The 109,722-nt window shown below is 40.2% G+C and overlaps 7 protein-coding genes and 1 long non-coding RNA gene across 12 annotated transcripts; 5 read left to right on the plus strand and 3 right to left on the minus strand.

Annotated features, from left to right (window-relative positions):
* Positions 1-15,708: 15,708 nt before the first annotated feature.
* dnd1 (DND microRNA-mediated repression inhibitor 1) lies at positions 15,709-20,403 on the plus strand. Of its 2 annotated transcripts, none has more exons than XM_047585641.1 (5): positions 15,709-15,828; positions 17,104-17,209; positions 18,318-18,643; positions 19,179-19,311; positions 19,603-20,403. In XM_047585641.1, the coding sequence occupies exons 1-5, from the start codon at positions 15,799-15,801 to the stop codon at positions 20,166-20,168; spliced, it is 1,161 nt and encodes a 386-aa protein (XP_047441597.1). In that variant the 5' UTR covers positions 15,709-15,798; the 3' UTR covers positions 20,169-20,403. The 2 variants fall into 2 exon arrangements, with proteins under 2 accessions (XP_047441597.1, XP_047441598.1); XM_047585642.1 differs by having other exon boundaries at positions 19,624-20,403.
* Positions 20,404-20,746: 343 nt separating this feature from the next.
* Positions 20,747-32,355, minus strand: hars (histidyl-tRNA synthetase). 2 transcript variants are annotated; one of them, XM_047585631.1, is made up of 14 exons: positions 32,159-32,307; positions 29,208-29,610; positions 28,982-29,068; positions 28,282-28,401; positions 28,108-28,203; positions 27,351-27,476; positions 27,127-27,234; positions 26,947-27,045; positions 26,349-26,442; positions 25,131-25,258; positions 24,693-24,965; positions 24,459-24,575; positions 23,561-23,707; positions 20,747-21,369 (listed from the first exon to the last, which is right to left on the minus strand). In XM_047585631.1, exons 2-14 carry the CDS (start codon positions 29,310-29,312, stop codon positions 21,310-21,312), a joined length of 1,560 nt encoding a protein of 519 aa, XP_047441587.1. In that variant the 5' UTR covers positions 29,313-29,610; positions 32,159-32,307; the 3' UTR covers positions 20,747-21,309. The 2 variants fall into 2 exon arrangements, with proteins under 2 accessions (XP_047441587.1, XP_047441588.1); XM_047585632.1 differs by lacking the exon at positions 29,208-29,610 and having other exon boundaries at positions 32,159-32,355.
* Positions 32,356-32,467: 112 nt separating this feature from the next.
* On the plus strand, positions 32,468-49,965 carry mlsl (malate synthase-like). The gene is made up of 16 exons (XM_047585630.1): positions 32,468-32,537; positions 32,647-32,715; positions 33,329-33,457; positions 34,165-34,383; positions 36,634-36,724; positions 36,871-36,947; positions 38,631-38,741; positions 39,867-39,926; positions 40,252-40,408; positions 40,502-40,700; positions 42,252-42,330; positions 42,403-42,495; positions 42,902-42,974; positions 43,062-43,129; positions 43,565-43,689; positions 48,671-49,965. Exons 3-16 carry the CDS (start codon positions 33,341-33,343, stop codon positions 48,840-48,842), a joined length of 1,641 nt encoding a protein of 546 aa, XP_047441586.1. The 5' UTR covers positions 32,468-32,537; positions 32,647-32,715; positions 33,329-33,340; the 3' UTR covers positions 48,843-49,965.
* Positions 43,725-48,448, plus strand: LOC125008414 (zinc-binding protein A33-like). The gene is made up of 2 exons (XM_047585636.1): positions 43,725-45,526; positions 45,649-48,448. Exon 2 carries the CDS (start codon positions 45,655-45,657, stop codon positions 47,050-47,052), a length of 1,398 nt encoding a protein of 465 aa, XP_047441592.1. The 5' UTR covers positions 43,725-45,526; positions 45,649-45,654; the 3' UTR covers positions 47,053-48,448.
* A 2,037-nt stretch (positions 49,966-52,002) lies between the features above and the next one.
* LOC125008407 (N-alpha-acetyltransferase 15, NatA auxiliary subunit-like) lies at positions 52,003-69,131 on the minus strand. Its single transcript, XM_047585625.1, has 20 exons — positions 68,910-69,131; positions 67,917-68,001; positions 66,420-66,524; positions 66,085-66,242; positions 65,768-65,902; positions 64,852-65,005; positions 64,490-64,609; positions 62,629-62,724; positions 61,962-62,068; positions 61,786-61,858; positions 61,415-61,584; positions 61,165-61,317; positions 58,721-58,849; positions 57,709-57,922; positions 57,212-57,405; positions 57,002-57,110; positions 55,463-55,561; positions 55,176-55,319; positions 52,821-52,918; positions 52,003-52,709 (listed from the first exon to the last, which is right to left on the minus strand). The coding sequence occupies exons 1-20, from the start codon at positions 68,961-68,963 to the stop codon at positions 52,500-52,502; spliced, it is 2,607 nt and encodes an 868-aa protein (XP_047441581.1). The 5' UTR covers positions 68,964-69,131; the 3' UTR covers positions 52,003-52,499.
* Positions 69,132-72,132: 3,001 nt separating this feature from the next.
* Positions 72,133-78,893, minus strand: LOC125008419. The gene is made up of 3 exons (XR_007112890.1): positions 78,732-78,893; positions 77,233-77,294; positions 72,133-76,389 (listed from the first exon to the last, which is right to left on the minus strand). It is a non-coding gene; the product is annotated as an uncharacterized LOC125008419 (long non-coding RNA).
* Positions 78,894-79,710: 817 nt separating this feature from the next.
* On the plus strand, positions 79,711-93,414 carry mgarpa (mitochondria localized glutamic acid rich protein a). Of its 2 annotated transcripts, XM_047585626.1 has the most exons (8): positions 79,711-79,939; positions 82,688-82,788; positions 82,993-83,098; positions 84,726-84,737; positions 88,053-88,343; positions 90,112-91,466; positions 91,626-91,672; positions 91,840-93,414. In XM_047585626.1, exons 1-7 carry the CDS (start codon positions 79,864-79,866, stop codon positions 91,659-91,661), a joined length of 1,977 nt encoding a protein of 658 aa, XP_047441582.1. In that variant the 5' UTR covers positions 79,711-79,863; the 3' UTR covers positions 91,662-91,672; positions 91,840-93,414. The 2 variants fall into 2 exon arrangements, with proteins under 2 accessions (XP_047441582.1, XP_047441583.1); XM_047585627.1 differs by lacking the exon at positions 91,626-91,672.
* A 4,291-nt stretch (positions 93,415-97,705) lies between these two features.
* Positions 97,706-108,086, plus strand: LOC125008409 (ETS-related transcription factor Elf-2-like). Of its 2 annotated transcripts, none has more exons than XM_047585628.1 (9): positions 97,706-98,002; positions 99,277-99,360; positions 100,375-100,624; positions 101,087-101,194; positions 104,317-104,433; positions 105,647-105,730; positions 105,915-106,107; positions 106,341-106,595; positions 106,785-108,086. In XM_047585628.1, exons 2-9 carry the CDS (start codon positions 99,286-99,288, stop codon positions 107,353-107,355), a joined length of 1,653 nt encoding a protein of 550 aa, XP_047441584.1. In that variant the 5' UTR covers positions 97,706-98,002; positions 99,277-99,285; the 3' UTR covers positions 107,356-108,086. The 2 variants fall into 2 exon arrangements, with proteins under 2 accessions (XP_047441584.1, XP_047441585.1); XM_047585629.1 differs by having other exon boundaries at positions 100,378-100,624.
* Positions 108,087-109,722: the final 1,636 nt, after the last annotated feature.

Raw genomic sequence — 109,722 nt, forward strand, 5'->3', positions numbered from 1 at the left:
AAACGACCTAGACAATGTGAATGAGCAATCTGTATAATTATGCAAGGTATTTTGGTTGCAGTGATAACACATATGCATGTGGGATACATTCTGATAGAGGAGAAAGTGAGAAGTGCTTCTTGTATTTTTAGCCGTTTCTCGTTATAAGTCAGTGAACTGTAACAAAGTAACTTCCTGCACAAACAACAGTAATATTCTCTCTCTCTCTCTCTTTTTTATTTTGTTTTACTTTGTTTTGCAATCTTTTATTCCAGCTGTTTGTGACATCAAAAGATAAAATATACACAAGTTTGAAGAAATTTGATATTCTTCTGTCTGGCATAGATAATGCTCAGTGACTTTTATCACGTGTGTTACCTGTGCAGACATATGATTTACTGTTTTCTCCTTTGGTTTATTCATTCTACACATTTGATCAAAACTTGGCTAAATGCCAGAACTTGTTTTCATATCTTTTAACTTAGACATGGGATTTTTTAAGAAAACAAAGAAGCAAACTGGTATGCAACTAAATGCAGGGACTCCACTTCAGCTAGCAACTAACTGAAAGCTAAGCTAAGCTAGTTATTGACCCTTTTCAGACACATCACAATTATCACATGACAAAGGTGACGGCGCCATGATGGATGGCAGAAAGAGAAAGATAGACCAGGAAATTCTAAAGCCAACAACAAAAACAAATATAATAATGCTGTGAAGTGAGTTACCTTGTAGGATGGCACGAAGAGTGAGATTTGGAGAAGATAGCGATAACAGGATTAGCTACTGAACCTTACCTTCTTCCAACGGACCTGACTAACTGTCCAGTCTGCCCGATTTCTGGGGACAGTTGCCGTTTTGGATGACCTGTCCCCCAGCTGAAGCTGTCCCCAAAAAAGTTTCCAATATTAGCGTTTTATGAATGAGAAAACAAAATATTTTATGCAGACTACAACTATTATGGTAGCCAGTTGCACTGCTATTGACATTACAGACATAGCAGTTTAATGTTTAAATATGTCAGAATAAATGAAACCATAATTGTCCCTGTTTCTTCATTTAATCTTGATAACCGAGCTGTAAATGTCTGCAGATTTAATTTCAGAAATCTAGTCATCTTATCATGATGGCAAATGTAAGACATACCTATAATGTTAGCATTATAGTTGTTCATTAGCTAGCCGCTGCTGCCATAACATAATGGATGCATCAAACTCAAATCGATTACACAGTCTTGTCATCTAGCTGGCATTTGGAAACCATGGGAAACCAACTGAAACCATAGGTGTCTTTGAAGAAGGATGGAATGTTTGCTCTAACACGAAATTTCCTGATCTATAATGTGCCTGCATGTTTTAAATTTGTCGTCCACTGTTCTTCTGCAGCCCATCATGGCATTCATATATCACTTGACGTCATGTGAAAAGGGTCAATACTGTAGAGTGAAAGCAACAAAACCAGTACTTCTGAAACCTAAAGTCAATTAGAAGTAACTAGCACAGACTCTTATGTAGTTTTATGTGTTGGCCTATTTAAAACCGCAAAATTTAGTTATTTTAATTCAGCATCACAAATGTTGTTTTAAATTTTTTGTTGAGTTTGTGATATTGTTAATAATGACATGCAACCTCACTGTGCCTATTGTCAATACTCAATGTGTTAGCAAATAACTGCTTACTTACACACCCAGAGAAACAACAAGATTCATTTAAAATATTGCTCCTGACACAAGAAACAAACACGGACAGACAGTAGAGAGCTAAGTATAAACAATTTTAAGGGCAGTAATGTTTTATCATCATTATTATTATTATAATTATATTGTATTTTAAGAATCACAATAATAGTCCACAAGACACACTACCAACATTTTTCAAAGAAGTCTTTTTAAATGTCATTTTTCTTTACTTTCAACAGCATGAATCAAATTTTATTAAAGCCCTTTGCAGTGAGGTTGAGGCAGAAAAAGATATCACAGAGTCTGAATTAATACAATCAACTCAGTGTGTGTGTGTGTGTGTGTGTGTGTGTGTGTGTGTGTGTGTGTGTGTGTGTGTGTGTGTGTGTGTGTGTGTGTGTGTGTGTAATTAGGGTGAGTCAGGCCTTTCAAAGATCCGCAACACTAAGAATAACCTCTGTGTGTATGAGTTCGATAGAGCCGTGGAGTTGATACATTATACTAAGATTGCTGAGCACCGTGCTACAAAGAGCACAGAGTTTCACATTAAAGATGGAGACTAATATCACAAACTAAAGAGCAAGCTCTGGATGAAGGTTCACCTCTTTAAGTAAATGGTCAAACCCATTTCTATCACTCAGTCCGCACAGCGTTTTTAAGCCTCAAGGCCAGAAAAATTCAAAAGGCCAGACATACGTTCTCAAGGATGCCACATCCACTCATCAGCTAACAAACACTCACCCACCTCTAGTGGGAAATTACAAGGCCAACATACAATGGTCTTGTGTGCTTGTCAGTGTGTGAGTGTGTGTGTGCTCGCTCATGGCAATAAAAAAGTGTTGATGCGAACCTAGAGTAACTTAGCAACGATCTGAAAAGAGCAGGAAATAAATACCACACACAGCCACGCAGATTCAACCCCTGTATTAACTCCATGGGGACCCTCAGATGGTCAATAAAAGTGCCCTGAAACCTTGATGTAGATCTGATAGTCCTGAAAGCAGCCCAGGCTGCTTATCTACTGCGTGGAGATAGGCTACAGTAATTCACTTATCTAGATACTTCAGATAAACTCCTCTGCTGGGAACACAACAACAACAAGACAGACATGACAGGAGAAAACACCGTATTCCTCAACTCAATACCCCCCTCCCTTCCGTTCCTTCTTGTTGCCCCTCCCTTGTCTTCATCTTCTCGTTTATCTTTCTATCTAAGTTCCTCTCTGTCAACTTTCTAAAATACCGTCCCCCATCTCATAGATTAACTCTCTCACTCTCTCCATTCCCCTCCCTCCTCTTCCCTCTCATCTGCAACTCTCCCTCTTTTTTGGTACAATGAGCCAAGCAGACCACATCCTGCAGTGAAGGCATTATCCTAAAAAAAATCCATAAAAGACATCAGTGTTTTTGTTTATTTTTCATTTCTGAACGCGCAACTTCAGCGAGCTGTACCTAACCACACACCCCAGCCTTACACCCCAAACCACCGCCCAACCCCTTCCAAATGAGACAGCAAAGGGGAGCGAGTTGATCCGTAAACCTTCAGAGCAATGCCAGTGCTACATCCCCACACACACACAATAATGACTGGCAGCCAGCTCCTGGGCTTGAGTACAGCTCACTGCACTTTGTCTGGGTTTCAGTTGTGGAAGAAATATTAGTCAAAGTGCCACTACAAAAACTTCTGTATATTACAGCAGCGCTTAGATCAATCGATTATATAATTTAGTGTTTAGTATCATCAGCAAAGTGTACCTAAAGATTTAAAGTAAAAGCACTCAGAAATGAATGGTGTTTCATACAGGCATTTGAGTATTTCACTAGAAGAATATAGGGCCTAAAAAATATAGTCATTAAGCATTTCTTAATGATGTTTAATACCTATGAGTAAATGTTTTAGGGTACCACTTTTCCAGTATTAATTTGCAATTGATCATCATTTGAGTGAAAAAACAAATGTTACTTGAAAATCTGTTTTCATTGAAAGGATATATAATTCTAATACCACAAGAATACTGTTTTGTTGAAGTTGTGAAAATAATAAACAAATTACTTAGATATATTCAGACTTTATTTATCTCATGCCAGCTCCCAATAAGAAGCTACCTTTTCACTTTTGTTAAATAATTAAGATATTTTTCATTAAAAATAAATAATTTATTTTAAATGTAACCCAGCTTTCTTTCACTTCGACCTACCGGGATTTGTTCCAGCTTTATGCATATCCCCAGTAAGCTGACACTACCTGGAACGCTGCTAGCGCCAGATGTTTGTCCAACAGCTGACTGAATTAGGTGATCAACTTTTCCACTCCAGGGCAGAGTGATGCAGGTGCTACTGTAAAGGTATGGTTTGGAAGCACGTGGGAGTGAAAAGCCTCCTGTGAAGTTGCTATTTACTAACTATTACTATTTACTAACTTTACTACTCACATTTTTTGCTTAGGCTTTTTGAGTAGTGATTTGAAATAATCTCATTGAGCAAATGAGAATCTTCCCCATTAGTATAGTAGTAAACAAAGCTTAGTAAAGAATGAAAAATTGCTGATTTTAGTTGCTAGTAGGCTATAATTTTTGTTCCTTGAAATTAAAGATTAAAATGATGCATGAGTCAGACTGGTTTCAGAGGGATATGAAATTTACCAAGTGACTCCTGTAAACGTCTTATACAGGATGTATGTCTCCAAGGAAAGATGAGAGTGACTTCTCTCTCCCAAGAGACCCATAGGTCATAAAACCAAGTTGAAAGGTCATCTTGGCAGATCCTGGGACTCTCTCATTCCTAGGATTTTCTCCAGAGATAAATTCCAAAACAAACAAACAAAATACTTAATCAAATTAGGCAAAAAGGAAGTCCCTGAGTAGTGTACAGTTCAGTCAGATTTCTGCTGCATCAGATAACCATTATTTTAAATGTCAGATAGATGCTGTAATAGCACACATGTTGCATTTTTTTTCTTTTTGTTATCAGACACAAAGAACATGAGTGTTGTTTTGATTGTCGTTGATTTTCATTCAGTAATGGTGGGTATTGATGATTGATTGTTTATTTTAAGAGAAATCTTATTTTAATGCCTGTTTAAGTTATAATTAATTTCAATTCAATTCAACTTTATTCATATTGCTCCAATAACAATACAAATTGAGACACTTTACAAAAAATATTCTTAAACCTCCAGAGCAAGCCTGAGGGCGACGGTGGCAAGGAAAAACTCCCTTTAACAGGAAGAAACCCAGCTCATATGGAGGGACCCATCTGCTGAGAAGATAGACAGAAAAGAAGAGCAGGAGAAACAAGATGAAATTCTGTCATAGATACATATATCGAGCCGATTACAAACACCCAGTGGCATTTTCTCCCAGAGGCCAAGGGAAGCTATGCTTCCTCTCTTTTTTATCTGACTTATTTCCGTTAAATTCAATTTTATTTATATAGCGCCAATAACAATACAAATTGTCTCAAGACGCTTTACAAAAACCAGCCTGCAACCTCCAGAGCAAGCCTGAGGGCGACGGTGGCAAGGAAAACTCCCTTTTAATAGGAAGATTTCTCTTTCTATTCACTGCTCACCTGTGATTCTCCAAGACTGTGCCAAGGGAAGTCATCCACCCTTTTGCTTCTCTTGGCCTTCTCTTGGCCTCCAACATAGTACAGTCATCATCAAGCCATTGAATGAACTAATGCGGGATTAGCAAGTTTGTGTTGACATTTCGTTAGCAGAATTAGCAAGCGCAGTGATGAAGTAAAAAACTGTTTTACATGAAGGAAACTGGGCGCTCTAATAGCTCATTCCATTAAATGAAATGGTACCTTACTGCAACATAGGCTTTTATGTCCCCCACCCCCTAAAAACCTATAGGTATAGGTTTTTATCTCACTTGGCTTCCTCAAAAAAAGTCCTGTAACACAACACAGAGTCATGTCTTGTAGAAATTCTCAGATTACACTGCAACTGTGGACAATTGCGAACAACTTTGTCTCATGGTGGAAGTTGAACCATCTTCTCATCAATATAGCTAAAACCAAGGACATGGCAGTGGATTTCCGCAGGTCCAGGCCCCACTTGTAGCCTGTAACCATTGGAGAGGAGGTGGTTCAGGCCTCCACAGTTAGGTCCGCATATATTCAGACACTGACACAAGTTTTGTTATATTAGCTGTTTATCAAAATATGTTAAAGATACAGTTATATAATCAATATGGGTTTCAGAGTGCAGACTCTCAAATATCATTTGTGGGTATTTACTTTCAAATTGGAGGAAGGGTTTAGGAATTAAGGCTCTTTAATATGTAGCTGCCTCTTTTTCAAGGAACCAAACACTCTCTAGGAAGTTGGTCTATCAGTATCTAAGCTGACAATAAACCGAAGACTTTGTAAGAGAAAATACAGAGGGTTCACCACAAGGCCTCAGAAAGGCCAGATTAACATTGTCAAAAAGCGTCAAAAGTCATCAGCCCAATTCTGGAAAAGCATTCTTTGGTCAGATGAAACTAAGATAAATCTGTACGATGGGATACTGAATATGATACTGAATGATGGGAAGAAGAAAGTATGCAGAAGGCTTGGAACAGCTCATGACCCAACAAACGACACCTTGGTCAGGCAGAGAAGCTCATTCAGGTTGCCACAACAGGCTGCTGTCTTTGTCATGCTCCACAAACAGGTTGAGAAGGTTGTTTGTCCCACAGTCCATAAAGCTCTACAACGCCTGCCTGCGAGGAAACAACTGGACTGTATATGGAAATGGTGATTACTAGCATCAAATGGATAGGGATTATGAATAAAATGTATGATGGATATTAAAATCATCCCAGACTGTGTTATCTAAACTGAGCGTTTGGAGGAGAAGAGCCCTAGTCAGGGAAGTCACCAAGAATCCGATGGTCCCACTCTCGGAACTCCAGCATTCCTCTGTGGAGAGAGGAGAACCTTCCAGAAGGACAACCATCTCTGCAGCAATCCACCAATCAGGCTTGTAGTGTAGAGTGGCCAGACGGAAGCCATTCCTTAGTAAAAGGTTCATGATACACCGTCTAGAGTTTGCCAAAAGTCACCTGAAGGTCTCTCAGACCATGGCAAACATAATTCTCTGGTCTGACGTGACAAAGACTTAATTCTTTGGTGTGAAAACTGCCATGCTTGGAGAAGACCAGGCATTGCTCCAGGGACATCACTAGGCTTTAAGGACGGGGGGAGTGCCTGGTTTTCTGGTGTGATTTTCGCTCACCACACAATTGTTTGCTTTCAAATATTTTGAAGTTGCACAGATTACACACGCGACTGAAGCAGCTGCAGTTTCAAGCCCTGAAAATTATTATTTAATTACTTGAATTACATTATGAGTCGATTGGATAAGGACGCACTAAAGGGGCTTGCTCTACTGTACACTACGAAGTGAAGGGAAACTGACAGATTTATGATCACATTTAAGTCCTTGATGAAAGGTTATATGCCGCTTTATATTGAATTTGAAATAAAAAAGTTTTAAACAACATCAAACTATTTAGGGGGGCTTAAGAATATTTTCTAATGACGCCACTGCACTGCTCATCACCAGGCCAATACCACCTCAACAATGAAGCATGGTGGTCTCAGCATCATGCTTTGCGGATGTTTTTCAGTGTCATGAACTGGGAGACTAGTCATGATAGAAGGAAAGATGAATGCAGCAATGTACAGAGACAAAAACCTGCTACAGAGTGCTCTTGATCTAAGCACACAGTCAAGGCTTCAGGACAACTCTGTGGATGTCCCTAAGTGGCCCAGCCAGAGCCAAGACTTGAATCCGATTGATCATCACTGGAGAGATCTAAAAAATGGCTGTGCATTGATGCTTCCCATCCAACCTGAAGGAGCTTGAGAAGGTGGTGCAAAGAGGAATAGGCAAAACTTCCTAAAGATAGGTGTACCAAGCTTGTGCATCATGTTCAAAAAGACTGTGAAAGCGAATGAATAATGAATTAAGTTGTAAGCGCTTTGAGCATCTAATGGAAAATTACTTCGAAATGAAAATCAACGCATTATTATTATTATTATTATTATTATTGTTATTATTATTATTACTTATGTATATGTAAATCTTTTTCATTTTGACATTGTACAACTACAAAATGTGGAAAAAGTGAAGCGATGTATTTCTGCATGTAGACTTACCGTTAACTGCTTCACGCACCAACACTTAATTTACCAACATAAAATAAAACACAGGAAAAACTAAGGCCCACACAATTGTCATGGCGGGATGATTGACTGTATGACTCGGATCAGTCGGGATCTGCTCAAGACCCCTGTTTCGGTCCTCTTGGTGCTTTCCATTTGAACTCAGAAGGAATATCTGAGTTTCGAGTCAGAATTTTCAGTTTTTCGTACCCCAATCATCTGTTGAGACTGATACAGTGTTGAGACTGATACATGATGCTATGATTGATTCAATTTCTTATCTGGTTTGGCTTTTGCCAGAAGATGTCACATACATGAGCATAGCCTACTTTAGAAGACTGTTGTGGTTTGATCAGTTGTTTAGGATGTTGATTTTTCGAATGAACTCTTATTTATATATATATAAAATCATCTTATATATATATTGAATTATTATTTATTTAATGTACGGTAAAAGTGCTGCATGGTTATGAGGAGTGAGCTCCTGATCTCTCTCAACTTTGAGTAGTCCTGTTCAGAGTTTTACCACTGCACATGGAAAGATAGAGAGTTACTCAGGGCTGCAAGGAGTAACAAAGAGTACACTTGGAAAAATAAGTAACTCAGTGACTTAGATGAATCCAAGACTATTGGGGGAAGGAATAATGTTGTGCACATTTTTCTTATTTGATTAATTAACAATTTAAAAAAAGTTAGTTTGCAAATGTTTTTATTTCTTCTTTAATATGTTCTCAGTGTGCCCACTACAAGAATAGTTACACATTTTTAATTTTACATTAAGTTCTTTATTTATTAAGTTTGTATTTTAAATGTTTATCTGTTGCACAAAAATATGTTCATTGGTAATAATGCATTTCAAGCTTTAAGTATGACTAATTACTTTCTTGATCACCCCTTTACAAAAACCCCGGGTCCTCGGCCTGTGGTGGTCATGGCCCCCGAGGAGCTGTGGTGGTGATCCCTTATCTTCATTTCTCATGGTCTTCATGTGTAAAGATAAAAAATATCTGCTTGTTTGGTTTCAGTGATAGTAGGGTAGGGATTGTTGTACATGTTCTAACAGACTTTCAGGAGGTGTTTCACTCGATCTTAGTGACCAATTACATCTCCCCTCAACCTGTTGTCGTGGCTTTGTAGGATTCATGTTGTACCTTGATAAGTTGTATTTGTAATAGCAGTGATTGTTTGCAGCTGTTAGAACTCTGATTTACTACTGATCAGTGACGTACAGTATATCGTTAGGCTAATAGTATAATTGCCTAAGTCCAACTAGTAAGTAACCAACCAGTCCAGAAAATCTACCAAAGTAGTGTAGTAAGTGTAGAAGAAGATAAACGTGGCACAGGTGCCTCAAAACTGTACTTAAGTCCAGTCCAGTCACAGTGCAAATGTAATCACTTTTCACCACTGAAGGACTCTCCCCTGTAAACAGTAATTAATTCTCCCATTACTATACCTAATAAATATTTTTGAATAGCTGTTGAAACACACTGCAGATTCATTACACACAGAGAAACAGAATCTACAGTATGTAAACACTCCTATCCACAGTCATCTAAGCTGTGCACAAGTGGTCCCATGGGAGTGTTAAGTCACAGTATTTCCTATCCCTGCTGGCTCTTCAAGGCCACGTAATGTGTCCATGTTTTTTTTTTTTAATCAGAATACACTTACCTACTTCTCTGTGGCAAATAATATCTGTTGTGACTGCTAATGAAATGAAAAAAAATGTTTCAGTGTGGAAACTGTCAAACAGCTAAAGGAGGCTAATATTGGCAAGTAAAAGCAAATTATGCATTCGTCTAGTACAAGATGTCTGTGAAGCATTACGCAGTTGAAATTTAAAAAAATATTATGTAGCCATTTATGACATAACGTAAATCCCCACCCAAATAAACCCCTCCTACCATCACGGAAAAGTGGTTTCCTATAAGCCTCATTATCAGCCTCTTCTATCTACCAATGGGTACAAAATCTGCCGGTAAAATAAAGGTTCAAGTAAGTTCCCTGAACAAAAAGAGGGCAGTGCTTTTTGTTGTATCCAGTAACTGTTTAGCTTTTCCCAAGTGATGAAATAGTGAATGGTGGAACAACAACTGTGCACCTCCATCAAAGAGAAAGCTCAGTTGTCAGAAAAGACAAAGATAAAGAGATAGAGTGATAGGATCTAAGGAAAAACAAGGATGAAAAGCGCACTTAGAAGATTTTAAATGTTTATACGAAAATCTTATGACAGGCTGGGGACATGGATTTTCAATGGATATTTTGGGACAATAAGGGAGAATCTAACCAAAGGTGCAGTGGCATTATATTAATGGAAGTTCCCTTTATTGGCGGTGGGGCTTTCAAACATAACAGGGTGATTTTTGCTGATTAGCTTGGTGAAAATCGCATGCTTATCAACTTCACTTGAGAGGTATTTTCGCTATTTGTGATGCATACAGAAGCTACCATCATGGTAACTTGTCTGATTAAGGCTTAATGGACCAACGAACCAATGAATAATACCAGAAACAGAAACAGTAAATGTCAGGTCATATGTCCATGAGCTGAATCTTAAGAGAAACTGGGCTGTGAAGCAAGACAACAACCTCAGGAACATAAAGTGGTTCTACAAAAGAATGGTTAAAGAAGAACAAAATGAATGCTTTGGAATGACCAAGTCAAAGTCCTGACCTCAATCCAATAGACATGTTGTGGAAGGGCTTTAAGCAAACTGTTTATGTGAGGAAACCCACCAACATCTCACAGCTGAAATGGTTCAGGACTGAGAAGTGGCCTAAAATTACGACTGATCAGCAGATAAAATGTTTAGTTACTGTTTTTGCTGTATGGGAGGTGAACCCTGCTCATGTAGTCTGGATAAAGCTACACTATTTCAATAACTTTGTGCTTATTTTAAGAATTTTTGTGGAGCAAAAAAAAAGCTTAACCTATTCGCAGATTTATTTTTTTTCTTAATACAAGATCATTTGATTGAATATAAGAATATTTTGCTCAGATCACTTTAACAGGCCTTATGTGGTTATGGACAGAAAAGAACAGCAACATAGTTATACACGTCATCTGAGCACCGTGATGTTCAGTGAGGATCATTGTGGGTTGTGGAGCCTCTACTAAATACCAAAATAAAATCATTATATTTGATTGTTCGGAAAATTCTACTTGTATTTAAGAATCTGTTGTAGACCCTTGTCCCCTTGTATCTTGTACACACACATAGCCACATGCACTAACTGTCAGGCACAGACGGTTCTTACTGAATAAAACATTTGAGACATGGGTAAACTGATTTTTTTTTTTTTTTTTTTTTTTTTTTACCAGCCGAAGCCCGGCTACAGGAGCAGTGTGGAGCCTTGATGTGCAGATGTGACGGGGAGTTGACTGAACAGCATGAGATCTTCCTCTCTCAGTGCAGACACTCTGATAGCACTCACTCTCACCACACGTGGACACCGAAAGACAGCACTGACTGACACATGGCTGAAATGCCGTTAAGTCCGACATTTGATGTTAAGTTTTCTCCTAATCTTATACAAACAGGTATATGATAGTCTAAAATAAATAGACAGATGGCAATTACACTTGATCACTTGCCCTGCGGCACCTAGGCCCACTCACAACTATTGACTGGTTTTTCTGTATTACCTGAGTTAGAATAGCACCATACATTTTATTAACAATAATCAAATTTTCCACTAGGGACAATGATGGATGTGAGCAAATAGGTCAAAGTACAAGGCACTGTTTTGCCAACATAGATTACAGTATATATAGTATGATTCTTATGCGAGCTGTATGTTTTGTGTCAAACTTACATATACAGGATTTGATGTAAACTATGACAGTGAAACATCAGAGTCTTGGAATTGACTTAGAAACAGCTCTTTAGCAGCTTTGCCTACAAAATTGGGCTAAACAAGAAAAAATATAGCTCTGATACTGTATATGTAAACATATATATGATATAAAACTATGCCAGCTACATACTGTTATAAGTACTGTTGTCCTTTTTGTTTATAGAAAACAATAAAAATTATGCTTTTAAATCTACCAATTCCTGTTTGTGATGTACTATGGATGTACAGACACCTATCACTGGATTACATTTATAATAATAACAGGTATTATTGTGAAATTAATTCTGCGATGTCTTCTTCCTTAATTCCCTTAACAAATTCAAGGATATTTATTTGTATTTCGGTCAATTGCCCACATATAATCTCATCACCTCCCACTGTAATCGGATAGGTGTAAATACATGTTAAAACATGATTATCTCTGACTACGAAGCAAGAAAAGTGTCTCAGCCTGTCCTGGATCAAAGCTGAACCCATCCATGTTCTACAGTGATGAAGCTTAGTTCAGCTTCTCATCTGACTGTACTCAGTCCAACAAAACTGGAGATTTCCCCCTGTGTCTCCCTCTTCCGTCAAGCATCTTCGTCATAAACATGTTATGATCTAATTATGGGCACACACACACACACACACAGACACATACACAAACCTAAGTCTTAACATGTTTTAACCTTCATTAAGTTTTCAAGTCCCGCAAGGAAGCATGGCCCCACAACACTGTGGCCCACACAACTAGTTTCTCAGAGCTATTGATATTGTTCTGACAAAAGTAGGACTTATCTGTAAATATGTTAACTTGGGCTAGGGAAGACTGGTATTGCCATTTTCACTCCCACTTCAGCCATTTCTGACAAAATTATGAATAACTTAATAAATAACACAACAACAAATGATCAGACTCTTGTGATGCTCTCAACATAGATATGATACTTTTTGCACCAACCAAATGCAGAATACAATGACACAATGAACAAAGCCTACAATTAATCAAACTGACAAAACTGGCAAAACCTAAAACACGTTTTAGGTTTCCTTGGGGTGACTCTTCCAAGTAGGCCTTCTTGTGCATCAGTGCTGTAGTGGAACGGTGCTTCACTGCTCCTGAGTCAGAACTCTGCAGTTAGATGGGGGTTTCTACACACTGCAATTTCAGACTTTGGACATCGCACACTGGACTCGTTTAGATCTTTGTGTAGCCTTTCAAGCATGTTTATATTTCATTTCACACCTTCAGAAGCAAGTGATGTTTGAGTGTTATCACAAGTTGTTGAATGTATCACATTTTACCACAACAGTAATAATAATAATAATAATAATAATAATAATAATAATAATAATAATAATAATAATAAAAACGGAAGAAACTGAACACTTACATAAATATTCTTAGGTTCGTTTTATTCAGCCCATGCAGCTGGAGATAGTTAATGGCTAGAGAGCTCATTTATCTTTAACCTTTATTCTGTGTCAATTGCGCTTCAGTCTGTAGTACCTTGGGTCTCCCTAAAGTGAAAACAGACACAATGCAACACTGACATCTTGTGGAATTCTTCATATATTACAACTTGTCCTCACTAGGGTCGTGGGGGTTGCTGGAGCCTATCCCAGCTATCATCGGGTGAGAGGCGGGGTACACCCTGGACAGTCTATAACAGGGCTAACACAGAGACAACGATTCACACTCACACTGACAGCAATTGACATACGAGCATGTCTTTGGAGGTTACCCGCAGAAAACCCATAGTGAGACACAGGGACGTCACTAGGCTTTAAGGACAGGGGAGGCTTAGGCTTAGGCTTCTTCCTAACAATGTCAATGTGGGAGGTCCACTTCAGGTCCGATGAGATTGTGGACCCTAGGAACCTGAATGAGTCCACGGTGGGGACAATCCTGTTTAGGATGGTAAGGGGAGAGGTGGATGGGGGTTTCTTCCTAAAGTACACAGTCATCTCTACAGTCAGTGCATTTACATGCAGAGCCTAATCGAGCTATGCTCAAAATTCGACTTTCTGACTACAGTCCCTGTCCCAGTTTATATGCAGCACAAGAAGAGTAAAAGGAATACAGTTATTCGATTGAATAACTGTTCACATCTTTCACACTAGGTGGCGACACGTGTTTTTTCAGCGGGATAATACCATCTTAATACGGCCCGATTTCCGGTTGACCTATACGCCATATGGCAAACAAGAGTCGTTCATGCGGCAGACCGGCATTTCAAACAACAACCAGACGGATAATAGCACATTTTTTAATCTCGTACATAATGTTCGCACTACTTCTGGTGATTCTAGACGGTTCTTCTAGCGGGCTCAGTTTCTCTTTTTCTTCTTCTGCGATCAGCTTTCTTGGGCGTTTTTGTTCCAGGGTCACACCCAAGCGCAGTGGTTGTTGGGGTGTATGCGCACACGCATTATCCAATGAAAACTCAAATTCCAATTGCATTATGGCGGCTATGGCTCAATTGGTAGAGTGGGTTGTCCATGAACCGAAGTTAGCGGTTCGATCCCCTGAGTGTGCCATATGCCGAAGTGTCTTGAGCAAGACACAGTTGCTGGGAGCAACTGAACCCCCAGTTGGTGTGTAAATGTGTGTGTGCTTGTGTGAGCGAGTGGGTGGATGTGTCTCTGACTGTAAAAGCGCTTTGAGTACCTTTGAGTAGGTAGAAAAGTGCTATATAAGAGCAAGACCATTTACCATTATCTGGGTGTCTCAATTGGATAATGAGAACTCCTGTTATAGCCCGATTAAGGCAATAATTTGTTTTTTTCTGAGTCTTGAGCGGGTTTAGCTCCAGGTGGTTCTGACTGCACCAGAGAACCAGCTGATCCACTTCCTCTCTGTATGCAGACTCGTCCCCGTCCTGGATGAGTCCAGTGACGATGGTGTCATATGCAAACTTGAGGAGTTTCACAGAGGGGTTCCCAGAGATGCAGTCATTAGTGTAGAGGGAGAAGAGCAGTGGGGAGAGAACACTCCCCTGGGGGGCCCCAGTGCTGAGAGTCCAGGTGCTAGATGTGAAACTTCCCAGTCTCACCTGCTGCCTCCTGTCAGTCAGGGATCTAGTGATCCACTTACAGGTGGAGGGGGGCACAGTGAGCTGGGACAGCTTGTGGTGGAGAAGCTCAGGGACGATGGTGTTGAACGCTGGGCTGAAGTCCACAAACAGAACCCGTGCATAGTAGTGCAGAGTCATGCTGACTGCATCATCCACGATCTGTTTGCCCTATAGGCAAACTGCAGGGTGTCTAGCAGGGGTCGGTTATGTCCTTCAGGTGGGCCAACATCAGTTGTTCAAAGGATTTCATGACCACAGACGTCAGGGCAACTGGTCTGTAGTCATTTAATCCTGTGATAGGAGACTTCTTGGGGACCGGGATGATGGTGGAGCGTTTGAGGCCGGAAGGAACCTCACACAACTCCAGGGAGCTGTTGAAGATCTGGGTGAAGACAGGAGCCAATTGGTCAGCGCAGACTTTCAGAGACAGACCATTGGGTCCTAGAGCCTTCCTGATCCTCTGTCTTTGAAAGAGCTGACGCACGTCTTGTTCGTAGATCCTCAGTGCAGGCAGGGGGTCAGATTTATATTGAATTTGTCGGCATTATTTTATAAAAAATAAAACAACACCAAACTATTTAGGGGGGCTTAACAATATTTTAGGGGGGCTCCAGCCCCCCTAAAACAGACCTAACGACGCCACTAGTGCTTGTTTTGTGGTGCACTTTACATTAACTAACATTAACGTCAAATCGATATTATTATCAGACAAACCATTGTTTGTTTTTATTTTAACCCATGTTGACTTCAAAAAAAGGTCATCTAAAAACAAAGAAATATGATTAAATTAAAAACAAATAAGTAATAAAAAACAACCTCACAAATCATATCATTTTATTTTATTTTATAAAACCCATGCACATGACATGAATGATAAATTAAAGACAAAGTAATATAATTTAATTTCAATACATAATTAAGTAAAAGTAAAATTAGAAAAATAGAAAACGTTGAAAAAGAAATGCCCGAAACGCCTCAGCGTTGCCAGGTAGCTGATTGGTGCCCCGGCTCCAGGTGCGACCACTATCGGTATCGCTGCCTATGCGAGCACAACAGCAACCTCGATGGAGATGATAGACATCAAGCAACTCCAGGTAACCTTTTGCTACCGTAAACTCTTGGCGAGTTGATATGTAAGCGTACAGGTTGAAAAGTCGACGGGAGTGGGCCCTCTGAAGGAAAATTAAAAAGCGGTCCAATTTAGGCAGCAGCAGTAATGGCGTCCGTCACAACAAGTTAATTAGTTGTTACAAACGCGCGCATGGCTGGCTACATTGTAGGCCAGGAAGTGTCTTCGTGATGGCCTTGCCTTTCGCGCTAATGCTCGCCTTTGTTCAACTTTGTTTGGGAGTTTTCTTGTTTTTTTATTTGCACGACGCTTGATTGGTCCCCACTTGTAGCTGATTAGAAAATAAATAAATAAAGCCTCAGACACTGTTGAACTGTTTTCTTCCGTGTACCAGAAATTAAACACACAACATAGCATTTGTCCTGTTTTCAAATATATGGTTACTTTGATAATTGCCTTACCCTCCTGTCCAGTCAGTGTAGTTAGTCTTCTCTGATTAGCAGCCTTTCCTTCCAGTAAGTGTTGTACGCAGAGCAGCTACATTGCTACTTAAAAGATAATCGACCTGTGCATGAGTAAAAATTTGGTAGTGTAGCTGTCCTTTGCTGCATTGGCACTGAAGTAAATACTGATGGTATCATATGTTTAAATTGAATTACAGCATTATCAGAAAAGACGGGTATGTATAATATGCTATTAAATGATTAGTGTGCAAAATAGCACCTGTTGAAGTTAGGCCTCAGAGCAGAGAGGTCAGAGGTTCGGTCTGCTGGAAGGCACTTTATTTGAACCGTCCACTTGTGGTCGGTTTGCACTTTGAATGATCATTGAAGAAAGTCACAAAGGCCAACAGCGAAGGAACTTGTAGATAGCAGACACTTGTACTTAAAGGATCTGCATGGAATCAAGAGAAGATCCCAGGTATATTAATCATAAAAGTCAATGCACGTAAGTGTTCAGTCTATAACTATAAGTATATGTGTATAGTGCCAAAATTGTCCAGGGGTTCTGAAGTAGCTGAATGGTGTTTGGTCCAACAAGTCAGACACTTATGTTCCGATGAATATTGTTGTTGATTATTGTTGGCACACTGCAGTCAACAACTGGACTGATTTGTAACAGTAGACTGAGGACTTTTGGGATAAACTTAGCCCTGAAACCTACTTTTAAGTGGAATTAGTTTCCCCTCCAGTGATTCACTGTCTGTGATCCATTTTTCCTGAAAATGTAGCACTTTTATGTGTTTTGTTTGTTGCAAAAATGCTGTCACAGAGATGTTCCAACTTTGTTTCCATTACAGATGCTGAACCTTGAGCGGGTGGTGGCCCTAGAAACCTGGCTGACAACCACCAACACTAAGCTAATTCAAGTCAATGGTCAGAGGAAGTATGGAGGACCACCTGAGGGTGAGAAAGACTTTGCAGATTGTGCTCTACAATTGTACTAAGACATGAAAATATTAATTAACATTTTTAGGACAGGGAATGGTTGCCATTCTTCCATTAAACATTGGGGATCCTACAACTCTTAACCTCTTAACACAATGAGGCCAATGGTTAAATTCTTCTCAGTGTTGTGGTCAGTCAGGAAAATGAAGCTACTATTATCATTCTGAATGCACTGTGAAAGGCTGTGATTACAATGCTTATTCAATGTTACTCACTTAAACAGGTATGTTCTTGAGGTCTACCAAAGAAATTAAGTGGGTTTCTGTTATGGTTATGAAAACTAAAGAAATATTTCAGATTTAACATCAGCCCCAAAACTCTAACTGCACTCCATCAGAACACTCTGACCTTTATAGTCTCAAGAGTCAACAACAGTATAAAACTTAAAACACCTGTTTCTTTAGTTGGCTGCAGATGTTGGAAAACACATCTGTTAAAAGTCATCAGTAAATGTCTAAAGATTAAAAAACAATGCCAGTTGAGTGTCTCAGTATGATGGACTCGCTGATAACTTCATATTATATTTTTCTGTCCTACCATTCAAAGTGCAAACAATTAAAAGGTATAGCATTAGAACCAGTACAATGTCCCTGCCTACAGATATTTGAGGCTGAAAAGTTGGTCTGAAGTCTCTCCATTTGGACCTGATTATGCTTCGGTAAAGATCTGCTAGGCCAGTTAAATCATTTAGGTGGGCCTCATGTGCTGATGGTCATACACATCATCTGAGTGTTCAGCTTGTTAGAAACAGGTGGTTGTAGGACTTGTCCAGTTGTGTGCAACTGTATTTTTGTCTTTGTATCAGCTGAAACACAACCCCATAAGAAATATGAATGGCATGTTACAAACTGCAAATTCTGCTCATGTGGTGGCAAATGGCATGCTCTATCCTAAGAAAACATCCTCCATGGTTGTGACTATATGCAGATTACCTCTGGAATGTTGGTGAGCAGCCAATTGGCAGTAATGCAGCACATTGGAGTCATTTTCTTTGCTTTTACTATCATTATATTTCACTCGAGCAAATAATCATCCAACCTCTTCTCTTCTCCATTCACATGGTCAGTGTGGGATGGCCCCATCCCAGGAGCTCGCTGTGAAGTCTTCATCAGCCACATCCCAAGGGATACGTATGAGGACCAACTCATCCCTCTGTTCAGCTCTGTGGGGCCGCTCTGGGAGTTTCGACTTATGATGAACTTCAGCGGCCAAAACCGTGGCTTTGCCTACGCCAAATATGGCTCCTCTGCTATAGCTACCCAGGCTATCCACCTACTGCACGGCTACATGATAGAGCCTGGCGCCTGCCTCAGTGTCAACCGCAGCGTGGAGAAGAGACACCTCTCTCTCGGAGCTCTACCAACTACCACCAAGCAAGAGGACCTGCTAAAGGTATTTATTATTTAGCTGACGGGGAAACAAAACATTCCTTCATTCTCAAAAGAGCAAAAACATAACAAGACCATCTGCTCTCTGTATATCTGTAGAACAGGTTGCATGTTGTAGATTAAAGTGACTCCATTAGGCGATATGTGTGAAAACTAATAAAGACAGACAGTATACAAAAAAAATCCCAACTCAAGCCCCCAATATTGCTTTGACTGAACGTCTCCCAGATTGTTTGACTGGCAGTTTGAGATCCACAATGTCTGAGTAATCACCTAAATGATCAAAGATGTAGATCAGATAGATCTTTGATCAGCAGGTGTCCCACTGTCCCATTTCTAATGTGACCGATGGATCTACTTACTTGTGGAGGCAACTTTTGTTGGAGTAAAGTTTAAATTAAACAGAAGTTAAATCTCTGGGCAGATGACATAAGATTCTCATTTCTGTGACCTTGAATGGTGAAAATGACCTCATACAATGAGAACCGCTCTGTTACTGCTCAAAGTACAAAAACATTGTTTGTAACTTATTCTCCAAGGTGCTGCGTTTGCTGGCAGAGGGGGTGGAGAGAGTGGCCCTGAAGACTGGGCCAGGCATAGAGGGGACAACTGCTATAGTGGGCTTCTCATCCCACTATTTTGCTTCTATAGCCAAGAAGATGCTGGTGGAAGGTAAGAGAGCTTCTCTTGAGGGACAGTGTTACACTTTATGGTGTAGCAGCTTGGTCTGCTTTATGTGTCAGTCTAGCCTGGACATATTGACGCTGTGTTTCAGTTCATCTTCATTCAAAGTCTAAGCCAAACCAAAGTCCTGTCTTATATTATCAGAATCACAATCAGCTTTATTGGCCAAGTATGTGTTTACATACATGAAATATGGTAAGCAGTTCATAGAACTCACCTCTTGGAGATATTTTGTTGTTGTTTAGTGGTTAATGAGAAAATAATTTTAACATGTTGCAGAAACTTCTAATCTTTCTCCAGCATTTAGGAAGCAATATGGGTTAACCATTTCTGTCAAGTGGCATTCATCAGAGCTGGTGATCCCTGATAAGCCATGGCCTACTCGGACATTCCCAATGGGCCTACCATCGCCCCCAAAGCCCCCACGCCATGCCTTGAAGCTCCTGCCCTCAGTCCTGCCTCCACACCTAGCTGTCGCTCCCTCCAACTCCCCAGGTTTCTGCAGAGCTGTAGGAGGACCCATTGCCACCAAATCCCATCCTCCTAGTTCCTCCTCCCACCGGGCCCCTCCAGGGATTGAAGTGTCCCCTTTGACGCTCCTCCGTAGGGCATGTGAGGTGACTGGGGTCGGTCAGCCGTCCTTTGAGCTGCACTACAGCCACATTGGGCCAGATGGATTCCTCTACTATACCTATAAGGTGAACATCCCTGGGATCACATCACCCTTCACTGGACAGGTCATGATCTTGCCGGGACCCAGCCTCGACACCATAGTAGAGGAGGCTGAGAAGGCTACAGCCCAGGAGGTCCTGCAGAAGGTGTTCAACAGCCAGTTTGCGCTGTGAACCGTGAACACTCCAGCAACTCTTGAGTTTGTTTGTGTTTATATATTATATAAAAAAAAACATTGTTGTTTGCCCTAATATGTAGTTTGAAATGTTCTATGTTTGTGTTGGAGAAGTAGGTTTGTGTTGTTTGGACCTGTGTGGTTTGTTTTATGCATGCTTTTTATTGAATGTTGCAGTATTCTGCCTTACTGTTGTGGTTCCTCATTTTAAGTAAATGAGATTTCAATGGAAACATGATGGCGTTGTTACTTCATTCAAGAACTTATTCAGTTATGATGCTAAAATCATTCACTAACCTGCAAATTGCTCTCATGTTATTGCGTGAGTGTGACACTAACATCTGTTAATGTCACACAGTGACAGAGCTGGCTGCAGTACACTGACATGTTAATCCATCTTTATTTGTAAGGTTTTGTTACTTACCTCTGAACTGAAAACCACACAGCATCTCCATGGCAAGTAAAAGAATAATAGCAAGAGGTGTATAACTTTGCTGTGCTAGCTGGTAACAGTCTTTTTCACTCTAGCTACTGTCTTGACACAACTAAGTACAGCTCTATATCACAGAACAGCAGTTAAGCAGAGCAAAATGAAAGTTTATTTCAGACACTGGGAAGTTCAGCATGGTTGATACAGGTAAAGATGAGACACTTTCTGTTAAGCGATGAAGTTAGAAGTATAAGTGCAAGAAATCATTTGATGGTTCATGTGCTGAAAGTGAATGTCTAACAGTTTCTCAACTCTGGTCGTTTACATATGTGTTCACTGACATGTTGGACTTGGCAGGTTTGATGTGATTTGTTCACCAGAGAACACAACTGAACAAAGTGGATACTGAAAGCAAGTCTTTCAGACATTTCCCAAAGCACATTACATGTAAGCTAAGTCATCTTAAACACACTCCAAGTTAGTTTCACATTTGGCTTCCTGCTCTGTTGCAGCATGTAAGAGTACAACATTAGCAGCACACGCTCCTGTTAAAACCAGTCTGTGGCTCCTTTGGAAATAAGATTGGTGTGTTTTCAGGACTGCCCTTGTGTCCTACAAGCTCTTTAAACACTGGAAGGGGGATTCTTTACAAGTTTCTGTAGAGCCAATGAATCAATCAGGTGTGGTTGGAGTGGACAGAAGAGAATGGCTACGCCTTAGAAGTCCTCTTCATTATTTCCTGGATGAGATCAGCTCTGGAAATGTCAACCTTTGGAAAGACAGCACAGACAAAAGTTTATTTAACAAGAAATATTTGTTTGCAGTGTTTCACATGTATATACCTTACTGGTCTCAGTATATAACCATTTGCCAGTTCATTAGGTACTCTAATAATGTTTGGGACCAGGTCAAGGTTGTCTCCGGACTGAGGCACCAAGATTGTGATTCTAGGCGAAGTGGCTCTCCAGGCCTACACATACACACATATATGGACAGATATGCAATCACACCCCCTACCCCCATCCAACGTCTTCGCCGCTTTTTACCGCCAGTGAAGAGCGGTGCCGGGATGTGCCGTAGTTGGCTGTAGAACGAATGGCCGTTTCTTTGCACTGGTTAGGACTTTTTGTCGTGTCTATACCATGCTACTAGAACACTAAATAACTAAGGAATTTCAACAAACAACATTATGTAGCAGAAAACACACTGATCAAAATTAGAGAACACTTTCAGATACCTCCCAGTTATTGGTGTTAATCTGGCACCTGGTGCTAATTTCCTTGATTATCTGTCAACTCCTATTTAACTGTCAGCCTAACTTCTTGTTTCAGTGACTATGCAAGACGGTGGGACGTTCTAAAGTGACTGAAAGCCTCTGGCAGCGGGTTGTCCTCATGAAGGCCAAAGGCATGACCCTATCAGCCATAGCAAGACAAGTTGGTTCTTCCAAATCTGTGATTCCAAGAATATTGAATCTTTACAACATCACAAACTCATTCAAGTCCCCCAAGAAGGCTGGTCGTCCACGGAAGACAAATGCAATTGAGGACAGGATACTGTGGAGGATCTCAATAGGCAATCGTTTCCTCACTGCAGCTGGAATTGCTCGCCAGTTCAGTGCTGAACAGGGTAGGGATCTGATTAAGAGCATTTTGACTTAAAGCCCACTCTGCAGTGACCAAACCTCTCATTAGCAGAAAGGATCAAAAGGCTAGACTAAGCTATGCTGAGGAGCGTGTTGTGTGGACAGAGGAGAACTGGTCCAAGGTTCACTTCAGTGATGAAAGCAAGTTTAATTTATTTGGGTCCGATGGGAAACATTATGTTTGACGAAAAAACTGGAGAAAGACTGAACCCAAAGTGTGTAAAGAAGTCAGTGAAATTTGGAGGAGGAAGTGTCATGTTTGGGGCATGTTTTCTGCAGCAGGAGTTGGGCCTCTTATACAGCTACATGGCAGAGTGAATGCAAATGTTTATCAGACCCTTCTTCAACAACATATGGTTCCCTCCCTGCGTTCATCACTCCATCAGCCCGCAGTATTCATGCAGGACAACTGCTCCATGTCACACAGCAAAACGGGTAAAGCAGTTCCTTGAAACTGAAAACATTGAAATAATGACATGGCCTGCCCAGAGTCCTGATCTCAAACCAATAGAGAACCTCTGGAAAATCCTTGGCGACAAAGTTATGGCCAAGAAACCCACTACAGTCACTGAACTGTGGGGGAGACTGGAAGGGACAGACAGACAGACAGACGAAAGGACGCAGTAGAAACTGAGCTTTCAAGCTAATTGTTGTCAGTTTGTGTAGACAGTGATGCTGACCCTCTGAAATGGTGGAGGAATCATGAAGTTAACTCTATAGCATCGAGCATCCCTAAAACCTGTCAGTGTTGACAGGTTAGTTTTCCTGACACAAAATCTGTAAATTGTACAGAAGCTGGTTTGTTATTTTTTGTTTTCATTTGTTTTGCCCTTCTGTTATTTGAGATGTGCACAGAGATACCCTGTCTATTTAAGTGTTTGAAATGTGCACAAAGAGATGCACGTAAGGTTCTGTTACATATTTTATTTGAAATGTACACATAGAAGGAATGCCCTGTTTACACGTTTGTTGAAATGTGCACAAAGAGATGCACTTAAGGTTCTGTTTACTTTAATAAAGGTGCCCGTGTGACAGTTGGCAAGTGGCTTAAACTTATAACTGACTGTTAGTTTGTTTTTTTAAAGGGAAAAAAAAAAAAAAGAATCTAATATGTTATAATTTTTGGGGGAAACCCCAATTATGTCACCGAAAAAATACTGATATATATCAGTATCGCCATTCAGCTAAAAAATATCGAGATATGACTTTTAGTCCACATCGCCCAGCCCTAATCAAACTTTCACTGAAACTGGCCTCTACATATGTCTCACGATGGTCTAAGTACAGCTGTGTGTGTATTCAGTATCAGTCTTACCTCCTCTCTGGTAGCCACCACACGGAGTTTGACCACTTCATCTTTTAGCTCCTGTTCTCCCAGTATGGCCACCAAGGGGATCCCTGATTCCTCACAGTGTTGCAGCTGACTCAGCAGTTTGGGGTTCTTCTTGTACATCACCTCTGCCTGGATGCACATACTACATCAGCTACATGTACTTTATGCTGTTCAGTTTTTCAAAGCATAGTAATAAGATGCTGGGTATTAAACACTACTTATCTGATGTTTTACTACAGCAGCCTAACAAATAAGCAACATAACTAAAAGTGCTAGTGCGTAGCACTAAGCTCAGTATACTATGTAGCATACACACAGTCTTAAGTGTTCTTGAGTGAGACACTGAAGCCCCAGGTGGATGTATCATAGTGGCAGTACTGATAGATAGAAAAGCTCTATATAAATATAAGAACATTTACCATTAGAAGATCATAAACTGTAGATACCGATGTGATGAAAGCTCAGGAGATTAGCAGTTTCAGAAATACTTAAACCAAACTGAACCACCAGTTGCTCCCAGTGCAACTGGCACTGGTGTGTGAATGTGTGTGTGCTTGTGTGAGCAAATGGGTGGATGTGTCTCTGACTGTAAAAGCGCTTTGAGTACCTTTGATTAGGTAGAAAAGCGCTATATAAGAGCAAGACCATTTACCATTTAAGTTAAATGTTAATTAGTAATTACAGGTTCAGCATCAGAGCTCTTGATTATTTTCCCCATATAATGTACTGCTGCAACAGTAGGTTGGTGGGACAGTTGTAAGCTAGTTAATACCACAGCTAACTTTGAACAAATGTTTATCAAATCACTCCTTTAAAACGCAAGGGTGATGTAACTTAGATGGCTTGCTATAGCAATTGTAAGTTAAAAGACATCACACACCTTAATGCCAGCATTCCAGAGCTCAGTGACGAGTCTGAGTCTCTCTTCCAGAAGGTTCTTCTGAGCAGACGCCACCATGACCTGTACCTCTGTCGTACGAATCTTCTCAGCTGAGGCCTGAACACAGCCAGTCAGTACAATATGGGACACAGTTCAATTGGGGCATGTTTAAAAACAACAAATAATGAAGTGACTAGGTTTCCCTTTTCTCAAATCATTAAGCTGATTCATTACCTCAGCCTTCTGCTCCATGATGGAAAAAATCCTCTCAATGCCAATGCTGACACCCACACATGGGACTTTCCTACCCTTTGGGTCAAACATGCCCACCAGGCCGTCGTATCGTCCCCCTCCAGCGACGCTGCCTACACTAACACTCTCTTCTGCGTTTGCGCCATTTTGGGCTTCATTAGAGACGGCGGCCACGCCTGCCTGAGTCAGCACTGCCTCATAGATGATTCCTGTGTAGTAGTCCAGACCCCGGGCCAGACTGAGGTCAAACACCACCTGGAGAGGACGAAAGGTGAATTTAAAAGAAAAGAACTGCCAGAGTGGGAGAGACCACAGACACATAAAAACATGTAAAGGGGACGTATGATCAAAGCAAAGAAAGTGCTTGCAAGACTCATTCATGTAGGATTATTATGAACAATGAATGAGAGCATGTTTCACCTTGTCTGTGACCTGGAAGATCTGCAGGTAACTGAAGAGCATCTTGATGTCTGTCAGGCCGGCACAGGCTTGCTTACTCTGAGACATCTTGTGGTCTTGAAGGAGGCGTTCAGCTAGGTCCATTCCACCTGCAACATAAACCGTCTCATATTGATGCAGCAGAGTGTACTGGTGTACTTAAGCAATATTACCTGACAGGGTGTAATTAAACGTCATGTGAGCATGCTTGCGGAGCGAGGCGCTTGCACATCACCGAAATGCTCATATTACATTTAAGCATACCCTCGAGGGTAATGTTGCGATTATACAACAATTACCAACAAAATAAAGTGTATAATTAAATATATATTCATGTTGGACATTTTTCTCTCAAAATTTAAAGTTTTTTGCGAGTGTGCTTCCCGTTTCTATGGAAATAAACGGGGTTTGACTACCTTAGTAACGACCTAGCAACAGAAATGATTTTCCAGTCCCAGATGAGTGAACTCTGAGCTGAAGTTCATGTTTTAACGCGGTCTCTGACTTTACTGAACTAAATCAATAACAGTCGTTTCCTGCTCCAGGTCTGACAGTTACAGTGTTGCCATGGAGATGAAACATCAATGTTGCCACAGACTTGGCGGAGCAATATTTTTAGTAATGAGTCAGCCGTGCTGTAATGCTGATTTGTGCACGCTCTAAATGTCTTATTGACCAATCAGATTGCTTGGTAGGAACTACTTGTTGTATAAACCTGATTAATACTCATGCTCAATCACGGTCTATTCTCAATTATTCCAAAGAGAATCTTCAGCTCCCCAGCTGATAAATGTCCCACCAGTTAGTCTGTGTTTGTCTTCTTTGTGTTCAGCAGGTAGTGGAGAGTAGTGGAGAGTAGTGGCAGTTTTTCTGCCTTCAGCATGTTAGAATTGTATTTACTCTCTTCACTCAGTTATATATATTGTGTTTACCCTCAATTCTTGGAATATTTTTAGGGATAAATGTAAATATCAAATAAACTACTTGTGCTACATAAATGAAAATTGAACCAGTTCCTCACTGAACAGCAGACAGTTTTTATTTCCTGTTGTCTCCTAACAAGACAGCCGCACTGACAATGTTAAGGACCAACAATTGTGTTAATTAATTGTGTAATTGTGTAATTAATTGTGGCTTAGATAGTGAGATGTTTTACCAGCACCACTGGTGCCTCACGTCACATGAATGAATGTCTCTCACCCTGCATGCTGACGTACTCCCCAATTTGGTCGGCAGCCTCCTCTGACAGACCCTTCTCATTCACCATCTCCTTTTTCACCTCTTCCCAGGGCATCTGGAGGAGAAGTGTCATAATTAGCTTTCATTTTCATTTATTTGTATCAGTGTGGACTTATTTCTAGTATTTTAATATCACTAATAAGTAAAGTCAGAAGTTGAAATGTAAAACACTACCTAAGCAGGTTAGCATGAATTCTAAAAAGCACATTCAGCTATAAACTTTACAAGCTCTGTGTTATCGAGGGAGAAAGATGAGCCTAATGTTGATCGTTAATATCTTTGATTCTTTCCAAATGTAAACACTGAAATATGTTTGCTACACTGCCGTGACGACACAGATTGGACTGGAACTGGACAACCACGTCAGAAATCAGCATTTGTGGTGGTTTAAGCTGACTGTGATGAAGGGGCAGAGTGCATATAAAGGGGTAATGGTGTATATTGTCCGTCAGTCTTCTCAAGAAGACATGAACTGTCACACGTCAAGAATTGTTGAGTGACAAATGAGGAAAAGGAGTCAGGAACTCATATCTTTGTCATGTGTACATAGCCTCCCTACCTTGTCCAGTTTATCTACTGTTGAGCAGATGGTGCGGAACTTGTCATCTGGAACACCACACACGGCAAACATCCCATCCAGGATCCGTCTGTCGTTGACCTGGATGTGGAGAATGAGTTTAGGAAGTGAGATCTACCGTTGACTGTCCTTCTGAGTATTCAGCTGTACTGACCGACAAACCTTAATACGGAAGTCTCCAAGGCCCAACTCACTGAGGATTTCGTGTACAATCTTCAGACACTCAGCATCTGGGATCATGGCATCATACTGCCCTGCTATGTCAAAATCCTGAAACACATGAAAATGAATCAAACAAGGCTAGAATTCGGAACAGGACATGCGTTAATAACTCTGTAGCTCCTGGTAGGAGTGGAAAATATGTTTAGTATGTGTGGATGACTTACACATTGGTAAAATTCTCTGTATCTTCCACGGGTCATTGCTGGGTTGTCACGGCGATAGACCTTAGCAATGTGGTAGCGCTTAATGTTGGTTATCTTGTTCATAGCCAGGTAGCGGGCAAAAGGCACCTAAAACAAGGCAAGTCAAGGCAAACACACCACTTTTTCCTTTTGATGCAGCGGAGTATGTAGTTTTGCTGAAGTAATTACAGTTTCCAGTACATTGAATACTGAACCACATGCATTCCTGCACAATCACACTCTGTAGCTTATGATTAGTAATGTTTGCCCCAGTTGCAAGTTAAACTTTGATTTAGCATTGATATTCTATCCATGTCATAATGTTATTTGATGCAACTGGCTCTCAGAAAGAAACTGATTTAGGAAATGGACACCATTTTTATATAGGAGTACAACATACTATACCTCAACAATAAAATGTATGTCATGATCAGTTAAAACAGTGAGCTTGAAGTGGACAATCAGAGAAACCTGTTCTGGCTGTCCTCCAAGCAGAAGAAGTAGAACTTCTCTATAGTATAAAACATTTGTGTAACAGTGTATGAATGTGTGATTATTAAATTCACACTAACCCCGGTACAGTGAGAACCCAGCTGAAGATAGTCATCACCATGGCATCACAACATAACAACTTTTTCGCAAACCAAGAAATAACATAAAAAAATGATAAAATAATATAAAGGAATCTACATCACTGACTTCAGAAGAGAACAGGTGGTGGTGTACTTTTAAAGGATACAGTGAGGTCATATCTGAGGGACAGCAGCTCTCCACCCTGGTCTTTCAGGTCATAGATGAGCTTGGAATCCTCTCCGTATTTTCCTGTTAATGTTTCCTAAATCAACAAAGTGATCATTTGCATCCATGTTTTGCACTTATACACCAAAATATGTAAAACGGTGTGAAAATCTACCTTCAGTTCAAAAACGGGTGTGTCAATGGTCTCTGCTCCATGGCGTTTAAAGCAGCTGATGATGGTGTTGAAGACTTTCTCCCTGATGGCCATCTGCTTAGGGTTGTAGTCTCTTGTTCCCTGACAAAGAAAGACATTTTCTCTGTTTCTACTTGTCCGTTGACTCAATTTTGTTTTGTTTTTAATATGCACATTAGCTGTGCAGTCAAAGGTAGGTTTTGAAATGAATGTTATTCCTAATAACATTAATATCAGTTACTGTTGATGTACCAAGTTGCAATCAAATATTAAGTGGGATTCACAAAAATCCAACAAAAAAACAGCACACTTGGTATTAACCTTCAGTCATAACCTGATATCAAATTAAAATCCACTGATTAAATTATAATCCTTTTATCTGTTGCTGTCTGTTTGGTAATACTCTATATCTTTAACACGATAATATGTTATGAATCACAGTCTTGAAATGGTTTTCAGAACTTAAGCTAATTAATGTACTCAAACTGCAAATATATCCTACTGTGTAATAACAATGTTGAGCCGAAATGTAACCTGTATTGAGGTTTAGGATATTCTGATACAGATAATATCTTGTGAGCACAAAATTTTCACTTTCACTTCACCAAAGTCAGCAGCACATTGTATATACAACAAAAATTGAGGTTGTGTTTCTTTGAATACAGCAACCTTGAAGTCTTACCTTTGCTGTTTTGAGGACAAATTGCTGTTTGCCATCATCTCCTAACTGAGCCTTCAACTCCAGCAGTTTGGCTACCTCTTCATCAATCTGCAATACACACATTTACCATTAAGATTTAAAAAGATTTAGTTTGCATTACAGTTGCCAAACTGTGTTTGTAGACAAAGTTGAATTCTACAATCAAGTCACTCATCAACACTTGTCAAACATGGACACAGTGGCCTACCTGAGTCACAGTGATCCCAGGGAAAGCGTGCAAGGATCGGACACATGATCGAAAGCCCACAAGACCAGGCCAGGAACGAACACAAAACATGCCCAGTATGTTCATTCCCCAGCACAGGGTATGGAAAAAATAAGGGTAAAAAAATAAGTCCAGAAACCGCAAGAGCAAAAGTTCAGGAGTTCATTACAGGTGCACCATCATCCAGAAGTGTTGTCAAGGCCCGGTCACACCAGTCAATCACAATGGTCATCAGCCAAGGTAGTGAGTTGTGCAGCGCAGATCAAATGGGTTGGATTTCCCCAGGTGGTGAGGTAGATGATGGTGATGATGAAGGGTGAGGCAGGCAGAGGTCATCCAGGATCGGGCAGGAAGAATAGGAGAAAAGTGGTAAGCAACCCTAGCACTAGGGGAGGACGGGGCATGACGCAGCATCATCATCATCATCAGCACCACAGCGTGGAGGATAGAACATGAGATGTACCAAGTCAATCAAAGCAGCCAGCCCAATACAGCCCCCACCACACACACAAATCCAAAGAATCCCTGTCACTGCCATCATGAGGATCCTTCCTATGCATCAGGGGAAACTGTAATTTACTAAGGGACTGTTTTCAACTTCATCTTGAAGAGTTAATTATGGTGTATGAGTCAAGCAAGGCAGTGTATCCTACATGTTGAGTTCCGTCTTGGTCTGTCAACATATTTTTAAAAACTCGATTCTGCATTGTAGCAAAATAAATACCATATTGCTTCCTAACTTTCTGTTTGATTTCTGGCAATATGTTATGACCTAGAAAGTGGTTAGTGTGTGTTGAACCTACAGACCTAGCACAGATCATGGCATAGATAGTCATAGATAAAAGAAACTGTTGCACCTATTCCATAGAAAAAGAAAGAAATTACATCTGAATTGAATTCAGCTGCTTGATTTCAGGGCCCTTGTCATAGTGGCAGACTGCCATGGCTTTCTGGGATGTCTAAATTAAAACAGAGCCAACACCAGGCCTTTGTCTCCAACTCTCACTTTCAGTAGTGCTGCTTTTCAGCTTTGTCATATCCTCAGATGACACATTTAACATGCACTCACTGGTGGTTTCATGATAATAAAAGTTCAGACCCCAAAATAAAAGCAGTAAATCAATTAACACAGAAGACTGGTAAACAGATTAGGTGAGGAAAGATGCAAATTCATGGAGTTTTAATGCAATGCTGTTACATTTCAGAACCACTGATCAAAAATTGGGACAAAGAATAGGTTTTTCTTCTAGGTTCAACTCCTGCTGGCTGGAACTTTTCCTTTATTGCCCCCTGTGGACAAATAAAGCTTTCTGAACCTGAATCTATAAACACTGGCTTGTTTGTCTGTAATATACCTCTTTTATATTTTTATACACTTGTATTTTAACAATGTTAACAATGAGGGTTTCCCCATTGCGGGATGAATAAAGGCATATCTTGTCTTATCTTATCTTATAAACCCGTCGGGATGAACAGAGAAAATTATTGCATCAGATGCCCGTATACGTCTTCAATAGGCACATACAACGTAATGTGATATTACAATGTGCCGTAAATGTCTAAGAAGATCCAATTGTGGATAAAATTCAGCATATGTGACATATGAGTGGGTTAGCTAATTACACATGCTGGCATATGAATAGCACTCCGTTAGCTTTAGCTGGATAACCCCAGTGAAGGCAAGAGGCCAGTTAGCATGTACGGTTCGTTAGCCTCTCCATTGCAGATTAAAACCAGCAGCTAAAACAAAAACACAGTTCTAGCTGTTATATCTACTCTGGGAAAACTGTTTGACAGTCAGGCCCAAGAATATAATGTTTACCCCCTTTCACACAGAAGACTGGTAAACAGATTAGGTGAGGAAAGATGCAAATTAATGGAGTTTTAATGCAATGCTGTCATTATATTTCAGAACCACTGCTCAAAAACTGGGACAAAGAATATAAAGTCTTATTCTTGCTGACAAATAAGACTCAATATAAAGTAGTGTCAGATATATTCAGTATTTATGTGTAGCAGTCGATTAACTAATTCTGTAACTGTCACAGCACCTAACAAATTTCCCATGAACCACAATGGATAACGCCTCTCACTAAGCATCATTAGATTCTAGGTTCGACTCCTGCTGGCTGGAACTTTTCCTTAATTGCCCCCTGTGGACAAATAAAGCTTTCTGAACCTGAATCTATAAACACTGGCTTGTTTGTCTGTAATATACCTCTTTTATATTTTTATACGCTTCTATTTTAACAATGTTAACAATGAGAATTTCCCCATTGCGGGATGAATAAAGGCATATCTTATCTTATCTTATAAACCCGTCGGGATGAACAGAGAAAATTATTGCATCAGATGCCCGTATACGTCTTCAATAGGCACATACAACGTAATGTGATATTACAATGTGCCGTAAATGTCTAAGAAGATCCAATTGTGAATAAAATTCAGCATATGTGACATATGAGTGGGTTAGCTAATTACACATGCTAGCATATGAATAGCACTCCGTTAGCTTTAGCTGGGTAACCCCAGTGAAGGCAAGAGGCCGGTTAGCATGTACGGTTCGTTAGCCTCTCCATTTCAGATTAAAACCAGCAGCTAAAACAAAAACACAGTTCTAGCTGTTATATCTACTCTGGGAAAACTGTTTGACAGTCAGGCCCAAGAATATAATGTTAACCCCCTTTTCACGTTTTGCTAAACCAGTGGTTTTCCCGGCTAATGTCGTGCATCAGTTATATGTAAGTTAACTAGCTGTTACACCAAGCTGTGGTAAATGAATAGAAAATGAAACTGCCTCTGAGAAATCTGCATTCATAAGAACTGCATTCATGCGGTATGAGTCTGGGATCCAGCCCCTAAAAAAAGTCGATATGTTGCTAACCGCATGTAGCAAATTTGCATTATGGTCATAATACATTTTAAGTACTGACCTGCTCTTTGCTCGCCTTCTCTGACTTTAACTTCCGAACGACTTCACCTTGGCATTTAATTGCTTCTTGTATCTGCGCTTTGTCTTCCATTTTCAATAAGTGTGTTGTGATCCCTCAGCATGCATGTGTTAGATGTCAGTAGCTGTCAGGATCACTGACTGTACATAGCTTGGCCGGGATCAGGAGCCGGAAAATGGTAGCGTGAAGGAAACGGAAATTACTAAAACTTCCGTTCTGCATTTTCGAAATAAAAGGCTCGCATATTCATGTTTTCAAAGTCGCCGTGTATAAGCACAAGAAGTATAAGATTGGACAACGCGAATATAGTCAAAGCATCGATATTAAGACTTGTCCAGGCAGAATCAAATACAGATAAATCGTGAGATAACGCTGCAACGCTGATACGATAAATTGCCTCAAATGTCAATGTACAGAATCTACAGGACTTTAAACTGTGCCTACAAACAAATCCCTTCTTATTTAAACAGTGGCAAAGTGAGTACATAATCGAAGTCCACTTCCTTGGGATTGAACACTGACCTGGTATCCGTACGACCGTGAGTAGTCATGTGCTTTCTTTCGCAGCTAAAAAGATATAAAATCGTCACTAATACACCATTATGGATTGACTGATTGATTACGATGCGAGGAGTCAGTGTGCCAAGTGATGGACTTTTAACGTTTTTGTTTGTTTGTTTGTTTGATTTTTCTAGCTGTTAAGTAGTTGAGGTGCTGCCTTTGGCTGCCTTATCTTTGACAAGCATTGAAATGTATAAACGCTGTCAAAATAAAAAGAACTTTTATACTGACAGTAGGGCAGTCAGGAATATGTTTCTTGGACGGATCGGTCTGTAGTCTCTGCAGTCATGTCGTTTTAACAGTTGAATAATTGGTTAAGTCATAGTGAAGAGGTCTTTCTTTATATCTGTTTGTATCTGTTAAAGTGTATGCATATGTGTATGTATCTGTTTAGTTCAAAATGTAGGCCCTACCCCATTTTTTATTTTTTATTTTTTATTTTTTATTTTTTTGGAACTGCCGTTGGCCCTCTACATCTAGGTGGCCCATGCAATCAGCAGCCTTCTCTCAACATGGATATCAATATTGACAAAGAAACCTCACGCAGACTTCTGAATGTAAAACAAATGAATGCAAACCTATTGCCCACAGGATTGGGTCAACATGGAGCTGGCTCCCCCTCCCCCGGGTCTTGAAGCAGAGTATGCAATGCTCTTCACTACTGACTCCCTTGTCTTCTTGCATGAACTGATCTCCACATTTGATGAGGAGGTGGATCAGGTAGGACGGCTTAAAAAAGGTCCTGCACTGATAAGGAGAACCTCTCCAATTCTGTTATAAACTGTTTAACAACAATAAAGGACATTCGGTTCTATTCTGCATGAATGAATTCAAGATGTTTATTGTCATCTGCACCGTTACAGCTGCAATTTAGACAGTACAGTGACATTATTATTTTGCAAGTCTCTCTTGCAAACAACAGCAAATAAAATAAATATAAAGTTTCAAGAGTTCTCTGTGCCTTGTGCTAAATACAGTCAGAAGGAGTGATGGGGAAGAGAGGTAGTGTATAACCTGTTTAGTAGTTTTTAGGAGGCTTGTTGGGAGTCTTGTTGTCCTTGATTTCATGCCCCTATAGCGTCTCCCAGACATCATGAGTGTAAAGAGGTTATGTTGTAGGTTAGTATTGTCCTTGTCCACATAATGTACTGAAACCCTGGTCCTGTAAATATCTTTTAGCGATTGGAGGGCTCAAAAGAGCTGTGCACTTCATATCACATGTTGAAGAGCCTTCCCAGTCTGTGCAGTGCAGTTCCCAACCCACATATGAGTGATGTGGTGATGGTATTCTCAACTGTACATCTGTTAAAATCGCAGAGGATTTTGGTTGACATACCATATTTTCTCAGCCTTCTCAAGTAGTACCATCTTTGTGCAAGACTTTTTTTGCTTAACATGAGGCATTTGCCCCACAATTTTCTTTGAAGATCCTGCAGCTGAGAGTATCCAGAAAGGCCCAGTTGGATCTTTCAGGTGACCTCCCAACCTTCCTGGAAAGCACTACACACATTAGGAGAGAACCAGCCTGGAGAGTGCTCCCTGTCCCACCAAGACTCCAAAAGAGACATGTCGATATTGGAGATATGGCCCCATGTGATACTCAGCGCTTCATTAAGGCTCTTCAGTCACCAGCACAAGGCATACAGGTACCTCACATTTGCCTTTTTTTTAAATTTCTTTTCAAACAGGATATGGTGCCTTTTTAAATGTTTATTGTTTATCTAGCCATACAAAAAGAGAGAATTTGACACTGATGAAAGGAACTGCCTTTGTCTTTTATCAATATCACCATTTCAGTCTCAGTCAAACTGGAAAATAATTCCACTGTTGTTTTTTGTATTGTTTTGTGTAATATATATATTCAACTATAAAGTTGAATTTGCTGAAATAAATAAATTAAATGAAGTTCAAACCGAGCATCAGAATGGGGAAGAAAGGGGGTTTAACCCTTATGCCCTCCTCTGGCTTTTTTGCGCATTTTTTCAACTTTTTGTTTTCATTTGGTGATTATTTTGGCTGTGTTACAGTTTGTGGCTTGAATTTCTGCAGGAACTCTTCTTTTTAGCCAATTTGTTGAAATCCAGTGTCTTTTACTCATTATCATATAAACTCATTATCATATAAACTCTCGTGATACATTTTGCCCCCTCTGGCCACCTTTGCGGCAAAAATGTACACATGCAAACAACTGCCATAAAATCCTCATACTTCAATATTTGTATTTCTTTTCTTTTTTCATAAATCACTTAAACAACTTCGGACTGGCCCAAAACTATCAAAATTTTTAACCCTTTAGATGCCAGTCTAAAAATAAAAAGTTTTAAATGTTTACAAAAAAACCCCCAAAAACCCACAAAAATATTTGACATTTTTACTGTATTTGATAAGATTCAATCATTTTCTCATTTTAGGTCAATGCATGAAATTCTTGTATATTTCCCATTTATTATAATGGAGCCACGTGACAGGAATCCCAAGTGTGTGTGTGTGTGTGTGTGTGTGTGTGTGTGTGTGTGTGTGTGTGTGTGTGTGTGTGTGTGTGTGTGTGTATGGTGAAGTAACATTTAAATCAACATCTGATTCATTATTGTGCACACTGCAACAACACTGAAAACAACAACAAAAGAGAACACAACAGAGCATATGACCTTGAAACAAAAGCTATATGTGATGTACATGTGTGTATTTTAGAGAAACTAAACTCAATTTGTAGGGACCTCTGAAGGTACCAGCTCTCTCTCTCATCCACAGGGATGTTGTCCTCTGGGTTGAACAGGAGGGGGACAGTGAGTAGACAGAAAAGAATGGACAAATCTTGTCCATCCATCTCATGCAGAGACGTTGTGCAACAGTCAGACAGATATTGTGGTCCATGGCATCAAGTTGGTGGTACCTGAAAGTAGAGCTAGGTGTCTGTAGCTAACACCTTCAGAGGCCACTCCAATTTCAAAGGGTACATCGCCAACAAACTAGCAAAGTACGGGATAAAAATCAGTAGTAAATTTGAGGAGGGCATAAGGGTTAAGCGATTTTGAATGTGGTATGGTTGTTGGTGCCAGACGGGCTGGTCTGAGTATTTCAGAAACTGCTGATCTACTGGGATTTACACACACAACCATCTCTAGGGTTTACAGAGAATGGTCCGAAAAAGAGAAAATATCCAGTGAGCGGCAGTTGTGTGGATGAAAATATTGTTGATATGAGAAGTCAGAGGAGAATGGGCAGACTGGTTGGAGATGATAGAAAGGCAACAGTAACTCAAATAACCAGTCGTTACACCCAAGGAATGCAGAATACCATCTCTGAATGCACAACACGTCCAACCTTGAAGAAGATAGGCTACAGCAGCAGAAGACCACACTGGGGGCCATTCCTGTCAGCTAACAACAGGAAACTAAGACTACAGTTGGCAAAGGCTCACCAAAATTGGACAAGGAAGATTGGAAAAACGTTGCCTGGTCTGATGAGTCTCGATTTCAGCTGCAACATTCGGATGGCAGGGTCAGAATTTGGTGTAAACAACATGGATCTATCCATGAGTGTTGTTGCTGACCATGTCCATCCCTTTATAACCACAGTGTACCATCTTCTGACTGCTACTTCCAGCAGGATAATGCACCATGTCACAAAGCTCATATCATCTCAAACTGGTTTCTTGAACAAGACGATGTTCACTGTACTCCAATGGCCTCCACAGTCACCAGATCTCAATCCAATAGAGCTGAGGAATGTTTCCAACTCCTTGTTGAAAGTATACCATGAAGAATTAAAGCAGCTCTGAAGGCAAAAGGGGTCCAACCTTTTACTAGCAAGGTGTACCTAATAAAGTGGCCAGTAAGTGTAATTTCTGTATTCCATTGTAGACCTTAGTGTAATGCATCAAATTGTTTTCTCAGGTTGACTTTGACGATGGGAACTGCCCAACATATTACAACCAGATCAAAGGCATTCACAATGTTGTTAAGGCAGTATGCAACCTGTTCCCCAGTAAGTGTTCTTACTCATATTGTATAATTATGTTTTGCATGTTTGAATACACCTATTAGTGTAGCATGGGAATTAGAGGAATGAACAGAGCACATATATTTTTGGCTAACTTTATTTGGTAACTGCCTCCCTTCATGTGTTAACAGACGTTCCACACATATCTCAGGCTCCAGTTCTGATGCTGCGTCCCCGGGCCTGGAACATGGTGGAGCACAACGTGATGGTAGTCATTTTCTCGACCTTTACTTTGTTCCTGTTTGTAAGTTTGGTTATATAATGTACCGGGTATCTGTTTTTTCAAAAGTGGCTCACTGGCAATTGTTATATACTGCTAAATATATTGTCTTTTAAATACAGTTACTGTGTTTCCTGCATATATGATATACTGTAGTCTAGAAAGACATGCATCTGTGTACACAATTCACTCTACAGGTCAAGATAAAAATTAAGAATCTGAATGTAGGGTACAGCATGACTTTTAAAGCTTTGAGTTTTATCCAGAAGCAATAAAAATTAAAGTCTGTCTTAGTCTAGGTCTAAACCAGTAGGACCCTTCTTAAAGTTGTCTGGCTTGCCCAAAAACTGACAGAGCAGAACGTTGTTCTGCTCTGTCGAGAACCCAGCGGTGTTTCTAAGAGAGCTACTGTGGCTCATCGCAGAGATAGGCCGCCTGCTGAAAGCACAACCATCTCAGCACCATTTTATCACCCTGAGGACGATTCTGAACCATGCTGAATAAAGGGTACATGATTGTCCCGGAATATGTTCAAACAAAGATTCACTTGATTGAAATTTGATCAAACAAAAAAGAAACTTTTCGGGTAGAACTGCAAGTACCATGTTTGGCACTGCTCATCACCTTCTAATACTTTCCCTACAGCGAAGCATGGTGGTGGCAGCATCATCCCTATTGTGAAATGCAGTGGCAGAGTGAGCTTGTCAGCACTTTCAAACATCAAGTCCACAAAATCATCAAGACAAGATCTATATCATGTAGTGCAGGTGTCCTCAACGTTTTTCAGACGAAGGACCCCCAAACTGACGACAGATTAAGTAGGGACCCCCTACCAGCTTTATGTGTTCTGTATCATAGCTCTGTAACAGCGGTACTGCAGGGGAGTCGCAAAATGCTATATATTTTAGTAAAGTATATAATATAGGCGTCTGACTTAATCACGTTTTTCAGGCCAAGGACCTACCTACTATATGTGTTCTAATGTATTAAACTTATTTATTAATACTTTTATTTCATATATTAAAATTATGAATAAATATTATTATCATCATTTTGCATTCAGTATTAAGGTATTCAAATAATACACAGGCTCAAATATTAATTTCCTTTATTTCAAACGTACAACAGTAGGGCGACTGTGCAACTGCTGTAAACACAAAGCGATCCATTTTGGCTTCACTAGTTGACTGGTAGTAGCTGCACTGGCTTAGCTTTTGTTCTGCTAATATTGCAGCGTGCTTCTGGATTTCACCTGGGAATCGAATAGGAGAAACGGTGCACTGTTGAGACAGCTCCCGTGTCACTGAATGGGTGAAGTGCTGACTGAAAGATAATGTCCTCTGCCTCCATTTATCCCTTTATTTAAATACGTCAGTTTCGTGTTTATGCGTATATAAAGAAATTTCAAATTTGTGGAAAATTTTAAATATATATATATATATATATATATGTCTATCAACCAAAGATTTTGCAACCTTTTTGCAGTACCTCCACGGACCCCCAGTTGAAGTCCTATGGAAGAAATGAGTAGCTGGACATACTGGACAAATAGTCTTTGATATGACAGCTAGTTGACATAAATGATCTGTTCAGTGGGACTGGGGTTGAAATTGTCTTTCAGGATTCACAAATTTTTTTTAGAATGATCACTCAAATATTCATTCTTGTCAGGTGGAGGGGAAGGAGGCGCCTGGTCCTCTCTTTGACTTTGGACTCATCATTTTTCACTGTGGAAAGACACTGGTTGAACATGCAAGTGGACCCTTCTTCTACCTGTCAAAAGTAATGTAATGTTCCTTGGTTGTTGTTGGTCATAATGAACGATTAAGCGAATAACATGTATTTTCTTGTTCTGTTTAGGCAGCATATAATTATTTTCTCCTCAGAGTTGATGTGTTGATGTTCTGGGATGTGCTGGCCAATGCCTTAGTGCCACAGAATACCTTCATGAGTCCATGGTTCAGTGAATGAGGGCTGTTTTGGTGGCGAAAAAGGGACCTACACAATGTTAGGCTGGTGGTTGGTCAGAGTATTCATACTGGCATTCTTACAAAGACAGAGATCATAAAGTTTGAAGGTTTTCAGCCACACTGCATCATGCACCTATAAAAGTGGTAAAAAGTACATACATACACAGATCAGGCATAACATTGTTACCTCCTGCCTAATATTGTGTAGGTCTCTCTTGTGTCTCCAAAACAGTTGGGACTCATCAGAGGATGGGCACCTTCTGAGGGTTCCTGTGGTGTCTGACAACAGAATATGTTACGGTCAGGATTGTTGCAGTCCATCCCACAGATACTTAATCAGTTTAAGTAACATCCACATAACAGGTCCAAAAATTTCCCAGCTCAACGATGAATTGTCACAAGATGGTCAATGTTATTTACTTCTCCTGTGAGTGGTTTTAACGTTGTTGCTGATTAGTGTATGTCGAGCACACAGGACAACTTTTTTACATTTCAGCATCAACAATGGCCTATAAACAACGACACAGTCGGCATGCGTGTACGCATAGACCTCTCCACGTAATCTCATGTCTCGTTTATGTCGTATTTCACAACATTGTATTGTTCTGCACATGTTTGACACTGATGCATGTCTGTTACGAATTAATGTAATTTGGATTTTGAAAACATTTTAACAGGAGCTGAAGTTTTTTTCAGCTCCGAGTGGTGAGGTCATATAGAAATGGGATCCAATAGCCTCTTGTGGTAGGCTATCCATGAATTTGTCTTACTTGTGTGGTATAGCAAACACATTTACGACTTGGAAGCATCAAAATTCAATTTATGAAGCAGGAGAAAGTGGAATATTTAGGGGGTGTCATCATCCTTAATTTGCTAAAGTGATCCAAAAATACATTTCTGCAGTACATTTTAACTAATTTTTGTCCTTGTTTTGCAGGTGGAGAGCTTCATGGAGGCCAGACTGTGGAACAAGATATTTGTCTGGACCCAGCAGAAGGTCTTCACTTTGTCAATGAATAAAACATTCTCTGTATCTGTATTAGCTGCTGCCAGCAGACAGTGTTTTAGTAGTAGTAATAGTAGTAGTCACAGATGCTTCCAGTACAGCAGTGTTAATTTATTCTGTTTGTTCTATTTATTCATGTGTTAGCACTGTAACCTCCCGGTATTACCTGTAATGAAATATTGAGACCACAAAAGATACCACACCTGTCAATCTTTCAGACCATCTCAGCTGGGTTGAGTTCAAGTGTCTATGAAGGTCAGGAGTTTTGACTGGTATTGCACAGTATAACTCTATCTGCGTGTCTGTTTGCATGTAGCTGGGGCTTCCACTGGGTAGCATCAAGGCGACAGTACTGATTGAAAATGTATTAGCAGCATTTGAGATGGAGGAGATACTGTATGAGCTGCGGGATCATTCAGCAGGACTCAACTGTGGTATCTGGGATTACTCAGCCTCCTTTGTCAATAAGTTTGGTGAGTAAAGCATTCTTGCATTACACCATACGTTGCATACAAACATATTATGATATGTCCATAAAGTCAAGAGATCACGTGTTTCTCCTCTAGGCCACAGACCAGCTTTCCTGCTGCCCGACCGCAGCAAATACGTCAACATGAAGAAGCGTTTTCTGCACAGCTACATGGATCTGTTGGTCCAAACATGTCATCGGCGTGGAGCACTGGCAACAGGGGGCATGGCCGCCCTACTGCTGCCTCCAAATCCACTTAGTGACTCCTACAAGAGAGTTCTGGAATCTGTTAAAAGGTATGAACATCTCTAGAGATGCAAAGGCTCAAAATACTAATGAGTGCACTCCTGGGAGATTTACTGCAGCAGTGGTTTTTGTCAAATAGCCAGTGTCCCTGTGTCAGCCAGTGTAATCCAACATAGCAATATACTAATAATGAGATTATGACAATAGTGTAATTTGTTTTCACAAACTAACCACAAACTCTGCCACATACAGTACTAAACTATTTTTATTTGCAGTGATTTTTCCTATGAAATCCAGTATGTATGTATATTTTATTGTTCCTCGTTAGATATAACAGTATATTGTCTTCTTTCTTAGATCTTTATTTTATTGTGCAGTGACTGGACCACAGTGCTTCATTAATTTTTATCTACGTCATGTTTTGGAATGACAATAAACCCTTAAACTTTACACTGTTTACAGCAATAATATACTTCCTTTTATTTGATTTTAAATTAAAAACACATACTCTTGTGTATTGTCATTCATCTGAAGATACTTTACATGGTAATATCAAGAGCATACAGTGTTATACCCAGAACCTTGAAGAGAAGCTCTCTTAACAGTAAGAAACCTGCAACAGTGATTTTCACAGCTGGCACTGATGGAGTTACTGAAATGCGTCCGTACTCGGAAGAGAAGACAACTACACAGGATGCACTCTCACATTAAATTAGCTCAAATTAATGAGCTAACATTTCCCTCTGAGCAATTTTTATATTTATTATTACATTGTTGTAATAGATGTAGATGTTATGCTGTTTACATTGTTATATTTTTGTTACATTGTTCCTTTTTCTTATTTTGCACTAATGACTTTTTTTTCCTAAAATTGTGTGTAGTAAGAGGGGAATTATTGAAATATTTTACTGTTAAATTGTTTTATATTGTAATTAGTTAAACTATTCAATTCAATCATCATGACGTTTCAAGAAAACGTATCGGTATCAACGGTATTAGCTCTGCATTTACTTGGTATTGGATCGATACCACAACTCCCAGTATCGCCATTTGACACTATAGAAACAGGATCTGACCTCATGAGGACTACCTGTTGCCATGCCCACCGCTCCATTAAGCGTGAGACCTGGAAAAATATTTTAATAAAAATAAACTTATGGAGGTTTTAATTAAATGAAAACATGGGTGAGTCTAGACAAAGTGTGGGTCATTAATAGCATGGCTTTGCATGGCTCCACTCTTGGACCGTACTATCCCTGGGAAACTTGATTGCTTTTACTGAAGTAGAATTTTGAAGACATGTGTACCATTTGCACCACTGCTGAGCAATCACATTATGTGTCTTTGTTGAATTGTCTGGCTTAGGTCTATCTTGCTTAACTGCAAATATGAGCTCCTGTTCATTTTCAGCTATATTTGAATTCAATTCAATTTTATTTATATACCACCAATAACAACACTGTATTTAAACCCTAGTGAAGCTCAGCGGTAGTAGAAGATGAGATGAGATATATATTTACACAGATTTGTAAATGCTGTCTCATTGCCTGGACTTTTTAAAGTGAAACAAGTTGACACTGTTTTCTTGTTGCACCTTTCAGGCTAAAGTTGTTGGAAATAAATGCAGGTGTGGACGGTTTCATGGTATATGATCTGAATCTGATTGAGCCCATGCAAAAAGTAAGCACTAGCTCATAAGTCATAAATTGATATCTATACATGCGTAGTGGCTGACTTTTTGATCTCTTCCAGCTCTTCGAGCTCCACTCTGAAGGTGATAACCAGCTTCACCAGCTTCGGAATGACGTTGTGGTGACTCCTGATGACCTTCTGTCCATGCCTTCTGTCAGTCATGACAAAACATTTATACATTTTACATTGCATTACATTCCTAAACAGTGCATTTGTATCCAGAATTATGAGTTTTTGATCTGGCATCTAGACTGCCTTGTACAGATTTATGAATAAATCTTGGTACAAAGCCATAAGAGGGCATTAGTCCCTTATACAAAATATAGATCACCAGGCTCCGGAAGAGCTTCAGTGCTATTTGACACTTTTTGGATTATTGCTCCAAAATCTCTCATATGTCTCCAACTAGATTAGAACTAAATTTAAAAAAGTTTGTCAGAATTTACTTACATTTCACAGAGCATAGCATGCAATCCCCACCTAGAAGGGATGTAAAGGAAACATACTGAATTTATTTCTAATAATTAAACACAATATAATGTATTGTGTTCTTCCATAGGGAGGTGTCACTCTTTATGGACTGAAGTACAACATTACAGTTGGTGTTCTCTTTATTAATGCTTGGCTTTCAGGTACGTACCTCCACACATTGATGGACAGGAAGTAACAAGAATATCTTATTAAGCAGACCAACTGTTAAAATGTGCTTTGTGTTCTAGGTAAAGGCCACTTTTTCTACAGAGGACAGGTTGAAGATTCAGCCACAGCGGAGATTTCTAGATCACAGGTGGGTTTAGCCTTCTCCAAAGGAACACCATTTACTTTGGATGTTTTTAAATCAAGGAATCACGCCAAACAAGACTGAAGTGGACAGGTCACCCTCCTTGTCATGCAAGACTCACCCCGTAGTTCACACATTGATAAACACAGATATTAGTACTGACCAACCCAGTCAGGGGGTTCATTTTTTTTTCATTATTATTTTAATGCTGGGACATCCTGTGCGCCGTAGTTAGACTTTTTGCACCTCTCCCACAAAAAAAAAAAATGTTCAGAGCACAACATTTTTGCTCAGGGGAAGGAGCTGCTTGATAAAATACTTTGTGGAGCTTTTATTCCATCTGCGTATGAAATCCATTCATTGGTGTAGTTCATTGTTAACCTGCCTACCTCAGTGGCCCTCGTTTATAAATAACTTGATGACCTGTTCTGTGTGTGTCAGGTGTGGCAGTGGATCCGGCATCAGACTCCGCTGGAGAATGACAGTAGGGTGGTGAGCAAGCAGCTGGTGACTGACCTCACCAAGGAGTTCATTATGGAGCTCAGTACTCCCTGCCACTCTGTTAGGTAAGCAGATGCTTCTTTGAGACAGATATTCGTGGAACAAGTCTGTTACATAATGAGAACTTGTTTCTGCTAGATTGTTGACTCATCCCGGGCTCTCTCGATGCAGCGAATATATTTGCCATGCAATGTTGTTTGTAATTTGATGGCACATTACAACCAAGCACATATTTACATATTTTCTAGCCCTGAGAGAGTAGGTCATATTGGATAGCTCATACTTCCAAAGGCCTTTGGACAAGGACAACATCTTTCTTTCTCAATTTCTCTTTCTCAATCAGTGATAAACAAGGCATTATCATTTCCAGTATTCCACTCATGTGCCTCTTTGCCCATTTTTGGCAGCAACCTCCGGGGCTGAGAGATGAAGCCCATGTGGAAGTGCAAAATATTAAAGTTCCTCGAGTGGCCGCTTGAGGCTGGCTGCAAAAGGGAGCAAATCGCCATCGACTACCATGTTAAAATGTCCAACTTTACAGCATTATTAAACATCCAAGCTACAACGTCCAGGCTGCTTTAGCTCCACCCCAACACGACCCCCATGTCCATATTTGGTGTATCCGAATGTGGGTGGAGTAAAGCTTGTCCAACATGGCAACCATGGGCTCTGCCCACATCAGGCTACATTTTCGAGGTTCAGAATCCAATGGGTGGCGTCATGATGGGTTTGTCCATAGTATAGAGGGTATCCATTGCAGCCTGGGGCCACGTCTTCTTGAGTGGCAAAAACACAGTGAAATGTATTGGTAAATACAGTGAGACCAGGAAAAATGTGGATTATCAGATCAAATTCAGGACAGCTGGGCATGACAATAATCCATATGAACTAGTATGGATGTGGAAAAGTGGATTATCCTCAATTTCAGTTAATTTATGTTAGTTTTAGGTAATTTCATTATGATAAATGTAGCTAAATGAAAGATGATAATGCTAAGAGCTAAGTAACGCTAAAAACTGCTTTTTGGGAATCCAAGAGTGATGTCAAAGAGGGTTTTTCCAACTTTATGTGTGTCTTTATATACATTTAGATGCCAGTTCATTAGGTACACTAGTGAAAAGGATGCTTGTGATATAATCTATATATGTCTATATATCCATCTACATATATATCTAAACTAAATCTCATCTTCATGGCTGTTCTAATGTTCTGTTTATGTTGTAGTCTGCAGTGGTGTTAAGATGGATTGAATTAAGCATTGAAGTGCTTGCATGATTTAGCGAAGTCCATTGACTAAAATGGGGTTGTTAAAATAATAAAAACACTCGTCAGTACAACACAATGCATTTAAGTAGTACTATAAACTGCAGACTACAACATAAAAGTTGAATCAACAGCTCTCTCAGTTATTTGAACCTAATGCTGAATACATTAACCTTTGTGAAGCTGACATGTAGTGCCAGATTGTTACATTAGACTGCATTTGCACTAGCATACCTAATGAACTAGCAGAATTCAGATTTTAAATGAGCTTGTAGCCCATCTTACTCTTAGTGTGCTCATTTCCATGTTATTCAAGTCCCTATTTTGTCAGTTTAACTCTATCATGTGAGCTAACTTGCACATAGTATTTACTGTACGTGGCAGCAACAAGCGCAGTTTTCTGCTACTATTATGGATTCATCAGGTTACAGAGATAATGTTTCAGGAAGTGATTCAGATACTACGTTAAAGCTCCGCCCTTGACCTGGAAACCTCAAACAAACCAGGAAGCACAGGCTATAACTGCTTCTGACAGAGAGTGAGACACTGATATACCGACAGATGACTTACAGAGAGAAAAAAAACAACAACTACAGTATTAGAGAGTCTGAGAAAACTGAGATCTCGCCAGTTTAACAGGTCAGTGACTACTTTTCAGTAAGAATGTCTGAAGACGGAATGTGGTGAAACTTTCTAAACAAGGAAGTGGAGCTTCCCTAGAATGACTTGTGCATGCTTTTTGTGTTTGTTGTTTCACTCAGAGGAAAATGGCGTCATGTTCAGAGGAGGATCTGTGCTGTTCTATTTGCCATGACATCTATAAAGAGCCTGTCGTCCTATCATGTAGCCACAGCTTCTGTAAAGCCTGCCTGCACAATTGGTGGGCAGAGGAACATAGCCAAAAGTGTCCATTCTGTATGAGAAGGTCATCAAAGAGTCAACCACCTTGTAACTTGGTGCTAAAGAACCTGTGTGAGGCCTTCTTAATGAAGAGAGATCAGAGCGCTTCACCTGGCTCTGAGGCTGTCTGCAGCCTGCACTCTGAGAGACTCAGACTGTTCTGTCTGGATCATCAGCAGCCAGTTTGTCTCATTTGCAGAGACTCTAAGAAACATGTCAACCATACCTTCAGACCCATTGATGAAGCTGCACAGGATTTTAAAGAGGAAATTGAAAAGGTCCTGAGACCAGTACAGAACAAACTGGAAGACTTTGGGGAGGTGAAAGAGAAGTGGGAGCAAACAGTAGAATACATCAAGGCCCAGGCTCAAAACACAGAGAGGCAGATTAAGGAGCAGTTTAAGAAGATTCATTGGTTTCTAGAAGAGGAAGAAAAGGCCAGGATCACCGCTTTGAAGAAAGAAGAGGAGCAGAAGAGTTTGATGATGAAGGAGAAGATTATGGCTCTGAACAGAGAGATAGAACGTCTTTCAGAGACGGTCAGAGCCACAGAGAAGGAGCTGAGAGCTGAAGACGTCTCATTCCTCGTAAACTACAAGGCTGCAGTGGAAAGAGTTCAGCAGTGCCCCCTGCTGGATGTCCCACAGCTGCCCTCAGGGTCTCTGATAGATGTGGCCAAACACCTGGGCAACCTGACCTTCAACATTTGGAACCAGATGAAGGAGATGGTCTCATATACTCCCCTAATTCTGGATCCAAACACTGCTTATCAAGATCTAATCCTGTCGGATAATCTCACCAGTGTGAGATATGAAGAAAAGGTGCAGGTTCCTGATAATCCAGAAAGATTTGATGATGACTGCTCTGTCCTGAGCTCTGAGGGCTTCAGCTCAGGAACTCACAGCTGGGATGTTGAGGTTGGAGACAACACATGGTGGGTCGTTGGAGTGTTGGAAGATTCCATCCACAGAAAAGGAGTCATTGACTCTGGACTGTGGAGAATACAGTTATTTACCAAGGAATACACGGCATACTCCCCATCAGGTGAAGGCTCTGACCTCTCAGTGATCGGACAGCCTCAGAGGATCAGAGTGTATCTGGACTGGGACAGAGGGAAGTTGTCATTCTCTGATCCTGACACCAACACACACATACACACCTTCACACACACTTTCACTCACAAGATGTTTCCATATATTTCTACTATAGAAGCACCTCCAATCAAGATATTACCAGTGAAGGTTTCAGTGGCAGTGGACCAGTGAAGGTGGAGATATGTCTCTAGAACATTATAGGCACATCATACACATGATTGAGTTGGGTTGACAAGGAGCCCAAATGCATAGATGTTGACATTTACAGAAAAATTGCCAAGCCTTAAATTGTGTAATGGTAATGGTGGCTGTTCAATGTAATATTTCTACGGCATTAGCAAATTTCATTCTCAGTCACACAATCTGAACAATAAAACTGAAAAACATATGCAGTAAATGTGACAACAGCCTAATTGTGAAGTCTACTGCATAAAGTAGACATTAGGCCTTTTAGTGTTTAGAAATGATTCTGCAGCCTGTCATGAGGGCCAGCCACAAATCTTTTCCGATGATGCAGGTTTTGATGTTCATGAAATCAGGACACCTTAAGTGGCTGAGAAATTAGTTAACCTGGTGTATTAGTAAATGGTGATTCAAATGAATGAAGTGACTGAGTCAAGTGGTGTTAAATTTGACTTAGGAAATATATTAAAAAGTTAAGGTTAAGTTTCTCTTGTCTAACTTCCGACACATTCAGTAAAATTGGCAAAAATCACAGTGTGGGTAGACCCAGAGATGATCAGGGGAACCTGCTCCCTCTAAGACCGAGTTCTTAATACATCCTGGAACTCAATATGTTACTACTACTTACCACAGCTTAGTCATACACGCATAAACATTGCCACAGACAATGCCAAAAAAAAAAAAATCCTAATTTCTCCACTAAGGGTTGCATGATTTTAGTAAAAGTTGCGGATCCAACATCAACACTGAGACTCAGACTTAATCAGCAGATGCAATTTGCTGATATTGCATTTTAATTTTTGTTTTTGCACATTTTCATGATTTTTTCTTCATCTCAGTTCATTCATAAAATATTTGTAAAGGGATAGTTCATTTAATGTAAATATTTTCATAATGTACTGTTTTTCACACTAAAACAAAAGGGGGAAACATTTGGAGTTATTTGGAGGCTATTATGCTATTATGACACTGGTCTGGCCTGCTTGGGATCCAGCTGGGCTGTATGTGGAACCTAAACTATAATGGGTTTGACACCCTTGCTTTTGGCCTTATCTACAACTAGATGCTGAAAAAATAGAAAAAAACATACATGTACTTAATGTAATGATTCTCACACTCCAGCTGCTTTCCCAGGGGTCTCATGATAGCCCATCCTCATGCAGACTTTAAATATGGTTAAAAACTATTAAGGTACGCTATTTGTTCCTGAATGATGTGTTATTCTCATTTTAACCTTGTATTGTACTGGATAATGGTCATGAAACATTTTTCTGTTTTTCTTCATGTAAGCAAGTGCAAATCATTGGTTCTCCAAACAAAATACGTTTGGCTGAACATTTGGTGAGATAAATGAAATGCATGATTAAAAGTGGTTTTAAAGACAGCTGTTGATTGACTTATTCATTAGCCACTTTTTAAGCATATTATCACCACATAAAGAAAACAGTATCTGAGGTGGAAAGAGGTGGAAAGAAGGTAACATGTGGGCACAGCTCCTGGTTTTGACTTAATGTGAGCATTTTGTATTTCCATTTTTCCTTAATAATAATTTCTTAATTTTTTTTCCCTTTTATATGGAGTTAGATGTGCTCTTTCTTCTTTTCAGGACTAAACAAAGATTCCACACAGCTGCAGATATGTTCCTGGAGGTGGTTCAGATGAGACATTTCCCAGAGTTCATCACCACCTACTTGAACCAGGATCACACCTTTCTCAGCTCACAGGTCAGTGGACAGCTGGAGCCTCTGGACACAGACATGCAGCTGTCCAAACTGTAAAGGACCACCTGGAGGACACCACTTTGGGATTGTAGAAATTGCAATGGACATTTGTTTACTAAATAAAACAATCATCAAGTCAAATCAAATTTGATTTGGTATCATCATCCAAAGACATGTATGGCATCAGTATAACATAAATCGAACGGTTTGTATTTGCCTTTTACATTAAGCATTTGGTTAATAAATATTCATTTGAAGAGTATACATACATACATGCAAATACTGCTTAACTTTGCTTCTAGAAAGCCATATCTTAAGAGATTAAATTAATTAATTTTATGTTAATGTGACAAACTGATTGGCAGAGATACTGAAATTAAAACTAGACACTGCATGAAATATCCAAACTGTGAATTCTGTGATAGTAGAAGAAGAACTGATTTGATTGTGGTTAAACAAATTTGCCAGGTCTAGTTTTACCTGTTTGTAAAAGTTTAAAGTATCTTTGGCACATTATCACTGATGATTTATCTGATGAAGATGACATGTATAGGCAACGGCATGTGTTATAAACAAAAATTAATCTCTTCAGAGCTTACTGTACCCATCTTTATACTGTCCCCTTGTGGAGTAATTTTTAAAAGGGGCAGTATCTGCAACCTTCAGGTTGCCTATAACGACTGTTAGCGAATTCTGATGTGAAAACCTAGGTGGCACCATGTGAGTGAGCTGTTTTGTAATTAATAATTAATAAAGTCTATCTGTGCAGGATTTAAAAAAAAAAAAAAAAATCTCTGGTCCTCACTGCATAGTTGTTCTTAATGCCTGCTACTGTGTGTGGCACACATAACATACAGTTTTTACTTTTGCACTCGCAGTATGCTGCTACATGGTTAGTGTTGTTGTTTTTTGTTCATACTTGAAAATTGTTCACGGAGCAAAAAATTTAAAAACTATGCTGTGGTTGTATTTGGAAGTAAATCGTTTCCTAATTCAATACACATGTTCTGTTTGCTGCATCAGAGAAAGGTACTGTGAGGTAATATCTGAAAACAGTAAGAATATACTGTTTTATGAAAACAAGGTTTATTTTGGATTTGCATGTGCTATATCACACAGCGTCATTGTTAATACACATCCGTTGCTTTCATGTGTGTCTAAATAAAACAAATAAAATGTACATGCATTGTGTGGTCATTGACAAAAGAATAACTTAACTGGAATTAATTATTCCAAATATAATATTTTAAAATGTAATGTAATCATATTTTTAATAAAACTAGAATTGAGTGTATTTGCCTTATAATATTAAGTTTTGACTGTTGTACTTTTAAGTAGACTCCACTATACTTTTCTACTGTGATTACTTAAACCATTTAAGTGTATGTAACTTAAAAATGTTAAATTCTGACTATTGTGCATTTAAGTTGACTATACTTAAACAGATTATTTTTTCTGCTGTCAGTAACTGAAACCATTTGAGGCAATCACTTGACACAAATGGTGTCAGTACAATCAACTTATCCGGGTTTACAGTGCATGACTAGTTTTAAATGGAGCTTTCCTGAAACAGATCATCTGTCAGAGAAACTTGTGAAATAACTCAATAACTGTAAAGGGAAGGATTATTTACCACTTTCTGAGAGAAACATAGTACCTTACACACCTACCAACATTCATATGCACCACTGCTGAGCACTGGGAGCAGTTTGACTCTTCCTCAGGGACACTTCAGCATGTGGCCCATGTACTGGGAATCAAACTGCTAATCCTCTAGTTGGTGGACTCCCTGCTCTCCCACTGAGCCGTAGCTTTCCTCTGCAAATAAAACTGGAAGACGTCCTGCTTTCTTACTGGAAGACATTTCAGACAGCAAGATTAATTGTGAAGAGGATTAAGACTCTAGCAACTTTCTGAAGTGTGCAGAATCTGCAGTGTTACAATGTTACAAATGGCACATTGAAGACTAAGATCCCAAATTAGAAATGTGAAAGGCAGTTAAAATATATCAAAATATATTTAAGTCATGTCGTCACTGTGAGATACCAAATTACAATTCAAGTGTGCGATGATGATAATACAACAAATTTTTGAAAAAATGTTGAATCATAGTTTGCCGCACAGCCAAGGGAGAACATGTCAGTCCACACAGCTATGTTCAAACCCACGTCACTGCCGTGAAGCCACAGTGTTAGGATGGGACCACCGTGCTGTCCTTAGTCTAAGTAGCATACTGACAACATGTCAAATGTTTCACTCTTGAACGTTGCACCCTGAAGGTTTCGAGAGACCAGACAGTAGCTGCTGTTAAACACAAACTGTTATGGTCTTATTCACAACATCAGGCAATGTTTTATGGATGGAATTATTTATGGTATATTTATGTAATCGTGAGTTAAACCGCCGCCTTTGGGCAATACTAACCTTTTGGGAGAGTCTTTAAAAAACAGACATAATCTAAGACTTCCTGTAATAGTAGATACAAATAAGTCACAATTTCGAGGATATAGGCCTGTTCATCTGCTGTAGTAAGCAGCAGACACATCTCAACAACTGTGCAGGAGAGTGTATGAATCGTACCATGGTGGCAACGAACACACAACTGAATGAGGCCAGTAACGAAAAGAGAACAGCACGGACCAAGAAACACGAGAAATGGGACAGTGAAGAGTAAACAGAGAGCTTCTACGTGTGGTTCCCAACGTGAAGCTTGGAGGAGCACAAAATCTCAAGGGGACGGCCTCATGAAACTTGTTGAGAAAACAAAGAGGAGACCAAAGTTTAAAACATTCTTGCTGGTGTTTTGGTGTTGAGACTACTACAGTGGAGAAAAAATGGAAAAAGTAGGTGCCTCCAAACATTGGACCGCTACTGACTCTCAAAGCCAATTTGAACCACTAGTCAGAAAATAGTTTCCCTCCTTCAAAGCTCCTCCTACTGAATGTTAAAAATATGTCTAATACATCAGTGTTTTCTCTGCTGGATGAAAGTGAAGAGGTGCAGACAAATGAAGGGTTCCGTGTGACATTGAGAAACCCATCTCAGCTGTCCTGTCCTACATATTACCACCATCTGCCCCTCACAGGTAGTAAGGTGCTGATTGCGCCCCCACGAGGCCTGAGGAGAGCACAGCAGAGTTTCCTACTACAAACTACAATCTACATTTTTGGCAAACAGTCGGCCACAAACAAAAACATCACCACCACTATCACATTGGTATCGTTTGGTTTTGCAAACATTGTTTTATTAATTCATTTGTCAGTTTGTAATATATAAATTACTTTTAAAAACGTGAGAAGCAGATGCACCTACAAGAAGGACATGGCGTGAAAACACAGGAGTTATAGAAAACCTAGACTGTGTTCACAGAAGCCATCGTAGCCAGCCAATGTCCACTTTTCCCAGTAGCCTTGCTTGCTTCCACATACTGTATTTATCCATTTTTTCAGTTACAGAACAACTGTGGACAGGGTTTTTTTTTTATTGTTTGAAAAAGTTAAATGGACTTCTTCTTCCATGTGCCAGCTCCTTTTCCCGTCTCTCCTGTGGCGCTCAGTCCATCCAGATCAGTGCAATGTGGGGGCGATTCACAGCAGCCATAGCCCAGGAACTGGAGAAGGGGGCGGGGACTGGGGAAATGGGTGTATTGGTGGACTAGGGCATCTGGCGGCGTGCTCGCACCTCCTCGTCTTCCTCCTCCCCATCTGTTCAAGCTCACATTTCATTTGCCATGTCATCATGCTCTCCTGCTGACAGGTCGCCATTGGCACTGATTGTGGTGATGTTGTCTTGGTAGCCGGGAGGCATGAAGGACAGGCTGTAGGGGTAGATCTTATGGCAGGCGGCTCTGTATGCCTCAGCCACCTTCTGCTGACCATCACCCAGTTGCCCATCACGCAGAGCCTCCAACACCTCAGTACAGATCTGCACAAACACAAACATTCATAGTAAGTGGACATGGACTATAGTGGACATGTTCTAAGGCAGAAACAGCAGGTGTATGGTACTGCAGACGCTAAGGATGTTATCACAGACCTGGATGCTTTTTCCAGACAGTGACTCATCGAGGGCTGTAGCTATCTCACAGGCCATCTTATCAGAGGAAGGCTCCAGGTAGACCATCATCTTCGCAGCTAGGAGCACAAGAGTTAGACAAACCTGAACTTGTTGGACTAAGACATTTCTAGAGTGAAGTCACAACTGCCATCTTACAAAGATGTAGCGGTAACACAGGCCATCATATCTGAACTGACACCCTTCTTCCAGCTCATGTTTAATTGACAATTTTCCCTTAATCACATTACCAAGGAGGAGCATGGCATTAAACAGAGCACTCCGTTCTCTTAGTGGGCCATTTCAACAACTTACTGTGAATGCTGTGTTCATCTAGAAACACCAGAGAATTGAAAAGAATCTAATTTGTGTGTCACGGTGAAATAAAAAGCAAAATGCATCAAGCAGACTAGAATCTGCTCTTATGTGGGACCAGGTCTAACTTAACACTTCAACATGGTACACATGTGCACTCAATGTTAAGACTGTAACATGCAAGGTTTAAAAAAAAACACCGTTGTTTAGCATTCATTAATGAGATCTCCACCACAGGTCAAATTGTGGCTTCAGACTCAGATGTAGTGTGTGATGCTGATAACTGGATCTAACTATTATTATTAGAATTAGAGTATATAATTAGGTCTGCTCTTATTCATTATTTATATCAATTATCTGGGTCTAAATGTGTCGGGTGCTAATCTGCATTTTTACACTTTTGGGTAGATGGCCTGCACCACCACCTGAAGGAATATACAGTGGCACACTGTATATACAAGGCAATACTCAGATTACTGCTTTCTTACATATGCACTTTAACTGCACCGAGAAGAGCTGCTCCCAACTCAGCCTGATCACAAGATTAATGTTGCTCTCTGTTCCATTTGCATTTACTGAAGTGGGAAGGGCTTATGTCTCTCTCTGCACCCTTTGCATGGAATAAGTGAAATGACTGGAAACTGACAACTAATTTCTTTGAACTCTTTTAAATCCAGACTGAGTGTACTTGAGGCCAACTCCACAAAATGCACTTGTTTTATAATTATTAGTGTTGTCAAACAATTAAAATTTTTAATCAGATTAATCACAGGGCTGCTGTGGATTAATTTAGATTAATCACAATTAAATATCATTCATTTTTAATCTATCACTTTCCATTTTGCATGAGCCAACAGATTCAAGAAAGAAGAGAATATGCACTTAACATGTTTATTATAATAATGCGAGGGTTTTATATAGCGGTTTTCAATTAGATGTCCAAAGTTCAATGTGCTGTTTATCGGCTTCCATTTTTCATCATTTTGCGCTGCAGATTGATTAATTGCGTTACATTTTTGAATCAGATTAACCATGATGATGGATTAATCCACGTTAACTAGTTAATTTTGACAGCATTATTTATTATTATTATTATTATTGTTATTATTATTGATCAGGGCGGCTGTGGCTCAGTAGGTAGAGTGTTCCCAGTGCAACTGTTACTGGTGTGTGAATGTGTGTGTGCTTGTGTGAGCGAATGAGTAACTTTGAGTAGGTAGAAAAGCGCTATGTAAAAGCAAGACCATTTATCTTTTTTATAATCTGCTTGTAAACGTTTTTTTTTTTCTGTCCTTCGTTTAACCTTGTCATTTTGTAATTGTGTTCTGTGGCCTCTTTTAGCCAGGACTCCCTTAAAATGGTTCTTGATCTCTATCTTTTTTTCCAGATTGAACAAATTTTAAATACAAAAAATAAAATAAAATTGTTGTGAGCCTGGCTCACTGTAGATCACTATCAGAGTAACTGCACATGTCAGTACAACACAATACATTTCAATAACACTAGTAACACAGACATGATAATGAACACAGTTGAATCAACAGATTCCTTTGTTATTTGAAACTATGCCGAACACCAGAACCTTTATAAAGCTAAGACTAAGTGAACAGCCCTGTTCATATGGGATAAGATCTACCTTCAGAATTACCCCCCTACATCTGTGCTCCGTGTGGTGTAATTAAACAGGATAAACAAACTCTGTATTTTATTCAAATTTGCTATCCATAGTTATGTATGTGATACTTGATTTATAGCACATCCTTCATAATTCTTAAGTGACAAAGTCCTGGAACCACAAGTCTTGGAAAATAATAACACACCCTCAAATCACAGAGATGTGATTTGTCATGGATTAGTACTATCACAGGACCTCTGTGTTACCAGAAATAGCTTAGGTCATTTTACTTTTTATTTACAAATTATAGATGTGGCCGATTCACATGGAATTAATATCACAAAAAAAAAAGAAGAAAGAACTCTGCCCGTGTGAGTTTCACGTGTGTGTCTGTGTGTGTTGCGTACCAGCCAGTCGGTGTGGGATGGAGTTGGAGTGCTGGCTCAGGTAGTTCTTGTTGAAGCTCTGAGGGTTGCTCTCTCCAAACAGTCTGGTGATCTCTTGCCTCAACACCGTCCTCACTGCCTCTGCCAAGTCCGCACTCTCACTCACTGCACACATGATGAGCAGACCCCAGTCAACCTCTATCACATATGTTCCGAAAGACTTTTTGCCCTATTCTGTCATCCTGACTTACACAAGCAGAATTCTTAATGCAATTTTGAGGATGCAGCTAACTGTGGCTGATGCTCACCTCCTTTGAAGAAGCGCACTAAACACTGGTGTAGCCATGGGTTGGAAGGCTCTATGGCTACAGCCCTCTTTACCGACTGCAGCATCAGCAGGTACTTCTCTGGAGGAAGGGAGAGAAATAAATGCAAAAGTTTAGTCCTAAAATGCGCAGGTTTTTCTAATGATGGTAAAAAACAAACAAACAAAAAAAACTCAGTTTTGTATTTGAAAAGAGCCAATGCGTCTCATGTGAGATCCCAAAAGGATCAGACATAGCACACAGCTGCCCAACAGTTCCTACTTCTGGGGAAGAAGCGTCTTCCTTTTAGATACAGCACACAGTTGTTTGCCTGCACGCTGGTTTATTGCCAGATGGCATCAAAGACTAATTGCTACTTGCTCTTCTCATAGACAGGCATGGTGACTGATTTTGTTGATTCTTAAGGACTTTTGATTTGTTTGTATTTTTTTTTGTTCATATCCCATCCCCTACTACTTTTTCCCTATGTTTTACGGCCACGTGAAACATAGACTGAGAGGTGCATAATACAGATTGTGCAAGATAGTATTGTAAATATTGTTTTGACAATGTTTACTTATATCTTGAAAAGAAAGCAAACAAAAGGCCTGTAGACAATAAAGGAGAGGTGCATGAAATGTCTTCATTTGCCAAACTCGTGCCTCAGAAACCAGTCAACGGACAGGATTCGGTCATGTGGCAATAACATGATCTCCCACAAGCAGTGTCAGCAGCAACAAAACGCAGGAAATATGTAGGAATCTCGGGTCTCAGCTCAACTTTACCCCAGGATGACAGCGACACGGAGAGCAACACTGACATAGACACAGAAAAGGTATGTGACGAAGCTCTTCTGAGGCTGTTCAACTCCGACACTGAAGAAGATATCTATCTATCTATCTATATATATATATATATATATATATATATATATATATATATATACATACATAGATAGATATAGATATATAGATAGATATAGATATATAGATATCATAGAAAAGCTATTTCTTCTTGTCCATATTGCCCACCCATATGGAGACTACATCACTCAGGTAGATATTTTGCTCCAAATCAGTTGAATAGCTAGATTCAAATAAACCTGTCAATTTCATGGCCAGGGCTAATGCATCACAAGAAGCAGACAACTACATCATTAACTGTAGCCTTAGTTAAATCTTTGTTTGCAGAACTGTCCTTCAAACCCTCCAATATCAGAGAAAGTGCTGCTCTGAACTAAACTAAACCTTTTTCATAGTGACAATCAGCCAAAACGACATTTCTATATGATTGTGCTGCGTTCCAGAAGTGTAACAGTGAGACAACAGCTCACTCTTAGTTTGGGCACTATGTGCTTAACTGATAAAAAATAATCTGTTAGACATGGTGTGTAATAGACCTATGCATTTAATGATTATGTTGGTCACAATCAAGCCTGAATATAAACTCAAAAATAACAGAAGAGTAATAGAGGATTTTTTTTTCCACCACTGCCTACAGCTGAGTGGTGAAATTTGAATTTAACATGAGGAAGAACAAGACCTTTCCTGAAGTAGATCTCAAACGCCAGGAGGTGAGTCTCGATCTTGTTGCGCACCAGGTTCTTGAGAGGGATAAGGAACTTGACTGCCTCCTCCAAAGGATTCTCTGGCTGTTAAAGAAAGTTTACAGTGTCCCATTATTATTGTGCAATAAATGGAGCAGCTGTACTCAGAGCATGGAGCAAAGGATTCAGTCATGCTGTCAGCCCACCTTGGCCAGTTTGTCTGGTATTAGCTCCTCTTTAGGTCCTCCAATCTCCTCGTCATCGTCCTCCTTCTTCTTCTTTGCATTTTTTTGCTGCTTCTCCTTCTCTGCGTTCTTCTTCTCCTCTTCTAACTGGGCCTTCTTCTGGGCCCTTCGCTGTTTGTTGCGCAGTTTCTTCAGCTCCTTGTCTGTCAGATTCTCTACACAGAACAACAACAGAATATATTTTAATTTAGTTTCTAATAATTATGATAATTCACTTCCAAAAATGCGTTGCACACTGCAAACATTAAGAAACAGCAGTGTTATAGTTACGCATTCCACTTTGTGTGCCAACTAAATCTACAGACGGATGTTGCCTTACTGCTCTTGGACAGGATGGTATTTGTAAAATATTTGGCTCTATAGTTTTTACAAGGACTTCATCTAAATAATGGATGCAAGATGTATCATTTGACCAGAAGTGGCTGATTCCACACACACACAAAGAGACAGAGTCTGACCAGTATCTGCCTGGCTCTCCTTGTTGTCGTCAGTCAGAGGTTTGTCATGCAGGGCCAGGTAGATTTGGATGGCAGTTCGAGCCGCTTTGTAGTAGAAGGGATGCTGCCGCAGGACGTCCTCCAGCTTCAGCAGGTCCACGTAAGAGCGCAACGTCATCTTCCTCATGCAGTAGGTGTGGAAGTCAAACTGGTCATCAGTGATCTCCACAAAATGCTGGTAGAGACAAAATGAGATAGGATATATTGTATATTAGGCTGCTGGTCATAGTTCATATCACTTTAAATATCCATCTTTTTTTATTATTAAAAACGGCTACAATAGTTGGTGGTATATTAGATGCTCCATTAACATGATGTACTGTCTGTAGTGTATATCCAGCCCTATGATAATACAGAGGGTGGAATTCATTTATTTATGGAAAGAAAATACACTGAAAGAAAATAACAGTAATAACGGGGAACATATTATTGGGGGTTAGAAATGCTATCTAACTACGACACAATACAACATAATAGAGGTCAGTGAGCAGCACTTAGTCCCAGCAAGACTTTGTAGTAAGTGTTTTGCAGGTAATAATTATATAGACACTAGGCACACCTGGTACACCTGTTCAATTGCTTGTTAACACAAACAGCTAACCAGCCAATCACATGGCTGCAATTTAACGCATTTATACATGTAGAGGTGATCAAGACAACTTGCTGAAGTTCAATTTGGATGTCAATCTAACCATTCAACTCTAAAGCTCTGTGTACAGTCTCAGTATTAATGCCCAAACATGTTTGAAACTAGCTGTTCCTTAGTTGCCAAGACATATGCTATAATTAATGATTGTGATTTTGTGGTTTATATTACTTTAAAGTCATTCAGGAGTCGACACTCATAATACAGTCATAAGTTGATTAGTTAGGATTAAAGAAGAACGTAGGTAGACTTTAAATAAAGGTTTCACGAAGTTCATCTGTGTTCATCCAGATATGAGACTCATGGACAAGTGGAGAATAAACTCACCCTCTCAATCTCGTGGCACTTCTTCAGAGCCTCTCCAAACTTGTTCATGGCCTTGTAGGACAAGGCACACTCCGTCTGGAACCACATGCACTGCATCTCATTCAGGTTCTCCACTGCCGATGTCCCCTCCTGGAACCACATGTTGGAACACAATCTTTCATTATCAGTTCCATTCATTCACGTTAGCCATGTGAATTTTACCTACAAAGGACAAGGCTAGAAGTCAGAAAAGTTACAAATCAAAACAGCACCACAAGCTGCAAATGAAACAAAAACTGTAACAAAACCATTTCAATTTCTTTTCTATTACCATTTCCCACACCCTTCCTGTCAGAGTCTCTGCCCTGGAACGCTGTATATCTGACCTGATGGGCTCCATACTATCATCTGTATATCTGTTGTCTTGGTCTCATTAACCAGCCCCAGTCTTCATGGCCTCCTCCAGTTGTCCACTCCTACCTGGATGAACAATTCACCAACCTGCCCATGATTCCTGTTATACTCACAAACTGTCACAGATCATCAGCGATGTGTTATATCACTAGACCCTACATGTTTCCTTCAGCTTGATGTACAGTGGGGGAAATAAGTATTTGATCCCCTGCTGAATTTGTAAGTTTGCCCACTTCCATAGAAATGATCAGACTCTGGTTTTTATGGTTGTTTACTGGTTATGGGTATAGACAGAATATCAATCGAAAATGCATAAAAAACACACAATCTAAAAGTTATAAATTGTTATGTATTTTATTAAGGGAAATAAGTATTTGATCCCCAAGCACAACACAAGTCAGTACTTTGTAGAGAAACCTTTGTTGGCAAGCACAGCGATGAGACGTTTCTTGTAGTTGGTCACCAGGTTTGCACACAGCGCAGGAGGGATTTTGGCCCATTCATCTTTACAGACAGTCTCTAAATCCTTCAAGTTTCTTGGCTGCCTCTTGGAAACTCGGAGCTTCAGCTCCCTCCACAGGTTTTCGATCGGGTTAAGGTCTGGAGACTGACTAGGCCACTCCATGACCTTAATATGCTTCTTCTTGAGCCACTCCTTTGTTGTCCTGGCAGTATGTTTTGGGTCATTGTCATGTTGGAAAACCCACCCACGAGGCATCTTCGGTGTTCTTGCTGAGGAAAGAAGGTTTTTGTCCAAGATGTTACAGTACATGGCTGCATTCATTGGCCCCATAATGCGGTGAAGTTGCCCTGTACCCTTTGCTGAAAAACAGCCCCAAAACATGATGTTTCCACCTCCATGCTTAACTGTGGGTATGGTGTTCTTTGGGTCATACTCACGTTTTTTCATCCTCCAAACACGGCGGGTCGAGTTAATGCCAAATAGCTCAACTTTGGTTTCGTCAGACCACAGCACTTTCTCCCAAGCCTTCTCTGAGTCATTTAGATGTTCACTGGCAAACTTAAGGCGGGCCTGTACATGTGCCTTCTTGAGCAGGGGGACCTTGCGGGCACTGCAAGAGTTCAATCCATAACGGCGCAGTGTGTTGCCAACTGTTTTCTTGGTGACGGAGGTCCCAACTGCTTCCAGATCATTAACAAGCTCCTGCCGTGTTGTTTTAGGCTGCTCCCTCACCTTTCTCATCATCATCCTCACTCCATGAGACGAGACCGAGCTCCAGACCGAGGACAGTTGATGGTCCTTTTATGGGTCTTCCACTTGCGAATAATGGCACCAATAGTTGTCACCTTCTCACCAAGCCTTTTGCTGATGGTTTTGTAACCTATACCAGCCTTGTGCAGGTCTACAATCTTGTCCCTGACACCTTTTGACAGCTCTTTGGTCTTGCCCATGGTGCTGTAGAAGTTGGAATGTAAGAAACTGATTCTTAGAGCAGGTGTGCTTTATATACATGACGAGTTAAGATCAGGAGTATTGGTAATTAGTTGACTGAGCACAGCTGTGTGCCACATGCGCACCAGCCAATCTGTAGGAGCCTGAATTCTAAGTGAATTGTTGGGGATCAAATACTTATTTCCCTTAATAAAATACATAACAATTTATAACTTTTAGATTGTGTGTTTTTTATGCATTTTCGATTGATATTCTGTCTATACCCATAACCAGTAAACAACCATAAAAACCAGAGTCTGATCATTTCTATGGAAGTGGGCAAACTTACAAATTCAGCAGGGGATCAAATACTTATTTCCCCCACTGTATGTATCTATGACAGAAGTTTGTTTATCTTGTTTCTCCTGCTCTTCTTTTCTCTCTATCTTCTCTGTTTCTAACCGGCTGGCCTTCGGCAGATGGGTTCCTCCATATGAGCTGGGTTCTAATCAAGGTTTCTTTCTGATAAAGGGAGTTTTTCCTTGTCACCGTCGCCCTCAGGCTGCTCTGGAGGTTGCGGACTGGTTTTTGTGAAGTCTTGAGACAATTTGTATTGCTATTGGCACTATATAAATAAAATTAAATTGAATTCTCCTACCCGCGTGAACTTGGAGCACATCTCCTCTGCTTCTTTGATGAGGCCGGCCTTCAGCATGTACTTGGCACACTTGGAGTTGATAAAGCGATCAGCAGTGTCCAGGGCCTGGGCCTCGTCCATCCACCGAGCTGCCTCCTTTATGTTGCCTGCATGCTACAGGGTCGTGGAAGAGGGTTAGAGGAGAGGGAAGGGCTTTACACCACACTAAATACCCCATTAAATCCAAGTGCAGTGTGTGTTTCTCTTAAACCTTGTAGATCTTGGCTTTGATGAGGAAGAGCTCGATGAGTGTGGGCGTGCTGTCGATAGCAGCGTTGATGTACTCCAGGGCCAGGATGGGCTGGCCTATGAAGTCAAAGTGCTGGGCCAGGAAATACTGCACCCACAGCAAGGTGGTGGGGGGCTCCTCCTTCCCATCATCTACATACAGCAGCGCAAGTCAAACTTATGTTACATATTGATGATTGGTAGTTTGAAGTCTCTCTAGAGCCTTCTGCACTCTCCTTAAACTAAAAGTTATGAACCAGGCACAAGGCACTTAATCATACATGAATATAAACTATTAACTAAACCCTAATATAATGATAAATGATGAAAAGTTCATTATCAAGAAGCACTCACCGTTTTCATTAAACATTCGGCAGCTTTTTAAACAGGTTTCATAGCCAACTACTAATTCTTGAATGATTGTAACCTGAATGTGGAGAAAAAAACAAGGTCACAAGTTTATTTCAGACGATGGAAAGACATATAAATGTGACAGCACATAAAATGAGCTTAAATGACAAATTCCTAACCTTTTCTTTGTCAGTGTAGAGGGATTTGAGGGTAGTGAAGACAGGCGGGCAGCCTTTGGTAAAGTTCATCCTCAGGTAGCTGTTCAGACATTCACGAAACTTCTCCCCTGGCCAGCACAACACATAGTAAAAGGTACAATAAAGTGAGATTTGAACTGTCACACTGCACTGACTGAAAATCATACAGAAGAATTCGAATTTAATGATTTAATGATGCAGATGGACACTGACACAAACACTTAAAGGAATCATGGTGTTCATCTGCTTATTTTAATGACAGCGGTTAATATACCTGAACAACTATTTGAACTGTTCACTGAACCAAAGATCGGAGAATTGTAAACATGTGATCATGTAGAACAGCAACGTTGAGCAAGATAAGATAAATAACAAAAAGCCATTTCCTTTGTTTAATAAAAGAACAAGATATAGACCTGTTGTATAGGAATGGTGACCTGAAATGACTTCTGTTGTGATCTGGTGCTGTATACAAAATAACAACATAGTAACTAATTAAAATTAAGTAATTTCCCCCTGTGATCAATAAAGTAATTCTGATTCTGAAATAAAATAATGGCAGGGGGAACACTGAAACTTCATTGTCATGCCTCATCCTGAGTCCAAGCAGTATTGTTGTGTTACTGTCCACATGATGTACTGTGTTTACCTGTGAGGAAATTAAGAGACAGCCTTCGGGGAACTAGGCCTTTAGGAAACTTCACCCAAGACTCTTCATAAATCTTGTGACGGTCCTCTGCACTTCCTAGAGACAAAGAAATTAGGGGTGCACGATAATTATCGGCCCAATATCAGGGAATTATGACATCATTCAGATAAGTCCAATATTATGACTTATCGGCTCGATAACATATAATATATATTTTTGTCAGCACTGCAGTGTTAGTTCTTGTTTTTTTTTTTTTTTTGCACGGCCTGCAGTGAATGCTGCGTTCAAGTGGCATCAGTATAATCGGAAAAACAACCTTCTGCCTGAAAAAATGCATTACTCCCTCATGTCGGAAAACAACTCGTCAACTCTGTCATAATTTTGGTAGTAGCTGACTGCTATCAACGTCTTATCCACAGTATTTTACTGATTGCCCTGGATGTTACACATAAATCATAGAAATGTGAAAAAAAAACCGCGACCTCGATTCACACTTACGCGTGATCTCATCTCGAAACACAGCGATTCTTAAGCATTTTATATCTTGCGGCATCACAAACAAATGCTCCCATTTCTTCCCAGATTTTTTCAAGCGCCCCTAAAGGCAGCACTGCCGCTCACTCTTCCCTCGACCTATGGTAAAGCATCTTTACAACACGTGATTCGGTCAGTGGAGGAAACCGTCTGCAGTTGAGTGTGTGGAAACAGTGAGGGAGAGAAGCAGAGAGAAGTCAGTGGTAAAGAGAGTTGAATGGATGGAAAACAAACCCCAGATGGTAGTGGCGAACCGAACTCGTGCCCAATAACACATGCTCTACATTCTAAGGAAATCTCAATGCTTGATACTCTACTTGAATCACCATTTGAATGTTTTTTTGTTTTGTTGAAGTTCATCAGTGCAATAAACATTTTGTAAAAAAATAAATAAATAAATAACAATAATAATAATTGTGCCAAAGAATCGTGATCTCACTTCTAAGCAAAAAATAATTGTGACTCACATTTTTTCCAGAATCGTGCAGCCCTATGGGGAATGCACTATTTCACTTGATTTACTTTTAAACCTGATGCAAAGTATCTAGGTCTAGAGGCCTTTATTTGTTGATGTTCATTTGAAATATCAGATAGTTTTGTTTGACCCTGTCTTTTAGCAAATGTTTTCTAGCTACTAGTTTTTTCATCTGAAAAAAGAAATATCTTCAATTTAAGAGTCAAAACTGTTTGTTCATTAGTCTTTCTTATCTCCAGGTTATTGGTATCGGCCTTTGGAAGCAGAAAGTTATCGGTTTCGTTTTTTAAAAAAAAGTTATCGCGCATCCCTAAAAGAAATAGAATCATAATGTGGCACATTTCAAGATATTAGCTATGATAGTTGTAAGTGCACTGTGACCAGCCAAACAATGCAGATAACAAAAATCCAAACTGTATAGTGGTCAGAAAACACAGAAACCACAAAAATATGACAAAACACAGGAATCATCTAGAACTCCTGCTATATAAAACTGTTATTGCAGTTAAGCTCTGATAACAGGCATATAATATGGTGGCTGTGGCTCAGTAGGTAGAGCAGGGTTAGTGGTTGGATGCATGGACATTGACCACATACCAAAGTCTTGATTACAAAACCCTCAAAGACTCAAACCCAAGTTGGTGCTTGGCACTGGTTTGTAGATGTGTGTGTGTGTGTGTGTGTGTGTGTGTGCTTGTGCCAGTGATGAATAGATGTGTCAATGTGACTGTAAAGAGCTTTTAGCACCAACAGGTAGAAAAGTGCTTCATGAATACAAGACCTTAAATAACATTTGAAAATTAAATCAATCCATCAAATGACGATGCCCATACAACTATAGATCTAACTCACCTGGCTTTAAGGCATTTTCCAAGCCCTGGTAGTAGGCCCAATTCTCTGGGTTCCTCTCCTGGAGTCTCCTGTAAACCTCCAAAGCCTCCTCGGGCCTCTCCAGCTTCAGCAGCAGCTCTCCTACAAACACACGTTTATACTGCATTTCTATAGTAAGGTATTTTGAACACTAACACTGATCTTCAATAACATGCACTAAGCCTGTTCTGTTGGTGGCACAGCAGGTGGGATGGAACAGACTATTTATTGCTCATAATAACAACATCTAAACATCTGGCTGAACTCTTTCAGCAGATCTACCCTCTGTACACTTTAAGAGAACTTGAAATACAGAGTTACTGATTAAACGACAGTCAGCTTACCTCTGGTCTCCTCCACAGCCAGTTTGTCACAGATCTGTTTCTCGTAGTTGTTGAGGTGATCGAGGGCCTCCTTATACAGGCCTGCCTCCCTCAGAACTTGGTTCTGATACAGCAGCAGCTCACTGTACTCATAGTCCACCTTGTCTGGAGATGTCTAGACAAACACACAGAAACACAATGAGAAATTCAGCAGTTACAGCCAAAGAAACAACACTGGGACAAACTAATGATGCCAGCGAAATTCACACTTCACTTGTATTCTAGTTTGGCTTGTTGAATTTTATTTATTGATCCACAGGCTATCAGCGGGAACCTAATTAGAAGAGAGACGATCAGCTCAGTCCAAGTATTTCTGCATGACAGTAGTGTTCATGCAGGCTCAGCTGTGTCTTCATGTATGGAATATAGACAGTGAAACCAGAAAGTTTCAGTGACACCAGAAGGCCAGACACTCCTGACCGAAAACTAAATTTAAACGGCTGTCTGGAGGTACTTCATTAAATATATATATATATATATACACACACACACACATATTATTAACATACTGGGCACAAACGATATTATGATAAGAACCACAAACAAGCTCAATGAACAGTTTTGGAACTTGAGTTAACTATAAACGGTTAAATTGAAATATAGATCAAATATACAGATCAAACCAAACATCATGAAGGGTATCAGCAAATATATCATATCTCATTGTCTTTTACATAGTCTAGCAACATCAAACAAAAACTGGAAAAGAGTTTCAAACTGCACTTTCCAGTGAAGCCGACAGCAGTGCTGTGTTGTTTTTTTTGTTCCGATGTTTAGAAAACGTCACAGGATCTGATCCCGCCTGCATTGATCATTGACTAGCAAAGCTTTAAGCGTAAATAAATGTGGCCAGAGATCCACATCTAACATAGCTCACCTGCTGCGTTTTGCGGAACTCCTCAACAATCTTTGCAGCCATTTCAAAGTCCTCTAACAGATGATAAGCCACTGCATATCCGATCCACGAGGCCCGCTGGGCTGGGCGGAGTTGCAGTAGCTGGTACCGAGTCTCCTGTAGACAGAGAACCATCACAAAAGTGCAGGGAGCCAAGCATCGGTTTGGTTATCCTACCCACAGATGTTTTAGGTTATCTGACTTTTCATTCCGTGAAGCAGAAAGGACAATCCTGCCCCATCCTCTTTCACACAATCTCAGCAACTATTTTTTGTTTTTGTTCCTCTGGTGTCCCTCACCCTGTATCCCTCCAGGTCTCTCATCTGGATTTGCAGCAATGACAGGTCTCGGAGAATCTGAAGGTTGTCCTTGTCCCATTTCAGAGCGTTGCGGTAACACTTGATCGCTTCATCGTACTTTTTATCCGAGCGCTGCAGCAGGCCGTACACATGCCAGCCTGGGATGGCAGCAAGTTCAGGAATAAAACACAGTGTTGTTTAGTGGTTTAGGTTGTTTAGTGGTTCATTACAAGTGCACAACAATGACAAAACTAGCAAAAACAAAGTTAAAAGCAAGTTCTGTAAGAGGTGTCGGGGATCTGGCTGAGAGAACTGAAGCACAGATGAAAGGATACAGACGTGGCTCTTGAGATCATTGCGCAGGCCTCGTCTCACCAGCTCATAGGCCTCCTCCTTCTTGCCCAGACAGTTGAGAGTCAAACCCTTCATAGCCAGAGTCTCTGGACAGAGAGAGGGTGGGGTGAAACATTCACGGAAATCAAACACGCCATGAGATGTTGAGAAGGAATACTTATCTGACCACTGGCAACTGTTGCACAGTTAACTTGGTAAAATAACTTTAAGAAACTAGCATGAGGGATGTTTGTTTACATAGAAAAAAACATGTGTTGATAGAAAGAATGAAAAAAAATAAAAAACAAAGAATTGACGTTGGTGTGTGCTGCTTTTCTATGCGTTATTTGCTCATTAGAACTGAATCGCATAATCTGTTTGTATGGTCAAAAGTGTGAGGACACTCTGCATCCTCCGCCATCAATTTAGTTTCAGGATTTCTAGCCACAACAGCATCACTGTGGTCCAACACCACGAGTTTCACTGAATACCCAAGATGTTAAGTGTGCGCGTTGCATGGGTGGAAGGGGATAGAAGTGATTGTTGTACTAAGTGGCTAGCCATATTGCTAAGGCTAAGATTCCTCTCCCTACAAGAAAAGATTTGTGCTGTGAAACGTTGGGTGACTCTCCAGCTAACAAGATAACATGGTTCCCTCTCCTCCTTCAGCTGCCATAGTTCCAAGTAGTTCCAAGGAAAGTTCATGAAATGGTGCAAAGAAACACAACTGTTGGAGCTATACATGTCTGAACCACACAAACGAGTTCTAAAGAAAAACTAGAAACAAACCACTGTCTTTCTCCTCTCTCACATCTATTTTTTCAGTAGCTACCAGGGATGAGTTCTGAGTTCCAGTGAAATTGTGTCTCTTTTCAACACTGTGTCATATTTCTCAAGAGTTACCTGGATCGAGGGAACAAACTTTACTGTATTAGCAATAAATGTTGAGGAAACAAGTGATCCTCTCCCTGCTAATTACGAGCTTTCATAGTCATGATGCGTATATGAGCTCATGCCGAGCAGGTTTTAAACTTCGGTATGGCTACAGCTTCTGCAACTGTCCCTTAGAAATTAGCAAACACACAGTAAGTAAACAAACGCTTGTACAAGAAGTTATAAAAAGGGCTATTTATTTACGTACCTTGCCGAGTGAATCTGTGTTACAATACCAGAACCACTATCATCTTTTTTGTGTGATTCTTTTCATTTATTCAGTTTTTCCATTTGATTCACTCCAAGGCCTGACCCAATTGATTGATGAAGGTATAGAAGCACAAGTGAGTCTATCATAATCTCTGCATTAGGCCTCTACAATCCTGAAGACAGGGCCTGTTAATCAATTCATCCACTCCTTACAAACCACACCACACTTCTAACCCAGAAACAGAAGAAAAACAAAGACGGATAAAAATGAAGCCATAATCCCTAAGACACAGAAGAAACTGGCTTGGATTAGTTTGAAGTAGCAAGTTTGAAAATCTAACTAGATGTCCCCTTACCTCCATGCTCTGCAAACTTTGGGTTTCCCAGAATCTGTTTGCAGAACTTCAGGCCATTTCTGTACTGCTTGTGCTCGTAACATCTCTGCAACAAAGGATATTGCAGACGTTAACATCAAGAACTTGAAGCTAGACAGCGAAAGAGGACAGAAAAGGACATTACTGGAAGTCCGCTGGATGCAAACACCGTCTCCCAGAGACTGCAGAGAGCTGGGGTGGCCTCCCTGACTAGGCAGTCAGTGGGAGATGGTAGCATTGAGATTAATGGCAGCAGTTAGACTTGGTAGAGGGCTGAACATGAGATATGATGGGACCAGTGGAAAGATGGATGTGCCTGGTTCAAGGCAGGCACCTGACCCCCCCAACTCCCACAACAGAGTCTGCACTTCTGTCCCTGACTGACACACGGAAATAGTAGAAGAAATGATGAGCATTGCACTGCATTTTGAGTTAACATTTCAATTGCTGTACCACCGACTGTCGCTAGAAACTACTTAGTGAACGACTTTAACAAAAGATCACTTGTCCTGCCAGCACTCGTTGTGCGTGTCCCTGTCTCTAGCTACATGTCAACTTAACTACTCCTACTGGCGACGACAGTTTAACGAAAACACATGTAGACCAACTTCACTGACAGTACAGCCAGAAGAGTGTGCAAACTGAAAGTTCTAACCAAAAAAAGCACCCCGCAACTCCCCAGTCAAACTTCTCCGCGGCTGTCATGTGTTTGTCATTGATATACTTTGGACGTGATGCAAGGCCAGCGAATATTATCCAGAACACCGCACGACAAGGCGTGAGACAAATGAGCCGTTATCATAAGTACTCTGCCGCTAACCCTAGTCAAGAACAGCTATGTGACCATTGCAAGACGTCTGGAGTTCTGAATCTGGGATTATTTTACTAACAGTTCCCCAGCTATTTGCTCTGACGGCTGCTTGGCAAACTAGCATTAGCCAGCAAATCTAACGTTATCTCAAGGAGTTGGCGTACCAAAATCCTCTTGAAGAGAGCGTTCTCCTTCGGCGGTAGGGTGACTGTGGGCATTGTGTTGGCTTCCTATGCCTCTGTCGGCTAACACATGAATAATATCCTCTTGGAGACAGAGATCCTGGCCTGTTTCAGTCTCTTCAGGCTCCTCTCTCTCACGTGTTGAAGCCGAGGCCCCCTTCCGAGCAAAATGGCCGATGTGCTTCTGCTTCTCCTCCGGGTCAAGCGGCGCTCTGAGCCTGCGTGTTGGGCACCGGCACCTATGGAGAGGAAGATGTCCCCGTGCATATACGCTAGTTTGATTATTTTATTTCAGTCAAGCAATGGATCGAGAAAATGTACTTTATATTTTACGAAAGAATAAGACTTTTCTTATGTTGAATTGGGACTATCTACCAATTCCCATCGGTGTTTAAAATTGAGCTCCATAAAATACTTAATAAATGGTATGGATATGTTACAACTTTAATTTAGTTAAGGAAGATGGACTATTAACTTAAGAAAAAAAAATATTAGGTGGGGTTCTTAATAACAGTTTGTAGACATCCCAAATAACGTGCGCATGACCGCAATGGTCGTTCGACTTCTCGACAATCAGACCTGCCAGGAAACTTAATCGACCGCACGGTGGTAGGGATGTGTGAAATGGCGAAACCACGATTTTCCCTTTCGATCCGATACCAAGTAATACCCAGAGCCGTTTAATACCAAGGCTAATTTACAGATACCGATAATTTTAGACGGCTTCTTGTGCATATGAAGAGTATGACTTTTACACTGAACATTTGTAAATGTTTATAAAAAGCGCATTTATACCTCTGTATAAGAATTAAACAAACTGCCAAATATCAGACTCCTCTTTAAACATAGCAATTAAAGACATCTGTGCAAATCAACAAGTCAACTGAAAATGTGAGCAAATCGCATTTTTTTTAAGAAAAAAAAACGAAAATAACAGACGCTCTGACTTCAATGTAATTCGTTTTGCGTCAGACAGATTGGTCTTCAGATTAGAACATGAAATTTGACAACAAAGGTCACAGTCAACACTGCTCTGTCATTTCCATTTGTATGTTTTTGTTAAGAAACAACAGCATGCTGACTTGATCTACCTCCATATGCCTGTGATGGGCACTGTGATGTATTTTCACTATATACCTGAATATTGCCTGCCTCTCTGAAGGGTTGCTATCATAGAGATCTCTAGCATTTCTCTGCGCTCCCTTTCCGTCAAGCTTTAGAACTGATTACAGTTTCGGCGTCATAAAAGTATTAATATAGCTTGTGAAAACGAACGTGGTATCGATATTTTGACGTGAAGATCGATGCTAGAAAAACAGATCGGAAGTATCGATATTTCCAGTAAGGCCTGGATCGATACGCACACCCCTTTTGCCAGGAAACTTAATCGAGCGCCCGGTGGCTGGATCGTAAGTCGAACGAAGGGAGCTCTACTTTGGCTAAAATGACCTCCACTCAGTTATTATCTAGAGCTTTTTTCATTAGCAGAGGTGAGATAATAATTTAATGGCAATGAATTCGTTGGTATGCTTTGAAAGGACGTGCATTTTATCTTGTTGTTAACCATGTGAACGCCGTGTTTATTTTGAAGCCTGACCTTAGCTTAGCATTCTCTGTAATTTAGCACTTCAGTCACGGGTGGTTTTCTTCCTTTAAAGTTGTGGATTTAATGGCTGCGTTGCTTATTCTGTGCTTTCGCGCAGATTTGTTTGCCTGTTACCTACGCATTGTTGTGTTGGTTTAATAGTAAGTGTTACATTTACTTTTCTACGTAAAAGGGAGTCCGATAAGCCAAATTTATTAGTGGAGACCCCAAACAGTTAGACTTCAGAGTCACATTTTAGTGTGATTGGGAGGATTGTATTTGGTTTGACATGCTTTCAGCGATAACCGATAGTCTGCAGATTAGGCAGGCCCAGACGGTGCCTGATTTTAAATCCCTTCGTGAAAAGTAATGTTATTCGGCTTGAGAGCTGATCATTTAATTGCGCTTTAGTCTAGCACTCTTCCTCTTCATTGTCTTTGTGTTCAGTGTTTGAATTTGTGTTTGTGTGTTTTATGTGTTTTTGCATGTACAGCACTTTGCTGAACATTCATTGCTTTTAAATGTACTTTATAAAAGACATTGACAGTTGCCTTCATAGTCCTCTCATAAATAAGAAAGCCCTTAAAGCACTGAAATGACAATATAGTCCCGTGCATCACATTTGTTTGTATGATATTGATACTTGGTCAGTGCTCGAGTATTGACTGTCCATGCCTAAACAGTGTTATTTTCCTTGAATAACAATGTGCTCTTTTATGCTGCTGCTTTATTATCGTTCCAGTTGGAGCCAGGTCTGCATTTACAAGCTCCAAGGCTGACACCACCAACCCCAACTGGCTCCGAGTGGGTCTTGCCTTTGGGACATCAGCTTTCCTTTGGGGCCTGGTAAATGCCTGCATGATTTCACAGAATATGAAATAATGTAAAATCTTTCATCAAAGTGCTGTGGGTGATTCATCCAGAGCTGAGTTTGTCTTTGAAATATACAGAGACCTAATTCTGTCTATGCATCAAGCATGCAATTTATATCTGTGGTTTTTCTTTTTAAAACTGTAACTGTCTTATACATCAGTTACAAGCGTTCAGTGCACAGTACTGGGTCCACCATGTGTCTGTATCTGAACATGTCTGGCTGTATTTCCCTCAGTAGATGAGGGAGATAGATACTGATACTGACTTTCCAACAGAATCGTGACTTTTGTCTTAAATTCCTTCTTCTCTAAAGTTTTTGAGATCCATAGTTTTGAAAAGCATCAGTTGAACATTCCCAGTTCCGTGGCTTTTGATGCTTTTGAAATAATTTGCAATGATGTCACTGACAGTCCTTCACTGCAGATCTGCACAGAAGTGACGCGTTTAATATAACAACGTATGTATGTATTGAAGTGAGGAGTGTATAGACCAGCTGGTACATGTTAATCACTTTTGGCACCTTCCACCTGCAGCTCTTCAAACAGCACAGCACAGATGTGCATGAATACAAAGTGAGGAATGGTCTGGAATAACCCACAAAACTGGCAGGTGATTGTCTCTTTATTTATATGATACTAAAATTGTACTTGGAATCAATGCATGCCCATTGAGACGACATGAACTCTGTATATAGGTGAACATATAAAGCATAACACTGTGTCATTTCTTGTTCTTGTCCTCTGTAGGAGGTCATCAGATCCTGTCTTTAAGATGCACCTGTTCATCTGTTTATTTGTGTTTCCACTGTTCCAGATTCTTGATGCTGAATCCTGTGTAAAATAAATGTTTATCATATGAAATGCAACTGAGTCGTGATCATTTTCCAATAAGGCCTGGATCCTCCCAGTGGCGCTGACGTCCTGGGACTCCTCTGTCACTTCTGGTTTTGACGCACACTGACACCAGAATGGCGCCCTGGCTTGGTCTTGACTGTCGCTCTTTAGGCAGAGACTGTGTATGTCATATTGAACTGTCCTTATGATTATATAAATGCATTGACAAATATTTAAACAATATACTATTCTGAGAATATTGCACAGAAGAAAAAGCTATATTCAAAGCTATATTGATATGTGATTGACTGTTATTGCAGACAACCACAAAAACATTTTTTTTTTTCAAATTAAAACTTTGGATTTGATTCAGTTTTCATTATTTCAGTCATAAAACACAATTTCTCTTAATATACACTAAAGTGACTACATATGATCACATTTTATCACACACCTTTAAGTGCTTATTTGTTTGTTGTACTTGTTAGTATGTAGCACAATAGGTGAATAGGTGGTGTGCTTCTCTATGCACTAAACGTAATAAAATTTACCTACTTTTGCATTTAATTGTCCTTATATGCTAAATGACTTGGATGTGTCGTAGTGATGTATAGCAGCCTCACTGTTAACTTTAAGCAAAGCATTTTTAAGACTTGTTTGAATGGGAAAGATGTTGCTTCCATACATATTGTTATTAACTTATTTAATGCTGTGGAATTGTTGTTCTGGATCAATTTTGACAGTGTCTACACCAAATTTTAAACAACAGATCTATTTAGAGTGTCTAAATAGTAAATAGTGTCATTATTATTATAATTATTATTAATTATTATTGTTGTTCATGTTATACTTTTGAAGAGGTTGTTAAAATGTTGGTACCCTGAACACTGTACAAATTTGACCCATATGTTGACATAGCTTTTAGATCTACCATTGCAGGTCAAGTTAAGGAAAATGGGGATTATATAGAACTGTACTGTACATTAAATAGCAAATATCTGCATTGTTTACATTCAGTTGGACATATTAAGACGAGTCACAATATATTGCAAAAATAATCTTTAGAATCATCATTATTATGCTATTCACAAGATCTGGAAGAAAATCTGAGAGATGGAAAGATTCAAACAGATTTTATCTGCATCAAAACAAGGATTTTAATCCTGGGCTCCCAAAGCTGTATGCAACAGAAACACATTAAAACAATGATATGCTGAAACATTACCATGTTTCCTCCCACCAACCACAAAATAACATTTTTATTTAACTTTTACATAAGGACCATTTATATGCACCTTGTACAAACAACTGTAATGTGAATCTTGCCTGTGGCAGGAACACAGACTGAGCAGCAAATATACCATGAAGAAGTGATTCTGCCAGAAGTAGGATTCACATTTTACAAAAATAAACAAATAGGTCAGTGATAAAAACATACAGTTTTTATGTTTTTGTTTCTTAAGTTATTGCAACTTGGTGAATGTTTTACTTTGATTACAATAATTATCAGAAGAAGCTGTATTTGTTTGTGGAGTATTTGTGTAAATGCATGTGACAAAGTGAGTGAGAACATGCCATTTGTCCTATTGACCATTCCACTTGATCATGCTGCTTTAATATTTATTCATCACTTCTACCTTTATTCCATAAGATGCAGACATTGACTATCCCAGGTCTGTCTGTGCTTGTATTAAATTGGTTTACAATTCATACATCAACATTTTCAGTTAAAATCAGACAGGTATCGGACAAGCATCTTTAAGTTTTAAGTTAGTTTATTTCAGTTTTTATTTTGCACTGAGTTACTTATGTGTTCCAGGAACAAAAGGAGGAAAAGCTCACTTCCTGCTTTTAAAGTCTTGGTGACATCATCAAAGAGGTTGCCAGACTCAACCATTCATGGGGGTGTTTGGGGATTATGTTATGGTTTATTATTGTGGTGAGATTTGTTAGAGATTCAACATTCAAAAGTTATTTACTCTGATTTTTTGATCAAAGTTTAGTCCCATTAGCCATTGCTAATATTGCTTTTCTTTTAATACAGAGATGAGCCACACTTTGTTGGTACCTAACTGGTATTGGAGCAACATTTTCAAGGTTTTAGAGAGCAGTCAAACCATCCGTGTCAGATTGGAAAAAGCTTCTCTTATAACAGAGGAGGTGGACTGAGATATAATGTACCATCAATTTACAATACAGTTTTAACTTCTGTCCCCAAAATTCCCATCTTGAGACTGGAGCCTCTCACTGACAGTGGTTCACAGACAGATTACAGAGTTGGATTTAGGACTGTACATGACTGGTTCACTCTACATGCATCGCTGAAGAGTCGTGCGTGGCTGTCTGAGTGTGCTCACTACTTTTTGTGTGTACACGGGGATGAGTAAAAATGCAGACATATTATCAAAATGAAGCTGGTTTTCTAAATCAACTTTGAGGCTGTTCTCAGCACATCGTTGTACAGAGTTTAGTTGGTTAAAGTTATTATTGTATTCTTTGTTTGCTTTTGCACAAAATCCACACATTTTTACAAGATCATAGTGTTTCTATGGTAAATAATACATGACATTTTATTTTGAACCGTCCTAACATGTTGTTACTGGGCGTTTTCAAAGTATCATTGAAGTATCATTATCGCTGTAACCTGAGAAAGCACATCATGCAAATTAAGAAGACATTTTCATCCATTTGACAAGAGGTGCACTGCAAATACAACACAAACAAAACCATCCTCTACCTGGAAATGAGTGAATGTAAGAATGGGAAGATATTTTAACTGATAACCACTAAAAATGAACCAAAGTGATTCAAAGTGAGTCATGTCAGCAAAATATTCTTGTAGTTTAACTTATCTCTTGTGAATGTCTGAGTCTGAAAGTTGCTATTAATGTAATAGACAGTTAACATGCCGTTAGCATAACTTTGCAAAATGAGTTGTGTATTTTATCAGATTAATTGAATTGGTAGTCATAAAGCAAAATGCTTCTTAAGAATTGAGTAGTTATAATAATAATGATAACAATCAACAACTCCAAAAGCCATAAAGGTTTGAACAACAAGTTCATCTTGTCCCAGGGAGTTCATCACTTCATAGGGTCCTGGAAACAATTCCGTTGTCGTTTGTGTGTTTCTGTTTGCTGATATTGGGACTTTTTGTGGCATGTTTCTGGTTTTGGTTGTGTTGTATTTGTTGCGTTCTCTAGATTTGCTTGTGTTTTGTCAATTCGGCCACCGTTGTATAACTTTGGGTAACCTTTCATCAGCGCTTAGTCAATAAATAATACCAATGGCACTCACTGCTTTGTCGAGTTTGGAAGAGACAGTCTTCTACCACAAGGCTGCCACTCACACAAAATCATGTCCATGTTTCAAGGGCCTCAAAGTAGTTATCTTGTTATGTAACTACAAATGGAGTTTGCCAAGTTTAGATACATTTGGGAATTACATTTTTGTGTGTTTGTTTTTTATGTCTTTTATTGTTTAGTAAAATGTATAAAAAAGTACAAGTTTGTTCATGTGTTGTCTTGCTCTCTATAAAAGGTGGGGAAGCTTAAAAGCCACGATTTACTTCCAAATACAACCACAACATAGTTTTTAAATTTTTTGCTCTGTGAACGATTTTCAAGTATGAACAAAGAACAACAACACTAACCATGTAGCAGCATACTGCGAGTGCAGAAGTAAAAACTGTATGTCATGTGTGCCACACACAGTAGCAGGCATTAAGAACAACTATGCAGTGAGGAACAGAGTTTTTTTTTTAAATTTTTGTAAACCCTGCAACTTTCTAAAATGTGTCCTCTGTAGAATTATTTCAGCAAGACATGGACATGAATAATTGTGTCATGAGCATAAATGTGTCTTAAACTGCAAGATCATTCTTCAGCTTTTGAACCTTGGGAGGTCGCTCACTTTGACCCAAGTTTAGCATTACCTGCTGAATGAAGGCAAATGTATTTTTTAAGCACTTCGGGTACTGCAGGTGGAGTGTGTAGGTAAAGCCAAACAAGAGGCACATTCCCTGAGGTAGGTTGTTGAGTACGTCCATTACAAGGCTTCCCTCTAGGATGATCCCCTCTCTTGAGGGGTTTAGTTGTGGCGATGCTGTGTTTGCAGCACTGGAGTCCTCATAGCAGAGGATTCCCACGGGAGTGTCCCCCTCATTAAGATCCTATAGAGCGAGAAACAAGACAAGAGGAGGATATTCAGGTTAACAGCAATGTGTCTACAATCAGCTGTGTGGTCTTTTCGATTTCATAATTCACAGTGGTTTAATTTTAGATAATGTTGTGAAAACAGGCTATTAAAGGCATTTTTGTGTGTTCACGTAGAGGTGTTTGTTGTGGTTCATTCATTCTGTGGAGCCGCCACAAACTATGCGTCGACTGGAAGTTCTAACAGCAGCCCCTCAACGGTTTAGCTTTTTTGTTTTCGCAGAAATCAAGTGACTATATTTTAGCAGTATTTGCAGTATTAAATGCAGTAATTAATTTCCTCTTGCTAACAGTGAAAGCACATTATCAAGTTAAAATCAACTTAATGAAACATCTTCATAAATGCTTATTATCATAACCCAGCATCCCAAATAAACAAAACATAGGAGAATGGAAACACACCAGTCAAACACCAATCAAAAAACTTTACTCACCAAACTGCTCTTAAAGAACATAGATGCATCATCCCCAAGAATGACTGGAAGTCGTGTTAGGACAAGGCATAAGACAATACATTTTCTACTTTAAACTACATTGAATAATTAGAATTTTACACTACTGTTGCAAAACTGTACAAGTACGATTGCAATTGTCCAATGCTCAAAATTTACCTAAGTAATCCCCAAATTTACACACATTCAAATGTACACGTTTCAAACTAGAAATGTTCCAGCAGTTTCTAATACTTGAATACAGAAAACAACTCACCTCAGACAAAATTTACACACATTCAAATGTACACGTTTCAAACTAGAAATGTTCCAGCAGTTTCTAATACTTGAATACAGAAAACAACTCACCTCAGACAGAAATGATATCCTCTTTACAGCAGAAAAATGTCCTTTAAAAGCTTCCAAATTTGCTAAAAACAGAAAAATGGAGGCGTATTGTCCAAGGAACATGCAAAGTGCAAAGACCTTAAATTGCTCTGTGTAAATTAGAAAATGGCGCAACTTTCTCTGTAGCCGTCAGTGGACAAGCACAGACTTGTCTTGAGTTTTGAGCCAATCACAACAGGGCAGCGCTGAGGCCTGAGGTAAAACTTGATAGTTTAAACCTACAAATGTGAGTACACCCAATGACTGTCTCATATACTCTTCATACACTCATACTGTTTAAGTAATGCAATAAAACTAATATTTAAAAGTGGTATTTACTCAAACTGTTTGCATAGAATGAACTTTCGGGTTCACAATGTATATTTTTGATACTATTTATCCAGGGGACGAAATTGCCAACAACCTGCCAGTATTTATATCAGCTCCACTTTTGGAGCACATTAATGCTTGATTTAATGATTTCATCCGTCTATGAATGGGTCAGAGACATTCACACTGGATTAGTTTTATCACAGGACCTCTGCATTACCAGAAATATGGTAGGTCATTTGCAGTGTAAATTTTGTATTGTAAGTTTTACTTTGCAAATTACGGACATGGACAATTCGCTCGGGACTCACAGATGACCTCTGATGTTATCGTAAAATTACTAGAGGTCCCAGATAAAACTAGTTCCGTGTGAATAGGCAGTTATCTTCTTATATGTGCACCTTGTGGCCTCTTGCTGCATTAATTTCTGCAAATACGGTGAAATTGCTGAAATCAGGGAGGAGTCAGACAGGAGTCAGCGTTACAGTTTAATGGAGAGTGCATTGTTGTAATTGTGATGTTGTTATACTGTGTGTGTGTTTGGGTCATTTGAGCATGGTTAAAGATGAACATGATAAAAATGTGATAAACAAATCCAGTTTAAATCAGCATCTCTGTGATGGGCTTTTGTTTGATTTGCGTCTTTTTCAGACTCTTGTCTGCTAAGAATCACAATGTCACAGTAGAGACGTCTCTGACCCATTCACCAGTCTAGTCAGATGAAAGCATTAAATCAAGCATTTAAGTGTTTATGAACAAGGTGGAGCTGATTTAAATCCTGACAGGTTGTTGGTAATTTCTTCCCTAGGATCAATATATTTTCAAAATTCATTGTAATCAGAAAAGCATGAATCCTACCTGAGGCTCTGATTAAATTAAACAGAAGCTCCAAGTGATCCTAGCTGAACCTGTATCATATAGACTTAGACTTAGACCCAAACTGATTTTAATGATCCACGGGGGAAATGACTCTGTCACCATAGCTTCTTGCACATAAAAGTAAACACTCATAAAAAACACAAAAAAGATAAAATAAGATTAGATTAAAGTAAAATAAAAATAAACAGTGTAATCAAAAATGTACAGAATTAGCATGAACAGACATGAAGACATGTGGTCAAGGTAATGTGGTTGTTTGGCCATTTGCATACCAACAGTGTCATGGATCATGTTGCATGCAGGTTGCATGATGTTTTTTGTCCTTCTCGCTGAGGGAGGTATGTATTTCCGCCCGTAGAGTCTGAAACCAGGCACAGATGTACTGTGGTCCATCGATCCTGCTGCCGAAACTCCCTCGCTGCTCCTCCACCTCCAACTCCAGCCTGGCATCTCCAGCACTACTTCTGAAGTTGCAAACCAGTCTCACAAGTTCAGGAAGTTCAGCAGGAATCTCAGGTCTCAGTCCAGGCAGCTCAGAGGACACGGACAGTGCTAGCAACTAATCACAGGAACACACCAACAGACACAACGGAAACAACATATATAATGTATAGCATATTTACTTTGAACATAATGTTATTGTATATGAAAATAGGTGGAGTGGGTACGGGATATGGGAAATATTTTACTAGGTAGAGATGGATACAGTCGTTCTGTCACCCTGTGTAAAATACTCTGGTCAGTAGAAGTGCTCTGGTGTAGTGCTTCAGTATCGTAGTAGCTGCAGCTGGAGGCTGAGGGCATATTCACACCATGAAAGTCTATATTAGCTCCTGTCTGACCTTGCGCCGTTTTAATTTAAAGTACCTGGCTGGCTGTGAAAAGCTAGGCATGTGCAGTCCATCCCTGCACTTGCCGATCAACCAATAGGAGAACAGCCAGTGTGGACAGCCCCCTTATCTGCAATATATTTCATTGTGCATCCTAAAGTGTGTGCATCAACAAATAAATAAATTGATAAATAAATAGCATTTATGGCATATATTTAGGTATTTATATCTGTATTTATTTATTTATTTATTTTTGGCAGAATTGGTCCTCCATACTCAGGGCTCCATAATTTAGGGGAAGTCAGTGAGTGAAATTACAATAAAATTGGATGGACCAGATAAAACACATAATGTACACATTTAGTTTCAAGAACCTTTTTATTGCATATCCCGGTGGCATTAATCACCTTCCATACAGGCTGCATCGTGTGTGTATATATATATATCGGCAGTAGAGGGGGCAGGTCTGTCCTCCCCCTCCTTGCACGTGTCTCTGACTCTATCGCTCCAACAGCCCTTCATTCAGCATTTGCTGAAACTGCAGCGTTCACGCAGTAGCCCTCGGACAGCAGCGATGTTTTCCTGCAGAGCGGCCTGGCAAAGGTGTGGGCCTTTGGCACGGAGAGCGGCCTACAGGTTGCCACAAGATGGTGAGCATAAATACTCAACACAAACCTGTTCATGTTTTTTTTTTTTTTTATGTATCTTAATTGCGCTTAAATGTGCCGCTTTCGAGTCCCTCTTTACCAGTTACGCCCTTGGACTGTAGCAGATGGAATGGTACACTCTGTCCTCATGTGAATTTCTGTGCATGGTTGATACCTAAAACTGGATAGCAAGTGTTGTCCGTGGTAGGTGAAGGTCAGCTCAGCTTTTTGGCTGTACTCGGCCTGAACGGCTTTTTTTTCTTCTTTTTTTTGTGTGGACATTTTGAGTAAAATATTTTGTTAGCTGATACGTTTCCGATCGCTGTATAGTTTAATCATTATCATGGATTTTGACGGCGACTAGAACCTCTTACACATTCTCTTGTCTGCGTTGGCCTGCTGGGAAGAGCAGCAAAGGAACAAATCAAGTTTCTAATCCAATGTAAACAATACGTGTTACTCTTTTAATATAAATGTTTGTGGCTTTTTATAAGTAATGCCACACGACGAGACTCGTGGTATATGCTTTGTGAACTACGGTAAAACAAAAAGGCCATTTAAATTAAGTGGTAATACACAGCGGGTACGTCTCGTGTCGTTATGTGTGTATGTGACCTTCATCAGTCTGCGTGGCGTGGAAACATGGTCGCCACTGTCAGTCACGTGGTGTTCGCGTAGGACGGTTGTTGAAATTGAGGCAAGCATAGGCACGAGCCACAGCAGCCCGTCAAACGCTTGCGTCAACCAGGCCACCGCTGGCCGGGTTCTGTCCGCTAACGCGGTGACATAACTTGGAAGGATTAAACCCCTGTCCTCTCTGTCATCACTTGTGCTCTTGTACATTAACAAGTAGGCTCCGCTAAGTACACCCTTAATAAGACGACAAAGTGCCCCTGCTCACCGCCGCCATTTTCATGTTGCATAATGTCCTTGACAGGAATGTCTTAACAGGTTACTAAGTAATATGCAAGTATTTATTTGAAGTCGGCACAAACAGGATGTCACTGGAAAGGTTTAGCTGGAAATGTTAGCTTATGTCCTTGACCTTTTTTCTCTGGTGTCAGGCTGCTCTGCAGTCATCCCTAACTGATGCAAGTAATGCCCTAATTCTTAGCTTAAAAAGTGCTAGCATGGTATACGAGCTGCCTTGATGTTAGGTCATATTGGGGCCCTCATTAGTCTAGTCTAAACCCAAAATTAATTCAGTGACATGGCAAATATGCCGGACGCCAGGCACTTGCTCCAGTTGCAGGGCTTCTACGGGTTAGTGGTCCCACTTAATCGGACGAGGGTATCATGGAATAATCCTGTGACTGTCTGACCTTCATCCCTTCTACTGGTCACAAAGTTTCACCAACTTAGTGGCCCTCAACTCAACTCTTTTTAGACCTGAGCCGATTAACAAGTATAAATAACAAAGTGGTAGGGTGCTGTGGCAGAGGCTGCTTCACAGGATTAGCTTCTGAGAATGTGAGGAGTATAATACCCTCAACACTGGATCCGACAGTGCCCCAATGATCTGAGCTTCTCCAAGAACTTTTAATCTTTTGACACTGTTTTCTTCCATAGAGAACATCATGTTGCAAGGCTTATTCCAACATATAATGGAATATGGCCCACACATGAAATTTGCAATTTATGCTATTGTACTGTTTAGTTTTAACAGTACGTGGCACTAGTGTCTTGAATACTGTAGTTTCTTCACAAAAAGAGATTAATCAAAGAAGACTTTTGCTCCAGGTGACCAAAAGAAAAGTGTGTGTGTATGTACATATATGCATATATGTGTGTGTGTGCATATGTATGTGTATATGTGTGAGTGTGTATACACACACACACACACACATACACACACATAAAACAAATAGTAAAAATTACTCAAACTAACCGGCCACTTTATAAGGTACATCTGGCTAGTAAAAGGTTGACCCCCTACGTGGTGTACAGGTACAGATGTTCCTGTACACTATCTTCATGTATGCTGACCTGGCTAGCATCTTACACGCTGCTACTATGTACTGGACTGTCTCAGGGACATCTTTGCACAGTCTGCACCTTGGGTCTGATCTCCTGTGGTAGATCCTGGCCTCTATGGCTCTTGTACTTAGGGCTTGTTCTTGTGCTGCCATGATTACATAGTGCCTCTGTGCTGTGTGTCAGTCCAGTATTTTCGAGCCATTGGTAGGTTTTCTCGATATCAGCCACTTCTTTAATTCAACAGTGGTACATGGCGTGTAGGGACTTATCCCTCCAGGTTGTCTGCTCCTCCTCTGCACGCTCATATATATATATATATATATATATATATATACACATATATATATATATATACACATATATATGTGTGTGTGTATATATTATTTTTTCACAATTATTTTTTTTTCCTTCTGCTGCTGCTAAATGTTCCTTAACTTACAAACTGTTGCTTTTTGCTTAGTCAAACCACATTTGCAGTGGGTTTAGTTGATTAAAGTCATTCTTCAATCTCCCCAAGTTTAATGTTCTATCATATCATGTTCACAGAAATCTACTCCTCAAAATGCAAGAGTGAGAGGCATTATGAACCAGCAAAGCACCTTGAGGCACTTTCTCACCAATCCTCTAACAATACTAAAGCTTATCTGCTCATGCAGAACAGTATTCCTTTTCTGCATTTATATTGCAAAGCATATCCTGTGGAATTTTCTAATCAAAGTCTCTATTAAGGAATCATATGAGTTATCAGGTTATTGACCTTCTGATTCTTTGCAGTCATGCAGCGGCGGCCAATGTCGTCAGTTCCAGGTGGTTCTGGGGAGAACATATTGTATGCCGTGCTGTGTGGTGGAGCCTTTGTCGCTTCTTTGGCATATGTAAGTTGTGTTATTACTTTCAGGTTCAATACATCTAATGATGGTTACACACACTATTACCTCCAATCTACCCTGAACAAGAAATGAGCTAAGCTTGTAAAATGCAACTAATGCAAAGTATCTCAAACTGAATTTTCTTCTTTTTTTTTTTCAGGAATCAGAGCTCATCAGAAATTACATTAAGATCTTTTGCTCTCTTTGCAGGCATATAACACTGTGTCCACAGATGGCATGAGATATAATGAGCGCATTGCAGAAATCAGAGCCAGACCAAAAGACAACTGGGTGCCTAAACCCTGGCCACCTAAGAGTACGTCTTCCTCATTAACCACTTGCATTTCCTCCCCCTTGACCTTAAGCTAGTTTGGATCTGACAGTTCCCTTCCACTGCTTTGGTTATTGTTCCTGTCATAGTAATGCATGTCTTTCAAATGAAAGGATCTAGCGCTAGTGCGAATCACAGTTGATCAAGTTTACAGTTCAGCACACTTCAGTATTTAAGAAACAAGCTCCTGAGAAATCCTATACCTATACCTATGTATCAGACGAACATTGATCCAGATTTCATACTGTCAGCCTTCAGTCTTGTCTTTATTTGGCTTAGCTACCGCTCATCAACATTTATCAGACTTCCACAACATTCAACCTCCACAATATGATGCTGCATTATTGCAGAGCTGCTTTTCCCAGTGTTAACACTTTTCTAAGTATTGCTCAAATGTACCTGTTGATATAAGCAAGTCTTAACATTTTGGGTATTTTGTATTTATTCATGAGATTATCTTTAATTTGTTTGTGTGGTGCAGCTTTGAAAAGTTACAGATCAGTATCTGCATTTTCAGATAATCTGTATCATGGTATCCTAAAAAAGTAAATACAGAGCCAAATTTGTATTTCTATCTTATCATATATTTACTCCCACCAAATGACATCTATTTACTGTCCTAGACCTGGTTTATGTGGTTAGTCATGCAAGGTGTTTTGGCCTGATGTAAAGAGCACCAATTCTCAGCTGACCTTGCGGTTATTGTTTTGGACATCTCCTGGCAATAGTTTAACAAACCACATAAAAGAATACTCCAGCTTCAGTACCTAGATTTCAGATCATCATCTGATCTAGCAGTAAATTGCTCTTGTTATTTAAAGGTCAGTGTGTAGAATTGCAGGTACCTTGGATCCTAATTTTCACACATGCACTGAAGAGCTATGTTGAGCTATATGAATACTTTAGATGAGTGCCAATCTGTTTATTTGCCATTCAGTTTGATTCCACTCTTATTGTTTGTCCATCCTGGGAAAAACATTCCAGTTCTGATATACGTGGTGTGTTTTGCCTAAATAAGAGAATCAGTACCGTTGTGTATTTATTTATCTTTTTCCCCCTGAGACATGGCCTTTTCTCCCTTCTAAACAAACATCCCCTGACCCATCATACTCTGCTGTGTGTGTTCTGTTTGAATGTTTTTGTAGTGTTTGTGATCACTCGGCTGTTTCATTTGTTCTGGCCAACTGACATTAAACTGCCCGAGTTTGTTTGATTTAGTTTGACAAGTCTGAATAGAGCCTGGGCTGATACCATCAGGATCAGCAGCAGCACAGCCACTGTGTGCTGTGAATTATGTAAACTATGCTGCTGTCTAGATGAACCATTTCACCACATACAATAAACACAGGCTCACAGTTTCAGGGAATTATAATGAATGTTCAGTTATCACACCATTTGACACGTTACTCTTTGACCACATGATAAACCCTGACATTCTCAACTTTTAAAGAAAGGGAACAAAATGGAAACTCTTAAAATGTAAATGTAATGATTCACACAAACCTGATTCTTTCTGATTCAGCTGTAACTGAATGGAGATACTTGAATGGTTATAATGTGTTGTGAATTGTTTCAATGAGTTACTAACACTGATGTTTTTGTTTGCTTGCAGGCAGCGGCGAGGGTGAGTGGTGCTATCACACACGTTGCTTTCAATCATTCTCACTGCTTGATAGCTCTGGATGCTGACTAACCTGGGTTGCACAAAGTGTCAGCATGGGCTTCATTGTGCTTTTAATTTTTGAACTAACCTAAAATTCGATCTAGTAATAAAACTCTTCATCACACTAAATGGTGGCATGGTTCCAAGATTAGATGGCAAAGGAGAAACAAGGGAACTGTATTGAGTACTGTAATAATTCCTTAGATAGAAGCATACATACATGAAGCTCAAAGAGGTGGTTGAACGCAGGCTCGGAAATCTTTCTGTATCTAAAAGTGAGCAAATGCTCACAACAGGCTAATAGATGACATAGCAAATATGCAGTTGGAATTATTTCAAAGCCTGTTTATTAAAAGGGACTGAGTTTGATGAAGTGACCTGTCTCTTCTCAGTTTTGATTAGGTTAGAGAGCACTGCTCGACTTCAATAGGCACTCTAGTAACACGGCCCACTACTGGCTTTTTTTCATGTTTTATTCAGGGCCGAGAGCCAAAAATAGGATAAGATCACGGCTTCTAATCACACGGTGCTGCACATTTAATAGCTTAACTAAAGTGAATGTCCATACTACTCGGATTGGGCCATCTGCCTTTTTTAATTCAAGCTGTGTGTGGCTGACAGGCGCTGAGCGAATTGTATCTGATATTTCTGTTTTCACACAAGCTTGTCTAAGTTGTCTAACGGTTTCTTTTAGTATTTGGGGGATAAACATGTAGGTGTATAAGAGGGAGGAGAAATGCATGCATGCTTATAGCACAGTGTAAATCTTTGCTCCTGCTCAGCTATTAAACTGGATGCTTTTAAACATATACATGCTTCATAATCCTTTTGAGTAACGTTAGTTATATTTCCATAGTTGCATTTCATCCAAGTCACTAGTTCAAGATCATATATATACATGGAACATATCTTATTCTTTGTACAACTGAGATCTACTTTGCTACACAATGTTGACAAATGTGTCCTCCTACTTGGGTTGTCTTTGACCTCTCCTGGTATTCTTCCTGACCCAAATTGTCCCTCATTTGATACCACTCTGTCCCTCTCTTCCTCACTCCTCCTCACTCTTCATTGTGTTTCTCGTGCTCCTGGTTCGAAGAAATTGGCTAGTTCTTTTACTCTCCCCAACATATGTCAAGTGAGATACTCTAGTGAATTCTTAATAAATTCCTTTAGGTTTTCTTCACATAGAGCACTTGCCACTGACACCACCAGTGCATCTTGCAAGCAGCTGCTTTTCTATGTGCCATTTCATCCATATTCACATTCATAGAGCCTGTGGTTTAATAGACACTGACAGTGATGTTGGTTTGTGAATTGAATGTGGCTTTTTAAAGGGCAACATTTCTGCCTTCTATCTGTCTAATTATCTGTCTTTACTCTTTTCAGTGTAAATGGTTAAGCTAAGGTCCTCTGTGGCCGCATGGATATTCGTCCTAGAACTGGATCTGAACCGGCAAACAAAATCCCTCTTCTCCTTTCTTCCTCTCCTGTACTGCTAAGAGAAAAAAGAGCCCTCTACTCACCCTAGAACCCCTGGACAATACTGTGAAGGATACTGAGATTTGTTATTTCTTTGGGACTGTGTTGGCAAATGTTAATATCTGCATCTGTAAAGAGGATTTGTGTCTTGACTACTATCCCCACATTTGATTTGACAGGTCTTTCTTTTGTCAGCGGTCTACATCTTTGTTAGCACCACTACGAGTTAACCATTGGTTATGTCAGTACTTGCAGTAATTTGTTTTTGTGAACAATTGGCAAGTTGTTTTACTTAAACACTATTTCTAAATGGAAATGGATGGACGTCATCCATGCATAACAAATGGAGATGCACTACTGTGAGTGGTGCTGTTCTGTTAACATTATCCAAGGGATGTTGTTGTCATGCTGTGTTCTTGATATGATTGAGGGCTACATGGATATTGTATCATTTGGAAAAATCTGCTTTACTAAACTGGATGGGAGAAAAAAAACATTATTTACTAGATTCAAACTGTTCCAGCTGGACGCCATATATTATATTAATTAATTCGCTATTCCAAATTATTCTCATTATGTTGCAACATGGGTCCTCCATGTTGCAACATAATGATTGCTCAAAGTTGTCAATGGTGAAAGTTTTCAAAGTCTGAGAGACCATGTTGATGCTAGACCTGTGGCTTACTGTTTGGTGTATCCTTATTTATGGTAAAATGTGGAATAAATGGAGAGATCACTCGGTTAAATATTAAAGACGCACAACCTACCTGGGGTGTCTCGGTGTCTCACTGCCTGTCCCACTTTCAGAGTTCCAGATAAACTATATCTTATTAACTGGATGGTAAGAACCAAGATTCTTCACTCCCCTCTACCCTGCACCTAAACCTGCACTTCCTTCCCTCCCCTTCCTTTTCCCCAGTCCCCCCTCTCGTTTTTGGTCCTTCTTCCCTCCTTTTGAGTTTGCATGAAATTTGTCTTGTGAATGTATCTTTACAATTTTTTTTTTTTCAGGCAAGGCACAGGTAAGGTGTGAAGTGACATGTTTAGAATTTCTATTTCACTGTGGTCTTCTAATAGAAACAAATTCCGAGGTGCATCTACTTTCGATAGATGCCATATTTCGATCAAGCTGTCATTCAGTCTCTCATTTGTACACAGTTGATAGAAACCAAATAGAGGATAAAACACACACACATTAGAAATGTGCTGTGTTAAAAATGTACCATGAGTCCAGATAAATTTTGAAACAACTTTTCCATCAAGTACATCATAGAGCTGTGGATGTGGTTCACAAAGTTTCAATGAAATAATTGCCTATTCTCCATTGATTCAAATGATACACTCATACTACAACATCAAAATGGTTTTAAAGTGTAAGCAACGGTGTTGCATTGCATTGATTTCTCAACTGATACCAATTAGTGAAATGTTCCTGCACATTAAGTTCAAAAGCATCCTTATGTAATCACTGGAAATTCAAATTAAGATTACAACACGGGAGTAATCATCTCTGAATCCTGAACGAGTACTGTTGAATGTATACATTGAAATGTGCATGAAGAATATTTAGTGGGTATTTCTTTGTGTTGTATAGTTAAAAGAAATTGGATAGAATCTTAGCTACTGATAGTTATGGTATAGTTTTGACTTTTAAAAATTATGTTTTATGTGATGTCTAACGTGGAGACCTGAGTCTTTTCAAACTGCATGTGTTTGTAGAATAACGCACTCAAACCTCAGGATGAGCGCTCAGACAAACTCTCTTATGTCCTTTATCAATTTCTTGTGTTCCAGATGATGAGGAGGAGGAGGCGGCGGTGGCGGCAGCAGCAGCAGCAGCAGCAGCAGCTGAGGTTGAGGTTGAGGAAGAGGAGGCCCCTGTGGCTCCTGTTGATGCAGAGCCTGTAGTGGAGGAAGTCGCAGAGGAAGTTGCTGAGGCCGCTGAGGTGATCGTAGAAGCTGTTGAGGTGCAAGACATGGAGACGGCTGCAGAAGAAGTAGCCCAAGTGGCAGAAGCTGTTGAGGAGGCCACCCAGGCTGTTGCAGACCCAACTGCAGTAGCTGCTGAGGAGCCTGAAAGCAACGGTACGACTGCATCTGAGGAGGAGGCAACTGTCTCAGAAGCCTGAGGTTCCACATACTCAGTGCAGGGAGAAACATACATCACATAAACGCACACAACCATCTCTACACCACTTTAGAGAGCCCCTAAAAGAACGCAGTCCTCTCACACAACACTGGGAACAATAAAACTTTAAGTCGGTGTCTTTAGAACCACTAGAGGCTAGCTGCTACTTTCGGTGGCTGGGTTCACCTTTCTTTTGTTTTCCTAAAAGTGTATATTTGCTCTTGTATTTATTGAAGTAGTTAAAACGGGGCAGCTCTGAGTATAATCTAAGTGTTAACAGCAATGGCTTGCCTTTTCTGTTGTGCAGCATAGATCACCCATTGACACATCTTTATTTGTTTGTGTTCTCGTGGGGTTTACGGAACAGCAGATCCGATGATTTACAACTGCACAACAGTGAAACATTTCCAAAGTGGATGCTCATTTGCAGTTATGAGTGAAATAAATGTGATCACTCTGTAAACACAAATCCCTCATTTAGATTGACCGTGATAATAGACAGTTAGCCCAAAACCTGGTCATTCCCCTGTGAAATTGTAGCCTTAAATAGTATTGTCTTCAACCAATCAGACTCTACTAAATAACAAGTAACAACAGAATGCTGTGATATTCATTAGTACTCTTTTTGTTGTGGAAGCACTCATTCAGTTGAGTTTTGGTCAAGTCACTGTGTTTCTTTGATATAAATCTCTGTAATGTTGTACTATTTTGTTAGGTATCGCAGAGCAGGAGGAGCCCGTTTAGTCTTAAACGTCCAGTTTTGTATATTTACAGCAAGACAAAATGGCTCTGAGACGATATGCAAACTCTGTGACTGCTGCAGTGTGTTCTTTTCCCCTAGTTTAATGTGAAACTGTCGAAGAAATCTTAAGGTCAGATAAAGTGTAAAACAAACGAACAAACTCATACGTGATACAAGCCACATGTGATCATATTTTTATTTTGCTTATAACTTGGTAATGAACACTGTGAACAGTTTACAATAACCAACCAAGCCATACAATAAAGCTTCTATCAAAATGCAAAGGTTTACTGCAGTCTTTGTCTGAATTGGTCTCTTTTTACTATTATTTATACTTTTGATCGTTACATTTTTAGCCATTCATTCCAAGTTACAAACCTTTTTATTCCTTACATATTTCTACTCATAATTGAATTTGTCTTTTCATTTCACGTTACATTTGTTTATACATCTATAGTGAGTTCTTCAGCTTTCCATTGCTATTTCTTTTAACTGCATTTCTGCAACTCTTCTACACTGTGTGACATTCACCTGGTCCTTTTGCATGACATTTGTGAATGTTCCATGTGTATTTTTCAAAATTGTGGATTTTACTTTTACTCACTGTATATTCTATACATCTTTTATTACATTTTTTGATGGCCAAAGAATACTGGGTTTATTTTTTAAATTGTAATTCACACCACCAATTTATTTTCTCTACATGTTCTAACAGTGGTTGTTCTAACCGCATTGAAACAGTACAATGTCTTTGGATGTGCTTTTGTTTTCATTCGTCTGGAATATTTCTTTGGGAATTTGAACTTCCTTAAACCTGAATGTAGCCACAATTTACCAGATATATTTGCATTAACTCATCTATCACTAGAATGGTTACGCAAATACTTGCTTACTATGGCTAATCATCTTAACTTGCAGGCTGAATGTATGAAAATGTAACTTGACCGTTAGTGACATTTGGATGGCTGGATTTTCTGTTGCAGTGCTACTGGCAGCTGCCTCTCTAGAGGCACCGAAGATAGCTGAAGTAAAGGAACAATTGGTAGCTACTGTTGAAGATAACATAAAAGAGCCTTTGACACTAACTGAGGCAAAGTCTGTTGAAGAAACTGAACCAGGTGCGGAAGCCCCTCCTGAAAATCAAGAGGCCCCTGCACCAACAGAAGTTTCTCCAATAGTTGAGGAGGCCCCTGCACCAATGGAAGTTTCTCCAGTTACTGAGAACGCTCCTGTGCCAGTGGAAGTTGCTCCAGTTGTTGAGGAGGCCCTTGCACTAGTGGAAGTTGCGCCAGATGTTGAGGAGGCCCCTGCACCAGTGGACGTTGCTCCAGTTGTTGAGGAGGCCCCTGCATCAGTGGACATTGCTCCAGTTATTGAGGAGACCCCTGCACCAGTGGACGTTGCTCCAGTTGTTGAGGAGACCCCTGCACCAGTGGACATTGCTCCAGTTGTTGAGGAGGCCCCTGTATCAGTGGAAGTTGCTCCAGTTGTTGAGGAGGTCCCTGCACCAGTGGAAGTTGCTCCAGTTGTTGAGGAGGCCCCTGTACCAGTGGAAGGTGCTCCAGTTGTTGAGGAGGTCCCTGCACCAGTGGAAGTTGCTCCAGTTGTTGAGGAGGCCCCTGTACCAGTGGAATGTGCTCCAGTTGTTGAGGAGGTCCCTGCACCAGTGGAAGGTGCTCCAGTTGTTGAGGAGGCCCCTGTACCAGTGGAAGGTGCTCCAGTTGTTGAGGAGGCCCCTGTACCAGTGGAAGGTGCTCCAGTTGTTGAGGAGGCCCCTGTACCAGTGGAAGTTGTTCCAGTTGTTGAGGAGGTCCCTGCACCAACAGAAGTTGTTCCAGTTGTTGGGGAGGCTCCTGCACTAGAAGAAGTTGCTCCAGTTGTTGAGGAGGCTCCTGCACCAGTGGAAGTTGCTCCAGCTGTTGAGGAGGCCATTGCACTAGAAGAAGATGTTGAAGTGGCCCCTGCACCAGTGGAGATTTCACCAGATGCTGTAGGAGTTGTTGAGGAGGACCTTGTGACAGTAGAAGAAACCTCAGCACAGGTGGTTGAAACCTTGGCACCAGTAGAACCTGATGCTGCCACAGCTTTAGATGAAGAACCAGTAACGGCCACAATTGCAGAAGCAGTTGTAGCAGCCCCTGCCTCAGAAGTGGCCACCCTTGTGGTGCAACAAGTGGCTGAAGCCTCTGTGGAAACCCCAGTAGACAAGAAAGAGTATATTGTCATTGTTCTGGAGGGAACACCTAAAGAAGAAAAGAGGCCCAAGGTGTTAGGAGTGGGGCCCGTGACTGGTAGAGTCATCCCAGCTCAAGACGATGATGATATCCCTGCTTCTGAGGTACCAGGTTATGTTTTTCAGACTTTCTAAAGTTGATAAAGACTTTTTGTTGTCCCAGTGCTTTAGTAGAAGTCTAATCAAATATTCACTGCTGCTTTTTAAATCAATGTGGGCTGCAAAACCATAACTAACATGGCTTTTAAAAACTCTGCTACCCAGGGTAAGCGCCGTCTTCTCAGGATGCAAATGCAGTAGTTTCAACAAAGGTACCAACAGTTAAATTACTTCAGCCTTGGCAGAATAAACTGTGGATATGGACATGGATATTTGTTACTGAATTTAAATTTTACACTTAGAGTCCACATCCTTGTGCTTAGGCTTATGCTTAAATACCAATTTGGAATGACATTCATGTTTTTTTTCTCCTACACAGTGAGCAGCTCCTGAATGATGACAATCCTGCGGAAGAAGAGGATGTGCCTTTCTCCAACACTTCCCCCTCCTCTTTTTACCCTGAAACATCAGGGTGTAAAGAAACACATTTCATTGTTTAGACTGGCATCACCTTTATCGAGCTACCATCCTAATGTATACGAAGTGGGCCTAATAGCCCATTACTACAACATTTTACATTGACTTTCTAGTTCCAGGTGAGCCTAGTAAGTAGTTCATAAGATCCCTGGTTTATCTTCCACTCGTATTCTCGTAGCATCTGTGAATTGCATTCTGTTTAGAGCTGAGGACTAATCTGAGCCATTTCCTTTCCCTCTCCTGATTGTTACAGCAGACTTGGTAGCCTCAGATCACTCCAGTGGAATATATTGACACTTTCTACAAGATTCTGTTAACCTAATCACGGCCTAGCTATTACAGTGTTATCGCTTTCCAAGATCTGTGCTTCTAGTCACCAGCATGCTTTACAATGCCCATCCTCAAGTTTTGTGTGCTGCGTGTGTCGTTAAAATGAAGAGCTGGAAGCACCCGCTGCAGTTTTCTTGTTTAATCGACTAACATTTTGAGCATGGTGGCTAAAGAGCCTGTGGAGCTGCCGTGCTACCTCAGTGTTTTTAATGTTTTCAAGTCTTTACAACAACACTCCAGACCTCTTCTTTATGCTATCAGTGTTACGTTCCTAAGCCAAAAACACTTTAAGGTTACTAAGCCATTTACGTAAACTATGCACATTCTTCATTTAGCTCTAACTAGAAATCACCGAAACAACTAGCCCTTGTATTGCTGCTATCACTGGATTCATGTTTTCTTCCTTCTTGGTTATGTTCCATTTTGTGATGTCACTGCTGGTATTATTGGCCTTTACAGTTCTAACATACACACATAGTCATACAATATGGCGATTGTACAGAAATATTAGGAACCTCCTTAAGTTGTAACCTTTTTTTGCACAACCCATATTCCGATATATCAAAGCTGAAAGGAGTAGAGGTAGAGTGTTCTTTCTTTTTTAAGAATTTATATTGAAGTGTAGCTTAGTGTCATGGCCCAATAGGAAGCCATCAATACTTCAGGTAGGAAAATTAATAAGTTGTCTTGTGTTCTTTCAGTTTCTGCTACTTGGTCCCTTTTCATGGTTTCCTTGTTTTGTTCCAGCAGTCAGTCCTGCGTGGATGTGTAATTCAGAGGCTTGCAGTAAGTACAGAAAGATGTGATGCTGATGTGCTGGTATGTCATGAAGTTTGTGAAACTGTTACAGTAAGTTTGAAGAAAAGTCTCCAGTGTGGAACCCTTGCTTGCCTTGTAGTTCTCTATTCCTTGATTCACTCCTTCAAACTTTTACACCTCTGCTGTTATTTGTGACTTTGTTTGCTTGACGTAAAACAGTCATGAGACTGAGAGGGAAGATGTGAGGATCAGTGTTGTATTGTGTATTTTAAACCTGTGCTCATAGGCTAGTTTCAGTTATAAGGAAGTAAGTGTTTAGCAAAGAACAGAAACTGTGACACATACTGTTTTTCTTGTTTTGCAAAATAAAAGAGGGATTCAAATATTATCTGTCATTGTCATTTTTAACCACTTTCCACAGAATCATGCCATTTAACTTGACTTCAGGCAATAGTTTGTGCTTCTGTCTGCTATAATACAGTAGTAATTATAACAATAATAATGCATTAATCTAAAAGGGCTAACTGTTCAGTAATAAGAGAACTCGGTAACCTTGTTAATTAAAATGTATTGTGGTCATTTTGTGTTTCCACACATTTAAAGTGTAGTTTTTTTCTTCTCTTTTATCACAATTACTGCAGGATCTCAAAAGGTATTGAGGCAGGAAAAACAATCAGGATTGACATCCACACATGAAAAGTTCCTGTATTTTTTCCTCTGTCCTTACCGTGAATGGAAGTGCATGTAGAAAAATACTTAAATTGTTAATCTTGTAAAAGGGTTTAACTAAGAGGACTGGCTTTGGCAAACTTTCTTTGCGACTGTGAAAGTTTGCTGCAAAAAGAAGGTGGTTATTTGTCGATATATTTTAAAGAATAATGTCAACACAAAGCAATGATCATATCCACCACATACTTATGAGCATGATATATCAGAAACCTCCACAGGGAATACACCTCAAACAAATATCAGCTCGGATTTAAGGTGTAGGTTTTGGCACAACACTGATTTTGGCCATGATTCAAAAGGTGGTAACTGGAGCTAATTAAGACAACATTTTATGTCAAATGACATCTTCCTTCCCATGGAGGACAAGCAGAACAGACAGTTATTCACCTTCCAAACCACAGACTGGGTAGCGGCTCTGCTTCATTATTACCAGGACTGAGAGGCTGAGAAGGAGCTTCTCACTGGCTATACAGAGTACAAACTATTCTGTACAATAAAACTTAATTGGCACAGTGTGTGTTGTTGCAATTAAATGTGACTTCTGCTGTACCTGCATACCATGCAGGTGATGGTATACAGTACTTTGGTAAACTTTGATACAAGCTCCCTGGCTGCTGGTAGTGGTTGCTGAGTGTCAGGGGATTATCATAGTTGGAACTTCTTTCTTGGTCCTCTGTAAAAATAGTCTGTAAGTGCCTATGTCTGTAATGCAGCCTGACCTCCATTTCACCAAAATACAGATAATACACTGTGGCTTCACTGATTTTATACAACTGAGAATGGATGAGCCTACTTTTTTACTTGATATTGAATAATTTATGTTGCTGGTGGACTTGGCCTCTAGGGTCACTGTTTATCAATACATCTTGTACGGCCTTTACCACAAAGGAGTATTTGGGGTAAATGAGGTCATGACAGTGACACTTTTTCCCAGAGTTCATTGTACTCAAACTGCATAGAGACTAATCAAAGTACTAAAGGCTTGTGCTAATTGATGTTGATTTTTCATTTGCTTCCATGTCAGTTTCATGAAATACACAAACACAGTAGACAAAAAACTAATATTGGACTCCTAAATTACATGGTCCTTTTTTTGTTTGTTTTGTTTTTTCATTACCGTTTGCTTGTTATGTGCTGCAAGCATTTTTTTATGTGAACACAGTCACATAAAAAGTAGAAGGGTAGAATGTTGGTAGGTAGAAAATTTGCCAAGCTGTTAACTGATTTCCTGTTACTGTGGTTATTGAGCATAGTGAAGCTGGTAACAGTGCAATAAAATACAATAAAATAAAAAAGAACAGAAGAGAAGAGGGAGAAGAGGTACGTCTTTAGGGAGTATTTAAAAACCTCATTGATCCCGCAGAGGGGATGTGCTAGGGCAGGTTGTTCTTGAGCCTAAGGGCTTCTGCCACAAATGCTTGGTCATCTTTGGTTTTTAGCCTTGATTTGGGGGTTACATGAAGCAACTGATGAGAAGATCTCAGTTATGTAGCAGGTGTGTGGATACAGGGGAGTTCAGTCAAGTACTCAGGGGCTAGGCCATTAGGAACTTTAAAAACAAACAATAACATCTCATCTCATCTTCCGTACCGCTTAATCCTGTACTAGGGTCGCAGGGGTTGCTGGAGCCTATCCCAGCTGGCATCGGGCGAGAGGCGGGGTACACCCTGGACAGGTCGCCAGCCTATCGCAGGGCTAACACAGAGACAAACAACCATTCACACTCACACTCAACCCTTGGGTCAATTTAGAGTCACCAATTAGCCTAATGAGCATGTCTTTGGAGGTGGGAGGAAGTCGGAGTACCCAGAGAGAACCCACGAGAACACAGGGAGAACATGCAAACTCCACCCAGAAAGGCCCGAGCTGGACTCAAACCCAGACCTTCTTGCTGGGAGGCATCAGCGCTAACCACCGAGCCCCAAACAATAAAATTTTTAAATTTATTCTAAAAGCCAGTGCAGCTAAGCTAGGGCAGGGGATATATGACCTGAGACGGGCAGCTACATTTTGTACCAGCTGCAGGTGGTACAAGAGTGAGTGGTCCAGGTCACTACTACATTCACCGGCCACTTTATAAGGTACACCTTGCTAGTAAAAGGTTGGACCCCATTTTGCCTTCAGAACTGGCTTAATTCTTCCTGGCATACTTTCAATAAGGTGTTGGAAACATTCCTCAGATTTTGGTCCATATTGACATGATAGCATCACACAGTTGCTGCAGATTTGTCAGCTGCATCTATGATGAGAATCTCCTGCTCTACCACATCCCAAAGGTGCTCTATTAGACTGAGATCTGGTGACTGTGGAGGCCATTGGAGTACAGTGAACTCATCGTCATGTTCAAGAAACCAGTTTGAGATGATATGAGCTTTGTGACATGGTGCATTATCCTGCTGGAAGTAGCCATCAGAAGATGGTACACTGTGGTCATAAAGGGATGGACATGGTCAGCAACAATACTCAGGTGGGCAGAGGCATTTAAACCATGTTCAGTTTGCACTAAGGGTCCAAAGTGTGCCAAGAAGATATCCCCCACACCACTACACCACCAGCAGCCTGAACCATTGATACAAGGCAGGAAGGATCCATGCTTTCATGTTGTTTACGCCAAATTCTGACCCTGCAAAAAGGGCCAAAGCAGACTCCACCTGCTGCGGAGACTGAGGTCCTTCGGAGTGCAGGGCACCCTCCACAGGACCTTCTATGAGTCCGTGGTTGCGTCGGCCATCTTTTATAGTGTGGTCTGCTGGAGCAGCAGCATCACGGCAACAGAGGGAAAAAGTCTGAACAAACTAGTGAATAAAGCCCAGGACCGAGTGCTGGGCTGCAGTCTTGAGAGTGTGGACGTGGTGGGGGACAGGAGGATATTGGCGAAGCTGTCGTCAATCATGAACAACGCCCCTCACCCCCTGCATGAGACTGTCAGAGCCCTGGAAAGCTCCATCAGTGACAGGCTTCTTCACCCACGCTGTGCAAAGGAGCGGTACTGCAGGTCCTTCCTCCACTCTGCTGTCAGATTCTACAACCAGGTCTGCTCCCAGTAGACCCACAACTACATATGTGCAATATCCCACTTGATGTGCAATATCTCTTACATATACTATTTTTTTAATACTTGCTGTTTTGCACCGTCTGCATCCCTCCTGAAGGGTAGATGTGTGCATATATAAGATATGCATATTTATATACAGATATAGATATATGCATACTAATTTTTCATATTCTGTCAGTGTGTCGGTCAATGTGCAATGCTCCTTTCAATCCTAACTACATGTACACATATCTATATTTCTTTTATATACCTGCTGTTTTTACACTAGCCCGTCTGGCACCAATAACCATGCCACGTTCAAAGTCACTTAAATCCCCTCTTCCCCATTCTGATGCTTGGTTTGAACTTCAGCAAGTTGTCTTGATCACCTCTGCAACCATGTGATTGGCTGACTACATTTGTTTACCACTTAAGAGCAAGGAACCATATGGTAAATGTAAAATGTAAAAAAAAAAAAAAAAAGAAAAAGAAAAAAAAAGGCAAAAATATAAAGGGTTAAGGTTCATTTGGTCATTTGTACCAACTGATTTGACATTCTCAGACTTAATTTAGAATTTAAAAAATGACCTGGAATTAACACTATGGATTATGTCCCATACCTCATACGTTGTTGGCACTGTAAGATCTTTTAATGGCCATTAACAATATAAAAAACGATTATAGCAAACAAACCCCGTTTTAGTTCACTAATTCGTCCACCTAATTATTTTCTGACTTGGAAAAAAGTATAATATTAAACGTATGATAATTCCAGTTGTGAAATGGATGCAATCGCACCGATCTTGGTAATTGTAATTTGGCTTGATCTGGAAGGTACGCTCCTACAGATCGCTCATACCGGCTGGCCTCACCGCCCGACTGCGTTTGTCGCCATGACGTCACGACGCTCTGCGCTACGCTACCCGCTGGATCTGTAGTCCTAGAGAAGAGGCGGCAGGACCGATAGCAGGACCGAGCAGGAATCAAAACACAACTTCAGGGCCCGTGTCTGCGTTCACCCTTATTTTTTTTTAGGCGCAAGGCATCGATAAGTGTCTGCGAAGTTATTTCTGAGGCACGGGAGACTTACAAACACCGGTTTATGCGAGCGAAGTAACCGTTTTGTCCTCGTTAACTAGGCTAACGCGAGCTAACGTTTGGCCCAGCTAGCGCTAGCTGTGGAGCTTACTTTTACCAGCAGAAGCAAAACAAGGTAAGGACAGGAAACTCACTGCATTATCATATCATCACCCTGTGGTAGATCATAACTCCCCACACAAGTGTGGTATTTGCTGTGTTAGCCAGTAAATGTGAGTTTAAATTTATTGGTTGTACATTATATAGACTATGCATATGGTAGCTAGCATCCTGCTAACTGTTTCGATATCAATTTCCTATGTTAACGCTAACAGTTGCTAAGTTATTTGACTGAGAGCAGTCTCTCTTTTGGCGCTGTAATGCTGCGTTGATATATATGGCAGTGAATATGCGAGGTGCATAATGGAAAAGGAACCTCAGTTGATCGGGTCTTGTTTATTATTAGCCGCAGCATGAGCTAAATAGTTAGCTGGAGAGTATGGACCTGCAGCCAGATTCAGTGAGTCACATAGACGCAGAAAGTAAACACTGGTGATGATGGTCAGGGTCTGATACCTGAAGCACAACCAGAAGTGTCTTTGGACGACACTGCTAGATTTTTAGCTACTCTTTCTGATTTTAATCGTTTGTCCTGGCATACAGAGCATCACGTTTTCAGTATACTTGCCTTCTGGCCCATAGGAAACTGCCAGAATTTTTTTTTTTTTTCAAACAACAGTTTATAGTTATTTTTTATTATATTTATTATTGATCATCTAGGGACTTCAACTTGATATCAGTCCGGCATAACACCATACACAAAGTCAATAGGTGATCTGCATGCCATTTTTGTGAACAAGGTTTAGCTGTTTAATAAATCTAATCCAACTGAAGTATCAGATTAAGTGTTAAATGAATACAGGTTAGACAGGTGTACAAGGCATTTTGCATACGTCCTGAAAAGTCGGTGTCCTGATTTTATATCAGGTAGAACTAAATTACATAAAAAAAAATTTGAAACAACATCTATATACAAAGGTCTTACGGATTTTTCTCCCTTGTTGCTAGTGTTGACAGACTGTGGCTCTTGTGTAAAACCAGAACAGTCGTATTAAAAATACACGTTAATTATATTTTAATTGTTGTATAATTTGTAAACTTAATTTTGGTTTTACAAGAATATTGGTTTGACTGTAGTGTAACTGGGTGTAATGTCATCACAACAAAGACCACAACACTACTGGGATGCAGTCATGAGGAGAGTTGGTGCTCATGGGGCTTTCACATGACCCCACCCCATACAAATACACTCTAAACTTAATAAATAAATGAAATCAGAGCGGACTTGTAGATCTTAAAGCACTGCAGCTTTTTTTCATCCTGACCCTCTGTGTGCTTTTATTTTGGTAGGAATGAGTGATGACCTCTGTGGTAGTGTCAGATGGTGGAGGGAACATAGTGGAATATGTGACTGTTGTGGAGGAGTCCCAGCAGGTAAGCCTTCGTATCCAAACAATTTCTGCAAGGAATATCAACGTGTGATGAAATGTAACTATATTAGTATGATCAGAACAGAGAGCGTTAGATTCAGCTCTGCTAGTTAACTTAAAGAGCTTTAACATTCGTAATTCAATAGTGTCTGTTGTGCAACAGGAGTCTCATTGTTAATGCTAAGCAGATGTTTTAAAGTTTAATTTAGTTTTCTGACTAAACAGTTGTAATGACTCCAGATTGTGAAGAGTTTGAATTTGCACCAACATAAGAGACAATGTTTTATTTTGTAATTCAGTGCACAATCCTGACAATTAAGTGAGTCAAAGTTGAAGATTAACTCCACATGGGCACTTAACATACATCAACAGCTGTTTAACCAAATGCTCATGTAGTTTGTGACAGAATTACACTGAGCCTGCTGATACTGAACATTTTTATTTCTTGATTTTATTTCATGTAAATGATTTATTTTGTTACCTTTTACAACTTTTTCAGCTCCATATACAAATTGAGGAGGAAGACTCTACAATGCCTCCCTATGAGGCAACAACTGGACAATTATATGTTCATATTATTATATATCTTAGAAATCTGGACATGACTGGCCACCGAATTTCCCACAAGATAAATAAAATTATCTATCTAATCTAATATAATATAATCTACCTTTTCTGGAAATCCACCATCCAGAATGTCTTTCTTTCAGAAATCAATGACACTGATTATGAAGAGGACGGAAACAACACAGTGTGTTTACACTAACAAAAAAAAAATGTCATCAGATGTAACCCAGATCGGATCTCAATGAGTTTGTCTTGTGTACATTCAGAACTGAAGTTTGAGCTCTCCACTTGTAATCAGATCCCCCAGTATACATTTTATCAACGGGTGTAAAAAAGTCTAGATTTCACATGCCAAGTAATGGGAACATTTTTTGGTATCATTCAGCATTGGATTCAGTGTAGTTATATCTCACTTGTCTTCCATCTTCTCAAACTTTGTTCCCTTGTACAGCAGCCCACTGAGGAAGAGGAAGAAGTGGTACAGCAAGAGGTAGAGGCAGTGATTGTGGAGGAAGACTTGGAGGAGGAGGAAGGAGTGGTGCTGCAGGAGGAGAGCTGTCCAGCTGTAATAGTGGAGGAGGTACCCAGCGCTCATGTGGAGGAGTGCTACTCGGCCCAAGTTCTAGTCTACGATGATGAGACATACCTGATGCAGGATGTGGCTGAAGAACAGGAGGTGGTCACAGAAATGGCTGAGACCAGTGAGTTTCAAACCTGACTCATAAATAATAGATCAACTTATAGATAATTTTTTTTGTAACAGTCTTTTCATTTTTGCCCTTTTGGAGATCTGTACATGCTTTGTGTCATTCTCTTAATGACACCACTTCATCAGATTGAAGTACTTTGTATAAACTTGAGCTGCTTGAGGTTGATGTAGACAGCCCTCTGCTGGCAGGAACAACACTGAACTATTTAAACAGATTACAGGAAACAGGAAGGGAGGAACAGACTGCCTCTACAGACCTTAAACAAGGAAGTCAACATTTTATAATAGTTTTTTTATAATAGTTGAGGTTGCTGGCCTGAAAATGTCATCCATGTAGTTTTTTTTCTCACTATAAACAGCATTTTTGTGGTTACCTCTGCCACAGGTCTCAGTGAGCACGTATTGTTTGTAGAAGTATGCGTGCTGACTGGTTTTTGTGTGCTCCTTTTCTTAGTGGAGATGTCGGGCCATGACATGGTGTGTTTTGACAAAACGTTTGAAGCGGCTGAAGCTCTTCTCCACATGGAGTCTCCGGGAGGACTGCACAGTGAACGCGGCACAGGTGAACGCACCGCAACAACACAACCGCTGAACTACCTCCTTTGTTAGACACTGGAATTTATGAGTCATGCAGACAGCTGAAGTGGCTGTTTTCGTTGTTAATAACTGAAATGGCAGAAACCATTGTAAACCTTGTGATGAGGTTTGAGTGCATTTTTTAAATCAGACTATAAATTCAAATGCCTCTCTGAAATCTTTTTATTATTTTTTTTTAATGCAAAAAATGACAAATTTGAAATTTATCCATTTTTCTCCAGAATTAAACTCTAATATTTCAGAATCAATGTATATACTGTGTCATGGCTGAGAGATTAAAACATGTAGTTATAATGCAGGTCAATGGGCCATTTTTGTTAGCTAAGTTCACAAGAGTATAGTAAATTTCAAATCTGCTGCTAAACAAAAACAAAAGCGACCCCCCTACCAGCTATATGTGTTCTATATGAAACTCGACCTAGTGCTTATAAATATACATTATCATTAAGCTATTCAAATAATAAGGTTGAAATATTATTTTTTTTATTTCTAACAACAGAATATGTTTATGTTCATGGCAGAACATAAATATAACTATATACCATGCACTGTTAGCTTCTCTCCTGCTAATATTGCAGCGTGCTTCTGGAGTTCACCTGGGGACTGAATAGTCTCTCTATTTGCAGGGAACCTGACAGAGTTAGTGTAATATGCAGCCTCGTGATTGGCTCAACAGCAATAGGGGCGGGGCCTACTGTGTACAGGAGGTTTAGATTGACAGGTCAGGTCTAGCGCCAGCGGTGTAGCACTCCTTATGAAATGGTTGCTGTTGAGGCAGCTCTTGTATCAATGACTGAAAGATAACTTCTGCCTCTATTTATCCCTTTACTGAAGTATGTTGAATTCGTGTTGATGTGTATTTAAAGAAATTTAAAACTGTGGGGGAAAACTAAAAAATATAGAAAATATCTAGTCAGCTAAAGATTTTGGGGTCATGGACCCCCTGTTGAAGACGTATGATTTAAGGGGTTAAAATCCTCAAGATTTTCGGGTTTTTTTTGTGAAGTGCTGAAGTGGTATTTATGTCCTTAATGACCCAAGAGGGTAGTGTTCTGTTGACAGTAGTAATTTAGTTTTAGAAGTTTTGTAAACAAAAAAACAGGTAGACCCAGGACATTGTAATTCGGGCTCACATTTTATTGACCACATGAGACACGATAACAGAGAATCTGTAGCTACTAGTCTTGATGCAGAGAAGGCCACTAATTCAGTTAGATATTTCTGTTTGGTCCTTTTGGTTTCAATGACCAGGTAATTAGATGTCTAACTTCTCTAAGTTCCTACTACAGCCAGAATCAAAATAAATGGGGATTTATGTGAAACTTTGTCTCATGACACAGACGTCGCCTCAGCCCAGCAATTTTTGCTCTCTTTATCGAGCCATTAGCTCAAGCCATTAGAAAGGACACAGATATAGAAAGAGTATTATTTGGGGCTACGCAATACAAGATTTGTTTATATGCAGATGACATCCTTCTGACCTCAACTAATCCTTACAAAAGCTTATAATCACTTGGACAATTTGGTTCATACTCCAGCTATAAGCTAAACCTGCATAAAACTGAAACTCTAACCGTTAACTACAAGGGAATTCCTGTAGAATGCGCATTTCTAAATTAAATATATGTAAGTATTCATGAGTGCAAATACCTGATGATATGCACACCATTTTGAACATAATTATCATTAAAAAAACAGCTGATATCAGAGCAGACTTAAACTGTTGGTCATTAATGCTAATGAAAATGTTTAATTGTATAGAGATTATTATATTACCCATATCGATTTATGCTTTTCAGTCATTGTTTGTTAAAGTGCCCATTAAACCATTTAATGAGTGGAGTAGATTAACTTGAATTTAGGCAAAGCAAAAGGGAGGGATGGCTTTATCCAGCCTGAAAGATTATTATAGAGCCGCACAGCCACAGTATCTGTCATGTTGGTGTGATCCTACATGTGAAGCAAGTGGATCAAGCAGTGCAAGGAACTAGAACAAAGCTGTAGTAATATATCTATAAAACATAGAAGCAAACTTTGTGACTCCCAAGATAAGGAAATCACAAACCATTAAACCTGAACATTGGCGGTGTTGGAAAATGTCTGGCAACATGTCTGTTTTTCACTTTATTATTGTTTGGGAATGTCCCAAAATGTCTTCTTATTGTGTGGACATGATAGCTGATCAATGACCTGTTCCGAGCTTGATTTTAATTTCAAATGGGCCTACTGGACAACACAGGCAGGACAGATATTACAAATATTATTGGAAAGTAGTAACAGAGCAATAACTAGCAAATGGCTGAGTAAGGAGGCCCCAACAATTATGGAATGGATGGATACAATCCAGGAAATTTATATCAGTTGACCTTTTTAAAACACAACACTGAGGAGTGAGATAAATATCGGAAGAAAAGTGAAGAATTTAGAAGTATTTATGTGAATTGCTAAGGAATATTAACTGAATTTAATATTTAGTATATAGTTATGTAATATTCCTTTACATAAATACTTTGTCTGGAACACCTGGTTTTATAATCTTCATTAGGGAAACCATCGACCTACAGAGAGTCTCAGAACACCCATTATTACTCTTAACAGATTAGATTTATCAGTCACTTACATTCAGAGTGAATTTCATAATTTTGACAAAAACACTGTGACTTGAGGATGGACTGAATAGAACTTGGCAGTTCAGGCAATTTTACTGACTGACCAAAACCACATGTGGTACTTTCAACTAGCACAATCAGACAATTTCAACTAGCACTACTGGGGCAGAAGAATATCCTTTATATTGTGTTTAATTATAAAAGTCGTACCTGGGCTGAACTTTTGATAACACGAGTTTTTGTCATGTCACCATTTTCTACATAGGATTTCTCTGGATTATAATCTGCCATCAGGTGGATCTATTGCTTTACCTGCAAAGAAGTACAGTAGTTTGTACTAATGAATATAGCGGTTATAGTCAATGCCAGTATCATCTACATCTCTTACACATGCACACACAAACAGAGTTCCTGCAGCTGTCTCACATTGTGTGATAGAAAGAGTACATCACAGATGTTGTGCTTTGTTTGATCTCAGGGGAGGATGTGATGATGGAGACAGTAGTGGAGGTGTCTACTGAGTGTGGAGCCATAGAGGAGGAGTCCTTTCCCATTCCTCCTGAATGTGAACCTGTAGCGAAGAAGAAGAGAGGAGGTCAGTGTCACCCAAATATGCCTCATAATACCAGTGGGTTGCATATGTTCGTATATGTCCTCACAAGCATGTTAAAGCCATAGTATGTCACTTCTGTGGTCTTCAAGCGTAGCGTAGTAATTTTTAATATACTGGTATACTGGTGTATTTGATTACACGTTTGGAACGCTGCGCCGTGAGACACTGTTCCAGACCAGACCATTTAAGCCTGCATAGTGTGACTTCGTCACTGCGAGGTGTGGTGAAGATGGAAAGGTCTGAAAAATTAAGTGACAGAACAAGACGACTTGTGTCAAAAAAGGTGCCCTGACAGTTGTTTGGGTTTTTTTTTTTTTTGGGTGACCAGACAATCCCGATTTCTGGGGACAGCCTCCGTTTTGGATGACCAGGCCCCCGGCTATAGCTGTCAACGAAAGTGTCCCCAATTTTAGCTTTTAATAAATGAGAAAAAGCAATACTGTGCACAGACTACAATTATTACGGTAGCCGGTCACGCTCCAATTGACATTACAGACATAGCAGTTTAAATACGTCTAAATATGAATAAATATGTCAAAATAAAGGATACCGGAAATGTCATTTCTTCTAGGTAACATCTCTGAGTTGTCCCTGGGTTTCCACATCAGCAGGCAGTGCTAACATGGGCCCATGCAAACCTGTTTTACTACTAGTGTAGTAATTCTACTTATTCTACAATATTTATTCATAATCACAGTAAAATAGTCCATCCTTAGTAAATCTACTGCATCAATTCCTCTCCCGACCAGTAGTAAGGACTAGCCTTAACAAATTATGCATTTTGTTGTTGCACATATTCCCATCTTTCACAAAACAGGTTAGTTGACATACAGGTAAGCTGTCCAATCAACAGGCACTGAAAAGGACCCTTATCATTTACTGGCATGTCTTGCTCCTTGCACTTGTTCATTTAGAAGCTGCAAGCCTTCATCTGACACCATCAAACAACTGTTCAGCCTAATGATCTCAGGGTGATGGACGATTGAAACATAGGCTATTGCTTAAAGAACTATGAATAAATGATACAGTTTTGGCTGTCACCATATGTCAGCTATTGGTCCGTGTTTGACTTTCAGTGTGTGGTGAAACCTTTAAGCATGTCACATAACCCTCAAATTAACCAGGCAATGTGTCAAAGTATGTGACTGCAGTTATATGTGGCTTGTGTTTGTGTGCATGCTGATGTTGAGTGCAGGTGGGCGAAAACCCAAGACACACCAGCCTGCTTCCAACGGCTCCTTCGATGTGGGGATCAAGAAGAGGCAGAGGGAAGGAAAAGGTTAGTAACAGCTCTCCCTCTGATGTCTGCAGTAAAATCATCCTGTAGATCTGTCATGGGGAAATAGCAGCACTGCTATCATCCTAGACTGTCAGATAGTTCAGTCCCTCGGTTTACGAACACATGAGTGTGAAGGTAACTATCTGGAGCTTCAGGGTTCTGTTCTGTGCCATGTATCCTCCAGGCAACACCACCTATCTGTGGGAGTTTCTCCTGGAACTGCTGCAGGATAAAAACACGTGTCCCAAATACATCAAGTGGATGCAGAGGGAGAAGGGCATCTTCAAATTAGTGGACTCCAAGGCCGTGTCCAAGCTGTGGGGGAAACACAAGAACAAGCCTGACATGAATTACGAGACCATGGGTCGAGCTCTGAGGTCAGCATGTCAACATATAAAATACAAGAAAAAAATGAAATTTAAAGTCAAGATTACAAGTTTAAATCAGAATTGAATTTTGAATAATTAAAATGTTTTGGGATACTGATGATCTCTGGTAATTGGTGATAACATTGGTGATCTTTTTTTTTTAGTAATCCATTTTTTGTTCTTGTCCTTTCTGAAACCGTAGCCTACAGTATTAACACAGCTTTCATTCTGTGTGTGTGTAGGTATTACTACCAGCGTGGCATCCTCGCCAAAGTAGAGGGTCAGCGACTGGCCTACCAGTTCAAGGACATGCCCAAAAATATCCGGGTAATTGATGACGAGGATGAGGGCGAGGAGGTGGAGGACAGCGAAGGCATGATGTCTGGCAGGAACTTGGCTCAACCGCAGGGCCCGGGCAGCCTGGTTGCCAGCTCCCCCACGGCCACCCACCCTCAGCAGACCTACGTCACTGTCATCCCCAGCAACACAGCCACCAGGTCTGAGAAGTCCGTTCTCATTTACCGACCTAGAGAATGTCCTTAGCCTGATAACCTGATGAATGCAATGCAGTTTTAGTGGTCAAACATAAAATGTGGACTTAACTAGTTTAGCCAGTAAGTTAGAAGCTTGATTGATGAAAGTAGAAGAGTCATTTCTAATGTCTTTTTTCTCGCTGTCTTCCACAGGTCCATCCGAGCCATGCCGGTGGTCATGACCAACTCGCTAGGTCAGATGACATTAAACTCGTCCTCTATACTTACCACAGCCTCTGGTGTCCCAGTGACGGTGGCCAACGCCACTGCAGGTGCTCCTCCCAAACTGGTGATCCAAGCGCTGCCCACCATGCTTCCAACTAGCTCCAAAGCAGGAGAGAAGATCACCATCATCACCATCCCAGCCAACCAACTGGCCACTCTCATGCAGGCCAATCCATCAGGCCAGCTCACGCAGCTTATCCAAGCTAAACCTGTCGCTACGCAGCCAGGGCAAGCCACCGTTAAACCTGGAGTCACTGCATCTACGGTCCAGCTAGCAGCAGGCCGCTCAGGACCACAGCTCATTCTGGCTAAACCGGCGGCTGTGGCCCAGCCCTTGCCGCAGCTCTCTGTCCAGGTTAGCCAGCCTCACTCTGGCTCTCCCAAATCCCCCACCCAGCCCCAAAAGCCCTCCAGCATTCAGCCTGAAGCAGCACAATCAGAGGTGGTAGTGGAAGCGCTGCCCCCCTCTAACCTGCCAGAGACATCAGCAGAGTCCTGAGAGCCCTACCCTAGGAGGGTAGGAGGTAATGGGTGTAACTGTGGACACTGCTGAGAAAGTGCGGGGCACATCTCATACCTTCCTCTGTCAGAGCAGAGCTGCTTCCTGGCTCAGACTGTCAGCCTGATGTTAGTCTCCAGGGAGACTCCTGCCCTCACTATGGAGCTGCTAAAGCCCCACGGAGGATCAAAGGGACTGTTGTACACACGCACGCACACACACACACACACACACACACACACACACACACACACACACAAACACACACACACACACACACACACACACACACTCACACACACACACAGATCATTCAGAGCTCAGAAAACATGGGCTGCCTTAGATTGTAAATGAAAAGAAGTCTTTTTGTAATCAAACCTAATATAAAAAGCTTGACAAGACTTTGTTGTAAACGAAAGTGTAAAAAGCATTTTTGATACTCAGCTGGTATGTATCAGTACAGATGTAGTTTGAATTTTTTTTTTTTCGGTCTGCAATGATTTGTCTGCAGAATTCTGTTACTCCACAGCACTGTCACATTCTCCCGCTCTTCTGTCTTCTGTTTTTTTTACTGTTCCTAAAAAAGGGAGTGAAAGGATGTCTGCGTCCAGGTAAAAGAACTAAATGGTGTGCTCCACATTTGAAGTATAATATACTATTTTTTCTTGTACTATCAATGTATTGAAGTAGATTTTACTGAAATATGTATTATAAAAAAAGACAAACATGAATAAAACCGGCTGTTTTATTCATCTACCAAAAGAATTAGATATAGACTGATTCAATTCAATTCAGTTTTATTTATATAGCGCCAATAACGCTTCACAAAAACCAGCCTGCAACCTTCAGAGCAGCTTGAGGGCGACGGTGGCCATGAAAAACTCCCTTTAACAGGAAGAAACCTTGAGCAGAACCCAGCTCATATATGGAGGGACCCATCTGCCGAAGGCCAGCCGGTTAGAAACAGAGAAGAGAGAGAGAAAAGAAGAGCAGGAGAAACAAGATAAACAAACTTCTGTCATAGATACATACATCAAGCGGAAGGAAACATGTAGGGTCTAGTAATATAACACATAGCTGATGATCTGTGACAGTTTGTGAGTATAACAGGAATCATGGGCAGGTTGGTGAATTGTTCATCTATGTAGGAGTGGACAACTGGAGGAGGCCATGATGACTGGGGCACATGTAGTTTATGGAGCTCCACAGGTCTGATCCACAGCACTCCAGACCATGAAGACTGGGCTGGTTGATGAGGCCATGGCAGCAGATGTAGCTTAGAACTCCACAGGTCAGATATTCAGCACTCCAGACCAGAGACCCTCACAAGAAGATGGAGGGGGAGGGGGAGGGGAGTGGAGTGGAGAGAGTAAGACACAGTGGTTAGTAAATTATAAGAGATAGAAAATAAAATGATAAGATATTAGAGGACAGGAGCCAGAGAAGAAAGAGGAGAGGACATGTCCTCAGTGCATCGTCCCCCTGCAGCCTAGGCCTATAGCAGCATAACTAAGGGACGGTTAAGTCCAGCTCTAACTATAAGCTTTGTCAAAAAGGAAAGTCTTAAGCCTGACCTTAAACGTAGAGACTGTGTCTGCCTCCCGAACCCAAACTGGGAGCTGGTTCCACAGGAGAGGAGCCTGATAGCTGAAGGCTCTACCTCCCATTCTACTTTTAGAAACTCTAGGAACCACAAGCAGACCTGCACTTAGAGATCGTAGTGATCTGTTGGGACAGTATGGTACTATGAGGTCTTTCAAATATGATGGAGCTAGGCCTTTCAGAGCCTTGTATGTAAGGAGGAGGATTTTAAATTCAGTTCTAGATTTTAAAGGGAGCCAATGAAGAGAAGTGAATACTGGAGTAATATGATCTCTCTTGCTAATTCCTGTCAGTGCTCTTGCTGCAGCGTTTTGAATCAAGTGGAGGCTTTTTAAAGAGCTACTTGGAGGCAGACAGTAACGAGTTACAATAATCCACTGATCAGGTCCATTTTTAAAACCACTGACAGAAGAAGTAAATAACACTGACAGTTCATTCATGTGGATGTTACTTAGACATCTACCACCCACCAAGTCCAGTTCAGACACCCCCACCTCATAGCAATGACACTCCTTAAGGGCAGCAGTCATCCCCAGCAGGATGCAGCCTGACACACACAAAAACACTTCTTACAGCTATATCATAGAAAAAAGTTATGGTTGAGATCACTAATAGATGAAAATGGCTTATTAATATTTCAATCATTTTATTGGAACAGAAAACTACTCCACCCAGACTTTGTTATATGTGAAAACAAATTCTATATAGCGATTCACTTTAGTCATTGTGTTATCAACAGAAACTATTCAGCAAAGTAAAACGTAC

The sequence above is a fragment of the Mugil cephalus genome, chromosome 5, assembly GCF_022458985.1.
Source record: "Mugil cephalus isolate CIBA_MC_2020 chromosome 5, CIBA_Mcephalus_1.1, whole genome shotgun sequence".
Lineage (NCBI taxonomy): Eukaryota > Metazoa > Chordata > Actinopteri > Mugiliformes > Mugilidae > Mugil > Mugil cephalus.

Excerpts from the sequence above, each read along its gene's own strand:
- dnd1 (XM_047585641.1), top strand. The coding sequence starts at position 15,799 with ATGGAGATGATAGACATCAAGCAACTCCAG. Across the intron at positions 15,829-17,103 it reads TAGACATCAAGCAACTCCAG|ATGCTGAACCTTGAGCGGGT; the intron begins GTAACCTTTTGC and ends TTTCCATTACAG. Across the intron at positions 19,312-19,602 it reads CAAGAAGATGCTGGTGGAAG|AAACTTCTAATCTTTCTCCA; the intron begins GTAAGAGAGCTT and ends AACATGTTGCAG.
- hars (XM_047585631.1), bottom strand. The coding sequence starts at position 29,312 with ATGAACATACTGGGCATGTTTTGTGTTCGTTCCTGGCCTGGTCTTGTG. Across the intron at positions 24,576-24,692 it reads TCATGGAGCAGAAGGCTGAG|GCCTCAGCTGAGAAGATTCG; the intron begins GTAATGAATCAG and ends GGCTGTGTTCAG. Across the intron at positions 21,370-23,560 it reads TGGTGGCTACCAGAGAGGAG|GTTGACATTTCCAGAGCTGA; the intron begins GTAAGACTGATA and ends GTCTTTCCAAAG.
- mlsl (XM_047585630.1), top strand. The coding sequence starts at position 33,341 with ATGGAGCTGGCTCCCCCTCCCCCGGGTCTTGAAGCAGAGTATGCAATG. Across the intron at positions 36,948-38,630 it reads TGGTGGAGCACAACGTGATG|GTGGAGGGGAAGGAGGCGCC; the intron begins GTAGTCATTTTC and ends CATTCTTGTCAG. Across the intron at positions 38,742-39,866 it reads CCTTCTTCTACCTGTCAAAA|GTGGAGAGCTTCATGGAGGC; the intron begins GTAATGTAATGT and ends CTTGTTTTGCAG.
- LOC125008414 (XM_047585636.1), top strand. The coding sequence starts at position 45,655 with ATGGCGTCATGTTCAGAGGAGGATCTGTGCTGTTCTATTTGCCATGAC.
- LOC125008407 (XM_047585625.1), bottom strand. The coding sequence starts at position 68,963 with ATGCCCACAGTCACCCTACCGCCGAAGGAGAACGCTCTCTTCAAGAGG. Across the intron at positions 57,923-58,720 it reads AGTGCCACGAGATTGAGAGG|CATTTTGTGGAGATCACTGA; the intron begins GTGAGTTTATTC and ends TGTCTCTACCAG. Across the intron at positions 55,320-55,462 it reads AGTGCGCTTCTTCAAAGGAG|TGAGTGAGAGTGCGGACTTG; the intron begins GTGAGCATCAGC and ends TCATGTGTGCAG.
- mgarpa (XM_047585626.1), top strand. The coding sequence starts at position 79,864 with ATGTTTTCCTGCAGAGCGGCCTGGCAAAGGTGTGGGCCTTTGGCACGG. Across the intron at positions 82,789-82,992 it reads TTGTCGCTTCTTTGGCATAT|GCATATAACACTGTGTCCAC; the intron begins GTAAGTTGTGTT and ends CTCTCTTTGCAG. Across the intron at positions 88,344-90,111 it reads TGAGGAGCCTGAAAGCAACG|TGCTACTGGCAGCTGCCTCT; the intron begins GTACGACTGCAT and ends TTTCTGTTGCAG.
- LOC125008409 (XM_047585628.1), top strand. The coding sequence starts at position 99,286 with ATGACCTCTGTGGTAGTGTCAGATGGTGGAGGGAACATAGTGGAATAT. Across the intron at positions 104,434-105,646 it reads AGCGAAGAAGAAGAGAGGAG|GTGGGCGAAAACCCAAGACA; the intron begins GTCAGTGTCACC and ends TGTTGAGTGCAG. Across the intron at positions 106,108-106,340 it reads ACCATGGGTCGAGCTCTGAG|GTATTACTACCAGCGTGGCA; the intron begins GTCAGCATGTCA and ends GTGTGTGTGTAG.